This window comes from Lissotriton helveticus, chromosome 2_1, assembly GCF_964261635.1.
Source record: "Lissotriton helveticus chromosome 2_1, aLisHel1.1, whole genome shotgun sequence".
NCBI classification, from domain to species: Eukaryota; Metazoa; Chordata; class Amphibia; order Caudata; family Salamandridae; genus Lissotriton; species Lissotriton helveticus.
This window is the reverse complement of record NC_136059.1, coordinates 1,297,662,180-1,297,806,358: the sequence shown is the minus strand read 5'-3', so window position 1 is coordinate 1,297,806,358 and position 144,179 is coordinate 1,297,662,180.

Here is a 144,179-nt window from a genome sequence, read left to right as displayed (position 1 = left end):
ACTTTCATACCACGACATTGAAATACATAAATGACATTTAAAATAACAGTTCGGACAAAATACTACCTGGAATACTGAAAACAGAATACATGAATTTCTCGAGAACAGAACGGACTAGAACAGAAACTAGATGCACTGCTAAAACAGTACGAAACTTACCGGTCTCATAAAGAGACACGTCAGGACCCGCATCCACCTAAGTGGACACTTCGTGTTGGATCTGTGTACCCAAACCCACGGACCAGAGACAATGCAATTGACCCTGTCTAGATACTACCCCAGCAACGGTACTCACCGGGCAGCAAGAACAGAAGGCCTCGGACTGGACTGGACTGCTACGACGCCGGACGGACGAACTTCAGACTTCTGTTACGGGTGGGCCTCCGGGTACCTCGGACCTTGGACTCTCGGCTTGGGCTCTGGTCGGGACTCGCCGCGTTCCTCCACCGCCTCGTCTGGATGCTGGACCGCAACCTCCGTCTCCTCCGTGGGCCTGAGGGATACTTGAAGCAGAAATATCTGCACGTGCACGGTATGGTTCCGTCACGGCTGCAGAGGATCAGGGGGCTTGCGTGGCTTCACCGGCGCGTGGGGAAAGGGCAAGTCCCTGTTCGGGCGCCATTATGTGGTAAATAAATAAATAATACCTCTATTTTTGACTGGATATAACAATAACAGATAGCTCAATAAATAAGAGTCAAGATTCGAGGTAGTAGGAGTTTGCAGGTTTAATACAGCATAAAGGACAGGAACAGGACAACCTGCACGGGCAAGATCTGGGATGGCTAGCAACTTTTAATAACAGTGCACAAGTATATATAGTTAAACAAAACACATGATGTTCAATACAATAGGCGTAGCAGTGGGCAGGGCCCGTAGCAGTCGCGAAAGATAAGGCTGAAAGTAGGTGTAGCAAGAGGCGTGAACAGGGCGTATACATAGACATGTGATGTAAACGTAACAGAATATGTCATAAATGGGGCGGAAACATGGAGGGGGCTACCTAAGGAGCCGGGACCTCTAACCTAGTGGTGCGCGCAAACTGACAATGACGTGTTACTAGGAGAAGCTGGGGGCTATGACTTCTGCGCTAGAAGGAGAGACTAAAGTCTGGAGAGTCAGAGCGACATGTACCTAAACGCTATCTAGTATCTGATGTTTAGAGAACATATTGATAGAATCCAAAAGTTATCAGGGTAAAGGCTAACAGACACTAAGACTGGTGCATGCATTATTCTACATGTAGTGTGTGTTGAGGAATATTAAATGACCATAAATACAGTATTTCTCTTACATGGAGACGTAAAGGCTAGACGATGACTGAAACTATTGATGCGATTCAGTAGCTTAGGAATGCAGAGAAGGAGAGCTGGACTGATAACTAGAATCATAACATACTCTTGGCAGACTGACAGGCAGAGCCAGGCCGAGCCGGGCACTGTGAGGCAGGAAGTAAGTGAAGGGTCAGGGATACAGGTGGGGGCTGTATCGCTCCTCAGCGAGGGTTCAGGAGACAGGAGCTGAATCTGAGTCCGGGCCCTTTTGAGGCCTAGAAACGGGGACTTTGCAATGAAATAACGTGCACACCGAGAAACGTGGCAATGTAGCTTTACATAGGCTCAATACTCGTAGCTTTTCACGAGAACTGGAAACTGGCATACTAAAGTTGGACACAACTGTAATTGCGTCTTAAATCGATCAAAGGGAATACATATGCATATTAATCATGCACATATAACATAGGATGGGGAACACGTAGGGACACAGAACATGGCAAAATTTACTTTTCCACAGCGGTTGAGATGGGAATCAATTTTGACAAAGAGATGCATGTGTTTCTGAAAGCCTTATAAAAATGTCTGCCCTTTGATGACATGTCAGTTTCCCAATGACCGGTTTTATGATCTCACTGTAATCATCATGTAATGCTGGAATGTGACAAGATTGTTAACTCTTAGTGAGTATAGATCAAAATGAAATACTGTAACAGATTTAATACCGTAATACCAATGTTTACAAATGTGATAGATTTGTTAGCTTTAAGTGAGTGTAGATCAAAATGAAACATTGCAACAGATATAATTTTGTAATTTACATGTGTGACATGATATATTTGATTTTTGTCCAATCCCTCTCTCCTCTTCCTCTTCTACTGTCTTGAGGTTTCACTATATCTGGCATCTGTCGTGGAGTAATTACAGAGATCCCTACTAGTAGCTCTGCAAGACCGAATCCACGATTGTATCCTTTCATACATGATTGCTCCTCTTTTTGAAACTTTACCATCAAGACACAGTAGGGCCAAACGAATAATACTATTAAGAACATCCTCATCTAACATGCCGGCCGATAAACAAATAGTGCGGACACTCATACTTAATTAATGGGGATGGGTTAAATATTGTGAACAAATGATGGGTTACGACACTTTAATGGTATAATCTTTAAACAACTCGTATATTGTACACTTTATATAACTAGAACTAATAGTACACCGCACTTAAGTACTTCCAAGATGGATGCCCTGTCTAAGGATTGTTCAAAAAACTATCGGTGGATGTTTTGACATCTGACCTTTGAGACTTTTAGATCACTTCTGGTTCACCGGACATGTGTTCCGGGTCACTGATACATATAAATATAATTAGCATGCTTTGGCAACTTGCGGACCTGGTAGCTGTTACAGAGAGGACGTTCGTGTACGCGGTAAACCACACATCGCCGTTCGGGGTGAAATTCTGACCAGGAGCTTAGACTTTTGTTTGTTGTAGTTAAAACTGAGCTGCTAAATACCGGGATGTTTGTTCCACGATTTGATAACGTGGGGTGAGGCACTATGGTAAAACTAACATTTTAATATTTTAGTGATTCCTTTACAAACGATTTGTCTTGTTGATATAATACCCAGAGATATTGGACACAGTTCTGTTAATTCGTGATCGTTACACGAAGAGCTGCTTTGTATCGGCAGGGGGTTAAGCACACGACAAATGCTTATACCACCCTTTCTTTTTTGAATAATTTGGGCAAAAAATATCGTGTTTACTGGGGCTGTCAAGCGATAAATTTATGTTGAGGTATTCTGCTCGTTTAGTGTTGAATATATACTAACGGGCAAATAGAATGCGCTAATGAACGCTCTATTCTTACTGGCTTTATATATTTTTTATTCTATTTTATATATTTTTTATTCAAGATAGGCTTATCAGAGCCCACGCCCTACAGTCCAAAATGTTCTCAACATGTGAGTACTTGGTGTCCGCCCTTTTTTCTATGTGAATAACAGAATAAGTTTCAGAAAAATGTAACTATCAGCAATTTACATATTGTCGCATATTTCTTTTGAAGCAATTAGCATCTAAGGAATATACCCACCCATAAATTGAAAAACGAATTTGAGGTCGTCATCCTATGTACCAAAGAAAAGAGAAATCAAGGACAAAATTAAACAAACATTAGAGTGTCTTAAGGGTAAGGCATCGCCATTTTCATAAAGTTTTTTAAATAGACTAAACTATAGACTTGTGTTTCGGGCATGATTAAATTGACTATTCCTATATATAAAAAACATTTTTTTAGGATAACGAACTCGGAAGGATAAATATAAATTGCAAACTTTGACTTGAGTTTTCCATACTTTATGGTGGTCTTTTGACACACTTCGATAGATAAACTAACATGTGAGTTCACTTATATAAGACCATAAGATACAGTCTCTATCAGATTTATCATAATTGAATTTTTATCATTAATACATTTTCTTGTATCATATAACTTTTGCGTCACTTTGGATTCGTTTCCTTGAGACTACTAATATGTAGACTATGGGCCTGACCTATGAATCATATCAAATAGGAGCACCAAAAAACATTTGAACAAAGTGAGTGTTATTACTTCGAAATATCATAGTATGACACATCAATGGTAGAATGAAATATTAAAACCATGTGTCTTTCATATATCTAATATGTAGGTCAATCGTCAAATGAATTCTGAAATCTTGGAAACCATCGAGAAAAACACAGATATAGACACTTAACCGTGTTCTACACACATTCAGAAGGTTAGCCCCTTTTCTAATTACAATCTGGGTGATGGTTACTTGCACTTTTTTCACAAACAAACACATAGGTATTCTCAATGTTCCTGTCACATTTAAGGTGTAATAATTATTGACTCTTCTTGATAGCTCTCTCTTTTCCATTCCGTTCTTATTTGTTACCTTCCTGCAGCCAAGGACAGATATGTCCACTTGTGAAATAGAGTTTTATATGACGTGTATTTATAAGAATTTTAAAAATGATAAATTATTATCTTTGCAGCCTTGAGGAAGTCACATGACGTGATGAAACACGTGTCGGTTGTTGCTTCTTGTGGATCAGGAAGAGGAGGACATACAAATACCAATTTTCCCGTATACTTTGTTTACCACCCTCTCCTGGCCAGTTTTTCATCAGTAACATTTGTATTATCCTTTGTCTAATTTACAAATTATTCTGATTGTGCTTATCAGTGTGTGTCAATAAAATCCTCTTATTTATAAGAACCAAAATTGTTACTTGTGGATGAATGTTTAGGACCTATGCATAGAACAAGTCTTATTCTTTAATAAATAAGGAACTAAACTGTTACAATTGAGTGCCGGGATATTGGACTATATCATTTCTTACACACACTGGTAAATGTCTTACCTTGTGAATGCATGGGATAGCTGAGTCCTTAAGTTCAGTTTTATGTTGAAAACTGTTAAGAAGACCAACTTTACCAGAGAACACATCTGGAAAATCATTTTGGATGGTACGTTTACAAGACTCATCAACAGACAAAACAGGATCATCGCTATTTGGGTTGAGAATGATACCAAGATCAGCTTGATCGCTCCAACCAAGGACCGAAGGACCCTTCTTAGCTAAAAAAAGTCTGCAAAATGCTTTCCTGTTTTTGAATTTGAATTCCAGATCTCGTGTTCCTAAAAATTCACTGTTGTTTCCCGTGTAACTTCTAGCAATCACTTTAGATTTTTCTAGAGATCAACCAATGTTGTCATTGAATTGTTTCCACACATTCTCATTAATAATCACGGAGAACCAGAGTCTGCCATAAGATTCACTGTTACTCCACCCAATTTCACATCACACATGGTTTTTTTTTCTTTGTGGGTGTGAGCTCCAGTACGTCATATTCTATTGAGAATACGTAGCTGATGCTGTCAGATTCAGAATACTCAGAATTATCCTCAGCTGAGTCACTCTCCTCTTGAATTTGTTTAACGTGTTTGCTTTGTTTTGAAGATCTTCTATTACAAGCTTTAGCGATGTGACCCGTCAAAGCACAAGGCGTGCACTTCTGGTATCTAGCAGGACATTTTGCTGAATCGGCTAGATGGGTGGGTGACCCACATCGAAAACATTTAAGATCAGAGAATTCGTTATTTTTCATACTGTGACGTTTCTCACTGCTATATTTGGATTTGGATTGTTCACCTTTCCTGTGATGATCATGTCCCCCATCTCTTTTGTTTACATTCAGTCTTAGTTTGCTGGCATTGGAAAATTTAATTTCTTTAACAACCACATGCTCATCTAAAATTGCCTTTGCACATCGGCCAGTAAGTTCAGCCTTTTTAACCAAAGCGACAACTTCCTTTAAAGAAGCTTCACCATTAACCCAGAGTTTGTCCTGGATATTAGGGTTGCTGGCGTGCATGATAATTTGATCATGAACAAATTCTTCTTGTAGCTGACCAAATCTGCAGGTTAATGCCAAATTGTTCAAAGCAGCAACATAATCATCAATGCTCTCATCTTTACCTTGCTTCCTCCTTGAAAATTTGTAGCGGTCAACAGCGACACATACTATAGGCGAGAAGTGAGCATCAAGATCATCCAAAGCATGTTGATAAACATTGTTGCCTTCTCTCACTTCTTTTTCAATGTTGTTATACGTTTTGACACCTCCAGGACCTAAACAGTACAACAGGACTTTATTTTTTTTCTCAGCTGTGAAGTCCTCATCCTCCACTGTCTCGATATAGTTAGTAAAGTACTCTTTCCACTCTTTCCAAGGCATGCAAGGAGCACCTTTGAGGGGCAGAAACGCTTGAGGTGGCGTAAGGTTCAATGAACTTAGAGCACACATGGCAAATTTTTGTTATATAAGAAATAGAAACAACCTCCAGCTGTGCTTGCAAATGTGAAGATCAGAATTGCATTAAAAAAGAAATACTTTTAGTGTATACCATATAAGCATTGATAAATACACAGGTCAAGTCAAAATCGCCAAGGCAGAAGATTTCCTTCCTAAACAAGACTTTCAAATGTGGAAGACAACAATTCCAAAACACTGTTAATGGAAAAGAAGGCTGTTACATGCTCACAAAAATGTCATCCTTTTAATTGTATATGTTTGCTGAAGCCTTGCAGAAGAGATCGCTTTTATTTTTCATTTAAAAAAAGATATATATTTTGAAAGTAATCTTCTTGGTGTGCACATCACCGTGAATGTGCGAAGACCGGGATCGAACACATTAACCCGATCCAATTTCACAAGTATGGCGCCTCACGCTGCGTTCCAGTGACGTAGCACGCACCAGGACATGCGCAGAAGAAATGACCCTCTGACAGGATTTTCAATACGTATCTGCGCAGCAAGCCGAAAACTCAGGGGGATGGCCAACACACATGAAGTCGGTACCTTTTATTTTTTACGAAGTCGGCAGACGGTGGGCACCTCGTGGTTGAGCTGAGTCGCTGAGCTGGATGCGCTGTGGATCTTCAAAAAAACATTGTACGAGCACACATCTGTGAAAATGAGTCGGAGCTTACACCGGAGTTCAGAACAGGAAAGGCTGTGCTGGACGGCACACTCGTGTGTACAGAGTCGGTCCAGGATGGATAGCCGAGAAGCACAAAACTGAGTACAGGTAGGAAGCCAGTTCTTCCACAATCAGGTTCAAGTTTCGCCTTAATTCAAGCTGGAAAATCCGCGGTGAGGGGCTGAAGTTCTCCTCGTTGCCACTGTTACAATTAGAAGTCAGATTCAAGTAGTGTAGTGAAGAATGAAGTTTATTAAAATCAGCCCCACACCAAGTGCGGTGCGTAGGTTCGTTAAGCAGAATCAGTTATGACAGTTGGGGGTAAGGGAAGGGACCAGGGGACAGTGTGGAATGTTGAGGGACCAATAAGAACAGAGAGGGAACAATGGGTGCTCTCGCACAGTAGAGCTGGGTTGACACCTCTTGCTTGGGGCTCGAGGGAGAACAGAACTAGGTTACAACAGTAAGGTGTAAGAAAGGGGTGTGAGCCTGTATGTGCACAGCCTGCTTCTGAGTCCCCCACAATCCCCCTGAGAATGACATGCTATTAGCTATGGACCATGCTCACAGGCATTTGCTAATTCCTGGCAGCAGCACCAGAATGCAGGCTAGCACAGTCTAATCCCAGCTCTCCTCTCTCGTCATTGCCCCTTAAGAAACATGTGTCAAATAGGGAGGGACTGGTAGAAAATAACTGTCTGGGGCACCAAAATATAAATGCCTTCTATTAGTGAACCAGTTAACTATAAAAGGGGCAAGCTTTTGCAAATCAAAAAAGTGAACGCAGTTTGGTGTTTGACAAGTTATGGACGAACACATACATTTTGCTGCAGGCAATGCTTGTGGTACTATCAGAGAAATCAACAGTAAAATCCAGCTCATCAGGTCATAAAACAGGCCCTGAAAGAGCCAACAAAAATGGCCCAACAGTGATCTGTCGGACCAGCTGAAGAGATCTGGTACACAGCAGGCTTAGTTCTACTCGTAGTTTATTGCAGGAAAGTACATATCACTAATTGGCCCAGACGATCAGCACCAACTGAAGAAGTTGTTCTAATTCACTGTTCCCCTACATTCTAATACAGCATTACTCATGATAGAGGCACATTCCATAGCATAAAATGCACAACAGGAGGAACCACAGAAATACAAAATGCAGGACACCACATATCTCCCCCTTTTCCTTAAAAAAAACAAGAAGGTAAAAAAGACAAAAAAACAATGACTAATCATAAAGTTTCCTAGGAACTCTTCTTGCCCTACAACTCCTCCGTAAGTTTCCATCAGAGGAATTCGTAAGATGCGATTTAGAGATAATATTGCACATTGTGACCTTGGCTAGGCGTGATACATTCCACCATTGCCCATTGTCAAGGCGAACAGCATGAACTTTAATTTTGTTATTTTATTTATAAAGTTTTATATAGCGCGAACATGACCCAAGAGGGTATCAGAGTGCTTTACATAACATTGTTCAGATACATTAGAAGGTAGAGGGTAATATACATACATTTAATTAACAGATTATGGTAGGTAAGATAACATATGTTGAGAACTAGTAACGTGATACTTAAAGTCGGTGTGTTTGCTCATTAGAAGCATTTACACTTCTTTTTTGAATTAGGAGGAGGAAGGCATTTTGCGACCATCTGGAGGTAATGTATTCCAAATCTTCGGTGCGAGACTTGAGAAGGCTCTGCAGCCTGTTCTCTTTTTGTGGAATGCTTCTGGTTTCAGTAGTAGTGAGCTAGCGCTTCGCGAATCTCTGCAACCTCCAGACAGCTCCAGCTTTTGTGCTAATTAACTGGGGGTTTTGGTGTGACGGGCTTTATGGGTCATGCAGTCAATCTTTAGGTGTATTCTTGCAATGCTTTTAAAGATGGGGAAATGTGTTCATTTCTTTTTGTTCCAGAGACCAGCCTGGAAGCGTCGTTAAGAGAGGCCCTCAGCGGGGCCAGCTTGTATTTGGGAAGTAAGCATAGAGTGGTGCTTCTGTAATCCAATCTTGGTAACACCAGGGCTTGTACCGCCATTTTTAAGACGACCGGTGGGAGGAAGAGTTTAGGTTTCCTTAGGACATTCAGCTGATGATTAGCTCCTTTGGGGGCGTTACTGATATGTGCCTGCATATTCAGGTGTTTGTCTAAGTTGATTCCCAATTATTTAGCAGAGTCAATGATGTGGGCGAGAGCAGTTAAAGGTTATTAGATGCTTCAGTCAGAGGTCTATTTTTGGTGTGTCATTGGGGGGTGAGTTGAGGAGGAATTCCATTTTGCTAGTGTTGAGCATGAGGTGATTGCCGGTGAGCCAATTTTGAGTGTTATGTAGAGTGGTGTTGATGGAGATTAAATCATCAGGGGAGAAGATTTTCATATACAATTGTGTGTCGTCTGCATACATGTGATATAAAATGTTTGCAGAGTTCAGCGCGTTTGCCGGCGGTTCCATGATTAGATTGAAGACGATGGGTTAAAGTGCAGAGCCCTGTGGAAATCCTACGGTGGCCATGGAGGGTTGAGAGAGGGATTGCTTCAACTTGATTCTTTGGGTTCAGTTGTTTAGGAAAGAGGCGAACCATTCTAATACTGGACCAGATAAACCCATCCTTTGTTCCAGTAGGGACAATAGGTTGTCATGTTTAACCGTGTCGAAAGTGGAGGATAAGTCAACAATGTGGCTAGGTCCTCTAAATCTGGACATCCTTTTTTGCAGTAACAGAGGGTCTTTGACTCTGACCAAATCACCTACTGCAACCTTAAACTCTCTCTTTTTTCTTGAAAGACAATCCTTTTCATATTTCGTGCAACTAATATTGTCACTGATACGTTTAGACTTTTCAGCTTCAGACAGTACATGACAATCACCCTCAAGAGCTTTCAATTTCCAAAAGGGGCAAAGGAAAGAAGAAACTTTTCTACCCCTCATGACCTCAAAAGGAATCACACCAGCCACAGAGTGAGTGGTGGCTCTATATGCCCAAATCATGTTCCTCCCAGCACTTTCACAATCTCCACTACTATTGAGAGTTCTTTGTATGCATTCAGCCAGTACTCTATTGAACCTCTCAACTTTCATATTCGATGGAGGATGATAAAGAAGAGTACTTAGATGTTTCACTCCTAATTTTGTTAGAAAATGTTGCAGAAGTAAATTGTACACTGTTATCGGTTAACGATTCCTCCGGGGTACCCGCTCTAGAAAAAGAATCCAGCAGAAAATGAATGACAGAATTTGTGTTGGGTTTCAACACACCTCTTACGTCTATCTATCTAGACAAGTGGTCAAATAGAACAATGAAATATCTCATGCAATTGGGCCTAAAATGAAATAAACCAAGTAAGTCAATTGCAACTCTTTGCCAAACCCTGGCTGGACAATAAACTGGTTTTGGTACAGGAGTGAAAGTGGTCAGGTCCTTATCACTGTAAGAACATTGCACAAAATTCCTGACCATAGACTCAGTATCACGATCCATGCTGGGCCACTAAAAATCATTCCTGAGCCTGTGCTTGGTGGTATTCATTCCTAAGTGACCAGAGTGAACAGTTGTCATTATCCTGGCTTTGACATTGTCTGAGGGGATAAGTTTGCCATCTCTTACCAATAAGTAATTTTCAATACAGGGCAGTAAGAGGGGGCCAGAGTCGAAAAAAGAAGGGGGGTAGCAGGGGCTTGAAGCTGTACCAGCCTGCTTATATCTCAGCGCAAGGTGGCGTTCCACAAGGCAAGTTTGTACCCCAAGAAGGTCATACCCCCATCAAAACCTCCTTCTTTCTTTCCAACCAGTTGAAGGCTAAACGGGCAAAAAAGGGCAATAAGGCTGTTAAGTCTGTGAAGCTTATACACCACTCTGATTCTAGGATAACGCCTTCCCTGCGCTCGTACTTCAAAGCTGTCCCCCAGGTTCTTAAGCTGGACCTAAATTCCACCCCTCCAACCCCTCAAATAGGTGACCTTCCAGTGCCTGGCTCTTTGGGTAGCCCGGATTGCTCTGCGGACTTGGGCTATGTAGATTCTACTAACACTGTGACACCTCTGTGCCCTTCGGTGGTTTTTCAAATAAGCCCATCTGCAGGTTTTCCTTTAACTCTTCCTCCTGAGGAAGGTATGGAGGAGGCCGTTCTAGCCATTCCCGCTACAGTGGGCGGTGAGGGGGGAGTGCCTGGTTCTATCTTGAGCCCAACTGTGCAGGGCAGTGGTTCCACATTGCCAACACAGGTATTAACACTATTTCCTGGACTGAACGAAGAAACATCCTTAGTAGGGGTCTTACGGGATTCCTTGCCTGAAGAAGTGGGCAATGTGGACTGCCCTATCAGCTCCGGTGGTGGTCACATATCTCCGACTGTCTTAGTCACCACCCTTGATCCTTGTAATATGGAAGTTTCGAAGCAGCAAGTAATTAATCAGAGGGGTAAGATCTAGCCCCAGACTCAGGTTCAGGAAGAATGTATTCAAAATAGTACACAGCAAGTCTCTCTTGTTTCTCCCCCTGTGCTAGAGGACAGTTCTCTTTTCAGCACTGCAGCGTGCACTCCTGCCCCCTCTCTACATCAAATGTTTTTGACTTTGTCAGCTGACATTAAAAGGGGGTTTGGAGAATCTGCGGTAATTCAGAGAGAGATCAAGAGTTATTGCGAGGCCTTGGGCAATAAGATAGATGGACTCACCTCAAGAACAGGTATACTGGAAGAGACCATGGGCGTGCTATCTATGCAGTTAGATAACGCAAGGGAAGATATTTCGAAACTTAAGAAGGAAGACATTGCAATAACGGAAAGGATGGAGATTTTGGAAAATCACGCCAGGTGCAGCAACATCCGAATCCTCAATGTACCAGAGGGCAGCGAATGCTCGGACATTAAAAGCTTCGTTATTCCACTGCTAAAACAATCTCTAAAATTGGAACAATCTGAGGATGAATTAGCTAGAGATATCCAACGTATACATAGAGACCCCTTTAGGCGGAACCTCCAGAGGTCTAAGCCAAGGAAGATCCTAGTGAACTTTCATACGTACTCCCTTAAGGAGCAAATCCTTAACTTACCGCTAAAACAAAAATCTCTAGAGTATAAGGGCTTTTCCTATCAAATACGGTCTGATCTATCTAGGGCCACCCTCAAAAAACAGTGGGAGTTGGGTAAGAGAATGGAAGCTTTTCGGAAATCTAGAGCCACAGTACAGATGGGGTTCCCTGCCTCACTAAAAATAATGATCAACAATAAGATGTTTAACATCCGTTCGGTCCAGGCAGCAGATGAGCTGTTAATGACCTTGCAGGGCAATAAGGGCGATCTAGGTGGTTCAGGTTAATCATCCATGCGGTTAGCGTCATGTTGTGGATTGCCTGGGGGGGGGGTAGACTATTGTGTTTTTATCTTCTCCCTGCTTCCTTTGGCATTCCATTCTTCTCTCTCTGTCCCTCTTCCCCTTTTCTCCTCTCCAATTTCTGGGGTACGTTATATTGCTAGATTGTAAAATGGAGAGGTAAGAGGTTATTACAGTTTCGAGAAGGCAAATGTCTACTTTTCTCTCTTTTTTTTATATTTAAGGAATTAGATGTTAAGTAAACTGTAAGAAAAGGAAAGTGGAAAGAAAAAAAAGAAAAAAAGAAGAAGATAACTATATAACAAAGTATAAAAAAAAGGGAAGGAAAAGAAGGGGAAAAAGGGGGAAAAAAAAGAAAGGAAAAAAAGAAATTCCTATTAGATTTGGCACTCATTTTGCCGGGGCTGGGGTAGGGTAGGGGCGTACCACCAACCGGATCTGTTCCGGTTAGATAGTACAAGGGTTCCTCAGGGGAGGGGGGTGGGATGGTTGGGACACTGGGGTTTAGGGGCTTGGGTTAAATTTTTTTTTAAAAATCCTCATTTTAGTCAGTTTCATGGGAGGAAATATGAGTAATCTCAAGATTCTTTCCTGGAATGTTAATGGCCTGCGCACCAAACCAAGGGCTAATAGGATTATACAATATCTCCGTGACAAGGAGGCGCAGGTCATTATTCTCCAGGAGACACATCTAATTGAGGCTGAGATACTCGACCTTATAAAAAAGAATAGGTGCATCGACATATCAGTATCAACCTCGCAATCACTAAACACAAGGGGTGTCTCTATTCTGTTTAAAAAATCCATCTGCTCAAGAATTATAACCCAGAAGGTAGATCCTGGTGGTAGATGGGTGATTACCACAGTAGATGTTGGTGGTATACACCTGACCTTTGTGGGTTTTTACGGACCCAACCAGGATGACCCTGTAGCTCTGGAGCTCCTATTTTCACATCTCTTACATTTTACTGAGCCTATTATTGTAGCTGGGGACTTCAATATTGTACTAGACCCCATTTTAGACAAGTCCCCAGCAGTAGACAGCGGATACCGTCCAAATGCAGAGCGTTTCTGCTCATTTGTATGAACCAATACGGCTACGTCGATATCTGGCGGGCAAGAGCAGGCAAACAATCTGGTTTTTCTTTTCGTAATCACAAATATCACCGCCAATCCAGAATCGACTATATCTTAATAAGTCGCGACTTGGTTGATTCAGTCAAAGACATTCACTACCTACCTTCCCACCTGTCAGACCACTCCTCTGTTTTTCTGGAACTCACAGGAGTAATTAGACCATCCCCTAGATCTTGGTATTTTGACTGCTCTCTTCTTTCTTCAACGGAAGATGTGCTTTCTATTAGAACTGAAGCACTTGAGTTTATGCAAATAAACATTGGTTCTGCAGAACCTAGCATAGTATGGGATGCGTTTAAGTGCTGTCTTCGAGGCATAATTAAGAGTAAGGTTGTATATAGGAGGAGACAGTATGCACAGGAAGTAGCTTCTATTGAAGCTGAACTTCTTGCAACTCAAACCGAAATCGACGCCAGCTGCCTAGTTTCTAACACAAACCTTTTAACACTACAATCTAAACTGCTTGCCCTTAAAGAAAATCTGGCTTCCGTGTTAAATCAACGTATCTTACAAAAATGGGAAGCGAGCAAATTGGCTCACTTCGATTATGGAGAAGGGGCCGGGAAATTACTGGCCTGGAAGTCAAAATCCGATCGGGCACGTAATATTATCGACTCCGTAACAACTAGTCAAGGAATCGCCTCCTCAGACATAGATATCAGAACCTCCTTCAAAGTATTTTTTCAAAACATCTATCAGGAAGATAAGAACATCAACCCTGAAGACATAGAGAGGTGGCTAGATGGTATCTCCCTTCCAAGACTATCTCAAGAAGAAAGTGTTTTTCTGGAAAAGGAGGTTACTAAGGAGGAGGTAGAGATGGCCATATGGGACAGTAAAGGGGGCAAAGCTGCAGGGCCAGATGGCCTGCCAGCAGAAATATATAGGAGTTTGTTAGAGGAATTGTCTCCCTTCCTTACAATCTTATTTAATCAGATACTACGGGAGGGGGCCTTTCCACCATCTTCTTGGAGTAGTGCATCCATTACACTTATATTAAAACCGAGTAAACCTGCTTCCAACTGTGGTTCCTACCGCCCCATATCAATATTAAATGCCGATTACAAAATCTTCGCATCTCTATTGGCAAAGAGGTTGGGCCTGGTTGTTCCTGAAATCTAACATCCTCACCAGAAGGGTTTTGTCAAGGGTCGGCAACATTTTGAGTTAACCTATGATTTAATAGGCGCCATTGATATGGCGACCTCAGGCGCTTCCCCGTTGGCCATTCTAACGTTGGACGCCACCAAGGCCTTCAACAGGGTCAACTGGTTGTATCTGTCGGGGGCCTTAGCTAAGTTCGGTGTGGGTGAGGGTTTTTGTAGAGCTGCGAAATTGTTATATCACAGTCCAACTGCATGTGTACTTGTTAATGGGGGTTTGTCTGAACCTTTCGCTGTCACTAGAGGAACTCGACAGGGTTGCCCTCTATCTCCCCTGCTTTTCGACATCTATATTGAGCCTTTTGCTCAAAAACTACGAGAGGATAACAACATCAAGCCTTTTATATATAGAGATTGGGAGAAGAAGGTCGCGCTGTACGTGGACGATGTCATGATCTTAACATCCGAGATCAGCTCTGTGTTTCCGGCAGCTATTAGGTTGGCAGAGGAATTTGGAGAAGTTTCCGGATACGAAGTAAATGCTTCAAAGACAGAAATAATGGTATGGAATGATGAGGCTAGTGGCCTCAATGAACAACTTAGTACCAGCTTGCGTTACTTAGGCCTGAACATTCTTAAAGATATCAATCTGATTGCATCTTCCAACTTTTCTTTAGTAGCGAAAGAATGTCGAAAATTAATGGGAGCTTGGATGCATCTTCCCCTTTCCTTACTTGGCAGAGTAAATCTGGTGAAAATGTCCATCCTACCGAAAGTTTCCTTTTTATTTAATACAATCCCCCTTTGTTTTGACTCCTCCTTGTTAGCCAAGTTACAGGGTGAGATGACCTCATTTATCTGGAAAAATAATAATCCAAGGACAGCTTGGAAAAAGATTTAGACGCCGTAGGGAGAAGGGGGTCTGGCCGGTCCAGACTTGCAGATCTACGCGTGGGCATTCCAGCTATCCCATGCGCGTATGCTCCTAAAAACACCTACAGGAGAGGCCATTGGGAGTATGTTTGAAGCACTATTGAAGGGCAAAGGAATCGGCCAGTCAGGATTCTTGTTTAAGTTTGGCGACCCCAAATTCTTGGCAAAAACTTGGGCTAAGATAAGATCTTCAACACAACTGGGGTATTACTCTAGTAGAGCACCAATTTGGGATCTTCCGGGGGCCCCAGGTTGGGTGGGGGATACCTTGGCAGTCCCACTCAGGGAAGCTGGGATAATAGTTTGGGGAGATCTCTAAGTATGGGCGAATTTTGCGAATTCGCAATCCGCGAAATTATGTATTTACGGATTCGCAATACACAAAATTCGCGAACTCTCGCGAATTTTGCGGATTTTTTTTGTGTTCGCAAGTGTTTCTGCCATTTCGCGAACTTACTTGTCGGGTAGCAACGGTCGCGACCATGTTGTTTCTATGTCTGGTTCATCACAGCACCCTCTGTTTCACCACTGCCACCCTCTGTGTCACCAATGCTACCCTCTGTTTCACCACTGCCACCCTCTGGCTCACCCATGCCACCCTCTGGTTCATCACTGTAGATTATGGGGGGAAAAGAACACCTGCCCTGCCTCAACTGACATGAATTATTTGGGGCTGATGAATGTGTCACTGAATTTGAACTTCCAGTCTGGCACCTGCTTCCTTATCTGTAATTGCTTTCTGTTGCAATGTAATTTTTTTTAACAGGACCTTTGTGGCATACTTGTAGCTATTCTCTGAGCCTGCTGTGAGAGTCAGAGCAGGGTCATAGAATAGTTGCAAGTAGGCAACTGAACTCTGGAGGGGCCCCTCAGGAAGCATTATGGGGAATGGTTACTAATGATAAGATTGAACTTTTGCACCTGCTGAGTGCTTTCAGTTTTGCAAAAATCGTTTTTCTGCAATTTTGCGCGATTCGCGGGGCGCAAATTCGCGCGAGATCGAATTCGGAAGCCGCGAATTCGTGCAAATATACGATGTGTTTTTTTTGCGCGTGTTAGTTCGCGTGATTTTTGGCGTTTTCGCAAGCCGCTTGTAGCGCAACGTTGCGAAGTTACCCTAGCGGTCGTACATGGGCGCGGCCATCTTGTTTGCGTGACATATTTCCGTTTCCGGGCGCTATGTGTAATCTCGCATAGTGTGCGGCTCGCTAGTACAAGTTCGCGTGTGATCGCGGGGGAAATCTCGCGCGAACTTATCCACGCGGTCATGAACGGGCGCGGCCATCTTGTTTTTCATTCATTGCTATGGTTCTGGGCATGCTTTCTGTATCCTCTGTCAATCTCTGCCATCCTTTGCTTGTTTGAAGTTTTTTTTAATCTATTTTACTTATTATCTATCCCTCTATTTTTCTAGCTCTATATTTTTGTGTTTTCTGCTACTTTTGGTTAATTTTAAACTACTTTTTTAAACTCTTTTCTTTTCTTCTTCCCTATTCCATTTCTTATTTATTATTTACCTTCCTTTCTGCCCAGACCATGGTAAAGGGAGCCGGGAAGCAGCCTGAGAAGGGGAAGGGTCCCCCCCCCTTTGCCCGGCTCCCGTGCGGGCGTTTGAGGGGGGAGAAAGTCATAGCCCGGGAGATCTTTAGCACGGAGGAGGTGGCCACACTAGTGTTTTATGTCCAGCGCCACCTCCCCAGGACCATCATGGCAGGCGGCAAGATCGCTGGCGGCTACGGGCTCCGGGCACGCCGGAAGCGGTGGGAGAAGGTGTGCCGGGCCATGTATCAACACTCTCGGGTCCGGCGCACCTACAACCAGGCCACCCACCGTTGGACGAATCTCCTGGACCGGGAACGCGACTTGCTCGACCTGCTCGGCATCGAGATCCCCAGGCTTGGTGAGTAGTAGTAATTATTTCCTCACTACTCTGTTTTCTCCTGCTCTGTGTGTTATTATATTGCACATTTTTGTTTTTCACCAAGAGCAATAATGCTGCCGATTACATTGTAGGTAAATTATATTTCAAAATCTTCTGTGCATTTCAGGTGCACTGCTCTCCTTCTCAGTAGCGTTGCTACTATGCTTATTTGTTTTCGATTTTGTGTTCATTTCATTGGCCTGAGAAATTATGTATGAGTGTAGTTTAAAGAACTGCGTAATGCTAGACACTAAGGGTCAGATTTTCAATTACCGGCACATCCCTGCAAAGTAGCAGGGAGGCGCCAGTAATTGTGCGCCACGCCACCACCACATATGGTGCGCCGTATTTACAATGCGGCGCACCATGGGCCCAAAACGTCACCGAAGCGTTATGCATCTGTGCCGTAAAGGCGGCGTATTGCTGGGGTTGCGTCGCAACGATGGCGCAGATCCAGCAATGCTCTGGGGTGCCCTATCTCCCCAATGCTGCGTCAAGCCGTACGTCTGCTTCAAGCAGGCGCAGGGTTTGAGTCACGCATTATTGTCCTAAAAGTGACTGATTGAAATCTTGTAGATTTCCCTCAGCCACTTTTAGGATGCGTTCCTGTGCAGGAACGCCCCCCCCTTGCGCCGGAACGCCCCCTGCTGGCGCAGGGCTTTACAACGTGATGCATCTCCCATATGCGTCACGTTGTTAATATATGCCGCACCATGGCGCCTCTTTTGTTCTGCCGCTGCGTCACAAAAGTCACGCAACAATGGAGCAAAAGAGCCGCAAGAGGCTTGTAAATCTGCCCTTACAGACTCAAGTCCAGTCCCTCCTTTGTACACCTGGCAATAAGAAGAAATAGTGGTGGTGGATTCATAGTTTGAGTATTTTAATGACTGGTTAATGTAGTAGGAAACTTTTTAGTGTTGTCGCTCATCTGCAATCACGATGGAGTTTGTCTGTCACTTCGCTTGCTGCGGACTTCTGCCTGCCAGTCCTAGGCGAACCTTTTTAGTAGTTTGTTTAGTGAGTTACATAACTTTCCAAGTCGACGGTCCGCAAATCAAGCAATACTAATATCGTAGTAGACCACATGAGATAGGTCAATATATCCCGTGGAATAGTTGTCTATTTGCTATTTCGCCAAAATATTTTGTTATTGTATTTTTGAAGTGTTTGATTTGGTTGACAACAATCATCCACGTTTTCGGGTCTTTCTTTCTTTCATGTTGTACATCAGCTCCCCCCAGGGGCAAGAGGAAAGAGGAGGAGGGGTTATTGGCTGCTGCTCCTGTTCAAGGCCAGGTTCAGTCAGGCGAGGGCTCCTTTGCTGGCCCCGGTAAGTTTTAATTTTAATATAGAGTACGTATTTTTTCCTAGCGTTCCTCATTCGATTTTTTCTAAATCGTCTATGATCTTCTTGTAGACTGTATCTAAATTCTTATACTGCCTCTACTATGACTCCCTGTGGTATTACTAGATTATTCTTATTAGTCTGTCTGTGTAGCTAACTAAGATTGCACATTTGGCAAAAGGTGTTAAACGAAACTCCCGTTCTAGTCAGCAATAGCTCTATGCACTGAGTGCAGTCCTCTGGGATTGTCCATAATGTCTTTTCAAGTCTTCTAAATGTTTATGCTTTGACAATTACCAACAATAAAAAGGTGAATGACCACCAAGAAAGAATAAGATACTACTTTACTTTTGGTTTGGATAGGAGGACAATCCATACTACTACTGTTGCAGGGACAAAGCTGCACAAACAGAACTATGGACACTAAATAGTGCATTGTTTATCAATTATAATAGGCGCAGGTAGACTTTCCACATACCTCAGTGATATCAGACTTTGAAGAACCCCCAATCTCCTTACTGACTAGATAGTGTGGCAGACTCATTTAGCTCCCGAATTCATCGATGATTGATCCCCAATGACGACTATCCAACGCAGGACAAGAGTACGGAGTCAGAGTCCAGAATTGTCAGAGGCACGGACTCATGCTTGGAAATTGCAAAACCTTTTGCCCATTCACTCTTGACCAAAAACCACAGAGTCTATTTAAGTTTTAAAACTTTATTAAAAGTAAAAATATTTATTAAAATCAAGCTTGTCATAAAACATAAACGGTTGATTAAAAATGGAAAAGTGCTTAGTGATTTATTTCACACATTTATTGTGGGCGAGCCGAGCCCTCACCTGGTTTGAACTTTAATTTTTCTTTTTGGTGCTGAATCGTTGGTCACTCCGTCCTAGTGATGATGATTTGTTCTTAGAAGTGAAGCTTCTGTCTGTTATGAGAAAAATGGTGCGTGTTAAAAAGCAAGCATTCATCAGTTGTGCCAAAAGGTGCAGCAAGACAACACCCTTCCCTGGAAAAAGGGACATTTTTACTTTAGAGTAGACAGTCACAAATTATTAGATTGGTTTCTGTATTCACATTTCTTCATTCCTAGACAAAATACTAGTGAGTGGTGTATGTCTATGACATCTAACATTCTTAAATGTACTTTGTAGGTGGAACATCTGGTGCTGGGCCTAGCGCGGAGGTGGAGGAGGATACTTCTGGGGAGGAGGCGGTGCAAGTGCCGGACGAAACAGCTGTGCGGGTTGCCACGGTAGTGGCGGGCAGTGGAAAGCTCTTATATTCCTTAGTTATTGAGATTGCAGACTGCATAGTGTGCTCTCTGCACGGGTGTAGTATATATGTTCTACAGTTAAGTTACTATACTTTTAAGCAGACTTTCAAATTTAGAACAAAGTTTTTATCAACCAGATAGTAGCCTCCTCTCAATTTACTTCAACTCAGCGGTGAATTTTTTTTCGAGAATCCAAATCAGATCTGAGATGAACTTGATGGATGGGATGAACGAAAAGCGAAAGAAGGGTGTAAGTAAGTGTGGAAGGACGAGCAAGTTAAAAGTAATGATGACTGACAAAGAAGAATGATACGTGTTTGATTGGTGCCCGAGGTGGCTGGGAAGGAATATGATGCATGGCTGGGTGAAGGATGAAGCAAGGATGGGTGGAAGGAGAACAGCCTGGGTGGGTGAAACAGAAACTGTATGTGTGCGCAATATATGCTTTGGTTGAAATTCAAATGCAAGTCAAGCACGGATGTATGGCTTGCGGTTTCCCAAATAAAATGAAAAGGTTGTTTTTGCGTGAGAAAACGTAAGGTTTGTCGAGATGAGAGAGATGAAGAAGAATGATTGACATATAGTTTGAATGGATGGATGCCTGGATCATGGTACTATCTGACTCTTAGATAGCATATGTGTATCTACAGAGAGTAGACGGTCAGTGGATGAACTAAGTGTTACTTTGAAGAGCATGTAACACCACACCCGCACATCCGTCCCAGTGTAGGATAGGCAAGGAAAAGAAGTTGTAATTTTGTCCGAATACTACCATGAATAGTAGCAGTAGTTTGTATTGCAAGCACAGCATATATCCGGCTATTACGATGGCCACTCACTACCTCTGTTAATAAGTTTAGTATAACTCGGTCATTCATGTGTGGATGTATCACTGTTCACTCAATAAAAAGCAAAGCACCTAAAGTCATCCCATATGTAAGCAAATACATACCATGTGCAGTGATAGATAATCAGATTATTTATCTTCATTTTCCTTTTCTAGTATTCATTGGCACTGTAGGGTGAAAGTTAAATTAATTAAGCAGTAGCCCTTGTAACAGAGTATTCTCAGTGCCACCCGTAATAGAAAAGTAAGAGCATCACCACCTGCATGTACTGGACTGGTACAGTAACGCAAGTCTGTCTCACTCATCATGGCGGGCGTCTGTTTTTCTCGGGTGCAAGTTGACTGCGCTGGCATTGTGCCGCCTTGCAGAAGTTAACGTACCAATTTTGCTAAACAAGAGAAAAGAAGAATAAGACTGGTGTACTGTCATAGTCGACTCTAATGGAGTGAGTCCATAGTGCTCGTAGAATTGATTCCTTAAACTCCCACTAATGTTAGAGCAAGGATGAAGAAGTGGGAGGTTAGATAGATACTGGCCACAATAGTTTTGTACTGCACTTGCAAGTTGCTAGTTCTACTGTGACACAACTTTCTGCTGAATCATTTTGTGTTAATCTTAAAGAGCATTGGTTACAGACTATGTCTTTCTTTCTTCATATAGATGCTCCTTCCAAACCAACACGGAAGGAGCTGGCTAAAAGGGCCCGGCAACGGAGGCTGGAGGCCACTGTCGCCGAATATCGGCGGCTGGTGGCCCAGGAGGGGGAGGACACGCAGAGTACGTCGACAACATCCACGGAGACACATGCATCCTCCTCCGCGCTCCCTGGGTCAGCCAGTCAGCGCAGCAGGTCTCCAGCGGTACGGAGCCGGGGTACCGCAGCCACCCGCCACCGCCGAGCAGCAAAGAAATCAGCTGCCCCCACAGCAGGTGCAAGGCACGCGTGCACCGCCTTTCACTTAGGGTGTCCTACCTCGAGCAAGAGCTCCTCAACACCAAAACCCTGCTCGAGACCCTCCGCAAGGAGCATGCCGACCTGGCCCGAAAAGTCAACAGCAGCCAGCAGTAGGAGGAGACTGTCCCTTGCCCCTTTTTTAAAGACTTCTGTGGGGTGGGAATTTGGAGTTGGGTTTTCTACTTTTTTGGACATCGTTTTCACGGACATTCGTTGGGGTTCGGGAGGGGGGTGGGTTGGGTCTTGCGGGAGATTATTTATGTTAGGGATATATAAATATACCTTAAACTTTATCTTAGCATACGTGTTTTTTACTGCTTTTGAGGCTGGTGGGTGGGGGTTTAACAGTAAGTTTGTTGTCCTGAAACTAAAGTGGCATTTTGATTCAAGTTGTGTAAGTACTAGTAATTGCCCAAATGTTTTCAAAACTAAGTGGCTGTCACAGAGTAAGTGAATTCAATAGTCCTAGGACCGTCAGTCTCTCGTCTCTCCTAATACTCCATTATACTACCTCCCCCCAAACGCTTATCTTACCTGTAATTTGTGTTTGGAAATAGGGCTAGCACAGGGCTGGCTGCACGGGAAAAGGCGATTAAGGTTGGCAATCCTGGGCGGATGAAATGTCATCATTGCGGTGGTACTTGTGGTGTTACACAGTGGCAGTTGTAGCATCTGAAAAAAAAAGAAAATGAAACCTTGTTTGTCCTTACCGTAGCATTAGAACGGTACGATCGAGAATATAGCAGGTGACAGTACACTAGAACAGTGCCACAATGTAGCCTAACAAATGGTAAAGTATTGAAAGTATAACTAGTACTTGCGTTGAATTTCTTTGACATTGGCTAGTATTACAAGAAATAGTACTGAAGGTGAAGGACACAGCAGCGTAATAATTTGCCACGTCTAGGAGGAGGATGTTCTTGATGACCAATCAAGTTGATGGCGCACATGAAAATGTGCTTTCATTTGCCAATAGTGACTCAGTGTCAAGCTGAGTAAGAATATATCCTCGGATTCCTTCACCAGCCTGTTGCTATGACCTTATCCTCCCCAGCAAGTGTGTGGAATTATTGCTGTCATTTAGTCACACATCAATCAAAACCACACAGCCAGGGGGAAGAGGGTTAGGGTTTGGAAAATGGATGGGAATGGGGGTTTTTGGGAAAGTTTTGTTGAGAGAAGAAAAAAAAAGCACATCATGGACAAACAATAATTGAAGATAAACAAATCTTTGGGTACAAAGCTATCCATAAATCTTTTAAGTGACATAAAGGAAGTGCATGCACTACTGCATGCATGGTTACTGAAAAGTAAGTAGTACTTTCGACAACCGTGAATGAAAGAATGCGACAGTACAGGCCTGCAGTAATAATTATGCTTTTTCACTTGCCTATCTCTGCACTCAGAGAAACACTTCTTACATTAAATTAGGTTTAAAAAATAGCAGAAGTAAAACCTATAGAATGGCTGTAGAGATGAATTTAGAAGCAGAGATCAAAGAAATGCAGAGTCACACTCATAGAAGTTCACAGCAATAACATTACTTAAAAGATAATTAGAAAAGAACGGATACTGTATCTTTATGTTGTTGTAGTTGTCCTGTTGAATTTGGTAAGTTGCATGCATCCAACCATTCCTCTTATTAGCGGGACTCCTCCATTCCATCTGATGCTCCGTCCATCAATGTTGGTGACCAGTAGACACCCTGTCCACTGCCTGCCTGGCGGATGCTAAATTGCGGCTCGCTAATGTGAAGCCTGACTTCATCCTTTTTTTCCCATTGCACAGGTTGAAATCCGGCCTGTAATTATTGATGTAAAAACAGGAAGTGATATTAGAACACCACTGACAAATAAATATAAGGTATGTATGCTGTGTAGTGCAAAAAGTCACACTTTGAGTTTCCTAATAGACAGTACAATATTTTTGAAAGTGCCTACTCTGTCTGAGTCTCCTTTTGAAGGATAAATAAGTATGGGCGAATTAATTTAGCGGATCTTTCCCCTCAAGCTAGGTGTACTGTAAACTGTGTTTTAGAACAAAATTAGACCTTCCCAGCAGTGCTCCCAGACCCTTACTAAACTCAGTCGCAAAAATGTAGAAGACCCCCAATCAGATCTCCAAAAACGAGGCCTTGTAGAAAATGGTGACAAAACGTACTTTGAAAATAAAGTAGGCCCAAATCCCCCCTTACCCACCCTGGATTGTATTCAAACCACTTGCAAGCAAGCAAAAGTATCCATACCCATAATTCCTCCAAGACTCGCAAACCCCCCCACAAACACCAGGAACCCCAACAAACAGCCCCCCGAAAAAGGTAGAGTGAGCGAAATCTCAGAAAATGCAAAAACTTTTCCCCCAGGGATTGTCTCCAAAACACTTTCTTTCGGGTATTAGACCTTTCCAGCAATGGCCCCAGAACTGTCAACCTGGGCGAATACAAGTTTAACCCCCCCAACAAGCCAAAAGGAAAAACCCGGGAAAAGCCACACTTAAAAAACTTTGGGCCTACCTAATGCGCTCTGCAGCTAGGCCCTAACTCCCCCTTTCCACCATGGATTTCCTGAAAAACAAATGCAATCAACATTAGACTGTGCCAGCAGTGCTCCCAGACCCCAAAACCCACCCGCAAACACCCGGAACCCCCCCAAACAGCACCTCAAAGACAAGCAAGTCAGCAAAAACGCAAAAAAAATTCACCTCCGATTTTGTCCAAACCACTTTTATCCGGTATTAGACATTCCCAGCAATGGCCCCAGACCCCTGCAGCCACCCGCAAAAAAGCAGAACACCCCCAAACAGGCAAAAAGCAAAAATGGGCCTACTACCTTCAATTCTGTCCAAATACGCTGTGCAGCTATGCCCTACCTCCCCTTTTCCACCATGGATTTCCAGAAAAACAAATGCAATCAACATTAGACTGTGCCAGCAGTGCTCCCAGACCCCCAAACCCACCCACAACAACCTAAAAGCCCGCCAAACAGCACCCCAAAGACAGGCAAGTGATCAAAAGCGCAAAATCTATTTCTGCTCCGATTTTCTCCAAACCACTTTTATCCGGTATTAGACCTTCACAGCAATGCCCCAGATGCGTCAACTCACCCGCAAAGAAGTAGAACACCCCCAGAATTGCAGAGTCTTTCTTCATTGGGCTTAATCCAGCCATCTGCTTTGAGGGAAATAGGAGTCTGGAGGAGGAGGAGGATAGAGGAGCATGTTCTTGTGAACTTGTGAACCTGAGGAATGCAGACTGCGGCACCTTCAAATCAATAAGCAAATAAGTGAAGACAGTTCTGCTGATGGCCTTTTTTTGTGATTAGGTGATTAAAGTTTTTTTTTTATAGATTTTGCAAAACAAAAAAAGACAGACACACAGGAATAAAAGTGAATAAGGACGAAAAAGAAAGTTAGTGATTCATTGACTCATTTTCAGGGCTCGGTGTCAGGGAAGAAGAGCTCGTCCTCAAACTCTGCTGATTCAGACGGGAGTAGGTCAGTTAACAGGGAAGAACTTCCCTCATCTAAGTTGGTGTCCTCTTCTTCTTCTTCCTGCGTGTATTCTCGTATTTTGTAATCTGGTGGTATGAAGTGCTGATTCATCTTGATCATTGTTAACCTCTCCACATTTTTGGGCGAGAGGCGGGTCCTTTTGGAAGTTACAATGCCACCAGCAGCACTGAAAACACGTTCAGAAGACACACTTGCGAGTGGGCAAGACAAGTAATTTATAGCCAGGTTGGGGATCTCTGGCCACACATCTGTTTTCCCATGCCAATACACCAATGGGTCATGAGAAAGATGGACCTCTGTTGAGTCATTCACATAGGCCTGCCCCATCGACTCAAGGTTCTCCAGGGTTCCTCCACTTTGCTTACTTTTTTCTGGGACCATTTCAGAAGCAAACCCAAGCTGAGTTAGCCAATCCTCTTCTTCACACAATATTACTGTTGTGTCTGGTGCAGATGATACGGTTGCTGGTGTCGTTAACGGCTGAGAGGGAAAATCACTTCCTTCTGCCACAGCCACAAACGCAGAAGTGGATTTTTTTGACTGCGGACGGCCTGCTGATGCTGATGTACTGCCTTTTCCTTCAATTTCCTGCCGTTCTCTTTCAAACCGAGTGGGTGACACAGCTAGCCAATGTTTGTACTTTTTAACATCTGCGTCATCAAAAGGAAAGAATACTCTGCCTGCCACTGCCTTTTTGTACCGTGGATAATAATAAAAAAATAATATTGCCATTTATAGAGCGCCTGGTTACACTAAAACAGTGTGTCCCCGCGCTGTAAATTGCTGTAAGACCCTAGAAGGCAGAAGACCGGAGGGAGGGGGAAAATTAAGCTAGAAACAATAATTGTAATTGGCAGGGAAAAGATGGGTTTTAAGTTTTGAACGGAATCTTGTTTCTGAGGGCTCCATACGAAGATCTATGGGCAGTTCGTTCCAGTGTTTACTTGCCAAAAACCTAAAGGAACGGCCTCCCATCCTGGCCTTGCGAATGCGAGGGAGTTTAAACAGCATTGCTCCGGCCGATCTCAGGTTCCGGATGGGGCGATGGACGGTAAGGAGATTTTGCAGGTATCTTGGGCCCTTTCCTTGGGCAATGCGGTGGGCAAAGCAAAGCGCTTTGAACTTAATACGCTCCCTGATGGGGAGCCAGTGAAGTCTTGACAGAGCCAACTTCCCAGATGCTCTGCGGGGCAGATTGAGAACCAGGCGTGCAGCAGCGTTTTGTACACACTGCATTTGGTGTAAGCCTTTCTTACTTAAACCTAAAAGCAGGGCATTACCGTAGTCAAGATGAGGTGTGACTAATGCGTGGATGAGGCTTCTCCTAGCGTTGATGGAAAGAAGGTCGAGGATTTTGCGAAGAGTTTTGAGTATGCTGTAGCATCTACCCGTGACTTTGCTGACCTGGTGTTTAAAAGAGAGATCAGCATCAAGCATAACTCCGAGATTCCTGACTGATTCCGATGGAGAAGGAATTGCGCCCAGTTCAGTTGGCCACCACGCAGGTGACCAGTCACAAAAGGATTTACCGATGACTAAAAGCTCCGTCTTGTCGCCATTAAGGCGTAGGCAGTTGTTATTCATCCAGCCTGCTACTGACAGAAGGCAGTTGGAGAAATTGGTGGCATCTTCCTGATTGTGCGTGAGTTTAATCATGAGTTGGGTATCGTCAGCATACGTGACAATATCCACTCCGAAAGATTGCACAATGTGGGCCAGGGGTTCCATATAGAGATTGAACAAGGTAGGGCTCAAACTGGAGCCCTGTGGAACCCCATGTTTCAGCTTCCTGGGGGAGGATTTGAATGGAGGACAATGCATTTGAAAACTCCTGTTTTCAAGAAAAGATTTAATCCATTCAAAGGCAGATCCTACCACTCTCATATCCGAGAGGCGAGACAGCAGCGTTGTGTGCAGCACGGTGTCAAAAGCTGCACTAAGATCTTGAAGTATCAACGCTGCTGTCTGCCCCTCATCCGCCATTTGCCTCAGACATTCTGTAGAGAAGAGAAGGGCTGACTCAGTAGAGTAACAGGCTCTGAACCCTGACTGTGTGGAGTGAAGGAGAGACTCATCTTCAAGATGTTTCATGAGTTGAATGTTGGCTATCTTCTCCACCACTTTCATATAGAAGGGGAGGAGGGAGATAGGGCGGAGATTCTGAAACTGGGAAATTTGCACATTGGGTTTCTTTTTTAATGGGATGACTTGGGCCATTTTCCATGCATCCAGCACATGGCACTCTTGGAAGGATAGAGTTATCATATGACCAATATGATCAATAGTGCTCTCTAAAATTCCCTTACAACGTTTCGGAGGGATGACATCCATGGGTGAGCCGGACTGAATGCTATTAGCGATGCTAAGCAGGTCTTGTCTGTCAGGGACTTTAAAACACGACAGGCAAGGTTTATTATCTGAAATATCCACTGTCGCACTGTGATCAGACGGTGGCTCAGTGCCACTCGTAAAGGTGGTGTGTATTTTTTCAACTTTGCTTACAAAGTAGTCTGCAATAGAGTCACATAGCTCATTGGAGTAGATGTCCTGGGCCTCTAGTCTAGTGGGTACCGTAAGTTCTTTATATACCGAGAAGAGTTCTTTGGTGGGGTTGTCTGCCAGTTCTATTCTTTCCCTGAGATAATTGCCTTTAGTAGCTCTCAAGAGTTTATGATATTTTTTTTGTTCTGCTCTGTAATTAAGCTTGCTTTCTGAATCATAGTTTTTTCTCCACGAGCGTTCAAGCTTTTTACATTTCGCTTTGCTCTCCTTGAGCTCATTGGAGAACCAAGGAGCGGTTTTAGTATTTCTTACGGGGAGTTTCAGTGTCCAAGGCGCTACTGTATCCAGGGCTTTGGACATCCAACTCTCATAGTCATGCCATGCTTCTAGAAGGGTGTCACCACGGGGAGGGGGTTCCTTTAGCAGGGCAAGATTAAAAGAATCTAGGCTAAAGTTTTTCCAATTTCTGCGTTTGTGGGAGTTGGGCTTAGTATTCCTGATTTCCTGAGGAGTACCATTTACCACAAAGGGAATAATGTAATGGTCAGACCAAGTGATTCTAATCGGAGTGGAGACCTTAATACCATCCCAATTAGCAAAAACAGGGTCCAAGAGATGCCCTAATTGATGCGATGGGGACAATGATTGTAAGTTGAGCATTAGAGCTTTCAGAACTTCAACCACCGCCTGTGCCTCCCCACAGTCATTGTCTTCAAAATGGAGGTTTAAGTCACCCAAAACGAGTAATTTTTTATAACGGAGTGCAGGTTGAGTTATCAGTTCTGTCAGATGGTCACAGAACTGTGTGGCCCCCCGGGAGGACGATATATAAGGAATCCATTGATGGTATTTTTAGGGCAAACTTTTATCGTGAAAAAACCACATTCACTGTTAGATAGGGTGGCTTTCTCTAAAGTACATTGTAAGTCCCCCTTATATATCAGTGCTAACCCCCACCTCTCTGGCGAATTCTGTCAATTCTGAGCAGACTGTAGCCTGGGGGAATAGCTTCAAGGGTTTCGGGCGCCGATGTGTCATCTAACCAAGTTTCAGTCAGAAAAAGGACGTCAGGGCCCTCCTCTGTGAGCAGATCATGTATCTCCTGTTTGTGCTTTTTCATAGATCTGCAGTTGAGCAATATCAGCTTTATTTTGGCTGTTTCTTGTTTTTCGATGTTCGGGGGGTGTGTAGTAAAGGCACAGATCTCACACTGAAGAGAGGGAGTGTCCGCACGTCGGTTGTGGCGGCAGCTATTATTGAATGTGGGACACAGAGATAGTAGTTTTTGTTTGGTATAGAGAATACTACCCCTATTTATACAGTCACTCTCAGGGAGAGCAAGGGGTCCAGCCCCGAGCCTAGTCCGGTCGCGGACAGGCGCAGACGGGCTGGACTCTGGCTTGACTCCGGCGCGTAGACGGCGTATCCGCTGAGCGCGTCCGCTGCGCGGAGCCATAGCTGAATGATTATATAGAGGCGACTAGCCTTACCCAAAATGGCCGTCTCAGCTTCCCTTAGCCCGGGACCCGAGGATATTGGCCCAGCAATCGGCCAGCACCCGTAGGGAGATAAAAGTTTAAAATGCCCACACAAGGCAGAGTGCAGTGACAGGTATTTAAAAATGTAATTGAGTCCAGAACCAATAAAAAAACGAAATTACGAGCAAAATGCTCGGCTGGAGTCCTAGCACTAATGTGGTGAGGGGGGAGCGGACACAAAGGGAAATCACAGAAATAACTGCAGGAGAGTAAGAGTAAGCAACCACCCGGCAAAGCCTCGGGGGTAATGAATCAGCAATGAGGTAAGTCATAAAAAACATTCAAAAGTAGAGACCAAAAAGCATATGAGGGGATCATAAAAGGCACAAGAGGGGAATAGAACATGTAGGATAATTAAACCTAGGGGGCGAAGTTCGAAAAATTATTTAACAGCACATGTGGGATAAATAAACATAGGGGGGACGAAGTTCAAAGATTAGGCCACAGGGTGGAGCTCCAGGCAAAGGAAGGGAGCAGTATGTAGTTCAAAGGGGAAGAAAAATAGATCCGGAGTGTTTCTGTTTAAAAAAGTGGCGCTGTTATTCTAATGGCAACGCGTCCATCTTGAATGGCCTCGAAGTCGTCGGATTTCGGCATTAGCACCATTTTGTAGGGCTGGTTTGATCAAGCCATTTCAGTGCAACAGTTACAACTGCAATATTGTTAGCGCTGCTTTGGTCCTTGATTTCACCCTGCCCTGCCACTAAAACCATATTAATCCCCAATTTGCAATCAGCGCTCCCAGAAAGCGACTTCTATTAAGTCAATCAATTAAATAATTAACTAAGACATTGCAGGGCTAGGCGAGGAAGGCCTCATCTGGTGCCGGTGCTGTGATCAAATAAGGCTCAGTCCGCAATCCCCGCTAGGAGACCAGTCAGTCGATCTCGTGAGTCATAACTCACAAAGTTAGGTGAGCTGAGGCGTGTTAGGGGGAGCGGGTACAAAGTTGGTTCCAGAGCGCTGATCAGGGACCAAGCACCGCAAAGGGGGGGGCGGTCTCACCTTGTGTAGTACGGGGAAGCAACACATCAACACACTTATCTGGATCCAGAATAGTAGCACAAATGTAATGCTGTTCTGTGTTGATCATTTCAAGACGATCATCGCCAAGTAGGCGGTGTAATAACTTCTCCGTCAACTCAAATGCTTCTTCCTTTCCATCTTTTTCAAACTTAGAACACACCGCCTTCAATCGGTGCTCTAGCATACTCAACAATAGGATAGCTTTTCCCAAATTACAGTCCTACCTGCTGACTGCACGCGTGAAGTCCTCAAAAGGATGAAGCATGTCTGTCAGTCTTTTAACTAGGTCCCATTGCTCCACCTGTATCCCCATGTCTATCATAGGTGTACCCAGTTTAAAAAAAAACTGATCGACTACCGCATACTGCTCATACAGACGCTCAAGCATGTAGAAGGTTGAGTTCCAACGTGTTGCCACCTCCTGGATGAGTGATTTCACTGGCAATTTACGTTCATGTTGCAGGCACCTCAGCTGCTTCCGGGCCTTAAAAGAATGGTTGAAATGTGTGCACATTCTTCGGCAGGTGGTCAGTAACTCAGAGACTGGACTTTCTTCACTCAAGAATTTTTTAACAACCAGGTTTATACAGTGCGCCAGACACGGCACTCTGAAATAGTTACCCATATCCATGGCCTTAACTACATTGGCGCCATTATCCGTGGAAACATAACCAATCATGCGTTTTCTTGGGGACAGCCATTCAAAGACCTTTGTGTTAAACTCATGCAAAATGTTTTCTCCTGTATGACTTTTCTCCATGGCAAACATGGCTATTGTTGCATGTATCCGAGTAGCTTTATAAACTATGTCCTCGTCAACACCTGCGTTTATCTTTGCTTTAACCCATGAAAAAGAGACCCAGTGTGCAGTGATACACATGTAATCAGTGGCTTCGCAACTGGTCCACATGTCTGTTGTCAGATGTATAGTGTGAACAGCACTCTTCTGCAAAGCTGCTCCAATCACCTCCAGCAAATCTTCATGTAGTGCTGGAACCGCAATTCTGGCAAAATAGAACCGGCTAGGAACCTTCCATTTAGGGCAGAGCGTTGCCACCATTTCAGGAAAACCCACCCCTTCCACAAAAGAAAAAGGGAGAAGGTCCAGCGCTAGCATTTTAGCCAGCTTAGTGTTATACAGACGCGCCATTGGGTGGTTGCGTTCATATGGCGCTTCTGAAAACAACATGCTTCTAATGGTGGGCTGGACCATTTTACGGGATGATGATGACTTCTGCGACCCAGTTACGCTCAGTGATGATGAACTTTTTCGCATTGGTGTCTCACTCTTTCCCACACTCTTAGTGTGGCTCATATATCTTGCAGGGGGTGTGCTGCTGACAGGGGTACTGGGTGTAACTGAAGAAATGTTTGACGCTTCTTCCTCCTCGTCATCAGCAGGTGAAACATCAACGGATACAATTTTTTGACTTGCAATTCGGGCATCCTTGATCTCCCTTAGGTGCGCATGCCATTTGACAGTTTGCTGTCTCTCAAGATGACCTCTCTGGCCTCCGGTACCATAGTTGGTACCAAGCTTACCACGACTAACTCGAACCTTACAAATGGTACAAATGGCTTTGTTTTCCCTTGTTGGGCTAACACTAAAGAAGTCCCAAACTGCGGACTTCAAATGTCTGTGGGGGGCGGAGGAGGCGATACTGGGAATGCTGCTAATGCCAGATGAACTGGAGGATGTGTGTTGCCGAAATTTAGTACGTCGTGCACTTACAGCACCACTAATTGAGGAAATGGAGGTCGAGGTAGATAGAGGTCCCTTCTGGCGAGAAAATATGGAAGCTGTAGGTGGTGGTGTACTAGTTAACTGCATTCGTGGTGGTCCCATTCCCCCGTCGCCATCATCATCATCACGCTCAGCAGCATTTCGGGCTAGGGTTAAAATGTCTGTGTGCTGCATGCCCGCTGAGGCTGGAGTGACGTCTATGATGACTGCGTCGTCGTCGTGAGAGTCTTCATCAGCAGGAGTGTACGCCACTTCTTGTTCAGCGTCATCATCACACTCCATAACTCTGAGACTTTCGGGGACCTTCCTTTTACGCTTAGCTACCTTTGTCAGATCATGGCGTGCCTCACTCTCAGACGGCCGTGGTGGTTCCCAAGTTTCATCCATATCATCAGAAGGAAGGGGGCTTGAAGAAGAAGTAGACACCATCCTTGATCTTTTCCTTGCTGGGGATCTGGAAGACAATGAATCATCAGGAGGAGTGGCTTCCTCATGTGATACCTCGCTTGATTGTCGATTTCCTGATGTGCCCCTACTTCGGGAGGAACAACTATTGTGGGCACTTGTGCCGCTCCATGCACCTCTGCTTGCTCCTCTCCTTGCGCCGCCTCTCCTTCCAAATGTACTTGGGCTTGTACTTGCATATGTGGATGTGGTTGTTGTTGCGGCTGTGGTTGTTAAACACTCGTCAGATGAGTTACAACAACCTGTGTTGATTGAGGGATGCTGCTACTTTCTTGCGATGAGCCAACATCACTGGTCGATGGTGATTGAACAACTATACTGGCTGCCTCTGCAGCACTCAAGGGCTTGGACCTAAGTTGGCGTGGTGGTGGTGGCACTGAACCCAATGGAGCGGAGGTGTTGCTCCCAGCTTGGTCCCCAGCAGACCCCGCTGCTGCTGCAGGCGTACTGTTTTTTTTCTCCAAAAATTTGGCGGTCGTCACACCAGTCTCCTTGGTAAGTGGCGCCAGTTGCTTCTTCTCCTCCTTACTGGCAACTTTCTTGCTAGAGGAGCTACGGACAACTTTTTTTGGGGACATCTTTTTCAGATGTCAGAACAGCAGGCTACAGTTGCACAAGTTGCAGAGTTGTCTGTGGCCACACGTGACGTTGTGCTGTACACACCGCAGCAGGACTTCTTCCTGGCACTGATGAGGAACGATGAGGCTGATGATTCGTCTTTCTGCACCTAAAAGCAAACAAAGCCAGAGGAACATCAGTTAAATAAATGTTGCATATGTAGCGCTTCAATTAATAGTTTGCAAGTAAGCATTTTTATTATACCCACCCCCCAAAATGGAAAGACCAATAAAATGCACCACTGAAAGAGTACCCCTGGGCATAATGGATGAAAGAAAGGAACATTGGATGCAGGCCTATGGCACAAAGCACACTGCCTGGATTCAAAATGGCCCCTTCGCCCCCACCACATGGCCCTGGACCAGGCCTCAAAATGGCCCCCACCCACATGGCCATGCCCCATCAACACCCCCAAAAATCGAAAAACACACAAAAATCACCACAATCCAATGCCATCCATGCCCTCCATGATGTTTACATTCAAGACACCCCACAGAAAGACTAGGCCCATGCACCACTGAGTGAGTAACCCTGGGCAAAAGGCTCCAACAACATCCAAAAAATAGAAAAACACACAAAAATCACAACAATCCAATGCCATCCATGCCCTCCATGATGTTTACATTCAATACAACCCACAGAAAGACTAGGCCCATGCACCACTGAGTGAGTACCCCGTGGCAAAAGGCCCCAACAACAGCCCAAAAAATCGAAAAGCACACAAAAATCACCACAATCCAATGCCCTCCATGCCCTCCATGATGTTTACATTAAAGAGACCACACAGAAAGACTAGGCCCATGCACCACTGGGTACCCTGTGCATAATGGATGAAAGCAAGGCACATTGGATGCAGGCCTATGGCACAAAGCACACTGACTGGATTCAAAATGGCCCCTTCACCCCCACCACATGGCCCTGGACCAGGCCTCAAAATGGCCCCCACCCACATCGCCATGCCCCATCAACACCCCCAAAAATAAAAAAACACACAAAAATCACCACAATCCAATGCCATCCATGCCCTCCATGATGTTTACATTCAAGACACGCCACAGAAAGACTAGGCCCATGCACCACTGAGTGAGTACCCCTGGGCAAAAGGCCCCAACAACAGCCAAAAAAATCGAAAAACACACAAAAATCACCACAATCCAATGCCATCCATGCCCTCCATGATGTTTACATTAAAGAGACCACACAGAAAGACTAGGCCCATGCACCACTGGGTAGCCCTGGGCATAATGGATGAAAGCAAGGCACATCGGATGCAGGCCTATGGCACAAAGCACACTGCCTGGATTCAAAAGGGCCCCTTCACCGCCACCACATGGCCCTGGACCAGGCCTCAAAATGGCCCCCACCCACATGGCCATGCCCCATCAACATCCCCACAAATCGAAAAACACACAAAAATCACCATGATCCAATGCCATCCATGCCCTTCATGATGTTTACATTCAAGACACCCCACAGAAAGACTAGGCCCATGCACCACTGAGTGAGTACCCCTGGGCAAAAGGCCCCAACAACAGCCAAAAAAATCAAAAAACACACAACAATCACCACAATCCAATGCCATCCATGCCCTCCATGATGTTTCCATTAAAGAGACCACAAAGAAAGACTAGGCCCATGCACCACTGAGTGAGAACCCCTGGGCAAACGGCCCCAACAACACCCCAAAAAATCGAAAAAAACACACAAAAATCACCACAATCCAATGCCATCCATGCCCTAAATGATGTTGAAATTCAACAAAACAGTTGCATCATGCACCCATAACTAACCCTGGTCCTACTTGATACCGTGGCTACCCACAATATATTTTATTTAATGTTCTGAAAAAGTTCCAAAATTGTAGTTGCAGTAACTGTAATGCCCCAAACAAACTTACTTGTGAAATTTCTAAACCAAAAGTTATCCAAAGAAAGTCAAAAAGGCCTCAAATCCAAATATCGAGCAGCATCCACAAAAAGTTATCCTTCCAGGTCAAGATCCAAATCAAAGTGATCAGCACATGAAGAAAGCACTGGGAGGAGCCTGCTGGACAGGAACAGGAAGTTGGAGACTGCGGGGCACTTCCTTCCTCCCCCCCCCAAAATGTACTCCCAGCAAAAAAAAAGTGCAGGCAAATGTCAACCTGAGGAGTTATTCTGATAAAAATCATAATTTTCAAGGTTTATGCTGCCTGCTGGTGGATTTCTTGTGCGAAATTGCGAGATTGTCGCTGCCCTGCCGCATCTACGTGTTCGCAAGTGTTTACTCCCGCGATGCGTGATCATGGGCCTTTATGACGTACTCACGTTGCCAAACTCTCACTGTGCCGCAAAATTGTATAGTATTCTATTTGGCAAGTGCGACCAAGCACAAAAATCCGCTTCGCGCGAATTTTCGGCAAATTCGCGAGAGTTCGCGGATTGCGAATTTGCCGAAAATCACCAAAATCCACGAGGGGAACGGATTTTACGCCCACGCTTAGAGATCTCTTTGTGGAAGGGACTCTGCTCCCCTAGGAAGATTTAGCTTGTAAAATTGGGCCCAACCTTTCAAGATTTAAATATCTACAAATACCTAGTTGGGCTCAAGATCTTAATGCAAACGATCTCTGGTCTATGTCCTTCAAGATATTGTGGGACTTAGTTAAGCCAGCTTGGCTTCGTAGGAACCATCTGTTCACCCTATATAGGGCCTACTACTCTCCACAAAAGATTTCCAAATTTTCACCAGGGGCCCCAGTGGCTTGTGCACGCGGTGGTCACTTAGAAGCCCCGGATACACATATGTTTTTTGAGTGCCCTCAGTTAACTTCTTTCTGGGATTCAATAAGCAGCAAGCTCACGACTGCTATGGGATGCACAGTAGTGATAGATCTGCGTCTTGCAATTTTTGGAATAATGGACCTGACTCGCAGCACTACGAAGAAGCTCCTGTTCTATTCCATCCTGGTGGCCCGTAGAGAAATATGCAAACGATGGAAAGAATCTTCTGCGCCTACATTTCATGATTGGTACACTGCGCTTCACAAGATCTCAAAATTAGATCTTGCCAGGGCAGGGAAACAAGATAAGAGAGCCTTTTGGCACCTACTTGACTGGTCTCATTAAAAGAACTGTTTTTTTTTTTTTTTTTCCCCAGTTCCAATGATTATGTTGCCATGGTACAACGTCCCTGCTACTTCACCTGGCCGCTTTCCCTCTTCTGCTCGGTACATGGTCTGTTGTTAGCAATAGGGGCAACCAGAGATTGGTCAACATCTGCCAACTGGACAATAGGGGTCAAACTAAGGGGGAGCCAATCGTTGTTGTTGGGATCGGGCACCCATAATTGTCCTCCTTACCAGTCTCGACTGAGGCAGCACGGCGGCACCCTTTTTCTTCTCTCTCCTGTCTAAGTTGTGAGTAGTTTGGAACCATGGCGACAAATGAGGATTAAAAAACAAAAACAAAAATAGAGAACTCATCTGTGATTTCACAGTAAGGTTGTAGCTCAATGGGTAGAGATCTCTCCTTGGGCCAACCTTTGACAACAAAATCCATGACTTGTTTAAAAGTAGCATCGTTGGTTAGGGCATCTTGCCAGACTTTCATATTGGAGACAATGACTGTATCGTCAACATTAGCAATGATACACTCCTCAATATCTTCAGGAATTTCGGATCCGTTTCAGTTTTCTCAACAGGGAGCCTGGATAGAAAGACCGCTTTAGCAATTTTTCCACCGGGAATGTAAAGCACATAAAAATTGAATTCTAATAGTTTAGTGGACAACCTAGCCAGTCTAGATGTGGATCTTTTTTTATTTTGAGACCTGAAAGAATATCAGCTATATGTTTATGGTCAGTTCTCAACCAAAACTTCCTTTCCCAGTCATAGGATTTGAATTTTTCAATGCCCCACACAAAAGACAGCATTTCTTTTTCTATCACAGAATATCTAAACTCAACATCTTTCATTCTCCTTGACGCAAAACCTACAGTGATTTCCTTACTACCATTGAATTGAGATAACACAGCACCCATGCCATAGGCACTTGAATCTACAGTAATGAAAGTATCTCATCCTTCAACATAAGCTTGAAGGGCTGGGGCAGACAAAAAGCACTCTTTGATTAGAACAAAGTGTTCTTGACAAGTGCCGTCCAAATAAACTCTGAACCTTTCTTTAACAGATTCCTAAACCATTTGGTAAGACTGGAGAAGTTCTTAATAAACTTAGCATAAATTTCACATTACCCAATAAAAAAATGTAATTGGTCTGTATCCACAGGATGTGGTGCATTAACGATACCCTCAACGATGCTAGGTTTGAGTTTGACTCTGTCCTTGGTAAGGACATGACCTAAATATTCAATCTCATTTACAGGAACAATATATTTATCTTCCCTTAAGGTCACACCATTACACTGAAGAGTCTGCAAAACTAGATCCAGCATTTGATTCTGTTTAGACTCTGTATCAGTATGAACTAGAATGTCATACTGGAAGATCACAACGTTTGGGACATTCTGACACATTCTGAACATTACTTTCGGAAACACAGATGCTGCAGAGGCCAGACCAAATGGCATGCAACAACATTGAAATGTACCATCAGGTGTTACAATAGCTTTTAAGTGGCGAGATGTTTCATCTAGAACTACCTGATGGTACGCTGATCGCAAATCGAACTTTGAAAACCACTTGGACCGACCTACGGCAGTGATCAAGTCATCAATACGTGGTAATGGAAAATTCTCCACCCAGATAGCCTTGTTGAGGGATCTTAGATCAACACATAGGCAGAGTTCCCCGAACCTCTTTTTGGTAAAAACGATGGAAGACAACCAGAGGGTGGCATCAACACATTCAATTATACCATCATTGAGCATTTTGTTTAACATAATGGTGAGATCATTCCTTACACTGTGTGGGACATTCCTAAGTTTGTGTTTAATAGGAAGTAAGCTCTCCTTGACCTTAATGGAATGGGTAAATTCCTTCAAATTTATGTTTCCATTGGATACAATCAGAAACAGAATTAACCAATGAAACTGGATTATTCTGACCTGGTCTAATAATCATTCCAAATTCTGGTTGTTGCCACCATCCTAAAACGTTGATACCTTTAAGCGCTACATAGACTTTACCATGGATGTTTTTGCCTTGGAAGGATATGTCGGCCCATAAATAACCAGCTAGGTCAATTCAACTTCCCTCAAATGCAGTAGTAATGACATCGGGGGTAACAAGAACATGTGTGGTCAAGTTTTTTTGCATATATCAATGGAAATGATGGTGATTCTAGCTCCAGAGTTAATGAGTAAGGACATCTCATGGGGGGAGGGCCTTTTCGCTGGCTGGAGGAAACCTGTGGAATTCCCTCCCTCCCTCAATTTCGACTCTGGAAACCCATTCCTCGTTCCGTAAGGCCCTGAAGACCTGGCTCTTCACCTGCTCGAATCTGTAAGCCCTGTTACCTATGGACATCTCTGATCCTGATCCCTCTCTGCAGCGCCTTGATGCCCCTGGGCTAAGTTTGCACTTTATAAGGCTATATTCATTCATTCACCCTAGATAGGTACATGAAATAAAGGGTCCCTATATTTCTTTTCTGTATGTACGTTGTTAATTTCTAAATATTCAACAGAGACAACCGATAAAGATAGTCCTTCCACTCTTCTTTCCAAATTTTCAGAACCCTCAATGACTGCATGTTCTTGAACACTTCTGATGGGAAAACATTTACCACCCCTACAGACTTTTCCAAAATGGTCAGTTTTCTTACACCTCCAGCGGGGCAATTCCTGTAAATAGATAGATGGTAGGGTGAACCCCACCTGTAGCACTGGAAACCAGAAGGATTTCATGCAGGAGCCATACTTTTACTACTTCTGTCAGGCAGGTCTTTACCCTTTTTTGGTTTGACATCGCTGGAAGTTTGATGAATTTTCCTGCAGGAATTAGTAGCAGTAACAGCGGAAGCAGTATTAAACTCTAGCTGTTTGGAATCTAATTCTGTGCATTCAATACTTTTAGCGATGTCAATGGTTTCATCTAAAGAGGGATTCATGCTAGCCAGTAGTTTCTGTTGAATTTTCTTAGAGTAGCATCTGCAAACAATTTGATCTCTGATTGGTTGAGGTGTAAAATCCTCAAAATCACAGTAACTTGCTGAAACCTTAAAAGCAGTAACGTAAGTGTCAATGGATTCATCAGGATTTTGAACGCGAGTGAAAGATTTGTGTCTATGCACAACCAAATTGACTTTGCCCTAAAAGTATGTGCTAAGTTGTTTGAGTGCTAATTGGTATTTGTCCATATCTCCACTGTCATGACCAGAGTAAGTTGGAAAGTGGTCGAAGACATTTTGGCCTTCCACACCTAAACAATAATAAAGAACACTGCGTTTTCTATCTGGCTTGAATTTCATACCATCAATTGCCCCCAGATAAGCATTAAAGGATCTAAACCATATCCGCCACTTAAGTGGTGGTTCACCTGGATCTCGCAAGAAGTAACTGAGAGGTGTGACAGAATGCATGATGTAACAACAGGTGGTTAAAATAGTAAGGGAAGAAAGAGAGAAAAGGAAATAAAGTATGAGCAAGGAACTGTGAAACAAAAGAATAGAAATGGAAGAATACAGACAAGTGTGTGAATTACTGAATTCACGTAAACTGCGGCATGGTTATAATGCCATCTGTTGTACGTTTAGTCAAAGTGAATCTGTGTGTGGATCACTTAATCCACATGCGCAGAAAGAAAGTTAGCGTGTTTGTAGATATGAGCTGAATTCACATGCATACGCAGGAACAAGTGTGTGGATCACTGAATCCACATGTGCAGAAGGCGAGTAGGCGTGCTAGCAGTTGTGCTTTTATAAGTTGGAAAGGGCACGCAGGAAGTGACGAAAAGACGTAGAAGGGAGAAACAGACCGGAGCGACCTCCGACGGTCGATAAAGCAAAAACGTAGTCATGAAAAAGTTTGGAAATTGAAGAAAGCTGACAGCACAGTCATGAGCCAATGCAGAGGAGAAGGAGTAGGTGGAGCAAAGCCGGACCGGTTTCCCACAGCTAGGTACACAGCACGAAGGAAAGAAGCAGCCATCACTGCCAGAGATGATGAAATGCGTCTCCAAGGCAACAAAAGTTTGTGATGTAAAGGCAGCAATCAGCGAGGGCAGCTTAGGCATGTGTATAAGCACTTGAAGTGAAAGTCTTTGAAGCTTCTCGCGAGGATGATTTGAATCAAAACGTTGGCACATGGGAGCAACCCTGATGCCAATTATTAGAGTTAAACACCAAAGCGAGCGAATGGCAAGTTGCAAATAATTCTTGCGGGTGATAAGGGAGATCCACAAAAGAGCACAATAAAATGAAGAGAAGATAAAAAAAGTGCTTAGAAAAAAAAAGATCACCGGGCCTGTAGAGGAACAACAAAAGAGACCATTCCTTAAGGACGTAGAGCCCGATTCGCAGAACTAACTTAAGACAAAATCAAACTTACTACCATTTTGGTATTCACAGAAGGCAATTACTAATTTCGGTATTCACAGAAGGCACTTACTCATCAATGAGTAAGTGCCTTCTGTGAGTACCAAAATGAATAAGTGCCTTCTGTGAATACCAAAATGCTAGTAAGTTTAGGATTTTGTCGTAAGTTAGATCTGTGAATCGGGCCCGTAGGGTAGTGTCCATAGTTTGTCCTGTCTGGGGATTTTAATGCTAAACTGAGCCCAGGGGTGGACAGGGACTTTGACTCTATTGCTTCTCTCCTTGGTATGAATCCCTTGAAGACCTTGACCCACCCATGTGACAGCAGAGGTCAGTTGTTGTTTCTTCCCTACCTGATCAGATTCGATATGTGCAATGTTTTTTGATTGGGTTTCTCCTCATTGTCTAACAGTTCTTACTTTTGTTGGCGGGATAGGATCTTCTGTCACCAATTACATCCTTGTTAGCAGGATTTTTTTTAGGCTGTGTGGTTGACGGTAACGTAATCACTAGCCCTCATAGCAATCACATCCCACTTCCTGTTACACAGCTTTGCCCACAGCCTGGTGAGCATGATACTGCTGTAGGGACTCCCAACATTTGCCAAGCCATGATGGGTTAAGGGTGTCTTCAAAGTAAGCAAATATGCATGATGTTATGCACAGACTTTGCGTGGAACTCATGGGATGGCTTTTTGACTGTTTGTATATATCTTACCACTCTGTTAGTAGACCCATGATTTTGACCTTCTAGGGTCTATTATCAAGAGTATCTTGATGAAGCTGACCCTTCTTTCTATTCATCAAGCTCATTCTAGGTTTGACACAACAGATGTTTAATGCAGGTACTGAAAGCAACTCCAAGGGCTTCGGCAGAGATCATGGTATGCAGGAAGGCTTGAAAGCTTAGCTCTGTTGCAGAAGGAAGGCAGAACTCAAGGAGGAGGTTTGGAGCACCTTGGCCATGGCCTGTAGAATAGCCAACTCCAGGTTATTCTGGCAGACAGTCAATAACAATTGATCACAACTGATACTAATCAGATATGCAATAATATAAGTGCTAGGTCCTGGATTGGACATTTCAAGCAGGCCTACCATTCGAATGATAGCATTAATTCTGCAATGCCCCTGCCTTCTGTCCCGCCTGGTGTGAAGTTCACGTTTGAAGAAGTAACTAAAGCATAATAGTTCTACGCACAAAGCCCCGGGGCCTGACGATGTTCCCATGGACTTATACCAACTGGAGGTGGATGTATGAGTACCGATTATAACTAATTATGCCATTTTAGCCGCCCACGTAGGATTGCCTAGGACATGGAGCTCTGCCATCATTGCTTCTCTTTTCAAGAAGGGGGATAGGGCTTCTACTTGTTGCTATAGGTCTAAATCCTCTCTTGATTCTACTGTCAAGGTCATTGGCAGGGTTAGCCTGGACAGAATCTTGTCCAGGGCCACAAATAATAACATAATTACTGACATCCAGTACGGTTTTAGACATGGGCTGGGGACCCAGGAGCAATGTCTCAATCTCTAACAATCTCATCAATAAATACACTGCAACCAAAGATGTCGCCTTGTCCCTTGATTTTATGAACCTGGCATGTGCTTTTGACAGCATTTTCAGGTGCAAACTTTGTGAGATCTTTTTTTCCCTGGAGCTTGGTCCCAGCATGATGACCTTTCTACCCGCCCTTAATTATGATTTGAGTGCTTGTATCACATTTGGGAAGGAAGGCAAATGTATGGAAAGTGTTGGGCTGGGATGCAGGGTCCCACAGGGATGAATTCTTGCCCCAATTTTTTTTATCGTACATAATAATGTCCTGGAGGCAGAGTTGATGGCCAGGGGTGGGGCCCCGCCTACCGTAAAGGAAAGGTATGACCCCATTCTCCTGTATGCTGATGAGGCCATCCTAATGTCTACAACCTTGAATGGCCTCCAGGCAAACACTTTTGTTGATTTTATGAACATGTTGGGACCCAGACATTTCCACCTCATCTTTCCCACAGTAGCTACTCCACCACCTCTCCCTTTCCACCGCACAAAAATGTCAGGGCTATTGATGGAGAGAGACACCCACCTTCTAGGAGAAGTATGTGTTTCTGATTTGTGTAAGGTGTAAGAAAGGGGTGTGAGCCTGTATGTGCACAGCCTGCTTCTGAGTCCCCCACAATGCCCCTGAGAATGACATGCTATTAGCTATGGACCATGCTCACAGGCATTTGCTAATTCCTGGCAGCAGCACCAGAAAGCAGGCTAGCACAGTCTAATCCCAGCTCTCTTCTCTCGTCATTGCCCCTTAAGAAACATGTGTCAAATAGGGAGGGACTGGTAGAAAATTAATTGTCTGGGGCACCAAAATATAAACGCCTTCTATTAGTGAACCAGTTAACTATAAAAGGGGCAAGCTTTTGCAAATCAAAAAAGTGAACGCTGTTTGGTGTTTGACAAGTTATGGAAGAATTTGGGCACCGCAGAAGGACGATAGGTACAAGGAGGATCTAGACCGGCAATTCCGGTCTCTTTCTCTGCCAGGTGACCCAAGGAAGCCTTTTACAGCAAATAGCCTGTTAAAGCAAGAGGGAATCCCCCTGTAACATATAACGCACCTTAGGGAGTGCGACACATAGCAATACAACACAATCACTATAATTTAGTAATTTTATTTATTTTTCTACACCTTTTTCACATACTCACTTGGTCCTGAGGAAAGCCAGTTTTAAATTAAAAAAAGGCTTGGCTGAAACATGTAGACCACACAGGACGCTGGAGGTCATAATTCGCACTCCAACACGTCCGTTTGACTTTTTAGCAGCTAACCGGGGCCCAGTAATGAAAGTTTATCAATTTTCCCCCTGGGTACTGGGACCCACTGTATAGCTTTTTAACCCTTCACTTTCTCACCCACTACACTGCACACTCAGCGAATATACCAGCTCCGCAGTAATCTGGCGTCGTAGCACACCCGGGAAACACTTGGTGTCACTGTGGTGGGCCCGATGATGAAGCATGCCACCAACTAGGTTGGTGGGTGAGGGCTTCATGAACAAACCAATGTGTTTACCTGCACGCGTACTTCATTGAGTCTCCCCCCCTCCCCCTAACTTAGCTAGTCCTTATTGATTTTGACAAGTTATGAAGGAACACATGCATTTTGCTGCAGGCAATGCTTGTGGTACTATCAGAGAAATCAACAGTAAAATCCAGCTCATCAGGTCATAAAACAGGCCCTTAAAGGGCCAACAAAAATGGCCCAACAGTGATCTGTCGGACCAGCTGAAGAGATCTGGTACACAGCAGGCTTAGTTCTACTCATAGTTTATTGCAGGAAAGTACATAGGACTAACTGGCCCAGACAATCAGCAGCCACTAAAGAAGTTGTTCTAATTCACTGTTCCCCTACATTCTAATACAGCATTACTCATGATAGAGGCACATTCCATAGCATAAAATGCACAACAGGAGGAACCACCGAAATACAAAATGCAGGACACCACATATCTCCCCCTTTTCCTTAAAAAAAAAAAGAAGGTAAAAAAGACAAAAAAAACAATGACTAATCATAAAGTTTCCTAGGAACTCTTCTTGCCCTACAACTCCTCCGTAAGTTTCCATCAGAGGAATTCGTAGGATGCAATTTAGAGATAATATTGCACAGTGTGACCTTGGCTAGGCGTGATACATTCCACCATTGCCCATTGTCAAGGCGAACAGCATGACCTTTAATTTTGTTATTTTATTTATAAAGTTTTATATAGCGCGAACATGACCCAAGAGGGTATCAGAGTGCTTTACATAACATCGTTCAGATACATTAGAAGGTAGAGGGTAATATACATACATTCAATTAACAGATTATGGTAGTTAAGATAACATATGTTGAGAACTAGTAATGTGATACTTAAAGTCGGTGAGTTTGCTCATTAGAAGCATTTTCACTTCTTTTTTTAATTAGGAGGAGGAAGGCATCCTGCGACCATCTGGAGGTAATGAATGCCAAATCTTCGGTGCGAGACCTGAGAAGCCTGTTCTCTTTTTGTGGAATGCTTCTGGTTTCAGTAGTAGTGAGCTAGCGCTTCACGAATCTCTGCAACCTCCAGACAGCTCTAGCTTTTGTGCTAAGTAACTGGGGGTTTTGGTGTGACGGGCTTTATGGGTCATGCAGTTAATCTTTAGGTGTATTCTTGCAATGCTTTTAAAGTTGTGGAAATGTGTTTATTTCTTTTTGTTCCGGAGACCAGCCTGGATGCGGCATTAAGAGAGGCCCTCAGCGGGGCCAGCTTGTATTTGGGAAGTAAGCATAGAGTGGTGCTTCTGTAATCCAATCTTGGTAACACCAGGGCTTGTACCGCCATTTTTAAGACGACCGGTGGGAGGAAGAGTTTAGGTTTCCTTAGGATATTCAGCTGATGATTAGCTCCTTTGGGGGCGTTACTGATATGTGCCTGCATATTCAGGTGTTTGTCTAAGGTGATTCCCAATTATTTAGCTGAGTCAATGATGTGGGCGAGAGCAGTTAAAGGTTATTAGATGCTTCAGTCAGAGGTCTATTTTTGGTGTGTCGTTGGGGGGTGAGTTGAGGAAGAATTCCGTTTTGCCAGTGTTGAGCATGAGGTGATTGCCGGTGAGCCAATTTTGAGTGTTATGTAGAGTGGTGTTGAGGGAGATTAAATCACATGGGGAGAAGATTTTCATATACAATTGTGTGTCGTCTGCATACATGTGATATAGAATGTTTGCAGAGTTCAGCGCGTTTGCCGGCGGTTCCATGATTAGATTGAAGACGATGTGTGAAAGTGCAGAGCCCTGTAGAAATTCTACGGTGACCATGGAGGGTTGAGAGAGGGATTGCTTCATCTTGATTCTTTGGGTTCAGTTGTTTAGGAAAGAGGCGAACCATTCTAATACTGGACCAGATAAACCCATCCTTTGTTCCAGTAGGGACAATAGGTTGTCATGTTTAACCGTATCGAAAGTGGAGGATAAGTCAACAATGTGGCTAGGTTCTCTAAATCTGGACATCCCTTTTTGCAGTAACAGAGGGTCTTTGACCCTGACCAAATCACCTACTGCAAACTTAAACTCTCTCTTTTTTCTTGAAAGACAATCCTTTTCATATTTCGTGCGACTAATGTTGTCACTGATAAGTTTAGACTTTTCAGCTTCAGACAGTACATGACAATCACCCTCAAGAGCTTTCAATTTCCAAAAGGGGCAAAGGAAATAAGAAACTTTTCTACCCCTCATGACCTCAAAAGGAATCACACCAGCCACTGAGTGAGTGGTGGCTCTACATGCCCAAATCATGTTCCTCCCAGCACTTTCACAATCTCCACTACTATTGAGAGTTCTTTGTATGCATTTAGCCAGTACTCTATTGAACCTCTCCACTTTCATATTCGATTGAGGATGATAAAGAAGAGTACTTAGATGTTTCACTCATAATTTTGTTATAAAATGTTGCATGAGGGCAGAAGTAAATTGTACACTGTTATCGGCTAACAATTCCTCCGTGGTACCCGCTCTAGAAAAAGAATCCTGCAGAAAATGAATGACAGAATTTGTGTTGGGTTTCAACACACCTCTTACTTCTATCTATCTAGACAAGTGGTCGATTAGAACAATGAAATATCTCATGCAATTGGGCCTAACATGAAAACAACCAAGTAAGTCAATTGCAACTCTTTGCCAAACCCTGGCTGGACAAAAAAACTGGTTTTGGTACAGGAGTGAAAGTGGTCAGGTCCTTATCACTGTAAGAACATTGCACACAATTCCTGACCATAGATTCAGTATCGCAATCCATGCTGGGCCACCAAAAATCATTCCTGAGCCTGTGCTTGGTGGTATTCATTCCTAAGTGACCAGAGTGAACAGTTTTCATTATCCTGGCTGTGACATTGTCTGAGGGAATAAGTTTGCCCTCTCTTACCAATAAGTCATTTTCAATAGAGAACTCATCTGTGATTTCACAATAAGGTTATAGCTCAATGGGTAGAGATCTCTCCTTGGGCCAACCTTTGACAACAAATTCCATGACTTGTTTAAAAGTAGCATCGTTGGTTAGGGCATCTTGCCAGACTTTCATATTGGAGACAATGACTGTATCATCAACATTAGCAATGATACACTCCTCAATATCTTCAGGAATTTCAGATCCGTTTCAGTTTTCTCAACAGGGAGCCTGGATAGAAAGTCCGCTTTAGCATTTTTTCCACCGGGAATGTAAATCACATAAAAGTTTAATTCTAATAGTTTAGTTGACAACCTAGCCAGTCTAGATGTGGATTTTTTTTTATTTTGAGACCTGAAAGAATATCAGCTATGTGTTTATGGTCAGTTCTTAACCAAAACTTCCTTTCCCAGTCATAGGATTTGAATTTTTCAATGCCCACCCAAAAGACAGCATTTCTTTTTCTATCACAGAATATCTAAACTCAACATCTTTCATTCTCCTTGACGCAAAACCTACAGTGATTTCCTTACTACCATTGAATTGAGATAACACAGCACCCATGCCATAGGCACTTGAATCTACAGTAATGAAAGTATCCCATCCTTCATCATAAGTGTGAAGGGCTGGGGCAGACAAAATGCACTCTTTGATTAGAACAAAGTGTTCTTGACAAGTGCCGTCAGGAGCAAGACCAGCGCGAGACTAGTGCCGGTGTTGAGGACGCCATCGGGCGGTGCCGTGAGGGAAACGGCTGCGTGAGTGCAGAAGGGGAGCGCCGGGAGACTGCCTCCCGTAAGACTACATTACCCAGCAGCCTTAGGGGCGCCCGTGACGCGAGGCCAGCGCACGGAGGCGCTTGAAAAGCCGACGCGCCCAGGAGCCCCTGGGGGAGCAAGACCAGCGCGAGACTAGTGCCGGTGTTGAGGACGCCATCGGGCGGTGCAGTGAGGGAAACGGCTGCGTGAGTGCAGAAGGGGAGCGCCGGGAGACTGCCTCCCGTAAGACTACATTACCCAGCAGCCTTAGGGGCGCCCGTGACGCGAGGCCAGCGCACGGAGGCGCTTGAAAAGCCGGCGCGCCCTCTCGCCCCGCGAGTCGCGTGCGGGAGGCGCCAGGGAGAAGCCCGGGACAAGGGCGGGACAGTCTGCGACAGTCCGCGACTGGACGCGAACGGACAGGACCAGATACCCTGCCCCTGGGTCGACAGGTTCTCACTTACTAGTAAGTTATCGTATTTGTTGAGTTCTGCTTCGATCAGTGGGAATTCGTTGTTCGGTGACAGAGGGTCATCGGATAAAAGCTCAGGATGCCAAAGAAAGCTGTCGCTGTTGTTGCTACATCTAACACCATTGATAATTATCTGGTACAAACGGTGAAGAAAATTAATAATCAAAGGAGAGAATCTCTGGGCCTGAGCCAATCTCCCGATTTTGATCGCTTAAGACCATCTTCACCACCTTCCTTGGTAGACTCTTTACCTCAGGCTACAGGCACGGATGCTCCACTTATTTCCCCCCACGTATCTGTTAATAATAATTCTGAAATAAATTCGGAGGTTGCCCCAGATATACTTCTCGTAACTGATCCCGACAGTGACATTGATTCGGATCATGGGGTTCAGACACGAGACACTGAAGTTGAACCCTCTTCCCCAGATCAGGTGCCACGACCGATACGACAATGTGCGAAAAAACACCCAAAGCGAGGAGGGCTGCGGTCCGGGGTAAGAAGGAAAAGGGATGTCACTCCAGGTTCATCGAAGGTAAAAATTACCGACTCTGGCGAGGACTATTTAAAGTACTCTATGATGGAGGACCTGTTCAATAAGTTTGTAGAGGTGTTTGAAAGCAAGATTAAAGTGATAATTAAACCTCTGGTGGCAAAAATCGACAAACTGAACGCCGAGATTAAAAAACTGGAAGGTTTACAAACTAAGGTCGTAGGGGAGGTGGAAAATATAACTACCCTTGTTGTAAATAGTACAGTCAATTCAGGGGTGAACACTATGGTGGAGGGAGGGGCAGGGGGTGTTTTGTTAACAACCAACCCCCCCGCCCATGCCCCGATGGACACTGTTAATCAGTTAGCTGGTAAGGATGGCGCCTTGTTAACAGTTAATATTCCCCCTGACCAAAATCAGGCAACAGACCCTCTTCAATTTATTGTTGAAGCTTCGCCGGTGGTACTGGTGTTGGCTAACGTTCCACTCTTAGAACGTGGCCTGGTAGAGCCACCTGCATCCCTGTCAAGTAAGGCCCTACATTGGTTAACAGTGAACATGAAGCTAGCCCCAGGAGGTAAACAGCAACTGGCGAGTGAGATAAAGTCGGCGAAAAGGGTCCCGTGGATAGGGAACCGACCCAAAAAGTTTAAAGGTGACTGTGTGGCTGTGACTTTCTCAAATCCGGCAGTTTTGCCCAATCTCCTTGAAAACATACTCCCTCCCCAACGAAGAAGCGGTACCATTGTCCCACTCACGCTAATTTTTTTTTATGGGGAACAACAAAATGTTACCTACGCCAAAACCCCTGGTCTAGATAGGGAAAACAACATGAATAACATGAATAATAGGTGGGGCACAAATTTCGGTTTTAACATTGCAACCCATAACAGTTTTGATGCTCTATCCAGCCTGGATTTGTGTGATTGACGGGAGGCCAGGGCAGGTCTGGGTGGTGAGGGAATTGGTGATCTGACTCCCATGGCCCCTGTATCTCCACAGAGGAGGGGTAGTGCCATCCCCGTAAATGAGAATCCTGAATTGGGGGATAAAGTCAGGCTGTTAAGCTGGAACATTGCGGGGTTGCGATCTAAAAGAGAAGACCCAAATTGGCTTAATGTTATTAAACAATATGATATTGTCGCCCTACAGGAGACCTGGGACGAGGATTGTGATTTTTGGGTGGACGGTTTCACTTCTTTTTTTGTCCCTGTTTGAGTTTGACGGCTGGAAGAAGAAGAGGGGGTCTCGTGTTGTTGGTCTCGGTGAACGTCAGGGGTAAAATTGTAAAGCTTGACTGTGACTCTCATAACTTTCTCATCGTGGAGGTAACCTTGGTTAATAACATTAAAATAATTCTAGTGAACTGTTATAATTCACAGCAAGGGGCCTCTACAGACGAGCATTTACTATGGTTAAATGATTTTTTAACTTTATATAAAGAAAAGCAAACCACTTTTTGCCATCTAATTTTGATGGGTGATTTTAATGTACATCTTTGTTTAAACTGCGTCCTAATTGACCGTGATGGTCCAGATAGTACATCCCCCCAGCATTTCGAACATAGTCAGAAAGGGGTGGCTCTTGAAAATGTATTGTCCAGTAATAATTTGTTTGAAGCTGAGTTTTTTGATAGCAATACCCGGGTTGCTACTTATACTGGTAGGGACTGTCAAACGATCATTGATTATATCTTTCTATCATTAGGACTTTTAAAGTATGTAATTTTTTACAATGCTATACAGATGCCTTTAAGTGATCATAATCCTGTGGTGATGGAGTTATTTGATGGGTTTTCGTTCCTAAACACTTCTGTCCCGCCTCAGGCGGTTGTGTCAGTCAAAGCTAAAGAGCAGGGGAGAAGGCTCAAATGGGGCAAGATCGTCCCCGCTGACTTTTTCCAAACTATAACATCTAAGGCGGCACAAGAAATAAATATCTGTGTTAATCCTCTCTCTATGGGAGATGTAGTAATATCATCGTACGAGGCCATTTGCTCTAAAGTGTCGCAGGAACTTACAATGAACGGTCGAGTAGTCACAAATAGACCGGCAAAAGCCTGGTTCGACCAAAAATGCAGTAAAGCCCATAATATTTTAAAAAAGGCCCTCAATGTTCGTCCGAGAAACAGAGCACTGGTAGCCCAGCTCAGAAAGGGGTATGCGAAGGCATTACAAGAGCGAAAAAGGGAATTAAAATACGAAGCCTGGGTTGAACTCATGGACAAAGCTACCTGAAAAGACAGTGCCAAGTTTTGGTCAATAATTAACACTCCTCTATTTTCTAAAGTCCAAAATTCAGACTTAGAATTAAACATCTCTGAAACAGATTGGCTTAGTCATTTTGAAAAAATATATGGTAGCCATTTGGAGCCGGAAACCCTGGTAGCCCCTGTTCCTATTTTGGCCCCAGTAAGGTTTGAGACAGCCGAAGTAATTAAGGCAATCGAGAGTATGGCTGGGCATAAGGCACCAGGCCCGGATGGGGTTCCCAGCGATATGTATAAGGCCAATCCAGCGTACTGGGCTGAAATCTTAACCAAAGTTTTTAATGCCTCTGCAACCGTAGGGTTACCCAAATCCTGGGCAAGTGCGATCATAATCCCTGTATTTAAAAAAGGGCAGAGGGGAGACCCGAGATGTTATAGGCCGATTTCACTGTTAGACTCCTCTATTAAAATCCTAGGGAAGGTGGTCTTGGCCAGAATAACATCTTGGGCCTCGGAAAAAACCATATTGACAGATATGACAGACACCCACGGGTATTAGTTGCGCATTAAAAATTCAAAAAATAAAAAAAATAAATGTCCAATATGGTTTTAGAGCGGGGAGGAGTACGGAGGACCAATGTCTTAACCTTGATCTAATTATAGCCAAATACACGAGGGCCAAAAGGGGCTCCATCTTTTTGGGTTTTATGGACCTGTCCACAGCCTTTGATCTAGTTAATAGATCAAGGCTGTGGACCGTGCTGCTAAAGATGGGCCTTGATTGCTCACTGGTGTACTTCCTGGCAGAGTTGCACAGGGATTTGAACGCTTCCATCAGGATGACAACCGAGGGGAAATGCACAGCAAGTTTTAAGTCTAGTAGAGGGGTGCGCCAAGGCTGCATCCTAACCCCAATGTTGTTCACGCTGTACGTGAACTCATTGGAGACAGACGTGATAGCAGCCACGCAGGATATTCCGCGCATGGGGGAACGCCAATTCCGGTGCTCCTCTACGCCGACGATGCGGTTTTACTGGCAAGAACCCAAATCGGTCTACAGAGACTGCTTGACTCCTTCGGTAATTTTATGAATAGTCTTGACTTGTTGATTAATACTGGGAAATCCCACATAATGTCACTGGGGAGTTCAAGAAACAATGTTAAGACTTTTTACTGTGGTACTGAGGTTATTAGTAGAGTAAAGGTATTCACTTACTTGGGAGTTTTATTCGATGATAGGTGTAGTTGGAACCCACAGCTTACCACAAAATCCAATGCCGTGAGAAGTTCTTCGGCTGCAGTATTGGGGTTCGCCAAAAGATTAGGGGGGAAACCAACTGAGGCAATCCTGGCAATCTATAAAGCTAAGTCGGTTTCTATTGCAAGGTATGGAGCAGCAATTTGGGGATTCACTAATCCTGACCACATTCAAATTGAGGAGAATAAGTTTCTGCGGTCTCTTCTTGGTCTTCCATCATCTACAGCCACATATTCTATCCATCTGGAGCTGGGTTTGGGATACATTACAGATATAATTAAATTAGCACCTATCCTGCTCTGGATTAAGATCTGGCTGAATCCACAACTCTCCTTAAACCGAACAATTATAAAGGATTGTCTTAATTTAGATTATGTCAGGGACATTCAGTGGCTGTCCTACATTAAGAGCCTGGCTGAGAAGCTTGGCCGTCCAGAGATTTTCTCTAGACCAGATTATCTCTGCAAAGCCGATTTAGGTTGGGCCAAGACCAACTTTATTAGGCTCTGTGAAGCAGAGCGAGAGGCGGTTGAGCTAAGTAAGCCCTCAGTAAGGGCCCATGTACTGGTTACTACGTCTTTGAGGTTGGCTCCTTATTTATCGATTGTGACAAACTGTTTCCACAGATGGCTACTTACGAAATTTCGATTCAATCAAATGTACATGGTACTATGGGATGTGAACGGGTGGGGTAGGCTGGAGGTCAATCCCCCTGTAAATGTGACGATCTTTCTCCCCAGGATACGGTACATTTTTTGCTTTTTTGCAGGTTGTTTTCTGTGCCTCGGAAACGGTTCATTACACCATTATTGAAAAAGTTGAATTTTAATCAATATAAACCCGCCCTATTATTTCTTCAAATGATGGAATCTCCGGAAACTATGTATTGTGTAGCCAGTTTTTTGGCAGCTTCTGTAAGAATAAGGAGGACTGGTCTGGGGGGTACTGCTGTAGCTACTTCCTTTTAAAACAAACTCTTGCATTTGGGAAATATGACTGTGTAGAATAAATGTAATAGGTACTCCATCTCGTGCTTTTTATAGAAATGTATTTTGTATATAAGTGTGTAATTTTAACTCTTTTTTAATGTTTTAAAATGTCAGCATTTTTGTATAGCATACTTTTATGATTTTAATTAATCGAATAAATTGGATTTGACTTGACTTGACTTGACTTGACAAGTGCCGTCCAAAGAAACTCTGAACCTTTCTTTAACAGATTCCTAAAACATTTGGTAAGACTGGAGAAGTTCTTAATAAACTTAGCATAAATTTCACATTACCCAATAAAAAAATGTAATCGGTCTGTATCCACAGGATGTGGTGCATTAACGATACCCTCAACGATGCTAGGTTTGGGTTTGACTCTGTCCTTGGTAAGGACGTGACCTAAATATTCAATCTCATTTACAGGAACAATATATTTGTCTTCCCTTAAGGTCAAACCATTACTCTGAAGAGTCTGCAAAACTAGATCCACCATTTGATTCTGTTTAGACTCTGTATCAGTATGAACTAGAAGGTCATCCTGGAAGATTACAACGTTTGGAACATTCTGACACATTCTGAACATTACTTTCTGAAAAACAAATGCTGCAGAGGCCAGACCAAATGGCATGCAACAAAATTAAAATGTACCATCAGGTGTTACAAAAGCTTTTAAGTGGCGAGATTTTTCATCTAGAACTACCTGATGGTACGCTGATTGCAAATCCAACTTTGAAAACCACTTGGACCGACCTACGGCAGTGATCAAGTCATCAATACGTGGTAATGGAAAGTTCTCCACCCAGATAGCCTTGTTGAGGGATCTTAGATCAACACATAGGCAGAGTTCCCCGAACCTCTTTTTGGTAAAAACGATGGAAGACAACCAGAGGGTGGCATCAACACATTCAATTATACCATCATTGAGCATTTTGTTTAACATAATGGTGAGATCATTCCTTACACTGTGTGGGACATTCCTAAGTTTGTGTTTAATAGGAAGTAAGCTCTCCTTGACCTTAATGGAATGGGTAAATTCCTTCAAATTTATGTTTCCATTGGATACAATCAGAAACATAATTAACCAATGAAGCTGGATTATTCTGACCTGGTCTAATAATCATTCCAAAATCTGCTTGATGCCACCATCCTAAAACGTTTATACCTTTAAGCGCTACATAGACTTTACCATGGATGTTTTTGCCTTGGAAGGATATGTCGGCCCATAAATAACCAGCTAGGTCAATTCAACTTCCCTCAAATGCAGTAGTAATGACATTGGGGGTAACAAGAACATGTGTGGTCAAGTTTTTATGTATCTATCAATAGAAATGATGGTGATTCTAGCTCCAGAGTCAATGAGTAAGGAAATCTCATGGGGGGAGGGCCTTTTCGCTGGCTGGAGCAAACCTGTGGAATTCCCTCCTTCCCTCAATTTCGACTCTGGAAACCCATTCCTTGTTCCGTAAGGCCCTGAAGACCTGTCTCTTCACCTGCTCGAATCTGTAAGCCCTGTTACCTATGGACATCTCTGATCCTGATCCCTCTCTGCACCGCCTTGATGCCCCTGGGCTAAGTTCGCACTTTATAAAGCCTATATTCATTCATTCACCCTAGATAGGTACATGAACTAAAGGGTCCCCATATTTCTTTTCTGTATGTATGTTCTTAATTTCTAAATATTCAACAGAGACAACCGATAAAGATAGTCCTTCCACTCTTTTTTCCAAATTTTCAGAACCCTCAATGACTGCATGTTCTTGAACGGTTGTATGTTTAAACAACTACTGCCTAAACCACGATTGCCTTAACCACGAAAGCCTAACCACGATCTATTTTTAACCACTACCTTTTTAAGCACGACTTCCTAAACCACGAAATTAAACATCTCGTGTTTAGCCATTAGATGGCACTATTGTACTTGCAATACTTCTTGCGTGAACCAATAAAAAAAAAAAACTGTTCTAAATGTTCTATCTTTTTATGCTTTGACAACGCATACCATTATTTATTTATTTTTAATTTATCCTTTTTTGGGGGGGACACCCCCACACCCCCCTAATCTTCCCTTAATTATGAGGAGTGACGGTATACAGGACACGTTATACTTCGTTGTTCAGCCTTTCGTTGTTCCGGCCGACGTTGTTCATCAGTCTTCATTATTCTCTCCTCGTTGTTCAGGTGAGTCGTGGTTAAATCATCGTGGTTTAGGATGTTTCCCTTCTTGAACACTTCTGATGGGAAAACATTTACCACCCCTACAGACTTTTCCAAAATGGTCAGTTTTCTTACACCTCCAGCACTCCTGAGCAATGGCAGGGAAATTCCTGCCTGTAATTAGATAGATGGTAGGGTGAACCACACCTGTAGCACTGGAAACCAGAAGGATTGCATGCAGGAGCCATACTTTTACTACTTCTGTCAGGCAGGTCTTTACCCTTTTTTGGTTTGACATCGCTGGAAGTTTGATGATTTTTACTGCAGGAATTAGTAGCAGTAACAGCGGAAGCAGTATTAAACTCTAGCTGTTTGGAATCTAATTCTGAGCGTTCAATACTTTTAGCGATGTCAATGGTTTCATCTAAAGAGGGATTCATGCTAGCCAGTAGTTTCTGTTGAATTTTCTTAGAGTAGCATCTGCAAACAATTTGATCTCTGATTGGTTGAGGTGTAAAATCCTCACAATCACAGTAACTTGCTAAAACCTTAAAAGCAGTAACGTAAGTATCAATGGATTCGTCAGGATTTTGAACGTGAGTGAAAAAATTTTGTCTATGCACAACCAAATTGACTTTGCCCTAAAAGTATGTGCTAAGTTGTTTGAGTGCTAATTGGTATTTGTCCATATCTCCACTGTCATGACCAGATTAAGTTGGAAAGTGGTCGAAGACATTTTGGCCTTCCACACCTAAACAATAATAAAGAAGACTGCGTTTTCTATCTGGCTTGAATTTCATACCATCAATTGCCCTCAGATAAGCATTAAAGGATCTAAATCATATCCGCCACTTAAGTGGTGGTTCACCTGGATCTTGCAAGAAGTAACTGAGAGGTGTGACAGAATGCATGATATAACAACAGGTGGTTAAAATAGTAAGGGAAGAAAGAGAGAAAAGGAAATAAAGTATGAGCAAGGAACTGTGAAACAAAAGAATAGCAATGGAAGAATACAGACAAGTGTGTGAATAACTGAATTCACGTAAACTGCGGCATGGTTATAATGCCATCTGTTGTACGTTTAGTCAAAGTGAATCTGTGTGTGGATCACTTAATCCAAATGCGCAGAAAGAAAGTTAGCGTGTTTGTAGATGTGAGCTGAATCCACATGCATACGCAGGAACAAGTGTGTGGATCACTGAATCCACATGTGCAGAAGGCGAGTAGGCATGCTAGTAGTTGTGCTTTTATAAGTTGGAAAGGGCAGCAGGAAGGGACGAAAAGACGTAGAAGGAAGAAACAGACCGGAGCGACCTCCGACGGTCGATAAAGCAAAGACATAGTAATGAAAAAGTTTGGAAATTGAAGAAAGCTGACAGCACAGTCATGAACCAATGCAGAGGAGAAGGAGTAGGTGGAGCAAAGCCGGAGCGGTTTCCCACAGCTCGGTACACAGCACGAAGGAAAGAAGCATCCATCACTGCCAGAGATGATGAAATGCGTCTCCAAGGCAACAAAAGTTTGTGATGTAAAGGCAGCATTCAGCGAGGGCAGCTTAGGCATGTGTATAAGCACTTGGGGCCTCATTTATGAGGCCTTGCGTGAGTTTTGCGCATCAGATGCGTCACTTTGTAAACCCCTGCGCTACATTATACCTGCGTCAGGTATAGTGTATGCAGAGGGGGCTTTCACCCGCAAAAAGCCTCGTAATAGTGACGCAGTGAAATCTATGAGATTTCACTGCGTCACTTTTAGGACGCTGTTGCGTCAAAATCTTGCGCCTGCCTCACAGCAGGTGTAAGACTGACGCAAGCCCTTTCACATGGGGCTTTCCCCATGTGAAAGGAAGCATTGCTGGAGTTGCGTCACTTTTGTGACACACTCCAGCAATGCGTCACTTTTGCGCCTACAGATACGTCAGAAATACTGACGTATCTGTAACTCCTTGCGACATGATGCGTCATATTATAAATATGACGCATCAATCATGTCACAGGGAGAGCGCAGTGAAAAGTGACGCATCGCTGTTTTCACGCAGCGATGCGTCACTTTTCATAAATGAGGCCCTTGAAGTGAAAGTCTTTGAAGCTTCTCGCGAGGATGATTTGAATCAAAACGTTGGCACGTGGGAGCAACCCTGATGCCAATTATTAGAGTTAAACACCAAAGCGAGCGAATGGCAAGTTGCAAATAATTCTTGCGGGTGATAAGGGAGATCCACAAAAGAGCACAATAAAATGAAGAGAAGATAAACAGAGTGCTTAGAAAAAAAAAGATCCCCGGGCCTGTGGAGGAACAACAAAAGAGACCATGCCTTAAGGACGTAGAGCCCGATTCGCAGAACTAACTTAAGACAAAATCAAACTTACTACCATTTTGGTATTCACAGAAGGCAATTACTAATTTTGGTATTCACAGAAGGCACTTACTCATCAATGAGTAAGTGCCTTCTGTGAGTACCAAAATGAGTAAGTGCCTTCTGTGAATACCAAAATGGTAGTAAGTTTAGGATTTTGTCTTAAGTTAGGTCTGTGATTCGGGACCGTAGGGTTTGGGTAGGAAAACACTTGCTCAGTAGATCAGCTTGTCGCTAAATTGAAGAGATCTGGTACACAGCAGGCTCAGTTCTACTCGTAGTTTATTGCAAGAAAGTACATTGGTCTAACGGGCACAGAGGATCAGCACCAAATGAAGAAGGTGTTCTAATCCACTGTTCCCCTACATTCTAATACAACATTACACTTGATAGAGGCACAGAACAAACCTAACATTCCATACCATAAAATACGCAAGAGGAGGAACCACAGAAATACAAAATACAGGACACCACACCAGTCTATCGGGTGTGGCTGGATTGCCCTAGCAGTCAGTCTGACCCTGGTGCCAAACATGTTTACAGCAGAGATTGAGGCTTTAAATTAACCTGGATAATGTTCTACAGGAAGTGTTTCTACAAACTTTCATAAATGTTCAATGGTGGTAGTTTGCTGCTCTCTCTTGTAGGGTTCCCATATTTTCTGATTGTTTAGACAATGACTCATTTGTCCTTTTGGAAAAGAGACTGACTTAATTCAGCTAGTTCCTAATACAGAAGACATACCTACTCAATACAACAACATTAATGTAACCGTTTCCCTACACCTATGTAAGCCTCCATAAACCCGCAGTTATCTGTCCTTCCACCCTTCTACTCATACTTCACACTGTACATCATCTATACTCACACCCAACCATTCATCCATCAAGCCCTCATACATCTAACCACACTTGCAATTCACATCTAGTCAACAACACCCAATTGTTTCTACAATTGTCCCCTAACCTAATTAAAAGCATCAGTGATCGTTCATTCCCTATACTCACTGGCTCAATGAAAGCCCAGATTTTAGGACAGACCAAAGACGCCATTTTCTCTCGAGTTCAAAAATTGTGAATCTCTATTTGAATCCTTCAGCTTAACCTTGTTTTTTACTTCAACATTTCTAGCACTTTAAAATTACAAATGAGTTGGTTTGATATTTTTGATGGAGGAATAATATGATGTATATTTATGCTGTAACCACCCAGGAGGTTCCTGGTTTCTTTGTCTAATCGGACACATGCATAATCCATTGTTCTGGACCATTATTATTCTACTACATGTTTCCTTTTACAACATTTCCTGCACTATGTCTATTTTATTTAATGTTTGTATTCGTTTTTAGGAAAGCGTATGTGATTTGTGTAAACCCAGACACTTGTGTGAGTTCGAGTTTATGCAACAAGGTCAAATCTGCATGCCATTCTTGAAGAAAATAGGAACTGGATGCTGCTTGCAATTCGCTCGTTATAGACTATTTAGCTTGATTGCAAAGCACTTTGAAGTTTTTATAAGGAACACAAAACAGGATATACATTCTGGATTAACTATTCACAACAGATGTGCCTGTCTATAACGAGATATATTAAACCTGAGTTTCATTTCGCTTCACTGTTTGCTTTAATTTGAAATGAAGCCGATTACACATTTTATGAGCTGGCTTCTGTTAAATTTAATTTGTGATGGCAACCTATACGAGCTCAGTTGAACAGGGTGTGGGGAGAGGCTGTTACTTTTTATATCCATTGGCTGTTCGGAGCTGTGTCAAATGGATTTTGGTTTCTTGTTAACGCATTTGACTGTATTTTCTCTTGTGCAAACATACACGATTTTTTTAGAAAGTAAAACACACTTTTGCTAGTCTAGAAGTACGCACGTGATTGATATTTGCAGGTTAGTGAATACTGTCCATGTTACCGAGTACTAACATTTGACTTAATCCCAGTGAACACTGTTATTGATGGTGTAATAGATCAAACTATAATCATACCAGCATTCCTTCTCTGGAGCTTTTATAAAAACCTGCAAAGTCTCTGGGTCTCATTTGGAGTCACAGAGCTCCTATTGCTTTTAGGATGGTATGTGGCTCTGTTCTGGCCCCAAACCAAGCTATTTAAAAATGGACACCTGTCAATTGTAAATACTGATACTAACGTGCAGATCTTCATCATCAGTGCTTATAAGCAGTGTTATAAAGTGCTATAAAGTGTTATAAAGTGCTATAAAGTGTTATAAGTGGGTGGGTTTTCTCCTTATACTTTATTCACCCGGAGCGCCGGGAATCCGTGTATCTCACGGAGCCGTCCGGCGCCAAACAACATGGCCGCCTTCCGGTTCCGGCCTCAGAACATCCTGTTCCGGCGCCGGCCAAAACAACTAGACCGATGCCACATATCTCCCTCCTTTATGCATTTGCAAACAACAATTTAAACAACCTTACTTATAGTCCATATCGTAGTCCTGGAACCGCTTGGGCGTTCTCACGATTCTCCCTGTTCTCGTTCTCACCCTTCCTTCATCCTGCTCACTCTCCGGTGCTTCGGGCCCCTTGCTTGTTTCTTCCAAACTCTCTTCTTCACCTCCATTCTTGCTTACGAACCATCCTGTGCCTTTCACGCTAGTACTTCCTTCCCGTTCGCCCTCTTGCTCTTTCTCTCTTAGTGTCCCTTCTTCAACTTGCTCTTGTCTCTCTTCACGACGACCCACTTCCATCATTTCCATATTCCTTCCTTCGCTCTCGTCCTCTTCCTTCCTCCACTGCAGGATCTTGCTGCACCTCGCCATTCTATCTTGCGACCACACCTTTCCGTCACTAAGTAATGCTGATCTGGTGTATGGCTCAATGACCTTCAACGGCGGTGTGAACTTGCTCTCCCTTTTCCTTCTCAGGGTGGCTACCTTCACCCTCACCCAGTCACCTTTCTCTAATAACACTCCTTGGACGTTCCGCTTCTTGTTGAAGTGTTCAGTGTATGTCTCTTGCACTCTTTCTAGATTCCTCCTTACCACTGCTGGTGACCACTTGCTCTGCACCACCATCTGTCTCCACGCGATATTGTCTTTGGTGAACGGCTCTCTGCCTCTCAGTACCTTAAAGGGGCTGTATCCCGTGCTTCCTGGAGTGATCCGGTAGGCCCATAGGATCTTGGGTAACTCCTTCTCCCAATCTTGTCCATCGTTTATGGCTGCTTGGATAGTGCCCATGATCACTCTATTGAAACGTTCCACCTGTCCGTTGCCCGCCGGGTGGTATATGGGAGTGTGCTTGACCTCTATCCCATTCCTGGCTGTGTATGCCTCCCATTTGGTGGAGACAAATTGTGGCCCATTGTCGCATGTTATGATCTTGGGGACGCCCTCCTTTGTGAATACCTTGTTCAAGAACGATATCACTGCCTCCGTGTCCACTGTGTCCGTTATCTCCACTTCTGGCCACTTGGAGTATCTGTCAATCAATGCTATTGCATATTTCTGTATTCCTTCCGTGTTGAGGACGGGCCCTAAGATGTCGATGGACACCATCTCCAATGGTCCTCCCGGCATAGGAAACTTCCCCAACTGTGGCCGTAGCATCACTTGGGATTTGTCCACTTTGGAGCACGAGTCGCACTGCCTCACATACCTCTCCACCTATGCATCGATGGCAGGCCACCAGTACGCCTGTCTGGCCAGGGCTTTGGTTTTCGTGATCCCCTGGTGCCCTTCATGTAGCAGGGTGATGAGGTGTTCAATGAGCCCTCGTGGAGGGATGATTTTGTCTCCTCTGAGCAGGTACATGGGGTCTTCTCCCAGTGACAGTTCGTCTCTCACCTCCCAATATCTTCTCAAAGACTCTTTAAGGTGCCTCTTCTCTGGCCAGCCGTGCATGACGTATCCCTTGACCACTTCTAATTCTTCATCCTGCGTGTAGGCCTCCGCCCACTCTTGCGCACTGATCACCCCTTCCATGTCTTGTATCGTCGCTACTACATAGCCATCCCATCCGGGTGCCTTCTGCTCATGCGGCCCTTCCATGGCTGCCGCTCTACTGAGAAAATCAGCCACTTTGTTCTGGGGACCTGGTATGTATTCCACCTCGTACACAAAGTCCAAGAGTCTGAGCGTCATTTTGGCTATCCTTGGTGTTGCATGCGCGTGGCCATTGGACGTTAAGACTTTTATCAGGGGTTTATGGTCGGTGCGGACCAGGAATTTGGCACCCCACAGGTACTGCCTGAAACGCTCCATCGCCCACACCACAGCTAACATCTCTTTCTCGATGACGCTGAAACGTTCTTCGGTGGGAGCCAGGGACCTGGACGTGAAGCAGACCATGGCTAGTTCCCCACTGTCGGTTCGCTGCATTAACACTGCACTAAGTCCCTTGTCACTTGCATCGGTGGTGAGTACGGATTTTGCCTCTGTGTCAAAACCCTTGAGGGGAATAGCTTTACTCATCTCCTGCTTCAAGGCTTCGAACTCCTCTTGTTCGTCCTTACTCCATTTGAATCCATTCTTCTCCTTTAGCAGTTGGCGAAGACAGTGCGTCTTGGTGGCGAAATTGGGGATGAAATTGCTATAAAATTTGGCCATGTTCCTTTTTTTCTGGGCAAGGGGCGTTTTGTATGGCCTCCATGTTGGATCTCTTCGGTTCTATGCCCCTCTCGCTGACTTCATGGCCCAAGTAGGTAACTGAGGAAACACCGAATTTGCACTTGGACCACTCTGCCGTGAGCCCACTTTCTTGTAGCGTGCGTAACACCACATGAAGTTTCTCATCGTGTTCTCGCTTGGTCTTCCCCATCACCAGGATGTCGTCCTGAAAAAATTGGACTCCTTCCACCTTGCGAAACAGTTTATGCATCAGGTATTGAAATACGGCAGCCGCCGAGGCGAGGCCGAAGGGCATTCTGACAAATTTGTAGCACCCAAACGGTGTTATGAAGGAGGTAAGGTGGCTGCTCGAGGGGTGGAGTTTTACCTGATGATAGGCCGATGACAGGTCCACAGTCGAGAACCACTTAGCCCCCTTGGTTTTGGCAAGCATTTCACTTATACGGGGAAGTGGAAATTTGTCGATGAGAATGTTTTTATTCAGTTCCCTGAGGTCTATACACAACCTCACTTTTCCGTTTGGCTTTTGGGCGACCACTAAGGGTGATAGCCATTCCGCACTCTCTATGGCCTGAATTACACCACTCCTTTCCAATCGGTCGAGATCCTCCTGTACCGCTTCTCTGCAGCGAAATTGGATATTTCGGACCTTGTGAATGACGGGCCGTGCTCCTACCTTCAGCCTGATGACGTGTTTTAACTTGGCCAATTCTCCGATTTGTCCGCAGAACACCTCGGGGTAGTTTCTTCGCCACATTTCCTCCTCATGTTCTTCTTTCATCTCCATTAGCAACACCTTCTCAACGCCTCCTGGGTTCAGCATGATCCCCAATGCTCCTTGGTCTTTCCAGCTCAGTACAGAGGGACCTTTCTCGGCCACATAGAGTTTGCAGGTGGCTTGGCGCCCCTTGAATTCAAAGAGCAACGGGCAGTATCCTACCATAGGTATCTTCTGTTTGGTGTATGTGACAGGCCTCACATCCATTGGGCATAGCTCCTCCTTCACCTTTGGCTTGAAGTTGTTCTCCCATATCTGTCGTTGGACGATCGTTATGGGGGCCCCTGAGTCCACTATCATCTTGATCGGGACTCCTCCTATATGCATGTCGAGCCTCGGCTTGTCTGATTCCTTGCCACCAACTTCCAGGACTTGGGCGTCGATGTAGAGGAGTTCTTCCACATCCTCTTCCTCCGTCCATGTCTCATTCTCTTCTCGCTGTTCTTGGTCAGTGTATTTGACAGTGGTCCCTTTTGGCTTCCGCCGGCATACCTTCTCGTAGTGCCCAAACACTCCACAGAAAGCGTACTTAGCCCTAAACGCCGGACATGCTTTGTCGTTGCCCAAATGTGCTGAGCTCCCGCACCCGTAACAACTTGGTCTTCCCCCTCTTCCTGCCTTCTACGGTGGTCTGCCCTGCTGCTGATCCTTCCTGGGGTCTTGTGACCTGGGGAAGTCCCGTTGTCTGGGGTTGTCCCCTTTGTTGTGTAGCATGACTCTGCATACCGTTGGTGCACTTCCTCCGTCCTTTTTGGCTGCTTGTGCGCAGCGTTTGGACATTTCCGCTTTCTTTACCAGGGCCCATACCTCCTTCAGCGGGGCGTCACCATTGACCCAGAGTTTTTCCTGGACGTGTGTGCTCGTCGTGTGCATGATTATTTGATCCCTCACTAGCTCGTCATGGAGAACGCCGAATTTGCACGTAAGTGCTAGCTTCTGCAATGCCGCCACGTATTCATCGACCGTCTCTCCGCTCTCCTGTTTCCTCTGGAAAAATTTGTGCCTGTCGATGGCTACGCAAACCACCGGTCTGTAGTGCGCGTCTAGGTCTTCCAAGGCATGTCGGAACACCTCCGTGTCGTTGGCATCCCTCTGTTCCTTGACGATGGTGTCAAACACCCTCAAGCCCTCCGGACCTAGATTGTGTAACAATATTTTCCTTCTTCTCTGTTCCGTGTACGCGGCCTCATTTTCTTCTTCTAGGGCCTCCAAATAGTTCTGGAAGTACCTTTTCCAATCCTCCCACGGCATGGAGGATTCGCCTCTTTTGGGAAGGAACGGCACCATGTGGGCAAGGGATGCGGACGGTGTCGCCATTTTTCCTGCGCCCCTGGGGCCTGCCTGGGCGGGGACCGCGTTGTTGGGCGGGCTGCCTGGGGCTTGCCTGCTTCCGGTGTCTTCTCCGCTCTCTCCCCTGCTGACCACACCTCCCGTGGCCCCGTCTAAGGGTGGCTCCGAATGCGGTCTGCCCCTATCTTCTCTGCGTGGCCCTTCGCCTCGTGGCTGTCGTTCCGCCAACTTGTTTCACGGTACCAGGGTGCACCTGTGTCTGGCCGCGCTCCCCTCTGCCACTGCTGATGACGAGGTCTGCGCAGTGAACCCACACGTGAGGCAATGGTCACTTGTCTGGTTGGGGCTGCTCTGGATGGTCTGCTGCGACAGGCTGTGGCGCCACCGGCTTGCGGGGTGGCCGTTACACGCGTCCTCTGCCGCGCTCCGGGTAAGTGGTCAATATTCGGCCGAAGTGCGCTCTAAGTGCAGCGCCTTTTATTGTCTATGGGCGTGCCCTTGTGCCCTTGCCTCACCCCGTGTCTTCACTTGGTCGGGACAGCGTCGCACTGCCTGTGCGTGGGTCCGTTAATAAAGGTTCTTCCTTCGCGGTCTTTTCAGTTTTTTATTTCCTAGTTTTTTTTTTTCTCACTGCCGATCCGGCCTCGTCGCCATTGTTATAAAGTGCTTTTCTTGGAAGAAAACGAAGACAAGTGGGTGGGTTTTCTCCTTATACTTTATTCACCCGGAGCGCCGGAAATCCGTGTATCTCAAGGAGCCGTCCGGCGCCAAACAACATGGCCGACTTCTGGTTCCGGCCTCAGAACATCCTGTTCCGGCGCCGGCCAAAACAACTAGACCGATGCCACAAGCAGGGCGGACAGATATTTTACTCCACCAGGCATTTCACCGGGGGCCGAAGCCCTTGGAGGCCGAAGTAATCTCTGTGGTTGGCATGGTCTAATTTCACTATAGACGTTCATCCTCTGGCTTTACAAATTGCTTAGGGTTATCACCCTTGTTAGTCCTGGCATCTTTGGCGTGTTTCCCCTATCTTTTTTTCTTATGAACTACTGTTTTTGACTATGTGTTGCATTTCGTTTCTGCTAGATTGGGAACTCTGAGCACTTTACCGAAGCTGATCTGTGCTAAAGTGCAAGTGGTCCCTGTGTAAATATTGATTATTATTGGTTGTCTATGATTGGCATATTTGAGTTACTGGTGAGACCCTAGTAAAGTGCACTGTGTGTGAGCAAGGCTTGTAAATCAAATGCTACTAGTGGGCCTATAGCACTGGTTGGGCCACCCACATAAGTAACCCTGTAACCACGGGGCAAATGTACAACAAAATGTCAAATCACGGAACTGCACCAAATTTGGCAGCGCCAAGTTCCGACATTTTCCAAAGGCAGGGATACACTGTATTTACTACAATACAGAGCACCCCTGTTTTTTCCATAGTGCTGGAATTAAAATAAGCTGCCCAGCACTAAGGCAGGCACCTGCAAGGGTGCCTGTGTTGCAGAAATGATTGTTTACGTGCAGGAAGTTTTCTCGTCCTGCACATAAACAATCCATAATGGCTATTTGTAACTTCTACGTCTGTTGCATAACGCAGCAGACATAGAAGTAGCAAATTGTAATTATTTAATGATTGTTTATGTGCAGGTTGGGATACCTTCCTGCTCATAGATAACATTAATGCTTTTTGCTCGTTCTATGTGTGCTGCAGAATGCAGCATACATAGAAAAAAGAAAAAAGACACAAAAGGTAGATTAATTCCACTTTGTAAATATGGCGCAGGGCATACGCCACCAGAGTATAAAAAAAGTGATGCTTCAGAGGCACTAAGGGCTTGTGCAGATGCCCCCATGTCTTAGCCCTGCCACTGCAGTGTCTGTGTGGGCATTTGTAAACTGCCACGTCAAACTGGCAAGTACACCCATTTGCCAGGTCCAAACCTTCTCTTCTTCTACAAGTAAGGCAACTCTAAGGCAAGCACCAAGGTAGCCCCATGGGCAGGGTGAAGTGTATGTGAAAGGTAGGAAACTCACTGGTGTGTTTTTGTATGTGCTGATAGTGAAATATTGCTTATTTCGTTTTTTCACAATTGCAAGGACTATCGCTCCTGTAGGTTATCATTGGAGCTGCCTTGTTACCTCTTATAAGTGTAGCTTGCAAGTGGGAAGAGATGGCGATTTTGGAGTTTGGGGTCCCTGAACTCGCAATTTAAAAATACATCTCTAAGTGAAGTTAGTTTTTAAATTATGTGTTTGAAAATGCCACATTTAGAAAGTGGGAATTTTCTTGGCTTTACCATTCTGTGCCTATGCCTACCTGTGGAATACACATCTGGTTTAGACCGACAGTGGGCTGCTTATGCATTCACTTTAGACAGTCACACAAATGGAACTGAGGTGTGCCTTGCATATCTTGATGGCCCATCACCAGGCTGATGTGTCTTCCTAAGCTGAAGTGGTGAGAGGAGTTGTCACTGACACCCATATAGGGTTGTGCCTTTCCTCACAAAAAGCTGTCTCCGCCACCTAGTGGTGTGTCTGGAGTCAGGTCAGAGAAAGATAGGGTCTTGTGCATTACAAACATTTTCCTTTGAAGTTGCCCACTTAAAAGGCAGAAACTGGGTTAAGTACTGGAGCTGTGACACCATAACTTCAGAACATTTATGGACTAAGAGAACATTCTACCAAGAAGAAGAGCTGGAGAATATGTCAGGAGGTGCTACCACTTTGCTGTGTGCTTTGCTTTGTTGGCCTGCTGTTTTCTACTTCTATCTTCGGCAGTGAAAGGACTGGACTTTGCTTTCTGTATCCTGCTTGCCAAGGTTCTCCAATGACTTGTGTGTGCTTGCCTTCTGTTGGAAGTCTCAGGGCCAGAAAATACTTCATCTACAACTTGCTTCCAGGACTAGGGCTCTTCTGCTGAGAGCTCTGCGTTGCCAAGAGGTGCCAAATCATATCCTGGTCCCTTGGAACTGAGTGATGTGCTGGAAACTAAGAGAAATAATTCAGAGGTTGTCATCGGCGCTGCTGCCTGAAGAGTGAAGAACACAACGCTTTGACCCTGACGACATCGCAGTCCTGGCCCAGCCGATGCCAGCGCTCCTGAACTCGACATCTTGGAGATCAACCTGAAATGTGTGTGATGGCAAGGCCTCAATGACACCTGCCGGACTTTCGGAACTGAGGCCAGCCAACAACAGCCACACCACATCTTCCGGTTTCAGCACAAGGTCCCCAAGGCCTCTTCATTTCCAGAGGTACTGTTTTGCGGGTCGTCTCGATGCTGCACCACTGAACTGTTAAATGTGTATTGTGCACAATGCAGTGAAAGCCCTGGTTGGTGCTATTAACTTCAAAAAACTGTATTTTTAGTTTATTCTTGCAAAATTCAATTCTTTACTTGTTTATGGTGGATTTTTTGTTCAGATAATAATTGGTTATATTTGTTATACTAGTATGATGTCCTTTTGTAGTGTTTTCATTGTGGCACTGTGTGTGTTTTGTACAAATGCTTTACACATTTGGCACTGAGATAAGCCTGACTGCTCATGCCAAGCTAGCAAGGGTTATCTTAGCTGTACAATCCCCTAGAATAAGGGTGCCTACTTGGACAGGGTGCAAACACCTGCCAACTTGAGACCCCCATTTCTAACAACCCTCATAACAAGCCTGCATATGTGATGCAGCCCTTTACATTGAGTAGAATGTCTTTAACACAGGAATAACATTGACACCTGGCTATTATGCTACAAAGCAGATCTAACAACGTATACTTGTGTCTGTAATGCTTAACATTTATCCTAAGTTAAAGGTGGAAATGGGAAGAAGTGCCACAAATGGCAATCAGAACAGTCAAGTGTCAGTTGTATGTCATAAGTTTGCAAAATAGTGCCACTGGTACAGAAAATAAGCCATATAAAAATTACATACTCTGAAAATCCACTGGCACATTTTAATGAATAGTCACATATCGGCCGGGACTCAGAACTCATAATCCCAGTATTCAGCAGGACTAGGCGGCAGCATAGGAGCCTGCCACTAGTTGACCCGCACCGGGTGCTGTAAAAATGCTTCTCATCTCCTGCGGCACAGGCCGCGCATGGGTGAATCCCAGACCCAGGGCACGCCAGCCCGCTCCCGTCAGAGACTGGAGGAAGCCGGGCCGCTCCTCTTGGTTCCCTCACTCCAGCGGATTTGGTTGCGAGCTCCCACTATGCTCAATCAATTTGTTTTAAAAAAGGCACAGGAGACCCTTGGAACCATCAAAAGTGGTCGTAGCAGGATTGTCTCTTGAAGGATCTCAGATGATTGGACTCAGACCAGATTGGACACTGGCTAGGCACCCTACAGGTGCAGGTAGGGGAGCCTATCTACTTATTTTCATTTGATATCTCTTTCACGAGGAGGGGTGATCTTGTGTTTGTTGGGGTCCACCTGATGTTGGGAACTGGAACTGGATAAACTCCAATATTGCCACAGGGCTATGGGTAGAAATTCATATTATTATGCTCCTCAGAACCTCTTCGGTGTGAAAAGGTAATAAAAACTGGGATGGGGATTGTGTTATCATCAATTTTAATAGCCCTTATGTGGCAAATAGCATCTTAAGTATGGCTTCTCATCTTTAGGACTTCACCATTAGGGGAAGCATGTACAGTGATCAAAAACCGGTGTGTGTTTTGACTGGATTGCCTTAGGTAGCTGAGCCAATTAAGGATAGAGCAAGGGTGCCCTTGACGGCTGTGGAAGGGGGAGGCGACTCAAGGGGGGGTCAGATCATACCGGACCATTTTTATGAGTCCCTGTTCTCTCAGTGTAACAGGGCGTTTGCCACCTGCTTAGACAGTGTGGCAAAACGGTCTGATATCTTGGTGGCGTTTAGAAGAATCTCCGGAGTTATAGCCAATTTATTGCGGGCTCCGGGTAGGGGTTCTTCCCACTTAGGCCCAACATGGTTTGACATGAATGCTCTTGCACCTCCAGGAGACTGAAGGAGGTCTTGAGCTCCAGACCAAGAAAATCCCTGGCCGTTAAAAGATGTTGTAGACAATATCAGGCCACCTTGGCAAAGCGTAGGTCATTCTTGAAGGAGATGGCCTTGTCAGAGCTGGAGAGTCTAGCACCCTAGGTAATAGCTCCTAATTTCTAAACATTATTACTAGCCCTCTTCCTGGCAGGAGATTGTGCTAATTTATTGGACGACCATATCTCTGAGGAAGAAATCTGGATGTCTGGGTGCCTATACTTACCTCAATTATCAATGCCTGAGTAAAGATCGGGCACCCGGCTACTTGGGCTTTATCCACCATTGTGCCTGTCTTTAAAAAGGGAAACCAGGATAGCACTCACTGCTAAAAGCCCATCTTCCTCTTCGATTCCGTGGTAAAGGTGGTGGGTCACATGGTATTAGGTAAGCTAGTTAGTTGGACAGATGATACCGACATCCTGGCTAAGTTCCAATATGGCTTTCGTCCTGGATTCTAAACGGTGGACCAGTGTTTGAATTTATATATGGGTTTGAATAAGTACACCGTTGCCCGTACCTGTTCCATCTACCTCACTTTTATGGATCTGTCCTCTGTGTTTGATCCTATCAACAGATCTGAGCTCAGGCAGATGATGCTTTCCATTGGTATCAACAAAGATAGGGAAACTTAGCAAACCTATACATTTTTGAAAACTAGACACCCAGGGGAAATCTAGGATGGCGTGACTTGTCTGGCTCTCACCAGGTTCTGTTACCCAGAATCCCTTGCAAACCTCAACGTTTGTAAAAAAAGCAGATTTTCCTCACATTTCTGTGATGGAAAGTTCTGGAATCTACATGGATCCACAAGATTGCACCCTCCCCGCATTCCCCAAAGTCTTCAGAGAAAAATGGTACCTCACTTGTGTGGGTAGGCCTAGTGCCCACGACAGGAAACGGCCCAAAACGCAACGTGGACACACCATATTTTTACAGTGAAAACTGACCCCTTTTTGCAAATTGCCTAGCTGTAGTTTTTGAACCCCGGCTGTACAAGCATCTAGGGAAACCTAGTACACCTATACATTTTTGAAATCCAGACACCCAGGGAAATCCAGGATGGGGTGACTTGTCTAGCTCTCTCCAGGTTCTGTTACCCAGAATCCCTTGCAAACATCAAACTTTGTAAAAAAAGAAAAAATCCTCACATTTCTGTGATGGAAAGTTCTGGAATCTATGTGGATCCACAAGATTCCACCTTCCCCGCATTCCCCAAAGGAAAAGGGCCAAAATGCAACGTGGACACACCACATTTTTACAGTGAAAACTGCCCCCTTTGTTGCAAAGTGCCTAGGTGTAGATTTTGAACCTTAGCTCTGCCGGCACCTAGGAAAACCTAGCAAACCTATACTTTTTTGAAAAAAGTAAATTCCCATGGGATTCCAGAATGGGGTGACTTGTCTGGCTCTCCCTAGATTCTGTTACCCAGAACTCCTTGCAAACCTCAAACTTTGTAAAAAAAAAAATCACATTTTCCTAACATTTCTAGGATGGAGAGCTCTGGAATCTGCATGGATCCAAAAACTTCCACCGACCCCTATTCCCCAAAGTCTTCCAAGAGAAATTGTATCTCACTTGGGCGGGTATGGCCAGTGCCTGTGACAGGAAACGGCTCAAAATGCAACGTGGACACACCACATTTTTACATTGAAAACTGACCCCTTTTTTGCAAAGTGCCTAGCTGTAGATTTTGAACCCTAGGTCTGCTGGCACCCAGGGAAACCTAGCTAACCTATACTTTTAAAAAATCTAGACACCCAGGGAAATTCAGGATGGGGTGACTTGTCTTGTTCTCACCAGGTTCTGATACCCAGAATCATTTGCAAACCTCCAATTTTGTAAAATAAAATATATTTTCCTCAACTTTCTGTTATGGAAAGTTCTAGAATCTGCATGGATCCACAAAATCCCACCCACCCCGCATTCCCCAAAGTCTTCAAAGAAAAATGGCACCTCACTTGTGTGGGTAGGCCTCGTGCCCACAACAGGAAATGGCCCAAAATGCAATGTGGACACACCACATTCTTACAGTGAAAACTGACCCTTTTTTGCAAAGTGCCTAGCTGTAGATTTTGAGCCCTAGCTCTGCTGTCACCTAAGGAACTCTAGGAAACCTATACAGTTTTGAAAACTATACACCCAGGGGATTCCAGGATGGGGTGACTTGTCCGGCTCTCACCAGGTTCTGTAACCCAGAATATCTTGCAAACCTCAAACTTTGTTAAAAAAACACATTTTCCTCACATTTCTGTGGTGGAATGTTCTGGAATCTGCGTGAATCCACGAAATTCCACCCACCCTGCATTCCCCAAAGTCGTCCGACAAAAATAGTGCCTCACTTGTGTGAGTAGGCTTAGTACCGGTGACAGGAAATGGACCAAAATACAACATGGACACACCACATTTTTACAGTGATAGCTGACCCCTTTTTTGCAAAGTGCCTAGTTGTAGATTTTGAACTCTAGATCTTCTGGGGAACCCTAGCAAACCTACAGTCTTTTAAAACTAGACCCCCAGGGGATTCCAGGATGGGGTGACTTGTCTGACTCTCACCAGGTTCTGTTACCCATAATCCCTTGCAAACCTCAAACTTTGTAGAAAAAAACACAATTTCCTCACATTTCTGGGATTGAAAGTTCGGGAATCTGCATGGATCCACAAAGTTCCACCCACCCTGCATTCCCCAAAGTCTTCTAAGAAAAATGGTACCTCACTTGTGTTGATAGGCCCACAACAAGAAATGGCCACACCAAGAAATGGCCCAAATGTGATGTGGACACACCACATTTTACAGTGAAAACTATCCCTTTTTTGCAAAGTGCCTAGCTGTAGATTTTGTACTCCAGCTCTACTAGCACCTAACAAAACCTAGTAAATCTATATTTTTTTGAAAGCTAGACACCCAGGGAATCCATGAGGGGTGACTAGTCTGGTTCTCACCAGGTTCTGTGTCCCAGAATCCCTTGCAAAGCTCACATTTTGTCAGAAAATCAGATTTAACTCACATTTCTGTGATGGAAATTTCTGGAATCTGCATGGATCTACAACATTCTACCCACCCCTCATTTTCCAAAGTCTTCAGATAAAAATGGTACCTCACTTGTGTGGGTAGTCGTTGTGCCCGTGATAGGCAAGGGCCCTAAACCTATTATGGAGACTTCGCATTTACCTATCATAAAACAATCTGGTTTTGCAGGGGGGTCACCAGGGTTTTTGACCCCGAGTTCAGTGCCCATTTAGGGAAACCTACTAAACCCACACATTTCTAAAAACTAGACACACTGGGGAGTCCAGTGAGATATGGCTTGCGTGGCTCCCCCAGCGTTTCCCTACCCAGAATCCCCTGCAAACCTCACATTTAGTTGAGAAAATTACTTTTTACACACATATTTGTGTGGGATCACTGTGCCAGCACCCATGTCCTACCACCTTGTGTTTCCCTTGGTATCCTGAGTAAAATGATACCTCACTTTTGTGGCTGTCCAATGCAGAATCGGCAAAAAACGTATTTTAAAAATTTATAGCACTTAGAATTTTCGGTACTACACCCTTAATCCCTATGATTTTGGCTCTTCCCAGTAACAGGCCTTTGGCCCACCCACACAAGTGAGATATCATTTTACTCGGCAGAACAAGGGGAATGCTGGGTGGTAGGACATTTGTGCTGGCACAGTTATCCCACACAAACATGTGTGGAAAGATTGATGTTTTCAGCTAAATTTGAGGTTTACAGGGGATTCCGAGTAGGAAAACTTTGGGGGATCCACGCAAGCCATACCTCACTGGTCTCCCCAGAGTGTCTAGTTTTCAGAAATGAAGGCCGCGAGCCCGGGGCTAAAAACCAAGGTGTCCCCCCTACAAAACTTGGTGACTTTATGCTAGGTAATTTGGAAGTTCCCACAATACGTTTAGGGACCTTGCTTACCCACATAAGTGAGGTACTATATTTATCGGGAGACCTGGGAGAACGCTGGGTGGTAGGAAATTTGTGTCAGCCCGGTGATCCTACAACATTTTCACACAACATTTTGAGAAACATTTAATTTTATCAGTAAAATCTGAGGTCTGCAGGGGATTCTGGGTAGGTACACTTGTGGGGATCCATGCAAGCCATTCCTCCCTGGACTCCCCCTGGGTCTTTAGTTTTCAGAAATGTGTGGGGTTGGTAGGTTTCCCTTGATGGCCGCAGAGCCCAGGGTTAAAAACCTAGGTGCCCACACATTTCTGAACACTAGACACCCGGGGGAGTCCAGGGAGGTGTGATTTGCATGAAACCCCAACATTTTCCCTACCCAAAATCCCCTGCAAACCTCAAATATTTGTTGAAAAAATCGAATTTTTCCCAAATTTCTGTTTGGAAAAAGTTGTGGGATCACCAGGATGACACACATTTCCTTCCACCCAGCATTCCCCCAGGTCTCCCAATAAAAACTGTACCTCACTTTTGTGGGTGGGCAAAGTACCAGTGACAGGATAGGGTCCACAACTTATTCTGATTTTTTTTTTTTTTTTTTTTTTTTTTAATTTTTTTTTTTAATTTTTTCAAAGGCAGAGGCAGAACAAAATACAAAGATGGAGCAAGGCACAGTAATAACAGAAATAAGACAGTACTAATAAGGCAATAGACATCAATAACAGAGTTCAAAACAAAATTCAAACCAATACATTTCACAATACTGTCACTTTAAATTGTAAACATATTTAAATTAAATCCAATTATCAATGGGAAGCCATAGCTTCCTAGCAAATAACTTTTTTTTTCGTCCTTTCAGTTTATAAACTGCATTATCCATTCGATAAGTATCTAACAGTTTACCTAGCCATTGTTCAAATGAAGGTGGGTCAGCATCTAACCATCTTGAAGTTATACAAAAGCGGTAAATGGACATTCCAATGAAAAGAAGATACTCTTGATCAACAGATAAGCTCTCGGGTGGAAAATATACACCAAAGATAGTGACAGAAGGACATAGTTTGATATTGACATTTAACAGATTGGTCAGAAAATGTTCTATCTTGTTTTTAAATGCAGTAAGTTTAGAGCAGCTAAAGAACATATGACATGAATCGGCTGCTAAAATACCGCACCGGCTACAATTGATGCCTTTCGTGGCTTTCCATTTAGCAAGTTTAGCGGGCGTATAATACAGATCCAGGGAGGCCATATAATGTTGACTTTTGAGAGAGCTGTTAATTAGTACTGTGTTACTGAACTCAAATGCCCTTGCCAGATCAATCCCTACTATAGACAGTTTTCTCTCCCACTTCTGAGCTTGTTCATCCAAATCATCGGGTAGCCTGTTTATCATCAGCTGATAGATGGTACCGATACGGGCATCCTTCCTGCCACTCTCCAAAATTTCATTAGGCACCATTACCTCACTGTAAAGCAAATTTTTCCTAGCCAAAAAACTCCGAATTTGTAAGTACTTAAAAAAATCATATCTAAAAAGACCAAATATGTTTTGGAGTTCAGAGAAAGACATTAAGGTCCCAGCTGAATACAATTGCCCAATTATTTGAATCGATCCCAAGCGAAATCCAGAAGTGGGAATACTTTGAGGCATCCCTAATATTGAGATGTTACAACGTATAGGTGTATAGAAATTATATTTAGGGATAATCCGCAAAACTTTGTTCATCTGTTTCCAAGCCAAAAAAGCAGAAAGCAAAATCTTGAATTTTGTTTTTTTATAGTAGCTCGGCTCCGTAAATATTAATAATGATTGTCGCACATAGTCACCCATAAGCATTTCGAAAATGGAAGGTGCTTTACTGATTTCATTGACATGGTCATGAAATAGTAAAACTTTAATAGTTTTAAGAGTAATGGCCCAATAGTATAACCTAAAATTCGGGAATCCTAACCCGGCACGCCCTTGCGAGAGAGTACACCACTTGATAGCTCTTCTTGACCGACGATACCCCCATAAGAATCTAGACAGCATCCTATCTATTTTATTAAAAAGAGACATGCTAAAAAGTAAAGGGATAGTACGGAAAAAATAGAGAAACTTAGGGAAAATTAACATTTTAATGACATTAGTCCGTCCAAATAGCGATAGATGTAAATTATTTATCCTTTCCAAAGTCCTATTAGTAGATGCAAGTAAAGGGTCCAGATTTAGGCCAACAATGTCATCTATTTTAGACGATAAAGTTACACCAAGATATGTAGCAGTAGTGTTAATTGGCAAGTCCAGGGGCATGCCTATTTTAGAATGTATAATTTGAGTTTTAGAAACATTCAATTTATAGCCGGAGAATTTGCCAAAATCGCTAGCAACTTCGATTATTTTAGGTAGAGCTGTAGCGGAGTCAGAAGTTACGATGGCCACATCGTCGGCGTATGCTAGAACTTTATAGTCTATTTCATGGAGTCGGACAGGAGGAATACCAGGTTCTGTAATTAATCTGTTCAAATAAGGCTCTAAATAAAGTGCAAATAAAAGTGGAGAACAAGGGCACCCTTGTCTAGTCCCCCTAGTGATAGAAAATGGTCTAGAAATGTCGGTGCCAAGTCTTATTACTCCATTTGCATTAAAATAAAGTGACTGTATAGCTTTAATAAATTGTAATGGGAAGCCCTTCCATTCTAGTACCGACCAAAGGAACCCCCAGTCAACTCTATCGAACGCCTTTTCAGCATCGAGTAAGATCACTCCGACTGGAGATTCCTTTGCTTGTGCCCAATCCAACAAAGCGATAACACGTTTGACATGATCTGTGGTATCCCTATGTTTAATAAACCCGTGTTGTATATGAGAGACCAGACTGGTCATAACATCATTTAGTCTGTTGGCAAGAATTTTAGAGTATATCTTGCTATCTGCCGTGATGAGAGAGATGGGACGATATGATCCTAGTTCCTTTGCATCCTTATTTTTTTTTACAAAGACAACAATAATGGCAGTCGACCAAGAATCAGGAGGATGATCTTGGAATGCTACATTAAAATTTTTTAATAGTTCTGCCTTCAATAAGTACCTAAACGTCCGATAGAATTCAAGGGGGATCTGATCGGACCCCATAGCTTTGCCAGCAGCTAGGCTCAGAATGGCCTCTTCAATCTCTTCCCAGCTTATTGGCCTAGCAAAGGAGGCATTATCATCTGTACATAGCGACAGTTGATTAGAATTTAGAAGATAGTTGATAGGATTAAGAGACTTATCGACTTCGTTTTTTTCGTCATTATACAGTGCTTTATAAAAGCCATAGAATGCATCTAATATTCCTGCCTTATTTTCTTTAAGTACCCCATTTATGTCTTTGATACATTGTATTTCACTAAAAGAAGATTTTTGGCGTAGGCGCTGCGCTAAGATTTTCCCCGTGCGTTCGCTTAATTCATAGCGTTCAGTTTTATGTAATTTAAATTTTGCGGCTACTTCTTCAGCCAAATATGTTCGGAGGCCGGAGCGTACGATAGTTAGTTGATTTTGTGCATCCTCTATATTAGTGTTATTTTTACAGGCAGTAGATAATTCAAGCTCAGCCAGTCTAACCTTATTTAGCCTATCTTTGAAATCTTTTTGGTTTCTTTGCCTTCTATAATTTGCGAAACTAATAGTTTCCCCCCGTACAACTGATTTAAAAGAATCCCAAACTACCTGAGGGGAGGCAGAATCGTTATTTATAGAAAAATATTCTTTGATAGTTGTAACCATAAACTGAAGATACTCTTCGTCTAATAGTAAACTCCTCTGAAATGACCAGGATCTGTTGGAACTTTGACAGTCCATAGGGAGTTGAATCTCGGCAATAATAGGATTATGATCCGAAATGACCTGTGGTAATACTTCGATACGAATTTGCTCCAAAAAAACAGAGGATACAAAAAAATAATCAAGACGGACAAATTTTTGATGGGGCGTAGAAAAAAAAGTGTAACCAGGATCATTATAAAAAAGCTTATTCCACACATCAGTTAGCCCGTTACATAGGACCAGATCTCTAAGTGCTTTATAGGCTTGAATCTTACGGCCCATATATCTTTTTCCTAATTTAATATTCCAATCGGCTGGTATATGAATATTAAGGTCACCACACATTATTATCGGCTGTGTCCAAGTAGACAGTTCTGTGTTAATAAGATTGAATAACTCAGCATCATCCAAGTTGGGGCCATACAAACAACATAAAGTGAATCTAGAACTCCCAATTTTCAATTCAGCAAGCCCCCATCTCCCCCATTTGTCAGAAGATGTTTTAACACACTTCCCTACTCCCTTTCGCATACAAATAGCAACACCTCTCTTGATACCCGTTTGTTTAGATGTGATCAAGACTTCTAACCCTAAATTATTCAGAAGAGAGCGTTTGTCCCAAGAAATATGAGTTTCCTGAACACATAACAAATCAATATTCAGAGTTAAAAGGATAGCACGAAACATAGCAATCTTCTTTAAATCATTAAGGCCATTAATATTAATAGTGCAAATTTTCAGCCGTTTATACATTTCAAAAACATTTCAAAAACAATATAGAATAGCAATTACTAGCCATCATCACAAAGATTTGCACCTCCAAATTATACTTTATCCACATTATAGCCATCCCTGCCTTAAATACATCGACCTTAGTAACCATCATTGTATTGAACACCTCTGCCTTACACCCCCACCACCCCCCGCTGCCCAAACCCACCCCCACCCCAACCCCCGAACCCCCTCCCCCCACCCTCCCCAACATATGAGGCATAGGAACTACCAGTTCCTAGAACGTATGGGTGCCGTGTCCCTAGACCAGAACATCCTGGCGAGAAGAAAAAGAAAGGAAAGACCGATGAAAAGATATAAAAATAAAGAAAGGAGAAGGAAGAGAGAGTTTAAAAGGAAGAGAAAGTTTAGAAGGAAGACGAGCGGAAATAAGAGAAGCTAAATAATCCTGCTGAGGAGAAAAAAGAACAGAAAAAACGGAATTGAAGCTTCCCAAAAAAAAAGATTAATCAAGCTAGCGGCCCTTCCAATCCTAGTAATTCTGCAATATACAATACAGTAATGTATTAACCTTACAGCCTAAAGAGCCTTAATTACTAATTATAACTCATATAGAATCCAAATACTCTTTAGCTTTAACCTCTGAGATGAAATATTTTACAGAGCCCTTGAATACAGTCTTTAACTTTGCTGGGCCTTGAAGAAAAACGGCGACCTCTTTCTTTTGGAAATTGGGAATCAGTTGTCTAAGTCGCCACCGTTGGGCCACTGTAGCTTGGCAGTAATCCGGTCGTACAAAAAACTGACAGCCGAGACCATCCGCTTTCTTGTCTGGTCTCGCAGTCATATAAATAGCTTCACGAGCAAGGAAGTTATTAAATGAGACCAGAATAGCCCTGGGATAATTTTCTTGGCCTTGTCGTGGATTCCGTGCAATAAAGGGGAACCGATGCGCACGTTGAACTTCTCGTGACCAGTCCCAATCTACCATTTCAGGGAAAGCATCCTTTAGTAGATTGATAATAAACCTCCGTGGGTCAGACCCTTCCTTATTTTCGGGAATTCCCAAAAATCGTAGATTACTCCTGCGAGCCTGATTCTCCAAATTAGCAATTTTATCCGACAAGTCTTCCTTTAGAGCTATGAAGTCACCAACTTCCTGCCTCTGTGCCATGCTTTCTTCTTCCAAGATTGCAATCCTGGCCTCTGCTTCGACGACTCTATCGGTAGTCTCCGAGCACATCTTAATTGCTCGGCGAACTGAATTTTTGACCTTAGCACAGGTCATCTGTGTGCGTAAATTTTCAGCCTTGCTCTCCGCCCTATGACTCATCATGGTATCATAAATCGTTTTCAGGGTGATCTCCTCGGCGCCTTCACTGCTTTCCTGGGGCATAACCGTATCGGAGACAGGATTAGAATTGACTCCCACAATGTCAGTAACACCATTAATAACACCATTAGTAGGATCGAGTACATGAGTAGAGGGTAAGACATTAGCCTCAGTAGGTGAATTAAAGGCGACTTCTTTGCCCCCTGAACGTGATGACCTCTTCTTCCAAAGTTTTTTCTTTATAGTAGTGGCTGTGTTAATATCAGGACTCGCAGTAGATTCATCATCCACAGATAAACTCTCGCAACTAAGCTCAGCCCAATCTTTATGTATGCCTGTTGCCTCATCTGAGGAAAGTTCAGACAGTGAAAAAAACTTCTCCGAGGCCTCTGGATTTATATACTGTGTGGAGATCTCCATTGCCATTGCGTTCTGTGGGTCATTATCCACTGATGCGGATAATACTAACGTAGGGAGAGAGCAGGAGCGATTGATACCAGCTCCGCCAAAGACTACATCTCCCATCATACCCTTCTTCGGAGGATTGGTCAGGTTTGAGGGATTATTCGGTATGTTATTATCAATTTCAGCAGTAGTAGCAGATTGTTCAAGCTGTATTTGAGCTGTCTCTGTAGTTTGCAGGTTATTTTCAATTATTTTTTTTCTAGCCACTTGTTTCTCAAAGAGGACAGGCAATGTCTGTAACGTAATATTTTTGGCACTAGAAGCATTAGAAGGTTCACTATTTTTAACAGGGGGTTTATTAGTGTTCTTACCCTGTTTTATCACGGTTTTAGCAGGAGTCGGGCGTATTACCTCCGGAGTTTCAGCCTCAGCCATTGCAGCCCCCTCAACCGCGTCTCTCCTGTTGCTGCGGGTGCTAACTGACGGGGGCAGCGGTGTCTTCTTTTTTCCTTTTCGCGTACCGCCACCGCCTCCGCCTCTGCCAGGGAAGACACTGCTCTGCGTCCAGAGCAAACAAAGTGTGGCGCGCCACAGCGGAGACCGCCGACTAAGCACCGAAAAATTTAGCAACATTCGTATAGTTCAGGGGGATAGTTTGTATCGCATTCGCTTCAATTCACCGATACGCTGGCTGGCTGCAAACCGCTTTCCCCGAGGTATTTTCTACCACTCGCAGAGAGAGCCTGATTGTGCTCCACGTACACAGGCGGCCAGGCGGAAGTGGTCAACGCCTCAAACGGCTCCGTCCTGCGTCCGGCGACTTGCAACTCCAGAGAAAAGCGCCAATGTACACCAAAAGTGCGACCATAAGCAGCGATACAAAACCAAGTCAATTGAAATAAGGCTCGGGGACGCTGCCACGGCTAAATCATCTCAGGCAGTAAGTATATCCTTCTCCTCTCCTCCGAATGTCTGGAACCAGGGAACGAGCTGCTCACACAGCCTTCCTCACGGCAGCCATCTTGCCTCAAGGACCTCCACAACTTATTCTGGAGGCATCAAAATTACCTATCACAAAAAAAACATTTTTTGCAAGGGGGGCTCATCTGAGATTTTGGCACAAGTTAGGCAGCCAGGTAGGAAAACCTACAAAACCCACACATTTCTGAAAACTAGACACACTGGGGAGTTAAAGGAAGTATGGCTTGCATGGATCCCCCAAGATTTCCCTACCCAGAATCCACTGCAAACCTCAAATTTTGCTAAACAAATCAAAATGCTCTCACATTTTTATGTGGGAAAGTTGTAGGATCACGAGGCTAACACAAATTTCCTACCACCCAGCCACCCAGGTCTCCCGATAACAATGGTACCTCACTCGTATGGGTGGGTCAAGTACCCGCGTCAGACAAGGCCCTAAACGTATTGTGGAGACTTCAAAATTACCTTTCATAAAACAACCTGGTTTTGCGGGGGCACCTGGATTTTCGGCCACAGGCTCATCGTCCATCTAGGGAAACATACCAAACCCACATATTTCTGAAAGCTAAACACCCTGGGGACTCCAGTGAGGTATGGCTTGCGTGGATCCCCCAATGTTACCCTACCAAGAATCCTCTGCAAACTTCAGATTTAGCTGAAAAATCATTTTTTCCACACTATTTTGTGTGGGATCACATGCCTACCACCCAGCGTTCCCCTTGTTCTTTTCAATGTTTGCCACAGTGCCTGACTACCACCCCTGCACATATGGGCCATGAAGGCCAAATTGCATTGTTGTCTTATGTATCAGATGGAGATTCTTTTAACAGTGTTTTGTTTGACTTTTATGTTTTTCTATGTAAAAACCGAATAAAGAGTTGACTGACTTATGTGCTTCTCTGGCAAGCTCTGTAGCACATTCGAACCCGAGACAAGGGTACAGAACCATGAAACTCCAAGGATATTTAGCCAAGAGCTGCCTATTTATGCCCACAAATGAGGAGGTTATTCTAAAAACCGCCGGAGGTAGTTGCAAATTAACTGAATTACATTAAAAGGCCCAAACTGTGATTTGTGCTAGTCTACAAATATTCAGAAGAAGCCTATTCCACCTTATTTGCAAGACATCCAGTGGATGGACAACTGCATCTTCCTTCACTGTTTTTCTAACTCCCTAGAAGGCTGAGCAGAGCCATGAGAGGGCTTTAGACCTCCTAATAGAGGTTGATACAGATGGGAGTCTCAAGATATACCCTTAGCTCTATGAGGAGTAAGAGAAAAGTTGATTATCAGGGACAAGGTGAAGACTTGAGGCACCTCGGGGGTGTTGCCAATAAGGCATCAACAATATCAAGGGGACATATGTTTACAAATGCTTGAAAGACCTTCACTGCTAGTCATGCTGCTGTGACTATGTAAAGGACCTGGACCAGTATTCAAATTGCACAGAATAAAAAAAAAGTATGCTCTCAACTGAACAGCCTCATAAGAAGAAATTAGGCAGTTGCATACCCAGATATCGAGGACAAGCTGCAAGACAAGTAACATCAACATTGAAATAAATACTTTTTAATTTAGGAGAGAATGTGTCATATGATGTCACGTTGGCGGTGCATGGTATCAGATCTACATTGCATTTTGGGCGAAGAGGTGTTACTTTCCATGCCATTTCCAGAGCAACAGCATATGTCAAACCCTTCAATTTAATTTAGCGGTCATAGGTCCCATCGACCTTCTCCAGAAGCATAGATCACACTGAGGGTGCAGTACTACCTTCAAACACAAGCTCCAGGACTTCTGTTTATCACCAAACACCTTGATTAGCATGGGTTTCATTTATGCAGATCTAGTTGATCAATTTGTAACAACCGGAGCTCATTCTACCATTATCAAGTTAGGGTCTATTTTTCCCAGAGGTAAACATGCTCACAGAAGGAATTGCTGTGTACAATTCTTCTCAACAATATCCCACAGTTGTCGCAACCAGAAATACAGCATCCTTTATGTGTTCTTCAAAGCAAACAATTTATTCTATGGGTATAAAGTAGGTCTTGTAATGTGCTATGATCTATCACGTTCCGTTTCCCTTAAGAAATTAAAAAGTCCAATACTATCATTCTGTCCTAGAAAGGATGATGTACTTGCACACACTTTTGTGGGATATGTATTTGAGAACTATAATGGACATGTTGACTCTAAGATGCACCCTATAATTTGCAATGTTGGTGCTAATCTGACTATTTTTATGAACATTCAGATATGTTTTTGATAAGTTAATATTAGCCTGATATGTGTTAAATTCGCACACGTAGTGTTGCAAGTTCACCTGCAAATGCCTTTATTTATATCCTATAATGCTTGCAGACCAGAGCCAGGAGCCTTCACACGATTTGATAGCTTGAGCTATGTGACATATTTCTACAAGATCACTTGCAGCAAACGCTTTATAAAGTCAAATATCCAAGTGCTTAAGTTGGTGTTAGAGCACATTGTTATCCTTAAACATAGCTGGGGTCAGTCAGCATGACATCAGAGTGCTCGGCTACATTCATGTGTATTGTAACCTGTTAGACGTTGGGCATGAACTATGGGCCATATTTCTAAGCACCGTTGCATCTCGCTTGCACCGTGCAACATGGTACATGTGTAACACAAACTCAAAAATGAAATTTATGAAGCCATGCATGGCCACTTTACGTGGCCCTGAGTAGTGTTATAAATCAGCAGAAAACAAGGCAGCGCAAATTGATGTGTTCCATTATTCTGCCCCGGGAAGGCGTTCCATGGGTGTTGCGTGGGTGTTCCCATGGTACTCTCATGGTTTTTATAGCATTCCCTATATTTACCGGAACTAGTAGACCCGGGAATGCACCAAAATGATATGCCTTCTCAGGGGAGGCTTAACAAGGAGAAATATCTTTTTTTCTTATTATTACTTCCTCTTTCATTGTGTGCTGCATTTTGTGTGAATCCAAATATGTTTATAGCTTCAACTTTAAAAATGAAAGGATTTTCAGATGGGGGGCTGAACAAGGATTTGTTTAGGTGTGAGGGCAAAGAAACAGAATTTAATACAAGATGTCCTGGCCATTTGAATGGAAGGGGAGGTGGGTGAGATTGACATTGGCACAGACTCAGCTTATAAAACCCATAAAACAGAGGACAGGAAGACCCAAAGTCAACTCATCCCGTATGCAAATAGGTTCTGTCTAATCTGATCAGCAGATTTGATATCAGCCATCAAGAAGGGGCTCTCCATCCTCAATATGGAGATTAATAGCAACAGAGATACCCTTAATTTGCTGATATCACTGCTTTGGCTCCAGCCAGCACAAGGAGCATATGACCCATCTCCCCTATACCCCTGGGCTGCAAATATTGCCCATTTTAGTGGACACGCTAAATCTTGACCCTGTCCCTATATTCTCCTTATATTCTCTTTATCAGTCTAATCCCTATCCATCCCTTTCACATTCCCTTCCAGCTTCAGGGGTATTCAGATCAGGATTCATGTATTCTTCTGGATGTCTATGAGAATTGATGAGAAAATGGCGGTTGACCCAAATATTTTTTTTTAAATTTCGGAGTCAGCTGAGGCAGTACACAACAACCCTGATACATTTGTAATGCCGATTTATTAAATCGATGGTTATTAATTTAGGACATTTGCCTCTGTGATCTTTTTATTGGACATTTTTTGTGGGCAATTTTTATCTAGTTATTTTTCCTTTCATGAGAGACCTTTGTGATTTAAAAAAAATAATCTGTGAAGTCACTTATAGACTTTTCCCTCTCACATATTTTTCACATATTTTGTATCAGCCCACATGCTACCTGTTCAATTGATGGAAGCACGTTCCCCCTCACCCCCTCTCCAGAATGGTTGTTGTGCTTACCCTAAGCTGAAATATGAGACAGCCAGGTGAGTGTAAACTAAAGGTAATTGGTCAATAGTGGAGCTATATAAACATACAATCTCTGAGTTAAAGTAGATTGTGTGTCACAAAGTGTGACAAGTAGAATTAAAAGCAAAACATAAGTCTGTAATGAATTACTGAAAGGGAACAGATGTACACAATAATAGGGTTACCAAAAATACCTATATTCTTTGCATAGGATAAAGGGAGCAAAATAAACAAATCCTGTCATGCAATAAACATGTACCTATGGAAGGAAAAATGTGTATTTCAGAACCATAGATGTAGTTATGTACAGTCCACTCTTTGTATTATTGTTATCAGTCCATTCTATAGATCTGTTGAATCAGGAAATGAAGATCTGGGGATTTATGTGAAAGAAGTGGACTCTGTCAACATTTCATTTTTAAATGACAACAAGTATGTGACAGGGGAGTTGCCAGAAAGTTAAAATACTCCCACTTTGAAATCCATACTCTGGTGGTACCAAGCAAGTGAGACATGTGAGCCTGAACCTACCTAGAAGAAATCTCTTTTATCTCCTATCCAAGAATTGATATATACATTTTTTTCCCTTCCATCCACATGATGACATCCACCATTTCACCTTTTTAATCCGTTCATTCTATCATCCTTCATTCAATCTTTCACTATTCTATCCATCCACTGGCCATTCCATCCATCCATCCATTCATACAGACATCTATCATCTATGCTTGCTTCCATCTAAATATTTATCCACCTACACCATTTGACTTATCCATCCATTAATAAAGACTTTCATGCATCAATTGATCCCTATGTCCATCCAGCATCCATCCTCCATCCTTTACGATTTGCATTTTCTTCGCCATCCATCATCTCAGATTTCCATTTACTATGCTATCCATCCATCCTCTCAATTTATTAGTTACCCTGCCATCCTTTTGCCTGCCCACCCACCTGCCTGCCAGATTTCCATTTTCTCTACCATCTTTCTACCTACCCATCCTTTCTCTCAGAATTCCATCCATCCATCCATCCATCCATCCATCCATCTTCTCAGATCACCATTTACTTGACATCTTGTCATATCACATACCCATCCATCCATAAGCAAATTTCCATTTACTCTGCCATCCTTCCACCCATCCATCCTGTTAAATTTCAATTTTCTCTGCCATATTTTCATCCATTGATCCATCCATCCATCCATCCATCCATCCATCCATCCATCTCAGATTTCCAATTATTCTTCCATCTTTTCATCCATCCTCTCTGATTTCCATTTACTCTGCCACCCTTCCATCCACCCATCTAATATCAGCTAACCCACCAATCCACCTATCCTTTCACCCACTCATCTACCCATTCTTTCACCCACTCATCCATCCATTCTTTCACCGTTCATACTTTTACCCTCCCAGCAGTCCTTTCACCCACATATCTTAGAATGGAAGAGAGAGGGGTAAAAGTGTAGATCATTGGGTAATCATCTACACTTTTACCCTCTATCTTCCATTCTTTAACACATCCATCCTTTCATCCACTTATCCTTCCATTCTTTCTTCAATCCATCCATTCACCCACTCATCCATCCATCCATTCATCCTTTCATACACATATCCTTTCACCTACTCATCCATCCACCGTTTCACCCACTGATACATCCTTTGACATACTAATTCATCCACTTGTGCATTCTCCATTCCCCTTTCCATCAACCTATCTTTCTTCTTTGTAACAATAATTATAAGTTTTTATCTGCCAAGTAGCAGAAAAAAAGAGGCTCATAAAGAACCCTAGTCCCGCCGTAGCTAGTAAAGTGGGTGAATCACAACACCCCTGGTATGTGAGATCATACTCAGGAGTGAAGCTTCAAGGAATTTTAAGTGACCCCAGAAGATTCAAGTTGTAATTGTGTTAACCTTGCTCAGATGGTATGAATTGGAGAGCTATATTTGAAGGTTATGGGGCAAAATATTGAAATAAAAATTTACTGTAACATGAATATTTTGTCAAGAATATTGTGACACATACATATTGTTGTCCCTAATATTGTTGTCAAAAATATCAATTTTAGGTGTTGTGTTTAAAATCTATGCATTTAATGTAGTTAATATTATTTTTTTGAAAATATCATTGTAGTGATAACTAATGTGTAATAGATTCTATTTTTGTTTGTATGAGTTTTTTTATTTAAAGCAATTGTTAAAAAAACATGTACCATGAGATATTTTTGGGAGTGGGATGTTTATAAGGGTGGTAGGAATTTAAAAAAAGTTTATATCAGTATATGTGATGTTTTTTTCTGAAAAATAACATGAAAACATTAGGAACTTGAGTCTGGGTTTATAGGGGATAAGGGTGGGAAGTATTCTATGAAATTATGCATTATTCTATATTATGTATGGTAATTTAAATTTAGAAAACAATTGTAAAACTGGGGGAGAGTGGGGGTATAGAATTAACATTGTATAAAGATGTGGAAGTTTTTTGGGGGGGATAGTTTAAGTAAGTTCAATAAATAATTTCAGAATTGTAATTTTATGAAAAAAATGTATTTATAAAAACCTATTAGGATAAAGAAAAATCTAAAAATTAATTAATGAATTATTCTTAATTATACAAAAAATTTAATTTATAAAAAAAATAAATGTTAGATGATGTTTGATGAGGAAATGTTAATATTAGTTTAAAGATTCTGAAATTGTTTTTGAATGTTGTAAAAAAGGAAAACAATTATGAAAAATGTAATTTTATAGTGCATTTCAAAACATTGTTTTAGAAAATAATCTATGCAAATATTTTAATATAATATTGTATAAATAGCAAACAAAATTCAAAAATGTGTTTTAGACATTGCTATTTGTTATGTAAATGTATCCATGAAAAAATATGTTGTAAATTAACATTATTTTTAAACTATGTTATTCATAATTATGAACATATTTTTAATTACATTTACATTATGTTTTCAAATATTGTATTGTGTTAAATATATTTATATATACATATTTTATGTATATTTTATCTTGGAGTGTGAATAGTAAATGTAACCCTTTTAGTGTCCAAAACTTTCCCTGAGATATGTTTTATTACAGTGTAAAAAGTTAATGTTATCTTTCTAGTGTCCAGCACCTTCCCCAAATTAAGGTAATTTAGAATGGGAATAGTAAATGTTGCTCATTTAGAGTCGAACACCTTCCCTGAATTGTTTTATCTTGGAGTGGGAATAGTATATTTCACCTTTTAATATCCAAATCCTTCCCTGAGATAAGTTTTATTGCATTGTAAAAGGCCAATTTTGCCTCTTTAGTGTCTAGCACCTTTCTGAGTTAAGTTAGATTGAAGTAAGAATAGTAAATGTTGCCCTTTAATTTCCCACACTGTCACTGATTTATTTTATCTTGGAGTGGGAACAGTATATTTAACGCTTTTAGTGTCCAAATGCTTCCTTAAGATAAGATTTATTGCAATGTGAATGGACAATGTTGCCTCTTTAGTGTCCAGCACATTGCCTGAGTTAAGGTAGATTGGAGTAGGAATAATAAATATTGCCCTTTATAGTCCAACACCTTCCCTGAATTATTTTGTTTTGCAGTGCAAATAGTATGTTTGACAAATGTAGCGTCCAACACCTACTGTAACTTAATTTATCTTGGAGTGAGAATAGTATATTTAAACATTTTAGAGGTCGAGTCCGATCTCCGTCCGACAGCTCACTAAGAGCTGCCTGTAGCCTTTCCTCATGACTGAATCATCCCAGGAGCCGGGCCTTCCGGGCGAGGAAGTACGATGCGGAAAAGTGTCGAATTCCGGACCGACACGTACGATCCTACATTTTCCGTACAAGGCGGATCCATAAACGCCCAATTCGAGTCGCACGGTAGCATAATCGCTGCAATTTCCGGCTGGTTAAGTACGATGTGTACTTCCTACGTGCTGGACGGGTTGCCACGTACAGCACGTCACAGCATCCTGGAAAGCTGCATATCAGGTACGATTTGCACCGGAACACAATACATGGCTATGAGACGGGTACGAGATGGAGCAACAAGCAGCGTGTACGAGACGAACACATCATGAATCTCATTGCGCAAGTCATACCAGTCCTGTACCACTATGACCGGATCAGGAACAGGCGCCAACCACACAAACAAACGACACATACACGCCAAATGTTATACACACCCAGGGGGCACATATCCTGTCCACTAGTAATAGGGCACTATAGGGGTTTCATGGCTAGCACCACAACCACCCCCACTCATAGGGGCCATGTTGACTATCACTACTGCAACCCCCACCCATAGGGGCCATGTTGCCCATCACTACTGCCACCCCCACCCATAGGGGCCATGTTGCCCATCACTACTGCCACCCCCACCAATATGTTAAATATTGACTATCACTACTGCCACCTCCACCCATAGGGCCACGATGCCCATCATTACTGCCACCCCCACCCATATGTTGAATGTTGACTATCACTACTGCCATCCCCACCCATTGGGGCCATGTTGCCAATCACCACTGCCACTCCCACCCATAAGGGCCATGTTGACTATCACTACTGCCTCCCCCACCCATATGTTAAATTTTGATTATCACTACTGCCACCCCCACCCATAGGGGCCATGTTGCCCATCACTACTGCCACCCCCACCCATAGGGGCCATGTTGCCCATCACTACTGCCACCCCCACCCATAGGGGCCAGGTTGCCAATCACTACTGCCACCCCCACCCATAGGGGCCATGTTGACTATCACTACTGCCACCCCTCCCCATATGTTGAATGTTGCCCATCACTATTGCCACACCCACCCATAGGAGCCATGCTGACCATCACTACTGCCACCCCTACCCATAGGTGACAGGTTGCCCATCACTACTGCCACCCCCACCCATAGGGGCCGTGTTAACTATCACTACTGCCACCCCCACTCATAGGGGCCATGTTGTCCATCACTACTGCCACCCCCACTCATAGGGGGCTGTGTGACTATCAATAGCAACACCCCCGCCCATAGGATGGGTGATGCACCACACATCCATCATACATCAACATCAGATATGTCAGCAAAATACATCCCCCCTAACATCATGATAACATTGTGTATTCTTTGACAAATGCCACCAACAGTGAAAATGATGTAGGGCATACAATGTAACTACCATCACATGTGTGACCAAAAACTGAGTGTGGGCTACACAAGTAATGAAACACAATAGCACTGTGTCAATGTGCTGTAACCCCCCATCACTGTGGAGATTCAATGTAAATTGTGTGGTTCTAAACTGAGAAAAACACAATCTCTTGCAGGGCTGGAGGGATATTTATAGACCAAGCCTAAGTATTATCCCCCGTAGGAATCAACAAACAACTACAAACGTAGGGGTCTAATTAGGGATTCAACAGTAATCCTCTGCTCGTCATCACCTTATCAATAGTACAAGGGTACGAACACAATAACACTAACAAACCAGATCACAAGATGTGAAGAACCAGTAACGTGAGTCACCCCTGATATAGGATTCCCATCAACAGTCTTGTAATGATCAATATTATCATTTGGTAGTCCTTATCGGGTATTGTGTCTCTAGATCATTGAGACCGGCATACCCCGATAACCAGATACGGGGTAGCGACCCACAATCACTCGGTACTACCACATGGTGTTGATGTGATGGGAAGTGCAGTGTAAACAAAAATAAGTGGTGGTCTTAAAAAAGGATAGGGAACTCAACCCAGGATACTTTAATGATTGTTGGCCCCTTCCTTAATAAAAACAAGAACAGTATAATATCGTCATCGCAGTCCACACAAATAGCTGCGAGGAGACCAACATGTTTCAGCCACTAAAGGTTAACTCCTTCGGCTTTCGTCAGGGTCTCTGTTCTATAATAATACTACTGCATTAGATGTGATTAAAGTGTGAAAAAATATGAAAAAACACACAAGTGAAAACCAGTAAAGGATATAATGTTCCTTCGACTGTATCAACTCCTCTCTTCGGCACCTGGTTGAATATGTACTGTTTAGAGAGGACAAACGTACAGGAAAATCACAATCAGCTACACTGGTCTGTAGAAAACATAATAAATTGTTTCGCAAAAATACAACAGCTTGCTTACTCACCCAGTATGTCCGGGGAGTGGACCTCACCTCTTCCTGGACCTGGCTCAGGATATATGAGACCCCGCTCTACAATAACAGAAACCGACTGCGTAAAATACAAAGACCAGACGACCAGACATTAAGCTACTCTGGCGATGTATATTTCTACGTAATCCGAGGTCTTCTGTAAATGGAGCTAATTAACACCCATCAAAAGGTTCACAAAACACCCTCTCTCCACCTCCCTGTCAACTACAGGCTAAACTACCAGTGGTTTACAAAACTACTTATATACAGCATATAGCTGGCACAATGACAAAAACCTTAGTGTCAGGCTAGTAACACAGGTAATCCTACCTGTCCGTCGGTATCTCGAGCCGTGACTGAGTCAGGGGGAGGCGCAGTCACCAGTAAGCTCTAACTACTTCACTATTCGGCTGAGCAGCACACAGCCAATCGATACCGGTAGGGGAGGGGCTTGCCCGATCGCCGCCTACCCAGAGATCACTTTTCATGTCTGCCATTGTGACTCATCTGACGCTTACCTTAGTAGTAATGCCCACTGATGGTGTCCGGACTTAATAATCGCCCAGTACTTGGCAGTGCCCTGTCACACACTCATACACGGCCTCGCGCGCGTACTCTCGCGAGCATTGCCGGTGTAGAACTACAGAATGACGTCACGTCGTTCGTGATTGTAGTTTTTTTAAAGAAGACTTCCGCATTGTTAGTTAGTCCGTGGCAAAGCGCAATTGCTCACAGATAGCGTAATGCTATGTCCAGCAGTAGTAATGCCGCGATAGAAACACACATGCCCACTGCTGTGTAGTTTTTTGAAACAGAATACCGCATTGCTATTTAGACCGTGGCAAAGCGCAGTGGCTCACAGATGGCGCAATGCTAGGTCCAGCAGTAGTAATGCCGCGATAGAAACACACATGCCCACTACAAAAGGTTGCTCAAACCAAACCCGGATACGTACCATTTATACCGGGATTGGACGGGGAATATTCGTCAAATAGCGGACCCCAATCACTAAATAAGGTTAGTTAGCAATATCCAACTTCCTGGGTAACAAGGCTCACCGTCATATGTGCCAGAAATCGCTGAATATGCCGCCAAACTACCCTGCCATACGGGTAACGCGGGGAATGGATATACCTGGTAAAAAGCTTCAAACCAAAGACGAAGTACTCTTAAGCCAATCAATAAGTGGTAGGCTAAAGATGATAAATAGCCACCGGCCAACTAGTGTATTACCCTCGAAGGAAGAATACTGTTGTGTACAAGGTCAAATCATGATATGCTCTGTCAAGGGTATGACCCACGCAAAACCCTATACTCATACATAGATAGAATTGCAGAGCGCTCAGGACAAGGCGAACCACGGAATGTCATCGTTCAGCCCTTGTCTGTCTGTCCCCAATCTGAAAACCCACTTTTGTTCCCGAATGAAAAGATACCTAGACACATCACTCACATGTGGTGGAATGTGTGGTTTCTCAAGAACATGCCATTTGAAGTCTGTCTCGGCATGATTACATGTGATAAAGTGCTTGGTAAGTTTAGAGATATCTTTCTTGCAGCGGAAAGTACTTTTGTGTTCCTGCATCCTCACACGCACCTTTCTCGTGGTCATGCCCACGTATCGTTCATTGCACGTGCAAGTGATGAGGTAGATCAAGTTGGTGCTGTTGCAGTTTGTAAACTGCCGCAGCTCCCATGGCTTGTCTGTACCAATGTCCACGCTCGTGATTTTGGTTGTTAGAGGGCAAATAGAGCAACCCCCACAAGGGTGGTGCCCTACCACCGGAGGGAGATCCCATAGCGTGCCTAGCTCTCTCCTGGGTGTGGCTTTGGGTCGAGTGTGTACCAAACGATCCCTCAGGTTAGTTGAGCGTTTGAAGGCGAAAAGTGGGAAGGGAATTTTTTCTTTACCACTGTTCAGAATTCTCCAGTGCTTTTTAATCACTTTCTGAACGTAGTTCGATTTAGTGTTGAATGTGCTCACTAAGGTAAGACGATCCAGTGGTGGTTTCTCTATACGTGGTTCCAAAAGAGCAGCACGATGATTGTTTGCTGCTCGTTTGTATGAACGTTGGACCAATTTTTTAGGGTAGTGCCTCTCTCTCAACTGTTTAGAAAGATCCTCTGCATGGCGTTTGAAAGTTTCTGGGGTAGAACAGTTCCGATGAACTCGAAGAAACTGTCCAAAGGGCAGATTATCCCTCAGTGACTTGGGGTGTTGACTTTCATACAGGAGCAGGGAATTCCTTGCCATTGGCTTTTTGTACAGTTCACTCTCCAAACCCCTCGAGGTGCTGTAAATCGAGAGATCCAAGAATGGGAGTCTGTCTTTACTCATTTCCATCGTGAACCGGAGATAGTTGTTCTTGCTGTTAAGCCATTGGTGAAACTGTATGACCGATTCACTAGTCCCTCTCCACACCATCAGAATGTCATCAATGTATCTTTTCCACCAAATAATGGATGGAAAGAAGGGGTTGGTGGGATGCAAAACTGTGGTCTGTTCAAATTGATGGACATATAAATTCGCCAGCGAAGGGGCAAAAATACTGCCCATGCTAGTCCCAGAGACTTGGTGGTATATCTGGTAATCTCACTACTGCAGAGATACAGGGTCTGAAAACATTGACCCAAGACGGTACTTGGTCAGCACGATGCCTACGTTTCTTAAGGACACTACGGATGTCCTGAGAGTGATTCCTGAGATAGTCTTTGATCGAGAGACAGATTATCTTGTCTCTCTGGACGTTGAGTCCCTGTATACCTCCATTCCCCAGGATGCGACCCTGGATACTATCAGGTCCATCCTGGGAGAATCGGAACTGGACTCCATCACTCCAGTACCGTTTATTATGGCTTTGGCTACTATAGCCATGAAAGAAAACTTCTTCATGTACAAGGACCAGATATACCACCAAGTCTCTGGGACTAGCATGGGCAGTATTTTTGCCCCTTCGCTGGCGAATTTATATGTCCATCAATTTGAACAGACCACAGTTTTGCATCCCACCAACCCCTTCTTTCCATCCATTATTTGGTGGAAAAGATACATTGATGACATTCTGATGGTGTGGAGAGGGACTAGTGAATCGGTCATACAGTTTCACCAATGGCTTAACAGCAAGAACAACTATCTCTGGTTCACGATGGAAATGAGTAAAGACAGACTCCCATTCTTGGATCTCTCGATTTACAGCACCTCGAGGGGTTTGGAGAGTGAACTGTACAAAAAGCCAATGGCAAGGAATTCCCTGCTCCTGTATGAAAGTCAACACCCCAAGTCACTGAGGGATAATCTGCCCTTTGGACAGTTTCTTCGAGTTCATCGGAACTGTTCTACCCCAGAAACTTTCAAACGCCATGCAGAGGATCTTTCTAAACAGTTGAGAGAGAGGCACTACCCTAAAAAATTGGTCCAACGTTCATACAAACGAGCAGCAAACAATCATCGTGCTGCTCTTTTGGAACCACGTATAGAGAAACCACCACTGGATCGTCTTACCTTAGTGAGCACATTCAACACTAAATCGAACTACGTTCAGAAAGTGATTAAAAAGCACTGGAGAATTCTGAACAGTGGTAAAGAAAAAATTCCCTTCCCACTTTTCGCCTTCAAACGCTCAACTAACCTGAGGGATCGTTTGGTACACACTCGACCCAAAGCCACACCCAGGAGAGAGCTAGGCACGCTATGGGATCTCCCTCCGGTGGTAGGGCACCACCCTTGTGGGGGTTGCTCTATTTGCCCTCTAACAACCAAAATCACGAGCGTGGACATTGGTACAGACAAGCCATGGGAGCTGCGGCAGTTTACAAACTGCAACAGCACCAACTTGATCTACCTCATCACTTGCACGTGCAATGAACGATACGTGGGCATGACCACGAGAAAGGTGCGTGTGAGGATGCAGGAACACAAAAGTACTTTCCGCTGCAAGAAAGATATCTCTAAACTTACCAAGCACTTTATCACATGTAATCATGCCGAGACAGACTTCAAATGGCATGTTCTTGAGAAACCACACATTCCACCACATGTGAGTGATGTGTCTAGGTATCTTTTCATTCGGGAACAAAAGTGGGTTTTCAGATTGGGGACAGACAGACAAGGGCTGAACGATGACATTCCGTGGTTCGCCTTGTCCTGAGCTCTCTGCAATTCTATCTATGTATGAGTATAGGGTTTTGCGTGGGTCATACCCTTGACAGAGCATATCATGATTTGACCTTGTACACAACAGTATTCTTCCTTCGAGGGTAATACACTAGTTGGCCGGTGGCTATTTATCATCTTTAGCCTACCACTTATTGATTGGCTTAAGAGTACTTCGTCTTTGGTTTGAAGCTTTTTACCAGGTATATCCATTCCCCGCGTTACCCGTATGGCAGGGTAGTTTGGCGGCATATTCAGCGATTTCTGGCACAAATGACGGTGAGCCTTGTTACCCAGGAAGTTGGATATTGCTAACTAACCTTATTTAGTGATTGGGGTCCGCTATTTGATGAATATTCCCCGTCCAATCCCGGTATAAATGGTACGTATCCGGGTTTGGTTTGAGCAACCTTTTGTAGTGGGCATGTGTGTTTCTATCGCGGCATTACTACTGCTGGACCTAGCATTGCGCCATCTGTGAGCCACTGCGCTTTGCCACGGTCTAAATAGCAATGCGGTATTCTGTTTAAAAAAACTACACAGGAGTGGGCATGTGTGTTTCTATCGCGGCATTACTACTGCTGGACATAGCATTACGCTATCTGTGAGCAATTGCGCTTTGCCACGGACTAACTAACAATGCGGAAGTCTTCTTTAAAAAAACTACAATCACGAACGACGTGACGTCATTCTGTAGTTCTACACCGGCAATGCTCGCGAGAGTACGCGCGCGAGGCCGTGTATGAGTGTGTGACAGGGCACTGCCAAGTACTGGGCGAATATTAAGTCCGGACACCATCAGTGGGCATTACTACTAAGGTAAGCGTCAGATGAGTCACAATGGCAGACATGAAAAGTGATCTCTGGGTAGGCGGCGATCGGGCCAGCCCCTCCCCTACCGGTATCGATTGGCTGTGTGCTGCTCAGCCGAACAGTGAAGTAGTTAGAGCTTACTGGTGACTGCGCCTCCCCCTGACTCAGTCACGGCTCGAGATACCGACGGACAGGTAGGATTACCTGTGTTACTAGCCTGACACTAAGGTTTTTGTCATTGTGCCAGCTATATGCTGTATATAAGTAGTTTTGTAAACCACTGGTAGTTTAGCCTGTAGTTGACAGGGAGGTGGAGAGAGGGTGTTTTGTGAACCTTTTGATGGGTGTTAATTAGCTCCATTTACAGAAGACCTCGGATTACGTAGAAATATACATCGCCAGAGTAGCTTAATGTCTGGTCGTCTGGTCTTTGTATTTTACGCAGTCGGTTTCTGTTATTGTAGAGCGGGGTCTCATATATCCTGAGCCAGGTCCAGGAAGAGGTGAGGTCCACTCCCCGGACATACTGGGTGAGTAAGCAAGCTGTTGTATTTTTGCGAAACAATTTATTATGTTTTCTACAGACCAGTGTAGCTGATTGTGATTTTCCTGTACGTTTGTCCTCTCTAAACAGTACATATTCAACCAGGTGCCGAAGAGAGGAGTTGATACAGTCGAAGGAACATTATATCCTTTACTGGTTTTCACTTGTGTGTTTTTTCATATTTTTTCACACTTTATTCACATCTAATGCAGTAGTATTATTATAGAACAGAGACCCTGACGAAAGCCGAAGGAGTTAACCTTTAGTGGCTGAAACATGTTGGTCTCCTCGCAGCTATTTGTGTGGACTGCGATGACGATATTATACTGTTCTTGTTTTTATTAAGGAAGGGGCCAACAATCATTAAAGTATCCTGGGTTGAGTTCCCTATCCTTTTTTAAGACCACCACTTATTTTTGTTTACACTGCACTTCCCATCACATCAACACCATGTGGTAGTACCGAGTGATTGTGGGTCGCTACCCCGTATCTGGTTATCGGGGTATGCCGGTCTCAATGATCTAGAGACACAATACCCGATAAGGACTACCAAATGATAATATTGATCATTACAAGACTGTTGATGGGAATCCTATATCAGGGGTGACTCACGTTACTGGTTCTTCACATCTTGTGATCTGGTTTGTTAGTGTTATTGTGTTCGTACCCTTGTACTATTGATAAGGTGATGACGAGCAGAGGATTACTGTTGAATCCCTAATTAGACCCCTAAGTTTGTAGTTGGTTGTTGGTTCTAAACTGAAGCAAAAGGTGTGCATTGTGGTAATGGGTCTAAACACCCCCTCATCACAATGACCAAAAGGTAAGTCTCATCATGGTAAAAGCAGCAAATGCCAAACAACATGTATGATGCCTGGTCCCAACACATGAAACACTTTTGTGGCAAAGTAGTGGTTGTGTCACATACCCACAGAAATGTGGTGAGGCAAACAGTGCTGTGAAAATCAAACATACACTCGACCATGTGCAGACAATCACCACGCATGGGGGCTGACATTTCAGACAATGTACAATGACACAAAAGCAGAATTGACCATCATAATGCATAAGCACATCTCGAAAATAGACACACAAAGCAATACATCCTGTGTAGACAAAAGGTGCCACGTCACAAAATCCCATTCCATGGCAGCAATGGGACATAACAACCAGGAGCAATGTGTAGAATAATGAGACATGACTCACAGGGACAGCTGGGAAAATCACCCAATAAAACATCCAGACATTTGCCCCCAACAGCAATACCAATGCACTGATGCAGAGGCACAAACCCAAACAGGCAACCTCACACTGCACATCTCACACAACATGTGTATGTGTGTGACTCAGTATCCCCAGACAGCTACACAACACATGAGGGGGGCTAACCACAATGACACAGATGTGGAGACAGTGCCATGCAAAAGTAAGCCATCAAGTGGGCAGTGGGGCACCCCTCAGTAGGCAATTAGGCATTGTAAGATGAGAGGGATCACAACAGACACATGTGATACAAGCTGGAATGAAAAGTAACTCAAACAGCAAGATACAGACCCACAACAGCACTACCCCCAGGGACCATTCATTAGGGTGACACAAGCCTGCATGAAACGCCTATTGTGATGCCAAAGGTAGTGTCCTGTGCAACTAATGTACATCACACCTACACAAACACAAACCACTCAGCATGGCCCTTCAACCAGGGACAAAAGGGAGGTAGGGGCCCCAGCCATGAAAACATTCACACCTGTCCACCCTCAACGCCACACACCCTGTAGTGCACCAATGTGCATCAGTGAAGCCCACATGGACTGGTAACATTGCACAGGCACCCATGATGAACACAGTGATGTTGGGACGATCCAAGGTGCACAGACTCATCACACAAGGACAGTGTACAACCACGGTGAGTGACAGACATACTGCACAGTATGCAGTACATGGCCATTACGTCAAATCTCAAGTAACCTTTGGAATCCCTGCCACAGTCCCAGGACAATGCAGAAGTCGAGGAGAAACACAAGGCATACATGCTGAAACCTGCCAACATTGCACCTCTGAACCTGATGATTGGGAGCAGTCACACACACATACACATGTGTCAATCAATAAAAGGTACCACCTATGGACAAATACATGATATTTTGATCGAACAAATGCCCTGGGTAGCCATGACTGTGTACCATCTGCGTCTGACAGCATAATCACCACTCAGAACTGACAAATCCTAATGATGACACACACATGAACAGTGGGGTGTCATGCAAACACATATCTGGAAGCCCCGGACAAAGATGTGTGATGAACACAGGAGAACTCAGCAAGCATCACCATCACAAACATATCAAGGGAACAAAGCCTGTGTAGAAAAAGGGATGGGAACACATACAGACATGCCCACACAACACACACCATGGGCCCAGGCAATGTCACGGAACAACACACTAACTTGAGGGGACTCAACTCCTGTGGAAGCACAGCTGTGCAAAACACAGTTCCAGCAGGCCACAGTCATGTCAGCACAACACTTGTTCAGTCAACCATCATATACCACCCAGTGTAGGCCCAAGTCATCTGCACATACTCAATACATATGTCTAGCTAGTTGCACAGAGGACACAGTTGACTCCTACAGCAATGATGCCCACACCTGCATGTCCAGTGGAGATGGTCCCACAGTCAGGGAAATATAAAAATTGGACAATGGGAAGCACATCATATGTGCATGGGTGCAAGCCACAGATGTGACCATGCAAATGAAATGTTAACATCCCTGTGCAAAATTAGTTCATCATGACATACCCAGTTAGGTACAAAGGATGACATGGATACCAAACAGAACAGGATACATATCTCATGGACCACATGGAGTACATCACATCAACACCTCAGTATTAAACATTGAAAATCCTGCATCATAACAGCAATGTCAAGGTAAACATCATCAACATAATGTACAACCAAATCAAATTCACAAGGATAACACAAAAGACTTTATTCAGCAAATTGAAAACTCAAAGTGAAAGTCCATAATGCCAGGTACCGCAGGCACAGGATCAGGGCTCAGCAGAAGGAGGCAGTGAAGGGGTGGTGGGTGCAGGAGAGTCACTGGCAACTGCAGTGGAGGTGTTTATCATGGTGTGTGCCATCACAACTGTGCGGCACAAGTCTGATGGGGTAGGTGCCGGAACAACTGCAGAGGGCAGGTCAGATGTAGTGGATAGGGTCCCCACTGCAGTGCTCAAGTCCGACTGGGTGGACGTGGACTCCACTGTAGTGCCTAACTCCATGGGAGCAGAATGGGTTTCAGGTGAGGTTGGCAGGACAGGGGGCAAGTTCCCCTCACCTGTTGCACAAACAGGTAGACCGGGGTGGTGGTGGTGGAAGAGCAAGTGGTAGTGGGGCTGGGCCTGAGCATTTTGGGAATGATGTATCTGTGGGTGGAGGAACCTGGGGCAGGGTGTGGTGGAGGAACCTGTGGAGTGGTAGCCTGGGGGATGGAGGAAGGAGACTGTGCAGTGGAGCTGCGGGGTGGGGTTGGGGTGTTGCTCTTCGGGGTACGATGGGATTTGCGGGTGGGGGCCTCAGTCTGCCTGTACCTGGGGGATGGTGTCAGGGTGTGAGGGGCACTTCCCTCTGTGTGTGGGGACTTCCTCTTCCCCCTGAACCCTGGATCAGCTGGATCAGTGGGGAACAGGCCATGGTCACACAGGAAGAGCTTCTTGGGAGATGGTGTTGCAGGTGAGGCAAGGGAAGGGCTCTTGGAGGAAGAGGGATCGGAGGACTGCGGAGTGGTTGTGGATGCCTGTGTGTGTGTTTGCAAACCATCCCCTGTGAGTGTGCTATCAGTCCCCTGAGGACGCTTGCGGGCACGTTTGGACATGGGTTTGGGTGATTGTGTGCTGCTCATGTCTGTGTGTTTGGGTGACTGTGCTGGTGTGTGTGTGCTTGGGACAGGTAGGGTGCTAGGAATTGTTGATGGGGTAGAGGCAGGAGGGGTGAGGGACTGTTGGAGGAGGGACACTGCTGCCGTCAGGGAGGACGCCATGGACTGATTGGTCCTCTGTATGGCAGACAGGCCCGATGAGATGCCCTCCATGAACAACGCCAGTTGTGTCAACAGACTGGTGTGTGCATGGAGGACACTCAGCATTGATATCTGCCCTACATGGATCTGTTTGAGCAAATCCACAGAATCCTCACTCAGGGCAGCAGGGGACACAGGGGCAGGGGGTGTGGTGCCTGGCATGAAGGAGACATGCTCCCAAACACGGGAGCCGCCACGGACCTCTGGAATAGGAGCCAATGGGAGGGTGGTGGTGACAGGAACATCCTCACTAGTTGGGGTTTGGTGGCTGCTGACACACACCCCCACAAGGGAGTCATCTTCTGAGCTGCTGGGGTCCTCAGCTGAGGTGGATAGTGCTGAGGACTCCTCGGTGTGGCTCCCCTCGCCCTCTGTGCCACTGGGTCCATCCAACTCCTCGGTTGCTGGACCAGTCTGGCTCTGTGGCTCATCCTGGTCCGTGGCGCTCTCCCCTCCTGTGGCCGTGGTTGTACCTGGATAGAATTAGTAAAACCAGACCCACATTAGTCACATGCTCTAACTACACACAACACAGTGACTACAGCACATCATCATAGGTTAAGCCCTGGCATCATCAGCTCAACATTGCTCAAACTGCCCACACTGTTTTTAATAAGCCAATTACCAGTCTGACCATCACCAATGCGATACAAAAGGGGATGATGGACGGAGCATTTGAACAAATCAAACACTCACCCCCAGTCAACTGATCTGGGTTTAATCCATCACCATTCTTTAGTTCACTCAGCCACCCCAGTTCAGACATGGCTATATGCAAATCAGTCTGACCCTGTGCCTCGTGGGAACAGTCCAGCCCGAACTGCCAAGCCATGTCTTCCCTGGACCGGAAACAAGCATCCTGGGACGGGTTTCGGATTCATAATCCTCATCAGCCAGGCTATCTTGAATCCAGTGGCCAGGTGAACAAGGGACTCACGTCTGAGCATACCCTGCCACACTTAGGGCGAACAAAGCGATACAAAAGTGGATGATGGATGGAGCATTTGAACAAATCAAACACTCACCCCCATTCAACTGATCTGGGTTTAATCCATCACCATTCTTTAGTTCACTCAGCCACCCCAGTTCAGACATGGCTATATGCAAATCAGTCTGACCCTGTGCCTCGTGGGAACAGTCCAGCCCGAACTGCCAAGCCATGTCTTCCCTGGACCGGAAACAAGCATCCTGGGACCGCTTTCGGATTCATAATCCTCATCAGCCAGGCTATCTTGAATCCAGTGGCCAGGTGAACAAGGGACTCACGTCTGAGCATACCCTGCCACACTTAGGGCGAACAAAGCGATACAAAAGGGGATGATTGACGGAGCATTTAAACAAATCAAACACTCACCCCCAGTCAACTGATCTGGGTTTAATCCATCACCATTCTTTAGTTCACTCAGCCACCCCAGTTCAGACATGGCTATATGCAAATCAGTCTGACCCTATGCCTCGTGGGAACAGTCCAGCCCGAACTGCCAAGCCATGTCTTCCCTGGACCGGAAACAAGCATCCTCGGACCGGTTTTGGATTCATAATCCTCATCAGCCAGGCTATCTTGAATCCAGTGGCAAGGTGAACAAGGGATTCATGTCTGAGCATACCCTGCCACACTTAGGGCGAACAAAGCGATACAAAAGGGGATGATGGACGGAGCATTTGAACAAATCAAACACTCACCCCAGTCAACTGATCTGGGTTTAATCCATCACCATTCTTTAGTTCACTCAGCCACCCCAGTTCAGACATGGCTATATGCAAATCAGTCTGACCCTGTGCCTCGTGGGAACAGTCCAGCCCGAACTGCCAAGCCATGTCTTCCCTGGACCGGAAACAAGCATCCTGGGGCTGGTTTCGGATTCTTAATCCTCATCAGCCAGGCTATCTTGAATCCAGAGGCCAGGTGAACAAGGGACTCACGTCTGAGCATACCCTGCCACACTTAGGGCGAACAAAGCGATACAAAAGGGGATGATGGACGGAGCATTTGAACAAATCAAACACTCACCCCCAGTCAACTGATCTGGGTTTAATCCATCACCATTCTTTAGTTCACTCAGCCACCCCAGTTCAGACATGGCTATATGCAAATCAGTCTGACCCTGTGCCTCGTGGGAACAGTCCAGCCCGAACTGCCAAGCCATGTCTTCCCTGGACTGGAAACAAGCATCCTGGGACCGGTTTCGGATTCATAATCCTCATCAGCCAGGCTATCTTGAATCCAGTGGCCAGGTAAACAAGGGACTCACGTCTGAGCATACCCTGCCACACTTAGGGCGAACAAAGCGGATTCAATTTTTTGCCATTCTGCAACATTCTGTCCATCATCTTGTGTGTTTTGCTGTTCACCCTACGTGGGAAGGGTATACCCAGACGTGGATCCCTTGCTCACTAAGCCACTGGAGTCAAGCTATCCTGGCTGAAGACGGCAGATAGCCAGAAACCGGTCCTAGGATGCTTGATTCCGGTCCAGGAAAGACATGGCTTGGCAGTTCGGGCTGGACTGTTCCCATGAGGCACAGGGTCAAGACTGATTTGCATATGGCCATGTCTGAACTGGGGTGGCTTGGTGAGCAAAATAACGATGGATTAAACCCAGATCTGTGACTGGGGGATGAATGTTTTGCCATTGTGAAACATTCCGTCCATCATCTTGTGTGTTTTGCTGTTCACCCTACGTGGGAAGGGTATACCCAGACGTGGGTCCCTTGCTCACTAAGCCACTGGAGTCAAGCTATCCTGGCTGAAGACGGCTGATAGCCAGAAACCGGTCCTAGGATGCTTGATTCCGGTCCAGGAAAGACATGGCTTGGCAGTCCGGGCTGGACTGTTCCCATGAGGCACAGGGTCAAGACTGATTTGCATATGGCCATGTCTGAACTGGGGTGGCTTGGTTAGCAAAATAACGATGGATTAAACCCAGATCTGTAACTGGGGGATGAATGTTTTGCCATTGTGCAACATTCCATCCATCATCTTGTGTGTTTTGCTGTTCACCCTAAGTGGGAAGGGTATACCCAGACGTGGGTCCATTGCTCACTAAGCCACTGAAGTCAAGCTATCCTGGCTGAAGACGGCTGATAGCCAGAAACCGGTCCTAGGATGCTTGATTCCGGTCCAGGAAAGACATGGCTTGGCAGTTCGGGCTGGACTGTTCCCATGAGGCTCAGGGTCAAGACTGATTTGCATATGGCCATGTCCGAACTGGGGTGGCTTGGTGAGCAAAATAACGATGGATTAAACCCAGATCTGTGACTGGGGGATGAATGTTTTGCCATTGTGCAACATTCCGTCCATCATCTTGTGTGTTTTGCTGCACACCCTACGTGGAAAGGGTATACCCAGACGTAGGTCTCTTGCTCACTAAGCCACTGGAGTCAAGCTATCTTGGCTGAAGACGGCTGATAGCCAGAAACCGGTCCTAGGATGCTTGATTCCGGTCCAGGAAAGACATGGCTTGGCAGTTCGGGCTGGACTGTTCCCATGAGGCACAGGGTCAAGACTGATTTGCATATGGCCATGTCTGAACTGGGGTGGCTTGGTGAGCAAAATAACAATGGATTAAACCCAGATTTGTGACTGGGGGATGAATGTTTTGCCATTGTGCAACATTCCGTCCATCATCTTGTGTGTTTTGATCAACAATGGCACCCATATCCCTCCTGGACTTGCACCCATTTGTCTGTCGCATGTTGGCTGCAAATACTCCAATGTGCACACATGTACCACCTACACAGTTGTTGGACATGCAAATGAACATGTAGAAGTTTGTTACTATGCACACACATCACATCTCATGCCATTCACTAAGTGCAGGTGTCAGGATGAAGGGATGGCCAGGGTCTCAGTTCACATGCTTGTGATGCCTAGCACCACCATAAAAAATGATGTCCTCACGTCCTCATAGTCAATGCCACAATGGGGTGCATGGAGCACCTCTCCAAAGCAGGATCCCTCTTAGCAAGTTCAATGCCCTGGCACAGGCATGCATGGAAAGTCAGATCTCACTGTTCCATGTCATAGGGGTAGGGCATCCAGACAACAACAGTCTGCCCTGTGTCACAATCATAGGTCATGGCCAAAGCAAACTCTGCAGCTGACAAGTGCACTTGTCCGTCCCCTGCCAGAAATATATTCCGGACTATGATGACCCCACATCACAAAAACTCAGACATATGAGTGACTGCAAATACAACTCCCTGAACATGAGCACCTCTAAGTCTGCTGCAAATGAAACACAGCTGCCTGAAATTAACAGTTGCATACAGCATTGTGCACAGTCACCAGGCCACTGATTGAGGAGTTGGCGTAGCAGTTGGTGCCACATCTGCTACCTGGCCGTACATACCCTACAGCACTGACCTAAAAGGTGAAGGTGGTGGCAGCCCTGAACTTCTTTGCTACCGGTACCTTCCAGTACACGGTGGCTACTGCTGGTGGGATGTCACAAGCTATGTTCAGCTGTGTGCTTCGTGATGTCTTTGAGGGAATGTTGCATTTCCTTGACTTGTACATCAAGTTTCCTAGCCCTGCTCAACTCACTGACATAAAGGATTCTTTTTATAAATTGGGGAGGATGCCGAAAGGCATTGGATCTATTGATGGTACACATATGGCCCTGGTACCACCACGGGCACATGAACAGACATACCGGAACAGGAAACATTTCCACTCTATAAATGCTCTGGTGGTATGTCTAGCAGACATGTGTATCACACATGTGTGTGTACGTTTCCCCGGTTCTGTGTACGATGCCTACATTATGAGGAGTAGTCGCATTGCGACAATGATGTTGTTACAGATGCCAAACCAGCGTGCCTGGCTTGTCAGTGTGTACTGACTGTTTACCATTCTGTGTGTTTGTTAATGTTGTATTCCACCCTCTTTCAATACTGATGTAATGTGCAATTCTTTGTATGTAGGTGACTATGGATACCCCAACATGCTGTGGTTGCTGACACCCCTCAGGAACCCTGTGACAGCAGCCGAGATGCGCTACAATGAGGCACATGGTCGGACCAGGAGAGTGATTGAGCAGACCTTTGGTCTCCTGAAAAGCCGTTCCGCTGCCTGGACAAGACCGGAAGGGCCCTCCCATATGAGCCTGCAAAGGTGTGCAAAATCATCATAGAATGCTGCATGCCACACAACATGGCAGTGCGGAAGAAGCTGCCTCTCATCCAGGATGATGATGACCTATATCCGCCACCTGTTGAGGTTCCTGGGCTGGGCCACGATGCCAGTGAAGATGAGCATGAGGATGACATCCGCACACAGCTCATCAACAACTTCTTCATCTGAATGTGAGTTTACAGGGTTGTAATATCAATGTATTGAGTTAGCCTGAAATGTGTTGGTGCTGCTCAGTTGCTGTTTGAGTTTGTCTGTGTGCTACTTGACTAGATGCGTGATGTGATGTATCCTGTCAGATTGTCCATACTCCACAATGGTGTTGACATGCTGACTTGTTTCTGTGTAGGTTTCTTGTGACATGTTTTGTGCATGTGCATTGCATTTCTATCCTGTTCTGCTGTGCTTCTGATTGTGTCTCATGCCTGTCCTTCCCAGGGTACTTTCCCATCAAGTGATGTACCACACACCCCTGAACCAAGATTCTTCGTCACTTGGTGGCCGTGTGCCCACTGTCACGTGGAATTACCTTGCAACTGTTGTGTAATAAACATGTTGCTGATGTGTAATGAACCTGTGCTTCACTTATTTATGTGTGTTGTTTGTCTTCACACATCTGACTGACATTTGCTTACCTCACCTATGGGCTTGTTACCTATGACTGTGGATAGGTGTGGTGTCTGTGCATCCCACTGTGTTTCTGGGCAACATCTTTGTAGGCAATGGATAACATGGCCACGGTGAGTACGTGTTGTGATGCCCTAGTGGTGTGTCTCCCTCATAGGTGTCACATCAACATGACTCACATAACAATAATCACATAGCTGTAGTAGTAAGCATGCACTGTGTTCTTTAGCAGAGGATCATCTCCATGACACATACCAAGTTTGAATCACAACAGAGGCAAATATAGTGTAATAGTGAGTTTATTTACATACATGTGTGGAGATAGTGCACAGGATTGTGGGTGATGTACATTAGGTTTGGAATCCAAAGTTCACAGATGAGTTTGAAGTCTTGGTAGCTAAAATATCCAGAGTAAAGTCCACATTCATCTGCTACATTGGAGCAACATGAACCCTTAATGTCATGTTGGCGAATTGTGTCATGTGCAACATGGTGAACACTTTGCACACAAAGAACAATATCCAAAACAGGTTCTTGGTTCCTGGGTTATGTTCATGGCCATCTTTGTCTCACTTGTCCTTCGGACAACCCCTCTTCTTCTGGGGGGGATTCTCAAGTGCAGGCGTCTGAGGTGCATCGGACTCTCCACCAGAGTCATCCACCCTCCCTGAGGCACTTGCAGATGTTGCAGCAACAGATGTTGTGGGCACACAGGCAGGTGTGGACATGTTGGTGCCGATCTGGTGGAGGCATATCAGGCTCAGGCTGGACTGTTCCCATGAGGCACAGGGTCAAGACTGATTTGCATATGACCATGTCTGAACTGGGGTGGCTTGGTGAGCAAAATAATGATGGATTAAACCCAGATCTGTCACTGGGGGTGAATGTTTTGCCATTGTGCAACAATCCGTCCATCATCTTGTGTGTTTTGCTGTTCAATCTATGTGGGAAGGGTATGCCCAGACGTGGGTCCCTTGCTCACTACGTCACTTGAGTCAAGCTATCCTGGCTGAAGACGGCTGATAGCCAGAAGCCAGTCCACGGATGCTTGATTCCGGTCCAGGAAAGACATGGATTGGCAGTTTGGTCTGGACTGTTCCCATGAGGCACAGGGTCAAAGCTGATTTGCATATGGCCATGTCTGAACTGGGGTGGCTTGGTGAGCAAAATAACGATGGATTAAACCCAGCTCTGTGACTGGGGGAGAATGTTTTGCCATTTGCCATTGTGCAACATTCCGTCCATCATCTTGTGTGTTTTGCTGTGCTGACAAGATGGCTGAAAGTGCAGTCCTGGTGTTTGTTGGTGCACAGTTCCCAGCAGGGCATTATGCTCCACACAGTGTCAAACATCTTGTCAGTCCATGTCCACTCCCTGTTAGGTGAGCATGGTTCAGTGTAAACTTGCTGAGCCACATGGGTGGGGATTGTCAGTGACTGCAACTCCCAAAATGCTCTTGGCTACACCCCCCTTCCCAGCATGCCCTCACTTCCCTCCTTTTGACTCTGCTTCCCTGTGAGGGGGTGTGCCTGTGGTGACAAGATAGCTGCCAGTGCTGTCCTGGTGTTTATTGGTACACAGTTCCCAGCAGAGCCTTGTGCTCCACACAGCAGAGCCCAATGTCAGACATCTTGTCAGTTGTTTACCACTCCCTATGATGTGAGCATGGTTCAGAGAGGTATTTATGGTCCAATTGGGAGGGGGATCATTATCTGTGATAACAACCCCATCATGGTTTTGAATACACTAACTTCACCAGCATAACCACAGATCCTTCCTGTCAGTCAGCTTCACTGTGAGGTAGTGTTTGTGGTGCTAAAAATGTCTGACAGTGTTTATTGAGATCTCTGCCACTGCCTTGCTCTATTTGTTGGTAGGTTTGTACATGTCATGACGCAGTTATAAATCACTATGAGGTGGCAGGTATTTTGTTTGTCTGACTAGCATACACATCTTGGGCTGATTATCTTTTGTTTCCTGTGCCCTTGCAATTGGTGCATGTGTGTGTATTGCGACACAATATTGCGTATATTGGTTGTGTACTCACCAGGCTCTGGTATGTCTGCTAGGCCATGGAAGCTCTCTGGTGGTAAGATGCCCCGCACCTTCTCCTCCCAGAACCTGAAGTATACTAGTTTGGTAGGAGAGCCACCGCCAGTGCGCTGACTCAGGGCGTGTTCATTCTCGATGAGCTTCTTGACCCTCCTCCGCACATTATACCACCTGTTCTGGATGTCGTCCTTTGTGCGCAACATTGGTGCTTGTGTGTTCACCTTGTCCATGTGCCTCGCCAACATCTTTGTTTTCTGTGGCATGGGGGTCCTTTGTACCAATGTACCAAACAAATGTGGCTCCACTCTGAGTATTTCATCTACTAGGACTTCTAACTCACTATCTGTGAACTTTGGATTCTTCTTAGGGGCATGGTGATGGATGGTGGTGGGGAGTGATGTGTGTGTGAGGGTGCAAGTGAGGGTGGGTGGTTGTCAGTTTTGCTAGGTGTATCTGAGATTGCTTTTGGAGAGGTGCTAATGTTGTGAAGTTTATGTGATGGGTGAGTTGTGAGTGTGTCTGTGGTTGCTGTCAGAAGGTGTTCTGTGCTTGCTGGTCTGTAGAATTTGAAAAGGATCATGGTAGTGATTTGTGGCCTTTATATAGGTGGAGTTGTGAGTGTGTCTTTATTTTTTTTGTATTTATTGACTTTGTCATTGCTTGTTTGGTCCTTTTTTGTGTTTTTTCCTTTGTGTTTTTTAGGCATGTAGGAGACGTTCTTCTGACAGAGTCGGATGCTGATGTTAGCTCGTGTGGACTTCTCCAAGTCTTTCACGCTGACTTTCTTCTGTATTCCATACGCGTTGGTCGCTGAGATCTCTATTGCTTCAGGTCCCGGTTTTCTGTGCGTGTCGGTCATGCGCTTGGGCTCCGTACGAGTCGGTCTGGTTTCACACGCATTGCATCGTACTGTGCAGGTCGGAAGTCGCGGGTGCATGTCGGTCGGGTTTATTCCTGGTTTGTGTCGGTCGGTGCGACTTGCGTCCTTTTTCTGGGAGAATAACTGGTTTGCGTATGACTCGGTCTTACTGCTTGTATTCCGAACGGCACGGTTGTACGTCATGGGCATTGTATTGTACTACAAGGATCGTATGGCGCCTGTACGTGTAAGTCGGACTCCGTTCCCGATCCGTGTCGGTCGGTTCCTTTTCCAACCATTATCGGAATCGGCCCCTTAGTGTTGAAACCCTTCCTTGAGATAAGTTTTATTGCAGTGTCAAAGGTCAATGCTGCTTTTTGAGTGTCCAGCACCTTCCCTAATTCAAGTTAGGTCAGAGTAGGAATAGTAAATGTTGCTCCTTTTGTGTCCAACTCCTTCCCTGAGTTGTTTTATCTTGGAGTGGAAATAGTATATTTGATCATTTTAGTATCCAAAATCATACCTGAGATCATTTTTATTGCAATGGGAATGTATAATGTTGCCTCTTTAGTATCCAGCACTTTCCCTGAGTTAAGTTAGATTGGAGTGGGAATAGTAAATAGTGCCCTTAAGTGTTCAACACCTTCCCTGAGTTATTTTATCTTGGAATGAAAATAGTATATTTAACTCTTTTAGTGACCAAAACCTTCCATGATATATCTTTTATGGCAATTGGAAAGGACAATGTTGCCTCTTTAGTGTCCTGCATCCACCCAGAGTTAAGTTAGATTGGAGTACAGATAGTAAATGTTGCCCTTTTAGTGTCCAACACCTTCCCCGAATAATTTTACCTTGGAGTGGGAATAGCATATTTAACCCTTTTAGTATCCAAGCCTTCCCTGAGATATGTGTGATGGCAGTGGGAATGGACAATGCTGCCTTTTTAGTGCCCATCACCTTCCCTGAGTTAACTTAACTTGGAGTACAAATAGTAAATGTTGCCCCTTTAGTATCCAAAACTTTACCTTACTTAATTTATCCTGGAGTATGAATAGTATATTTTACCCTTTTAGTTTCCAAAACCCTCCCTGAGGTAAGTAGTATTGTTGTGGGAATAAAGAATTCTAAGGGCCTTATTACAAGTTTAGTGGTCCATGGGCTGTCACACCAGCGGTCCGAATGTAGTGAGCTCAGTGGTCCGACCGCCGTATTTCGAGTTGGGCGGATTGCATTTCGGAAAAACCGGGTTGAACCACTGTGACTGACAGCAGATCGCAGGGTTCGCAGCTGGGGAAAGGCAGTTGTCATAGGGTGGTACAGGGAAGCTGTACTACAATCTTTATTATGAGTTGTCTTTTCAATGACCTGATCACTGCGGGTAGATTGCCTGCTTAAATGTGGCAGACATGAAGCATTTGGGGTGCATGTTCACCCCTTTCTTGTTCTTCCAGGCAGAGTACATTGTGGATCCTTTTCTTCATGTCCCCCCTTCACAGCAGAATCTCCACCCCAAATATTGCGACCCTGTTTGCCATAACATACAGGTGAGTCCCTTTCATACCATATACCCATTGCCAGGACTTCCCACATAAGAGCAGGACCCCGGTAATAGGTAGATGGTATTTTTCCACATGTATCATGCATATGTGTGCATCTGACACATATGCAGTCAAAATGCACATACAGGCATTAATATATTAGGAAAAAGCACTCACCACCACTGCAAGATCTCTGCATACACACCGCTGGCACTGTGGTCAACTGGTAATACGGTGGTCTTAAGGTTGCGAGCACTGTGGTGTACTGCTGGTGCTGAGCCAGTTCTCAGGCGGTCAGACTGCCAAACACCTAATCAGGCCCTAAGTGTTTAGTGCTATAGATATGTATTTATTTGTTCGTAGTGAAGTGAGTCTAGTATGTGTTATGTTTGTAGTAAATGTGCTTTTGCATTCTCATGGTAAAAAGCACGAGCCCTCTGCTGTTAGACTGCTGAAGCTGTGATGCTGCCATTTGTCAGATTAGGAGTTTAAAGCTGGTCTGGTGGGCGGTGCTGCTGTGGCCTAAGGCGGGACTCTGTTAGGCTCATTGAAGAGTTTGACATGCAGAACATCTTAGAGCTCCAACTGCACCCTCCTGCACGGTTTGGCATACATGCCACATCGTGCAGAAAGGGTGTGTGCAAATCCAGGGTGACACTACATGTGCCCCTCATGCACCCCTAGGCCCAAATCCGGCAGTGGACCCTGCCAGGGCCACCTTTGTTGCAATTCAACGACCCTTTCAATTGCAGGTTCTCCACCAGAAAAAAGCAATGAAATGGCAACTCGTAATATGCTTGGTAGTGCCGGCTGATGCACTGCCAGCATATTCCTGCTGGTGAAAGACCGCCAGCCCAGTGTGATCCTTGATACCGGCAATGCCAGTCTCCTTGTGGAGGTCCAACCACTGCAGTTGTAATACTCAGGGTGGGACCGCACTGTGGCTGTCGTTGGAACACCACCACGGGTAGAACGGTCCTAAGGACCTCTGTATTAGTAATTAGTGCCAAAATGTTGGAATATTTTTATTTTTTAGGGGGAAAAATGCTTATAGTAACATTTCATATTTTTGAGATATATTTATAAAAAAAAAATCAATTTTTTTATTAAAATGTACATAACATTTTAATAGTTGTTAAAGAAAAGCAGAACACATGTTTTTAATATATTTTCAGTAATATACATATAAAATATAAATTTTCATCTTTTTTTAAATGTTGTACATTTTAAAATATTTTTCACAAAGATATTTTACATACATTTTCAGGCTGTTATTTAGCAGAAATATTTCCAATATATATAAAGAAAAATGACATATGTTATAATATTTTGTAATATGTAAAACCTTTTTTCAAAAGTTGATAAACAAATACAGAACAAATGTTTCTGAATACATTTTGAATAATATAAATTTACTTATTTATTTAAACATTGAATATTTTTCACAAACATATTTTACATACATTTTTATACTGTTATTTAACATACATAGTTGTGATATATAACATTTTTCCATATATGTAATATTATTCAATATATACTTTACAATTTCTATATACAGTTTTGGAACATTGTTGCATATGTGTTATATTTTGGAACATTCTAATAAATATTTGTATAACTTTTCAGCAATTTTTCCCATAGATTCGTACGGGGAGCTAGTCTTTTTCTTACGTTTACTAGGTGGCCATTTTTTTCTATCACGTACTAAATTTAGTAATCCATTGTTGTTACTGTGTGGTCATTCTGGGAGAAAGAAGTTGTGGTTGGGTGCTGCTGTTTGTTGGTAAAAGTAAATAATGTTCTACTTATTTTTAAGGAATTGCTATGGTAGGTGTGGTAGGATGCGTGTGTATATGATATGTGAGGTGTTAGTGGTAAATTTATCATGTATTCTATTGTTTTTATAGATGCTATTTGGTGTTGCGTGCTTTAATAAATGTGTTGTAGGAACTGAAGTGTTTTTAATGTATGTTATGTGTAGGGTATGCATTGATAACTAGTGCTGTGTAAAGTAATATTATGCATGTATAGTTCTGGGATTGAAGTGTTTGTTTGAGAGTGCGTTTTACCTATTTTTTACAGGTTTCATTTTCCTGGACAGTTCTAAGGGAAGTTGGATTTTTTTTCTTAAGGAAATCTGAATTAATTTTTTATAAACTATTTAAAAAAATAGATGTCCTTGTTTTTTAGATTTCCTGGAGCAGATCTTTTACTAAACACATTTTGTTTGGAACCTACAGACTGTGGATTGCTTTGGGGGATTTTTTTCTTTAAAACCAAATTTTGGATTTTTTTTGGAGCGGCTTTTTATTATTATTTAAACAACTTTTTGGGGGATTAAGTTTGGAACGATGTGGATTTGGATAGAGATCTGCAGCAACACATTCGTAAGTTAATTGTATTACGTTACTGTGGGTAGGAAAAGGTATATATATATATTATATATATGTATATATAATATATATATATATATATATATATATATATATATATATATATATATATATATATTCACTCCACCACACATCAAAAGATTTTTGATGAAAACGGGACACGCAGAGTTGCAGTATACAAAAAGTTTATTCAGCAGATGAGAAAATTACTGCGACGCGTTTCGCCATTACGGCTTGGTCAGTGACCAAGCCGTAATGGCAAAACGCGTCGCGGTAATTTTCTCATCTGCTGAATAAACTTTTTGTATACTGCAACTCTGCGTGTCCCGTTTTCATCAAAAATCTTTTGATGTGTGGTGGAGTGAATTGACACAGCCAGCTGGTGGCTGCAACGGGACCGCCCACGCCAGCTTTTCTCCGAACCAGCGGTGGTGGAGAGAAATATATATATATATATATATATATATATATATATATATATATATATATATATATATATATATAATTATGGTATGTTGACATATTTGTCATGTTGTTTTGTTGAAAATATGTGATGTGTTTTTAAAATGATGTGTAGGTATTTTATGTTGTTTTATGTATTAAAGAATGTAACATATATTTGATAAAATAGCATTAATATTTTTATTATCTCAATAAGTAATGCAAAATGTAGAATTCTTTTAACAATGACATTATAATATTATTTTATAGCTTTTAGAAACAATATATAAATTATTTGGTGTATCATGTTGTAGTTTCTAAGTTGTCTGGTAGAATTTATATGTTGTTTAGAGGATAGATTTGAATTTTACTTCTAGGTAATCTAGTCCTTTGTTGTTTATAAACAGTCCTTCTTTGAATTGTAGATTTTCGTAAATTTTTCTAGTTTGTTTGGTTAGTTTAGGACAGATTTCTATAACAGATTATTCTTGTTTAAGGGCCTGATTACGAGTTTGGTGGTCCATCTGACTGCAGTGGTGGTCAGGTCGCGGTATTACAAGTATGCCGGTCAGACCATTCTGAGACCTCTGCAACTGTCAGAGATCCACATTTCCTGGTAGTGACGCGGACAGTCTGGGAAAACAATATGATAAGTGGTGCCACTGCGACACCGCCAAGCATATTATGACTTTCCCCCTACCAACCATTTCATGGCGTAGAGCCCGCCATAAAAAGGCTTTTTGTGGGCAGACAGCCCCCTATTGCCTCTGTACACTGAGATGCATGCAGGTGGGCACATGGTGTGCCTCCCCTGTGTGCTTGCACGCTCAGTTCTAGGACGGCATGGACTAAACTGTCCATGTCATGCAGGAACTTGCTTAGGCGTTTCCATTGCAGTTCCCTTTTCAAAGGCATCACCGTGGGAATGCCAAAGAACCGCTTGCCAGATCAGAAGAAAACACCTAATTTAGTGAGCAGACGCGGTCAACTTCGATGGTGCGGGAGAAGGGCGGTGGCATGCTGCCCACTGCTACATTGTTAAAGTCATAATCAGCCCCTAAGTTCTTGGTAGCTTTGCTCTTTTTGAAAGGCTTCTAGTAATTTGTTTAGCGTAGGTTGAGTTCTGCCAGGTGTGAATAAAAGGCATTATGCCATCCTTCTACAGCATTGTTTGTTTTTGACTCCTGTGCCAAAAATCTGTTGTAGACGTTACATCCTGCTTTGTGGAATTTTGTCTGTAGTCTGTGTCATGACCTATTCAGTCTGCCTACTCATGAGTGCTCGAAGTAGTCCATTTGGGTAGCTAGTTTGTCTTCATTATTTTAGTAATAGGAACTTTCTATTAGGACTTTATACTGGTTGGCTGCCTCTGTCACAGGGACATAGGCTAGTAAATCAGTTGCTTGATTTCAAAGGCAAATTGGATGTTGGTGTGCAAAAAAAAGCGAGTACTGGTGTATGTGACAGTGCTGAAGCTGCAAGCAATAAGAACGCAAGCACAAGTTTCTTATGAAATAAGGCTTAGTGAGCCCAACTCTGATGAGAACAGAGAATGCTGAGATAATATTCATTTGAAAGGTGAAAAAAGTGCCACAATTGCGCAACTTCCTTTGGTATGCATGTCTGTGGTGGATGCAGCGCCTCAGCGTCACTGCCAACAAACCCCTTTGTTGTCTGACCCACTCCATTGCTTGGGCACTCACCCAGGCTCGTACTGCTTGAAATAGCAGGAAGGTAGAAACTCGTGGTCCAGGAAGCAGAGAGGCAGCAGCGGCTGTTTAGTTGCTACCAATGTTGTGTATATTACACATATTTATCTTTGCAGAACATTTCTTGTTGACAATAATTATAGGTGTATCACATGGCATGGTGTGGCAATTGTATACTGTGAGTTAAGTATGAGCCAGCAACAATGAAATGTTCTGAAGTAGCTGCCTTCATTACTTTGTAAGTACTGACATGCCTGTTATAGCCCAACATTTTAAAGATGGGAAACATCATTGCAAAAATTACCTATCAAGTATTTCCTTCTGCGTGCAATTACATTTATCTTAGAACATAGATGCAGTGAGATACAACTTGTGTTAGCACATCCTAATCCATTTGTACTGGTTTCAGTCTATGCTAATTTCGTGGGAAGATGCTATGTTGATGAGTTCTCTTCATATTGGCACCATGAGTCCCACTGCAAGCCTTCCAGGGGGCCTAAAGAAGCACGTTGGGGCAGAGCGGAACTCCCCAGAATTCCATAGTATTTGTATACAAACTCTGGTAGTTTACAGCGTGGACAATTGGTCCCTGAGGTGCCACCCCACTGAGCTATTGTTGCCGGGGTAAAGTACAGGGAATAAAGTGTCTTGTAATGCTGGGCCTGGAGTGCGGCTGAACAGAGTATCGAACAACCTAGATCTAATGATTCCTGGAACCAACTTGACTCAATGCCCAGTTTCCCAGCCCACTTAGTGCCATGTTTTTCCAGGTCATCTGGCTTTGCCGCTGCTAGGCTTGAGTAGAAGCTGCGGATTGTACAATCACCACCCTTTTCTATTTTGTCCAGAATTTTGTTCTTACTGAACCCTGCAGCCCCTCCATATTTATTATTCAGAAAGCTCCTAACCTGTAAGTATCTGAAGAAGCTTTTCCTATCAATGCGAAATTTCGTCTCTAAATCCGTGAACTGTACATCCCCCCGGCCCAACAATATCCCCAATCTTCACAATCCCTTTATTTGTCCACCCAGCTATAACCGAGTCCACAAAGATCGCCTCTGGGAGAGACCTGTTTTTAAACAGGCGAGTGTACCTATTGAATCTTCCCAACCCAAATTTTTTCAAGAAGGCTGGCCATATTTTATAAGCAGCACTAACTGTCTTAAATCTTGTTCTTTTGTAGTAGGAAGAGTCAGTGCAGTTAAGAAAAGAGTTCTCCGTCTCTGCCCCCAGAGCCGTTGCATACACATCAGTAGAAGTACACGTAGTTTTTGGGTATGCCCCACCGCCCCCAATCAACCTCTGCATGTACTGCAGTGCCGCGGCCCAGTAATACATCCTGAAGTCCGGGGCCCCCCAACCACCTCTATCCCTTGGAAGGGTGATAAACCTGTATGCTCTCCTAGTTTTACCATGGGCCCAAATAAATCTGTTCAAAACTATCTCTAATGCATGGAACCATCTAGCCTCAAAATATAACGGTATTGCCCTAAAAAAGTAAAGAAATTTTGGTAGGATTATCATTTTGATAACATTGGTACGGTCGACTAGTGATAAGTGGAGGTTGTGCATACTCTCTAAATCGGATCTTACTTTAATCATTAAGGGTGCCACATTCTGCTCCACGACCCCGTCTAGATCTGTAGAGATCTCGACCCCTAGGTACACTGCTGAAATAACTACGCGGCTATCGTTGCAGACTGTATGGGGGGTTTTATCTATCTGGGTCTTAGCCCTGTTAAGTCTATAGCCTGAGACCTGACCAAATTGCTGGGCTTCAATTTCAACCTCCCTAATAGCAAGGGCGGGATTTGGTGTGATAATCGCCATGTCATCCGCATAGGCCAACGTCTTAAACTCCTTGCAATTTACGCTTAGAGGGGGAATACTTGGGTTAGCCTCTAGCCTGCACAATAAAGGATCCATATATAGTGCAAACAGCAGTGGAGAGGAAGGGCATCCCTGCCTAGTCCCTCTGCTGATCTGTACCAAGGCTGAATATCCTCTGTTGATCCTAATCCTGGCTGTGGGCCCTCTATACAGCGTCTGGACGGCCCTAATATTGCCATCCCCTATACCGTTCCATCTCATTACTGTGCACAGGTAGTCCCAAGTGACCCTATCGAACGCCTTTTCTGCGTCTAAAAATAGTGCTGCCATGGGTCCCCCGGAACTCCTGTGGCATCAAACAGTGTAACTACTTGTCTAACATGCTGTGAAGTGCCTTTCCCTGGTATGAAACCATGCTGTGAGGGATTGACCAGGCTCACGATTACTCTGGCTAGCCTTTTAGCAAGTATTTTGGAGAAAATCTTAGCGTCAGAGTTCATTAAGGTAATGGGCCTATAAGACCCTGGTGCTAAAGGAGATTTACCTTTCTTCAAAATTACTGTAACATGAGCCCCACCCCAAGAGGTTGGAATAGATTCCCCTTGCTGTGTCTGAAGAACCGTGTTTAAGATATTGGAGATCAGCGCCTTTTGGAAAACTTTATAGAATTCAACAGGGATCTGATACGGGACCGCCGCCTTTCCCGAGGGAAGATTCTCAAGTGCTGAGGCAACCTCCTCTAATTTAATTGGAGAGTCAAAGGTATTCTTCTCCTCCTCAGGGAGAATCGGGGGTGGGATGTGCCTAAGATATCCCGGTATGTCTGCCGCTTCTTTGCCATCGTCTAACCTGTAAAGATCTGCATAGAATTGCCTAAACACTTCCCTTACACCCTCAGGTTCGGACACTATGTTGCCTTGGTCATTTGAGATCTCCTTTATTTCCTTGCTATGAGTTTCTGCCTGGTGCGAATTGCTAGTATGTGGCCAACCCTCTCACTCAACTCATACACATTTTCTTTCTTAAATAGGTAGTTAACCGCAGCATTGCTAGCAATGCACTCTACTATTTCAGCTTTAACCGAGATTATTTTAAGTAATTGTTTTTCCAGTGGCATTTGCTGCTGAATTGTTAGGTTCAGCTCCTCCTCTGCTTTAGCCAGTTTTTGTTACTATTTCTTACACTCTAGTCTTCTCCCTCTTCTGCTAATGGAGCGTAAAACTCAGTGTCTCCCCCCGGACTCCTACTTTGAATGCGTCCCATACCATGCCTGAAGCTGCGCTCCCTCTATTCACCTCCCAAAATATCTTTATCCAGGTATTCATATACTTTATGTATGCATCATCTTTAAGCAAAGCTCTCTCGAAGGTCCAGTAGTTATCCCTGCTGCCTGCCTTGCCTACTTTAATAGTTAATATCAGCGGATTGTGATCCGATACAATCCGAGGGTGTTTTTCTATTTGAGATCTACCAAGTAGGGAGTTAGATATCCAGAATTAGTCCAGTCTTACCAAGAATTTGTGGGGGGTGGAGAAAAATGTACTACCATCTTTATGGGGGTGCCATTTGGCCCCGAGATCTATTAATGAGTTGTGTTGTGCCATAGCGGTCATTGCTCGATGTGTTTTTTTCTTTCGGCCAGAATAACCCAACCCTGAAAGTATGTCTGACCCTGAATGTCCATTAATATTAAAATCTCCGCAGCAGATAATGGGTTTAGGCCTTTGGGCTAGCTCCGTATCTAAAAATTGGAAGATGTCAGGGTCGTCTTCGGTGAAGCCATATGCTGAAACCAGTGTAAACTTCTCTCCCCGGCAGACTCCACCACCACCCATCTCCCCCACTGGTCCTCTTTCTTCTTATTCACAACAATATCTCTACATTTACCCAATATAGCCACCCTTCTGGTCTTGGGACCTTGCTTAGTATGAGCGAGCAATGAAAACCCCAACTGCTCCAGCAGAAACCCCTTTGCCCCCTCTATATGTGTTTCTTGCCGGCAAACAAGATCCAAGCACATTGTTTTTAGTAATGCAGCTACCCGCAGTCTTTTGTTAACAGCATTCAGCCAACAGACATTAATTGAGGCAATTCGACAGGGGCCTCAACCCCTGCCCAATTGCCTAGCAACACATCCATTGGGCCAAGGATCTCTATCACATATTCCAGCAGCGAGCTGAAAAAATATAATACCATACGGGTAAGGAACTCGGCGTTATGGCAACAGGTAGAACCCTTAAATACCTTGGGCCCCTTCTGCTGTCAGAACTGCAGATGGGATAGTAATTCCTGGTATTGCCCCGCCCCAACAAACACCTCAAACCTTGCTCTTGACTGCGTTTATTTTAATGCAAGATCCTTACCAAAACACGCGATCGAAATTTGGGACAGCCTGAAGGAAAAAAAAAAGATTTGGCCTTTATTACCGAGACTTGTCTCGATAATCATAGTACCCCCGATATTGAAACAACCCTCCCAGCGGAGTATAAAATACTGAACCTGAATAGAGTAAAGAAGAGAGGAGGAGGGGTAGCCATATTGTTCAAAGACTATCACCTGTAGACAGGAGGCCATCACACAGGCAGACAATCATGAAGCAATGGCATTTTCAGTGTCCATAAACACCAACATATTATTTGACGGTGTGATCATCTACAACCCACCATGGAGCACGTTAGACTTCAGCACCCAGCTCCTCGCACAAATCATGCCGGTCTGCCTTAACAATACAAATATCCTGCTACTAGGTGATTTTAACATACATTATGAAAACAGCAACAATCCCCTGGCTAAACACCTAGCGGAGGATATGGAAATATTACAATTGACTCAGAAAATTGAACAACCAACACATAGGGCAGGACACATGTTAGACCTCATGTTTTCCAATATAGGATCCATCCTCATTAAAGAAATAAAACCATTGACATGGACAGATCATTACATGATTGAGTTCACCATCAATCTGTCCGTTAAAAACACCAGACCACTAGTTCAGGCGGTGGCAAAAACTAGGAGCTGGAAGAAGTTCTCAGTGGAGATATTCCAACAGCATTTCGTCCACACAAACACGGTAGGAACTTCCATTGACGACGAAATAGATCAATTACAGAACAACATCACGAATGCACTAGAACACTGCTCAGCGCTGCGCTCCAATCATAAATACAGACGTACTATTTCAGAAAAATTGTACGGGTCAGAACTAAAGCTACTAAAAAGAAAATGTACGACACTTGAACATAAATGGAGACTTACGAAAACCCAAGATGCCCGACGCACATATAAAAAAGAACTCACAATTTACAATAAAGCCATTAGGAAAGTTACAAAAAATACATCACACGCAGAATAACAGAAAATAAAGACTCATCCAAAGAATTGTTTAAAATAGTCAAAGAACTTTGCAATCCCACAAGTCTCTCATTAAATCTTACTCCGTCACAAGAAGGTTGAGGCATTTTGTGGAGAGCATGGTCTCGAAATAAATGCCCTGAAGACCAAGTACATGATCTTTAATCCCCCTAAAAAAACACGTCCCTATCCCTCTATAGGCCTGAACAGGTTAGAAAGAGTCTTCACGTTTGAGTATCTGGGTGTGACAATGAATGATAAATTGGAATGGGGCGACCACCAAGTTAAGTCCCAGCTCAGATTGGCTCAAATAGCCGGGGGAATAATTAGGCTAGTTAATTCTAACAAATCATCTGTTAGACCGTTAGCCCCCCGTTGGAGATCTATAGACTCCAGGCCAGAGGTGCCATTCTCTATGGCAGTGAACTCTGGGGACATGTCTGCCAAAAAGAGCTGGTCATTGCTGAAAACAAGTTTCTTAGACAACTCTTAAAGTTACCGGCGAGCACCCCCCTTCTGCCCCTTAGGTTGGATCTTGGTCTGAAACCTTTGGACGAAGTATTGGGTGTAAAGCCCCTAACCTTTTGGAGAAGATTATGGTCCACTCCTGAGTTAGCCAACTATAGGCAGAAACTGGAGGAAATTCTTGCTCTTCCTACTATAGAGAACATCCCATGGTTTAAATATCTAAAAACTGAGTTTGCCCGGCTGGGTCTTCCGACCCTGTGGAGTGATCCTGAAGTGGCCTGTCAGGGATTGTCCCGCAAACATCTGGTGGCAACTTTCCATGCATGCAATCTTGCATCCCACACACAGGGTATACGCCCAGATTCCTTGGCTAACACTTTTCTTGGGGTGAAAGATTCATACAAGTTTGAGTCAGTTCTTGATGACATTTTTCCAAATCTGGCCAGGAAATTATATCTGCAATGGCGGTATGGCACTCTTCCGCTAAGAGCATTTACCAGTAATTGGAAGCAGCACTCCCTGGAAAATTGTCTTGGCTGCAATTGTAGGCTTGAAGATGAATTGCATTTAGTTTTCTTTTGCCCTGCCTACATTGCGGCTAGAAGGGTTTGGATAATTCCACTATGTAAAAATCTAGGGTTTGCTAAATGCTCTGAGGCCTTTAGAATTCTTAAGACTGACCTTTCAAAAGTAACTGTTTTTGCAATGGCCAAATTTCTTGAAGCAGCATGGCATAAGAGATTGCTTTTAATTCCTAGGGTACTTCATCCCTGATTCAGAGTACGTATTAGTTAGTGTATAAATTTCTTGTACCAGGTCATTTTATGTAAGATTTTAGCTATATTGTTAAATTACTTCTATTTTTAATTCGTAATATTATAGACTGTTTGTAAATAATTAATCAGTACTGATTTATTCGACTGTTTGTATAGTATAGGTTGATGTGTATTGGGGCATTCTCTCTTCCCTACCCGTGTGCTATCCCGCTATGATGTAATACTGATGTCTGATTTTTCTTTGGTATTAATTTTCGGCTTATCTTTTATGGCAAATTGCCGATATAAAGATTAATGAAATGAAATGAAATGATAAAATAAGTGACTTTTTTGTGATAAAATAGATAAAATTTACACCTCGTTCTCCAACAAAGAACAGGAGCACATAGATCACCATGTGTTACCCACCTCGCAGGCCGGTTGTTCGAGTTTTAGCCCTTTCTCAGAAGAAGAAGTGGGTAAAGTCATGTTAGAAGTCAAATCTGGCTCCCCGTTGGATCCCTGCCCGCACCATATTTTTTCGCTATTAACCCTGATAATCTGTCCGGCTGTAACACAAGTACTCACCCACTCACTAAATTCTGCGGAATTTCCAACAATCTGGAAAAATGCGGTAGTAACCCCATTGATAAAAAAAGCAGGTGTAGACATCAATAACCCCGCCAATTATCGACCCATATCACAATTACCCTATCTATCGAAAGTCTTAGAAAAACTGGTTAAGAGGCAGCTTTCTAATTTTCTCGAAATCAACAACTTATTGGATGTTTCTCAGACAGGTTTCAGGGCCAATAATAGCACTGAGACAACACTCTTGGCCGTGCTGGATAGCATCAGAACACAGGTAGATCGGGGGAAACAGTCGCCCTGATATTATTAGATCTCTCGGCGGCGTTCAACACCGTATCACACAACCTGTTATTAGGAACCCTCGCAGCAAAAGGAATCCAGGCAAAAGCATTAGGTTGGCTGCAATCTTTTTTGTCAGACAGAACTCAATCGGTGCGCATGGGCAACTTTTAGCCTTCCCTCCGGAACATGAAATATGGCGTCCCACAGGGGGCCTCATTGAGCCCAACGTTATTCAACGTGTTTCAATCCTCCCTGGCAGAGATAGGAAGAAAGTGGGGTATCGATATCTGTTCATATGCAGACGATACCCAACTAATGGTAACCTTAGACGGGGAAAATAACCCGAAGGACAGGCTGTTAAACTGCCTCACTGAACTATCCGGCTGGATGCACAGTCACCGTCTAAAGCTTAACGCCGATAAGTCGAAATACTGCTGTTCGGTGGACATACGCAGCTCTGGGACAACAGCTGGTGGCCCAGTATTCTGGGTACCCCCCCCCCAATACAACACTGACAGCAAGGAATCTAGGAGTTATCATTGATAGCACCCTGTCTATGGAAAACCACGTGTCAACAATCTGCGGCAAAGGTTTTGCACTATTAAAAATGCTCAGAAGAGACTTTCCCTGGATCCCCACTGAATGTAGAAGGATTCTAGTCCAGTCACTGCTGATGAGCAGGCTGGACTACGGAAACTCCCTGTTTGTAGGTATGGCAGACTACCTCTTCACAAAACTACAATTAGTGCAGAATGCAGCAGCAAAGGCAATCTGCAATAGAAGAAAATATGACCCAGCCAAGAGTTGCCTAAGAGAGCTCCATTGGCTCCCAATGAGACAAGGAGTCACTTTCAAAATGCTGTGCATAACACATAGAGCGCTGTATAACACCGGCCCTCATATCTTACAAAATAAGATCAAGTTGTATGCACCCACTAGGAATCTCTGCTCTCAATCAACAGCGAGAGCAACAACTACCCGAGTGAAAAGAGCCAGGACGGGAGGACGGGCCTTCTCCCACCTGGCCGCAACTAGATGGAACGATCTGCCCAAGGATCTCAGACTCACAGACTGCCACCTGACTTTCAGAAAAAAATTTAATACCACTCTTTTTCCTAAACCCAACTAAACTCTGTATTACTCGAGTATTAGCCCACCGCTTATTACAGAAATCATAGCACAGTGATATCCTACCCAGGATGATTGTTCGCGCTCTAAAAGCAACATTAACATTAACATTAACATTAAAATACATCAAAAGGTTGCGTTGCCTTGCCTTCGCTATCAGTTTTTTAAGTAAAGCAAAGAAAAATATTGTGCTGTGCTGTATGTGCTGCATGTCCAGTGCGTGCTCCCCTCCGCCTTCCCCTCCCCCTCCCCCTCCCCCGCCCTCTCCCCTTCCCTCCCCTGCGTCCTTCCCCCCCTGCGCCTCCCTCCCCCCATACAGGCAAATAGGTCACACATGACGTATGTGTGGTCGCTTTAGAATGAAGCTGTCGCCTCCTCCTCCCTCCCCCAGATTATATAAACTAAGTCCTCCCCTTATTGTGCAGAGTCACCCGACCCTAAGTTATCTATTCTGACATCCTCCTTACTTACCCTTAATACGTTGTTATTATCGCCCCCCACCCCTGTGGCCCAACACTTCCTCCATATATTCTTTTGCCTTAATTTAAGAAAAAAAACATTTTAACCTGCCCTTTTAGTGATTACTTTCAGTTTGTCAGGATATAGAAGAAATGCCTCTGAGCCCAGGCCCTGTATGGGAGCAATTAGCTGCCTCAGCCTCCACCTACGCTCCACTGTAACATGACAAAAGTCGGGCCTGGCAAAAAACGTAACATTATTAAACGAACGTTTGGCCTCTGGCTTTGCTTTCTCTAGGATTTCTTGTCTCAACAGATTATTGCCTACATACAAAAGGATTGCCCTAGGCCTTCCATCTTGTGATGCATTCTGCCCTTTCCTAATTGTCAGGGGGAAGCAATGTGCCCTTTGTATTTCATTTTCCCACTGCCACAAAAAATAAACTTTAATAGATACCTTTCCCACTTCCATGAAGAGAAAGATCATTTTGACTTGAGAACTCGAGGCTCCTCTAGTGGATGTTCCCTCTATTTATGGCCTCCCAGACAATGGAAAAATCATCAAAGTATCTCAGTTGACCAGCATTGAGATACCTCCTGCTGCAAATGTGATTATTCAGACAGTTGTGAATGTTAAGTTGGTAAGCCCCCAAAAAGTATGTCTTACAGACTATTTGGCTACGGACACCCGAAACCTGGATCCACATATCAGACCCACACTAATGATCATATACAAATGCTTAAAACTTTTTCAAACGCTGGTATATCTACTAAGAGATATATTAAAAACCTCATTTTAGTATATCCCAGAAAATAACTGGTAGTACCAATACATAAGTTGCCATCTCAAATAAATTTGTGTCCTTTGTGTTACTAGATAAATCTGAAAACCCAAAAAATAAATTAATTCTTGAAGTTGATCTGGAGGTATTAGAAAATCTTACTGTTTTCAGCTCATTGATCGTGTCATCCTCAGATAGCATTGGCAATCTCACATTGACAAATCTATCTGGTATTGATGAGACACTAATGAACTTGTTTTGACTTCAGTCCTAGGGTGGTCCTAGAGAAGGATGAAGCAAATATCTTTTTTGCAATAGAGTGCTAGTATCACAAAGCTCACCCCTCAGCTTACTTTGGTTCTCACTCTCGATTACCTCATTCAAGATCATTACTTCAGTTGGGTGAAGTCTCCTCTTCAACATAGATGTATAGGAAAAGGCAAGGGTGACTTATTATCATTATTCTTTTCTGAAACCAGTAAACTCAAATAATTGTGAGAAATATTTTCTTGAAGTACCTAAGGTGGCTGGTACCAGTTGTGGAAAATGTTGTCTCTGGTTGATATACATAATGGGTGAGATCAGTTTGACATTGGTATTCTCTTTCTAAGCATGATATGCAATGGATTGAAATGGGTTCCCTTTGTGAAGTAGTGAGTGGCTGTAATAAAATACTACAATCCAATATTTTATTGCTGATATGATGATATGACATGTTTTGTTTTCTATTGATTAGAATTGTATCCTTTCTAAAAATCGTTGTCCCTTCTTGGGAAAACCTGTTACAACTAGGTTGAATTTGACTAAACTGAGTTTTAGGTTGAACTCTATTGTGACTTATTCTAACACCTCTTCCACACTGGGTCTTGTTGATTGCCAATTCCTTCCTACTGTAAGCTTCCAGTTAAATGATATACCTGCATTGTCCAAGGCCACAATCTCCCATACAAAATTGAAAGTTCTTTCTTTAAAGTTAGCTTGTGACTCTGGTAAGCTCTGTGATTACAATTTGTTAGAAAACTATAGTAACATGGATGTGTGCATGTTCCCAGAAACATGAGTTTTGTCACCCTTTTAAGGATTAATTTTATGGACTAAAGTATTTAGGATATTCATTTATATTCCATGGCTCAACCTGATGAAATTCAAAATACACTTAATTCTAAGATTAGCATGCAGGATTTGAAAAACAAAACGTGAAATACCATTACTATTTTGGCTAGGGATTTTAACTGCCAATAAAAGCCTTTACTTGTCACAGATAAAACAATTCTGGAGCACTGCTTAAAATGTTGGACCTGTGATTAAATCCCTTTCTTGCTCTACAGTGATTATTGACCTATCCTGAGTGTGTGGTTGTGTGCATGTGATGGAAGGACAGTCTTATCAAGCTCCTGCTCCAAGCTCCATTTGGCGTTTGCATATGTATTGTGTCGCTCTAGTACATTGCAACTAATATGAAGGTGAAAGAGGTTCAATGTTTGGAAAGTTATCATGACACCCTGGTCTTGACTCTAAAATAATACCATCTGGGAACGGCATTGCCCTTTGAGTGTTATCCACTAAAAGGTTATAATTATATTTCTGTTAATAGGAGAACAGCAACTTTTAACAACCTTTGTATCTGTCATATTCCCAAAATGATTTGCCCACGTGCTGTCATTTTTTAAAAATTCCTTTAAAATAACAATAGAAATAGATTTCAAATTTTAAAAGAACCCACAACTACTGTACCAAAAATGTGAGGAAGTGTGTTTTGACCAACAATCCCCAGTTCCTTTTTGTATTTTGGACCTTCAGATTATTGGATCTCTGCTATGAGAGCGACCCCACTAATAAAGTCTCACTCACTTTAAGATTCTGTCAAGGTTGTTCTGCACTGCAATTACCAGAGGTCTCCTTTGAAAATATTGGGGCCGATTAGGATGGTGGATGGACTTTGTCCGTCCGCCATCCTAATTGACCCCATTGTTTGCTGATATGCAGCTAGATAAGAGGCCCTGTGGAGGTTATATGTGTGTGCACGTGTGCAGGATGAGCAAAGCAGAATGAGTATGACTCAACATAGCATCTGCACACAGGTAGCCCTGTCACAGTTCGGACATAGAATACATTGATTATGGCCAGTGTAGGTCTTATTTAATTGGAAAACCAAAAGAAGTGTCCCCTTTCTTGACTAAAGTGGAAGTCTGTTGTGCTTAACTTGATGAAAACTGTTAAAAAAACACAATTTTAGTTTGACATATTAATCTGGGTTCTGCGGTCATATAATACACATTTTGGCAAATATGCATTTGTTGATGTATTTTAATTTTTGCAATATTTTCCTGGCACACTCCTGATAGATTTGCGTTTTCAACTATCCTGCTGGCCAGGCTGGCAGTTCAAAATCTATCCCTGTACAACAGACCCATTTGGAAGGATAATCCTTCTCCTAGGAGAGAAAGGAAGGAGAGCAATTTGACAAATCTGAGCGTGTCTTCCTCACAGAAATAAAGGGAGAGCAGACAGCTCAATGGCACCAGTCCCACCAAGGGTTCCATTGAAGGTCTTGGAGCAAAGACAGGCTTGGGTATAAAGTCTTACAAACCATTACTTAATTCTGCCATGGTGAAAAATCACAGAATCCTGTACAAGGGGGAGGATACTCCTATTGGCTGCTCCCACAATATGCAAAGTAGTGGAGAAAAGGTGATGTTGCGTCTCTATGTTCAGTTTGGATGCTCACCTTGTAGAATTATTAACAAACATTTTTAACTCACTGCAGATGGGACTTGATAAAAGTGAAACCACAAAAGAGGAAGGGCAGACATACTCACTGATAAAACTCTGGAGGTATTCTCAAGAATGTGTGATAACCATCGCAAAAGTAACTTAAGGAAACTCTGCATATTGCAGTCGATTGCAAGAAAATATCACCGACTTAACGTCCAATTCCTAACACGGCGGCACCATGAGTAGCACGATAACGTGCCAAATGGCTGCGCAAAATTCGATGCGACTAACAAAAAATGCGAAAAACAAACACCCAAAAAGTTTTGATGCCCCAAAGTGCAATACCAAAATCAGCGATAACAAGCAACAGCCCTGCAATACCCACCCGTCATGCCGAAAAATGCACTATAAAAGCCAAAATAAAAAAACAGGCCAAAACTAATTCAAACTGCCTAGAACCATGGATGAACCCAGACCGAGTTCAGAGCAGAAGCTTATCCCAACAAGACCCATGGAGGACCAGACAAGAACCCTGCGTTCGGGGAAGGGCAAGGAGAAGAGGAAGAGGAAGATGGGGTTCAGTCCGCCGGAAGACTGGATCATCGTCATGGAGGTGATAGGACACTACTAACAACTGTTTGTCACCTCCACTGAGGCACTGGCAACCCAAATGGAAATATGGCAGACCATAGTCACCAACGTCAATGCAGTCAGAGTGGCGAGGAGGTCCATGGATGAGGTTAAGAAGTGCTGGCATGATGTGCAAAGGCAGACCAAACAGAAACTCGCCACCAACAGGAAGGCAGCAACGGCGACTGGAGGTGGGAGGCCTGCGCCACAGGAGGAGCTGGATGAGATGGAGGAAATGGTGGCCTCATTCACCAGTGTGGAGACAGTAGCAGGGGTTGTGGGACTAGATACAGCACAATATGACCTGACCCAACAGCAACAAGGTGAGTGACGACCAGGGACTGAGGGGACTGGGACATGGGCACATTGCCACACATGCACAATCATGTGAAGCACACAGCATATGCACAATGACAGTGGGACATGTCCCTGATACCCTTGGCACAGTGCAGCACACATTGAAACACCAAGTAGGCCCCCGTCCACCATGTGCACACATGGGCCCCATCCGAATAGCCAACAACACTATCAATCCATGCACATGTGCTAAAACCAGAAAAGTAGCAGCTTTGTGACCCACATTGACGAAGCAAGTGACACTGCATGACTGATGGCATGGCAGCAGCCCAAAGAAATGCACTTGTGAATGAATCGACATGGAGGTGGTCCAGTGTGGATCACATCTGTACAGGAGCAGGCTACACTCTACACATCCATGTGCGCCTACAACCCATGCTGTCCAATACACGCAGCAGACATACAATGCACACGGCCACAAAATCTGTGCAAGAGCACAAATGACCCAATTCAAAAACATCCCCACCCTGAAAAGCACACAATTCAAAGACACACCACATCAAAGGGACAAGGGTCCATGAACCCAGAGCTGCAGGGCCGACTCCTACAACAATACAGCACACACACATAGCAACAGCAGAACATCACCAATGACTGCAATGTGGGACACAGTGCAACACCTACACCACAGTACTGATGACACAACAGGTTCCACATGTGCGTAGTAACTGGCCATTCACATCTGGCATTGCCTGACACTGTGTGATGACAATGTACGGGTACCACCACACATCCGTCATGTACTCGGAAAACCCACTGTCTGCCATCAAATAGCCAGCACCACCAAAACAGTCACAATGTGCATTGTCATGCAGTCTGCATGTAAATGTCTGCTAAGCAGCAACATACATGGGAACTTGAGGAATAGGTGGTTGAGTAGAAAGCAGGGTGTACCTTGTCCCTTTTTGTGAATGTTGTATTGAGTTGGTTTTGTGCCTGGTGTTGTAAATGGTCTTGAATGTATCATGTATGAAAGGTGTGTGAATGGCCTGTAAAGCATTTGGTGCCTTGACGTGGCTTTACAGCTCACGAGCTGCGAGTCATTGGTTCCGTTTTTTGTCCTTTCAATTATTGACAGTGCATTTCATTTTTGTGAAATCTCTTGTTAATAAAATGTTATATACTGAACCATCACTCACTCTCATGCCAAATCCAACCAGTATGTGTGTGTGCTTCAGGAACAGGTGGCTGTGCAGTAATCTTCGTTTTTTTTGTCTCTCTGCCAAGGTGTACATTTCATCTAAGAATAAACTACCAAATGTAGATTTTGTCGTAAACTAAACACCCATGGGAGTACATGGTGATGTCACACTTGTGGATCTCAACAAGTTATCTTACCCACAATGTCCTACAAACCTCAAAATATGACTGTGACATTTTCCTTGCATTATTGTGCTCAAATTTTCACGCTGCATAGTAACACCAAATTTCCAAACTTCCCAGCATTTCTCCAAGTATCCCAATAGAAATGGTACCTCAGTTGCGTGGGTGGGTCAACGAGATGGCCACCGAGCCCAGGGTCAAAGACTCATGGGACTCATGGGACTCCACTTGCAAAGCCAGGTTGGTTTGTGATAGATAATTTTGATGTCACCTCAACAGGTTTTGGGCCCTTGCCTGTCGCGGCTCCTTGACCGACCCATGCAAGTGAGGTACCATTTTTATTGGGAGACCAGGGGAAATGCTGGGTGGGAGGAAATTTGTGGATCCATGCAGATTCCAGAACTTTCTCACACAAAGATTTGAGAATAAAGTTTTTTTTTCAGCAAAATTTGAGGTTTCCAGGGGATTCTGGGTAGGAGAATGTTGAGGGACCCATGCAGGCTATTTATTTATTTTATTTATTTATTTGCACACTTGTACCCCGCTGGGAATCGACTCCCTAAGGAGTATCTCCGCGCCATTGGCAGCATCTCAGAGCACCCAAGCCCTATCCTATAGTTTATTAATGGTCCAACAAGAACTAATAGTTAAACAGGAAAGTTTTTAATTTTTTCCTAAAGGGAAAGAGTTCCTTACATGATCTAAGTTCATAAGGTAGTTCATTCCAGAACTTCGGGCCTGCTACTGATAGCGACCTTCCCCCTTGTCTTGTCTTCCAGAACCTGGGGACAACTAACAATTCACGATCTCCAGATCTCAAAGATCTTGAGGGAATGTAAGGGTTAAATTTTTGTGATAGGTAATGAGGACCCGTGATGCACTTGTGGATGATGCAACCAGTTTTAAACAACACCCTCTGTTTCACTGTGAGCCAGTGGAGTTTATTTAGCAGTGGTTTAGAGGGAGTGCGAGCCGGGGCATTTAGAACAAGGCGGGCAGCCGTGTTCTGCACCACTTGCAGTCTGGCAGTAATCCCCTCATTTGCGGCTAGGAGCAGACCATTACAATAGTCCAGTCTACTCAATACGAGCGACTGAACTAGAGTTTTCCTGGTAGTATCAGGTAGCAGGGGGAATACCCATCGGAGAAGCCCAATTACATGGAATCAGGAGCTCACCACTTGATTGGCATGATGTTTAAGGTTGAGCTCCTGGTCCAGTTTAACTCCTAGGTCTTTCACAACCACCTTGGATTCGGGGACTGGGCCTAGGTCTTGAGGCCACCAGTCAGGGGTCCACAAACTTTTGGCTTCCCCAAAGAGCATCACCTCGGTCTTGGAGACATTGCACTGGAGGAAATTTGCTGCCATCCAGTGTGCCACTTCTTTCATCCCTTGGGAGAAGGAGCTACGTACTTCCGGAGTCATAGTTTTAAATGGGAAGAGGAGTTAGGTATCGTCTGCATACGATACGGGAATGAACCTGTGGGATCTCATGATGTTAGCTAGGGGTGCCACGTAGATGTTAAATAACGTTGGGCTCAAACAGGAGCCCTGTGGCACCCCCTTAGAGATTTCCACCTCCTCAGACTGGTAGGGACCCAGTATGACTCTTTGGGTACGTTCGGTGAAAAAACTCCTTAACCAGGCCAGCGCCTTGCCTCCCAGACCGATGTCAACTAGTCTGGAGGTCATGATCTCATGTGACACAGTGTCAAACGCCGCTGACAGATCTAAAAGCACCAGGATAACGGAGTAACCCTTATCCTGTAGCATATGAAGATCGTCAGCGACGGACAGCAAGGCGGTCTCAGTGCTGTGCCTTGGCCTAAAACCTGATTGGGATGGATCTAGTCCCCCCGTACTTTCAATATATTTAGATAAGGGCTGGTTTACAAACTTCTCAGTAAGCTTCCCCAAGAAAGGGAGGAGAGAGATGGGTCTCAGGTTAGTCAAGTCGGTCCACGGAATGGAATTGTTTTTCCGTAGAGGCCGCACCAGAGCATGCTTCCAGTCAGGGGGAACTTCCCCTGTACTCAAGGATAGATTAACGACCTGCTGAATTCCAACACCCAGATCGTCGCTCAAAAGTGACATGACCCGTGCTGGAATTACATCTGAAGGGCACCCATTTTTTATTTGAGTGGTTAGAATGGTTATCTCCTTCAGAGATATTGGTGGGAATTCAATAAGTCTGTTACCCTTGTTTTCTGCTGTACTAAGGTGTGGCAGACTGTCAACAGTTTCAGTGTTGTAAGGGGTGGTTTTTGAGGTCAAGATCTTAGTATAAATACCTTCAATTTTTCTAACAAAGAACTGTGAGATGTTATTGCAAAGTTCCTGGGACTCAATCCCCTCAGTTTCACATGCTATGGGCTTAGTAAACATTTGTAGAATTTGATAGAGGACTTTAGCATTTTTCCCAGCTGCTGTTAATTGGGCCGCTATATGGTGTTTCCGAGCAGACCGAATAGCTTTATGGTAGCTTTTTAGGGAAATCCTGTAGTCATCTCTATCCTCGGCCCTGCGTGTGACTCTCCATCGTTTTTCTGACTTCCTTGCAGTTAGCTTTAATTGTCTGAGATCGTCCGTAAACCAGACTTCTTGTTTAGGGGCAGGCCGTGGTTTATATGTCCTAAGAGGGACAACATGATTTATAGTTGTGGTTACAGCTTCATTAAACCTGGCTAATGCAGTGGTGACGTTATCGCCACATTCAACCCAATTGGGTTCTATATATTTCCCCCTAAAACACTCTGGTATTAATTTGTTTCAGGGTCTTCTGACATCCGCCATAGTCCTCTGAGTGCCATTTACCCTCTGATTGGAACGAGTATGGAACTCTATGATGAACTGGTCAGTCCAGTCAACTTGAATGGGAGGCAGACATTTAATCACTGTAGAAGTATAAAGCACAAGATCCAGTGTATGGCCAGCTATATGTGTGGGTCCCTGATTCATTTGGTTAAAGCCAAGAGTGGCCAAATCCGCCAATAATGTCTGTGCCTCCACGCAGGTGTCTATTTCACTGTGGACATTAAAATGCCCTACCAGAATAAAATCTGAGTTCACCTGCATGTAGGGAGCTAAAGCTTCAACAAGATGAATCGCGAAATTCCCAGGCGGACCAGGGGGTCGATAGACCAAAGCTCCCTTCCTGGTTTCCCTAGAACTAGGGTTAATGGTGAAAATTAGGAGCTCCATTTGTGGATTACACACCGTCTCGGTAACCACCACCTCCATTTCCTGCCTGAAAACAATGGCTAGCCCACCTCCAGTTTTAATAGGGCGGTCCATCCTTACCATTTTATATCCTGACGGCACCCCCAATGTGATAGCCGGAACAGTGTGGGGCTTAAGCCAAGTCTCAGTCAGAAAACAAAGATGTGGTTTCTCTGATGTTAGGAGATCCCAGACCTGAGTGCAATGCGTAACCAAGGAGCGAACATTACACAATAGGCTCTTACAGTTTAAAAGGGGGTCGTTAAAAGGGCTGATAGTCGACTTTATAGGGTCTTTAGCAGTGGCAGAAAAAGTAGATCTTAACTGACATGGGGTAATTACCGCGCTTATGGTAAATTGTGTTAAGCATTCCCTGCAGGTAAACGGTCCCTCCAAATTACTCCCCACCTTGTGGGAGTACAGAGTAGTAACATCCCTGCCCGTGTCGATTAGGGTCTGGCTGGTGTACGAAGGAGCCAGACGCCGGACTGACTCCGAGCACATGGTGGTAATCGCCATAGCCCCCTGCCCCTGGCCCCGTCCTGTCGCGGACGGGCGCAGACGGGCTGGTTTTTGGCTCGTCTTAGGCGCAGGATTAGGCGCCACACTGCGCGTCAACACTGCGCGTTGAGCCGACGAGTTGCTTTATAGCCCTTGAGTCTGGGAGAGCTAGAGCGCTAACCGCTCGCCTCCCTGGATGTTCCTGGCTCTGCCCCGCCTTTCGCACCCGTGATTGGCTTGAGGGTCGGACTGGGCGTGCAGGCACAGGTCAAACAACAACAGGAACTGGTCCCTCAGTGCGCGTGGGTAAGCGGAATTATTTTGACAATGTGTAACTAGTAATCAGTTTTCACACAGACAGGCAATTCTTCCCCTTTTTAAAACGCTACTTCAAATAGCAAAGTAAAACTATTCACAGGCTCACGGAGCTGGTTTTCAGCAGTTAAACAATTAAAACAATAGTGAGCAGTAATGCTCTAAGAATGGCGCCAAGCGGGTTCAGGAAAAGCTGCCACCGTCCCCCTTACCGCGAGGGCGAGTGCCTCCTCGCTACCTTTATAGCCCTTGAGTCTGGGAGAGCTAGAGCGCTAACCGCTCGCCTCCCTGGATGTTCCTGGCTCTGCCCCGCCTTCCGCACCCGTGATTGGCTTGAGGGTCGGACTGGGCGTGCAGGCACAGGTCGAACAACAACAGGAACTGGTCCCTCAGTGCGTGTGGGTAAGCGGAATTATTTTGACAATGTGTAACTAGTAATCAGTTTTCACACAGACAGGCAATTCTTCCCCTTTTTAAAACGCTACTTCAAATAGCAAAGTAAAACTATTCACAGGCTCACGGAGCTGGTTTTCAGCAGTTAAACAATTAAAACAATAGCAAGCAGTAATGCTCTAAGAATGGCGCCAAGCGGGTTCAGGGAAAGCTGCCACCGCCCCCCTTACCGTCAATACCTTGCTAGACTCCCCCAGGTGTCTACTTTCCAGAAATGTGTGCGTTTGGTAGGTTTCCCCAGATGGCTGCGGAGCCCAGGGCCAAAAACTCATGGGACACCCCTTGCAAAACCAGGTTGGTTTGTGATAGGTCATTTTGATGTTGCCTCAATAGGTTTAGGGCCCTTGCCTGTCACAGGTCCTTGACCCAACCACCAAGTGAGGTACCAGTTTTTCGGAAGACTTTGAGGAATGCGGGGTGGGTGTAAATTTGTGCATCATACAGATTCTAGAACTTTCCACCACAGAAATGTGAGGAAAATGTGTTTTTTTGCCAAGGGATTCTTAGTTTTAGAACCTGGTGAGAGCCAGTCAAGTCACCCCATCCTGGATTCCTGGGTGTCTAGTTTTCAGGAATGTATAGGTTTGCAAGGTTTCCCTAGGTGCTAACAGAGCTAGGGTTAAAAAACTACAGCTAGGCACTTTGCCAAAAAATTTTCAATTTTCACTGTGAAATAGTGGCGTGTCCACCTTGCGTTTTGTGCCGTTTCCCGTCACAGGCACTAGGTCTACCCACACAAGCGAGGTACAATTTTTCTCGAAAGACTTTGGGGAACATGGGGTGGGTGTAAATTTGAACTTTCCACCACAGAAATACGAGGAAAATGTAGTTTTTTGGACACTTTTTTAGGTTTGCTAGGTTTCCCTTGGTGTTGGCAGAGCTAGGGTTCATAAACTACAGCATGGCTCTTTACCAAAAAAGGGTACATTTTGACTGTGAAATTGTGGTGTGTCCACATTGCATTTTGCACCGTTTGCTATCGCGGGCACCAGGCTTACTCATCCAAGTGGGGTACAATTTTTCTAGGAGGTCTTTGGGGGAGGCGGGGTGAGTGGAAATTTGTAGATCCACACAGATTCCACAACTTTCCACCACAGAACTGTGAGGAAAATGTGTTTTTTGACAGTTTGTTAGGTTTACAAGGGATTCTGGGTGACAGAACCTGGTGAGAGCCAGAGAAGTCCCCCCCATTCTCGATTCCCCTGGGTGTCTATTTTTCAAAACTGTATAAGTTTGTTAGGTTTCCCTAGGTGCCGGCAGAGCTAGGGTTAAAAAACTACAGCTAGGCACTTTGCCAAAAAAGGGTCATTTTTCTCTGTGAAATTGTGGTATGTCCATGTTGCGTTTTGCGCTGTTTCATGTCACGGGCACTAGGTATACCAACGCAAGTTAGGTACCATTTTTCTTGGAAGACTCTGGGGAATGCAGGGTTGATCAGTAATTTGTGGATCCATGCAGATTCCAGAACTTTTCACCACATAAATGTGAGGAATTTTTTATTTATTTTTTGTAATTTGTTAGGTTTGCAAGGGATTCTGGGTACCAAAACCTGGTGGGAGCTGGTCAAGTCACCCCCTCCTGGATTTAACTGGGTGTCTAGTTTAAAAAAATTTATAGTTTTTCTAGGTTTGCTTAGGTGCCGGCAGAGCTAGGGCTCAAAAACTACAGCTAGGCACTTTGCCAAAAAAGGGTCATTTTTTTCAGGAGGAGCTTGGCGGGCATCCGAGATGGCCGCGTGAGCACAGCGCTCCCCGGACCCCCGCCGCTCCCGGCATAATATCGCGAGGATTTGTATAGAGGACGTTGGGCTGATCTACCTGGACCTTTCAGAAATTGATTTGGACACCGGGTGCCTGAGTTATGGTGAATTGAACTTTTGGGCTCCGCCCTTGAGGGGCGCCCGGGACTGGGTGAGGTTCGGTGGCCGTCTTGGAGTTGAACAACAACGGCAGGGGGATTGGACGTGTGGGTCCCCTTCTTAAGTTTCGGTTTCGATTCTGCCTCAGACTGGGACATCGGTGAGAGGGTCGGGCCAGAGCTGGTGCCAGGACGCGCGTCGGCTGTCGGGCCTTTGGCTGGACTATTCTCCTCGTGGGCTGCCTCTATCCTAGTGATACCCCTCTTGCGGTCCTTTTGGTCCTGGGGCCTCCATTTCTGGTGCCCGGTCCGTTGACCCTGGTGAATCTCCTTGTGACGCATCTTCAAAATGGCGGGCAGAGGGGACCGGGAGACGCGCAAGACGAAGACACCTCTGCGCGGGGGTCCGGTCCAATCTAATGTTATGGACCGTTATACCCACTCTAAGGGGTCCCCCGGAGCTGCCCTGCCCGGTCCCAGTGCGTCTGACCACGTCGTGGATGCGTCGACGGAGCCCTCCTTGCAGGACATCATGGGCGCCATTTCTGGCATGAGGGAGTCAATAGGCCAACAGTACGAAACCTTGGCCCACAAACTTGACACTGTGGCGATCGAGGTGAATCTAATTCGAGCCGATCTCTCCAAAACGAACGAAAAGGTGAAGTCGCTGGATATCAAATCATCCAGCCTCACGACGGACGTCTCTGAGATACAGACGGAGATCGGCAATCTCCGTGTGGTGAACGATTTCATGACCCGGCGCTTGGAGGATTTTGAGAACAGGGCACGTCGCTGTAATGTTCGCGTGGTTGGTGTGCCGGAGAACCCAGAATTCCACTCGGTTGATCTCCTGGTTGAAGACCTGATCCAGAACCACCTTTCTCCATCTGGCCTTAGTAAATTTTTCACAGTGGAGCGTGCACATCGTGTTCCGGGGGGCCAGGGAAAGCCAGGCGCCCCGCCGAGACCTATTGTTGCGAAGCTTTTCCACTATAGAGATCGGGACGCTATCCTGCAGGCTTCGCGGGTGAAGGGCCCGGTGGCCTTTGAGAATGCCACGGTGAACTTTTATCCGGACTTTTCCCAACAGGTCCAGAAGCAGCGGATGGGATTTCGTGGTGCTAAGAAGCGTCTTAGGGACATGGGGATGCGTTACGCTATGCTCTTTCCGACCAGGCTGCGGGTTGAGTATAATGACCGAACTTTCTTCTTTGATCGGCCGGAGGCTGTGAATGACTGGCTGGACTCCTTGCCTAGCCAACCTCCTGAGACTGATTCCGATGCCCACCCGGGCGGTGCTGAAGGTGGTGTAGAGAGCTGAACATTTCGTCTATGCCTGGTGCCTTGTTTTGAATAACTTCTCCAGGGGTATATGCCTGTGTTCCTCTACTGCTTATGTGTTTGCTGTATGTTCTTTTTCTCGTCATTGGTCTTGATCGGGGTGGCGGGTGGTACGGAGCCTTTCCTCCTCCGGGGTCTTTGTGTAGAATAGGGGTTCTTGGGCGACAGGCACACTGCAGGTTGGGGTGGCTTTTTAGCTTTTTGCAGGGGTGCAGGGTGGGGGGTGTTTTCTTGTTATTTGGGGGGAGGGTGGTTGGGAAGTTCGTTGTTTGTGTGTTCTGTTTTCAAGGCGACTTTATCCTGTATTTGAAAATGTTTCTGGTGTCATGCTCATTGGTGGGGGGTTTTGGCTTTGTTGGATGGGATGGGGGTAGCGGGTTGAGATTTGTTTCGTGGAACGTTAACGGTCTGGGAGATCGTATCAAACGAAGTGTGGTGTTGAAATGTATACGACGTTTATCTCCTGATATTGTTTTCCTGCAGGAGACTCATTTGGTAGGCAATGTTTGTCATGCAATGAATAGGTGGGGCTATCGCCTCGTAGCACATTCGGGGTTTACCTCGGGTTCTAGGGGTGCGGGTATCCTTGTTCGGGCTTCCCTCCCCCTAGCTATTGATGATGTGATTCAGGATGACCGGGGGCGATATGCTGTCCTTGTGGGTCGCTATGAGGGTCGTGCCCTCTCCTTATTTACTGTTTATGTGCCCCCTGGCTTGCAGACTTCTACCTTTTCAGATTTGGGCCGTGTCTTGTTGGACCTCCCTGATAGTACTCTCTTTCTGGCTGGTGATTTTAATTCGGTGTTCTCAGGTCTCCACGATCGCCACCCCCCTAGGGATACTCCTGCGGCCCAACAATGGTTGGGTGGATTTTTGGATACCTTTGGCTTGGTGGATTGCTGGAGGCTTTTACATCCTACTCAGCTTCAGTACACCTTTCATTCTGGGGCCCATGGGAGTCTGTCTAGGCTGGATTATTTCCTGATGCCTGCGGCTCAGTCGCCAGCGGTGCGTGAGATTGTACACCTACCCAGGGGTATCTCTGACCACTCTCCGCTCTGGCTTCGTTTTGAGGTTGGAGTGGAGGCAGTGGGCCGGGTGGCTCCCATCAATCCGTGGTACCTTACCTCCCCCGAGACCCGCAGCCTTCTGCTTAAGTCTTTGGACGCTTATTTTCTGGATAACGAGGGGTCGGTTTCCTCAGCTGTGTCCCTATGGGAGGCCTTTAAGACGGTGATTCGTGGGCAGGCCCTCTCCCTTATTGTTGAAGCTAAGAGGGCGAGGAATAGGGAGGTGGTGGACCTTGAGGGAGAGATTTCTGCATTGGAGGATGCTTCGGAATCTGGTGTCACGTCTGCGAAACTCCATGCCCTGGGTCTGAAACAATTTGCCTATAAATCCATGGTCACGGATGCTGCTAAAGTGATGTTTCGGGAGCAACAGGGTCGTTTGTATGATGTGGGTGACAAAGCGGGTAAACTGCTGGCATGGCTGGATAAGAAGGAGAGAGCTAATCGTGTGGTACCCGTGATTCAGTCTTCGAGTGGTGAGAGTGTGACGGACCCGATTGGAATAGTTGACCGTTTTGCTGAGTACTTCCGTGTGGTGTATACCCCTGTGTCTGTGAGAGATGTGGCTGACTCTCGCCTTCTATTGCGTGATATAGCTCTGCCCAGTGTTTCCGATTTGGATCGTGTGGCGTTGGACTCCCCCTTTACTGTTGATGAGATAGCTACTGCCATCCGTTCACTCCGTTCGGGCAAAGCACTGGGCCCGAACGGGTTGCCAATTGAACTGTACAAGTTGCGTCCCGACAGGGTGGCGCCATATCTTCGCGCCATGTTTCTGGAGTCCCGGGAACGGGGTATTCTCCCTTATGATCAGCGACTGGCCACGATAGTTGTCATCCCCAAGGATGGTAAACCGCGAGACCTTTGTTCCTCCTATAGGCCCATATCCCTGCTAAATGTTGAACCCAAGGTATTGGCGAAACTCCTGGCGTCCCGCCTCCTGACGGTCATTAGTGACTTGGTCCATCCAGATCAATCCGGATTTATCCCGCATCGCAACACGGCTCTGAACCTACGTCGCCTTCACGGCGCGATTGCGAGGGCGGGGCTTCTGACGGAGCCGGCCATTTTGGCATCGTTAGATGCCTCAATGGCTTTCGACACTGTGGAGTGGCCTTATCTTTGGGCGGCTCTTGAGAAATTTGGTTTCGGGCCTGAGTTTATTGGTTGGATCAAGTTATTATATGCGGAACCTCTGGCACAAGTAGTGGTAAATGGTAGAGTTTCGGCTCCTTTCACCCTTGGTAGAGGTACCCGTCAGGGATGCCCCTTGTCTCCGTTGCTTTTTGCACTCGCCCTGGAACCATTGGCTGCTTGGCTTCGGTGGGAACCTTCGCTCAAGGGGATTCGCTGGTCTCCGGACTTTGAGGACCGCGTTTCGCTTTACGCGGACGACATTCTTTTATATCTCACCTCCCCGCGTAAATCTCTGTCTGTTTTATTTGACGTTCTTGCTTCCTTTGGTGCCAACTCAGGCCTCGTTATTAACGTGGCCAAGTCCTGCGTGTATGTTCTTTCGGGTGTTTTGCCCCCATTGCCGAGCAGACTTCCTATCCAGGTGGTCCAGTCTGGCTTCAAATATTTAGGGATTTTTATTACGTTGGACTCCTCGCTCCGCTTTGAGCGTAATCTCCTCCCCCCGTTGCTTAGATTGCGACTGGACGTGGCCCATTGGCGTAAGCTTCCTTTGTCTCCTCTGGGCAGGGCGGCCCTGTTTAAAATGATGGCCTTGCCGCGGTTCCTTTACGCGCTCCAGAACTCCTATGACGCTATCCCCAAGACCTATTTCCGAGAGATCGAGAGTCTTCAAAGGCAATTGATTTGGGACGGGCGTCCACGTATTGCCCTCGCGAAACTCACCATCCCTTGGTACGACGGGGGCATGGCTCCCCGATATCAAGCGATATTACTGGGCTTCCCAGTTGTCTGCTATTAATCACGTGATGTTTTCACCGGGTCGGAATCCTGCATTCAAGATGGATAGACTCCAGCTGCTGGGTGGGGACTTTAATAGAGCGCTTTATTCTCGATCAGCCGGGCGCCATCTTGTGGGCCCGTCCAGGATTGCAGTAACTGTGTGGCGAGCCGCGAATGTGAGTTTGGGATGGGAGGATCGATTGACGCTGGCGACGCTGCTTTATGCCTCGGAACGTTTGGGCTGTCTCTGGTCTACCAAGGGTTTCGACCGCTGGGATATGATTGGGATTTGTAAGGTGGGTGATGTATGCTCGAAAGGTAGTGTGAAGTCGTTCCAGGCCCTCCAGGCGGAATATGGTTTGAATGGTAGGGAATTTTTTCGTTATCTGCAGGTCCGGCACGCCCTCGCCTCAGTTTTGACTCCTGATGAGGCCCCCGCCCGAGTCTTCCCCCCTCGAAGATCGTGTCCTTGATGGGCACCTGCCTGATAGCACTATTTCCCTGATCTATAAGAAGCTGATCAATAATCGGGCGGACTTATTGGTCCGACTTCGGGAGGCTTGGGTCGGCGATGGGTTGGAACTGGACGATGAAGATTGGCAATCGGCACTCTCTTCTCCCAAGGAGGTAGCCATTCCTGCCCGTCTCCGTTTGGTTCAACTTAAGATCCTTCATCGAGTGTATGTCACTGGTCCGCGTCTGGTGACGATGGGCTTTTCCTTGGATGGGTTATGTAAGCGTGGTTGTGGGTCGAGTGCTACCTTCTTTGGGAGTGCCCGGTTGTAGCGGCTTACTGGACTGCTGTGCTTGAGGTGATGAATGATGTGACTGGTGTGGCCCTGCGGCCGGAGCCTCGACGATGTCTGTTGAATGTGTGGGAGCCCACTGACTACTCTGTGGCCCAGACCAGATGGGCTACCTTGGGTTACATGATTGCGAAACGGGATGTTGCGCAACTCTGGGGCGCATCCAGGCCCCCTGAGGTCTCGAAATGGGAGGACAACATGGACTGGTCCATGTTTCGTGAGAAGACTGTTTATGTGGCCAGGGGCAGACCCGGGGCGTGGACGAAGATTTGGGGCCAGCGGAATGAATATCGTGGGGATATCTGTACCCCTCCCCTTGTAGGCACTACTGAGGTTGCCCTATCTCCCTAGGCGAGCGTTCCCGGAACCCTTTCATACTGTTTTTTGAATTTCCGATTCTCCCCGCTGCTCCCCCCCCCCCCGACCTTGTTGGAGCCTCAGGGCTCTGGGTATGTTCTCCTGATCGTGGACCATCCCCTCCGTTCTTTGGGCTGACCTTAATTACCGTGCATTCGCCTTTTTAGTGTTTGTTTTTCTTTTTGTAAAATAAAAATTCGAAATGCTCTGTGATATGTTGGGAGTAATGCTTTGTGCTGGATTTGTGCCTGACCACGGGTGTACATTTCTAATTCATGCCTTGTGCCTTATTATTAGCGGCCAGCCCGTGAGGTTGTAGGCCCATTCTTGTATTTTTCTATGCTTGCTCAAATAAAGGTTTTTGAAAAAAAAAAAAAAGGGTCATTTTTCGCTCTGAAATTGTGGTGTGTCCATGTTGCGTTTTGTGCCATTTCATGTCGCGGGCACTAGGCTTACCCACGCAAGTGAGGTACCATTTTTCTCAGACGACTTTGGTGAACGCAGGGAGGGTGGAAATTTGTGGATCCACGCAGATTCCAGAACTTTCCACCACAGAAACCTGAGGAAAATGTCTCTTTTTGACAATGTTTTAGCTTTGCTGGGGATTCTGGGTAACAGAACCTGGTAGGAGCTAGTCAAGTCATCCCATCCTTGATTTCCCTGGGTATTTAAGTTTCAAAAATGTATAAGTTTGCTAGGTTTCCTTAGGTGCCGGTAGAGCTAGGGTTAAAAAAACTACAGCTAGGCACTTTGCCAAAAAGGCTAATTTTTCAATGTGGAATTGTGGTGTGTCCACATTGTGTTTTGCGCTGTTTCCTGTCACGGGCACAAGGCCACCCACGCAAGTGAGCTACAATTTTTCTCTGAAGACTTTGGGAAGTGCGGGGCGGGTAGAAATTTGTGGATCCATGCAGATTCCAGAGCTTTCCACCACAGAAATGTGAGAAATAGTTTTTGGGGGAGACAATTTTTTGGGTTTGCAAGGGATTCTGGGTACCAGAACCTGGTGGGAGCCAGTCAAGTCACACCATCCTGGATTCCCCTGGGTGTCTAGTTTTAAAGAATGTATAGGTTTTCTAGGTTTTCCTAGGTGCCGCCAGAGCTATGGTTAAAAAGCTACAGCTAAGCACTTTGCCCAAAAAACAGGTAATTTTTCACCCTTGAAATTGTGGTGTGTCCACGTTGCGTTTTGCGCCATTTCATGTTGCGGGCACTAGGCCTACCCATGCAAGTGATGTACCATTTTTCTCGGAAGACTTTAGGAAAAACGGGGTGGGTGGAAATTTGTGGATCCACGCAGATTTCAGAACTTTCCACCACAGGAATGTGTTGAAAATGTGTTTTTTTGACAATTCTTTAGGTTTGCAAGGGATTCCGGGTAACAGAACCTGGTAGGAGGGAGTTAAGTCACCCTATTCTGAATTCCCCTGGGTGTCTAGTTTTCAAACATGTATAGGTTTGCTTGGTTTCCCTAGGTGCCGGCAGAGCTCGGGTTAAAAATCTACAGCTAGGCACTTTGCCAAAAAAGGGTCATTTTTCACTGTGAAATTGTAGTGGCCACGTTGCGTTTTTCGCTGTTTGCTGTTGCGTGTATTAGGCCTACGCATGCAAGTGAGGTACCATTTTTTTTGGAAGACTTTGGGAAAAGCGGGGTGAGTGGAAATTTGTGGATCCACACAGATTCCAGACCATTCCACCACAGAAATGTGAGGAAAATTAGTTTTTGGGGACATTTTTGTAGGTTTGCAAGGGATTCTGAGTAACAGAACCTGATGAGAGCCAGTCAACTCACTCCATCCTGGATTTCCTGGGTGTCTATTTTTCAAAAATGTATAGATATGCTTGGTTTCCCTAGGTGCCGGCAGAGCTAGGGTTCAAAAACTGCAACTAAACACTTCGCAAGAAAAGGGTAATTTTTCATTTTGAAAAAATGGTGCTTTCACGTTGCGTTTTGAGCCATTTCCTGTTGTGGGCACTATGCCTACCCATACAAGTTAGGTACCATTTTTATCGGGAGACGTAGAGTAATTCAGATTTCTAAAGCAACTGTTATTGCCTAATAACTTTCAATTCATTTCTGCCTTCGAAATGAAAAACAGTGTGTAAAAAAGAAGTCATTTTGAAAAATGACCGAAAATTCTCATGCTAGTATGAGTATTCCCAATTTCAGAAATGTGCAAATATCTACTGTTCTAAACTCTACATTTTATTCCCATTTCAGAAATACATAGGTGTCTTTCATACCCATTTTTACATGTATACATTTTCCCAGAAAAATTGCTATATACCCGTGTACATAATAAAAAAACATTGCAGGTCGCTGCTCAGTTTTTGGCTCTGGGTTCGTCGGGTTCTGGGCGAACCCACAAGTCCTAAATATCCCACAACCAGGAAGGTCAAGCAGATGTAAAGGTATATTATTTACAAAGAGTTGTCATAATTAAAAGAAGTTACATGTGAAAACGTTGACACAAAAGGCTGTTTTTTTCAACTAATTTTCAATTTTTCTTATATTTAACTGTTAGTTTCTATAAAGAAACCCTGAAGGATCTACACAACTGACCCGTTGCTGAATTCAGAATTGTGTCTACTTTACAAAAATGTATAGCTTTCAATTATTCATTATTGCTTTCATACCCATTTCTACCATTAACTGGAAGGAGGTTGAAAACACAAAAAATAGCAAACATAGGCTATGTCCCAGAAAAATGCCAAAACTGTGTAAAAAATGTTGGTTTTCCGACAAAAGTCTGTCATTCCCTAAAAGCTGGGAAAATGGTGATTTCAGCCCCATTATCCCTGTTATGATACCATTTGCAGGGAAAACCCCAGACGCTTTCATTTGCATCACTTATTTCCCATTTTGTCCCCAAAAAAACAAAATGTAGCTGTATTTTGGCTTATTTCTGGGTCCCCTCCGGGGAAATCCACAAACCTTGGGTACCTTTAGAATCCCCATGATGTTGGAAGAAAATGATGCAAATTTGGCATGGATACCCTATGTGGTCAAAAAGTTACAGGGGCGCAAACCACCCCAAATAACCAAAAAAAGGCTTAGGTCAGGGGGAGGAAAGGCCTAGCAGTGAAGGGGTTAAGGGTTTTTAATAAAAAATAAGTTTAAATTCACTTTAACCTTTTTTTTCAGTTCACATCTATGAATCCACAATGGAAGACTTGAAAAAGCTGATCTCTAGTCTAATGGAACACTTTTTATTTAACTTGAGACATAAATCTTCTT